The following is a 144179-nucleotide window of genomic DNA, read 5'->3' as shown; positions in this document are numbered from 1 at the left end:
TACTCAGCAAGAGATGCACAAAGTCTCCGGTAAACCAAACGGCTGGATGGACGGGTCCCGCAGCCGCCACCGTCTGCCAACCTTGCTGTCAGTGCCTGGGCTCCGACCAAGACACCTCAAGTGGTCAACAGGGAGGCAACAAGGGTTTTGTGTCTGACTAATGTAACTGTCCGAGGGTGGGGTGTGTGTGTGTGTTTTGTCTGTGGCTACCTGGCTAGTCCAGGGCGCCACATATACACTAGCATAGATAAAGGGATCTTTGGAAAAAGTATTTTTAAAGATCTTTTATCTTATGCTAATGAGCGTGGGGACTAGTCCCAGGGGCGTTATCTCCCCAGACTATTCCGCTCTCTTAACATGTTAGTATGCCCACAGGGGCGTACTAACATGCTATTCAATGCAGCATCACCAGCGGACCCACGCGAACCTGTGTTCGCTGTGACCACTCTTCTGAATGCCCTGGCACTTTCAGTCATGCGCACTAGACCTCTCTGAAGCCAGGATGTGTACACCCGGCTTCATACTGCACATGACCGGAAGTGCCCAGCATTCATAAGCGCTGTCACAGTGAACACAGGTACGCGTGTCACCGCTGGTGATGCTGCATTGATTAGCATGTTGGCGTACTAACATACTAGTTCGCGTACTAACATACTAACATACCAAGAGGGTGGACTATTCGGGGGATATAACACCCTTGGGATTAGTCCCCACGCTCATTAGCATAAGATAAAAGATCTTTAGAAATATTTTTTCTAAAGATCCCTTTATCTATGCTAGTGTATACAGGGACGGTTAGGCAGGGATTAGCAATATGTACCCAGAACTGCTTGTGGCTCTGCGTGCATGTAGGACCTGACAGGTTCCTTTAACCCTTCCATTCTAGCTGGCCATAACCCATGCCTAGGAGTGACTCAGTTGATGTACATTTAAAGAATTTCTCTCCTGCTGCATAATAACAGCCAAGTTCCCCCAAATTGGCAGGAGACGAGCAGTGTAAAGTGTCTGTTTAAGTAAGAAAACTTCGTTTAAACAAAAGCTAAAAATACATTGGCTTCAAAGTGCACATGGGGTGTTTATTCTTAAGTATGGTCTACTGCCAGCTGAAGAGAACAGTAATTGCACTACAGGGACAGATACCTGAGTGCACAGTTCTTGAAATAATTGAGGTTCAGGGCTTCTTCCTTATTTTGGTGCCTTACTATACAGATGCTAGGAGAATGGTTATATGTACAGTACCTTGGAAAAGGATATTTAACCCCATGAACTTTTCTATATTTTTTTCAAGTTACACCAACAAACTTAAATGTAGTTTATTGGGATATACCAACATAAAGTAGCAAGTACTTGTGAAGTGTAAAAGAAATGATACATGTTTTTTTTAAATGTTTAAAATTGTGACGTGAATTTGTTTTCAGCCCCCCTTGAGGAAATACTTTGTAGGACCACCTTTCACTCCAATTTCTGCTGCAAATCATATGTCTCTACCAGCTTTGCACATCTAGAGGCTGACATATTTCTAGCTTGGAATGGAGAGCTCATAGAGCACTCTTCAATCCATCATCCAAAAATGGATGGAATGTGACACAACTGCAAACCTACCAAGACATGGCCGTCCACCTATACTGAGATCCCAAGCAAGGAGAACACTAATTAGAGAAACAGCCAAGAGGCCCATGTCACTGTGGAGCACCTGTAAAGATCACAGCTCAGTCATTTTTTAAAGCAAGTCATAACAAATTCTGTTTGCAGTTTACAAAAAGCCATGTCGGGGACACAACTAGTATGGGAGGCAGGTGCTCTGGTCAGATGAGACCAAAGTAGACCTTTTTGAAATGACCATCCCCACCATCACACACTATGCATCATGCTGTGGGGAGGCTTTTCTTCAGCAGAGACAGGGAAGCTGGTCAGGGTTGATGGGGAGATGTATAGGGCCACATACAGAGTAATCCCAGAGGAAAACTGTTAGGAGATGAGAATAGGACATAAGTTCACCCTCCAGATACATTTTTTTTACACTTCACAAGTAATTGTGTGCTGGCATATCACATAAAATCTCAGTGAATTTTGTGGGTGTATATATATATATATATATATATATATATATATATATATATATAAACATATTGTGTGTATAGCGTTGTGTGTATAATATGTTTTTTTTTTTTATATATATATATATATATATATATATATACATATTATACACACAAATATATATGTGTGACGTATCTTATAATCAGCAGTAACTTTAGCAGATAGAGTAGTAGAACTATAGTAAGTTTGTATGATTTAACAGTGACATATACAGTGACAAGTGAAAGGGTAGCAATGTTTTCAACTATTGCCTTTCAGGCTCCATATCTCACCATCCACCAGATCTTTGAGTGTGAGACTACTCCCATTTTATAGACAATCATCTTGGCTATCTCATACATAAATTTGACTAGCAATTATTTAGCATATAATTAGTTATGCAGATTTTTGTCATGTTACTGCATTGTTACTATTTTGCTTGTATTTGAAAAAAAAAATGTCTTCCTGCATACTACAAATTACATCCTGTTCTCACATTTCCTTATAGCTCACTGTGTTATTAGGCTGATTCCCAAGCTAAAGGTCACTGATTTGAATTAAGGAGCTGCATCCAGCTCATCGATAGCGGTCTCTCAGCTAAGAAAATTGTCAAACTGCATCATGTGAGGCCATGACAGTTGGAAGTCTATGAAATGAAGACCGTCCATCTATTCAAAAGCCAAGAGGGAAAAATATCAGCGTCAGCAAGTTGGCTCATCACAAGATCTATCAGTCCTGGAGCGACAAACAGGCAGTGAAGGAGGCTTGTATACTTCGTAATAGTGAGATCACAGACATCCATGCAAGCACTATGGGATGCTGTCACGCTCCCCGTGTCCCAGCACCACTCCTTACCCACTGATCCACTCCACGTGTCCACCGGTCATGGCTGCCGCTCCCGCTCGTGCTCTCCTGTGTCCTGCTCCTGGTCTTATGAGTCTGACTCTGAGTCCTAGCCACATGGTTCTGTATAGGACCAGGCCGCGCCCACTCTCCTAGTCTTATAGGGCCAGCACACCTGCAGCAGGAAATGACATGAGGCTGTGCTGGGTATATAAGACTGGCCTTTCCATGGGGGCGGGGCCTGATCAACGTGTCCTTAAGCTTGTCTTTAGAGCTAGGTGCTCAGGTCCCCTTGTGCTGTGTCCTGTTACGGTTTGTCTTTTGCTACCGGGTACCTGTGCCTGTTTCCTGTATTGTCCTAAAGAACTCCGTGACCCTGGTGACCTGGTTATACCCGTCCCGGCCACGCCAGTGCTCCGGCTGCCGTGTACCCTGCCCCCGGTGGGGTACTCGGTCCAGTGGATCCACCTCCTGGGCCCATCAGTCCTCCCGGTCCTGACAGATTGATCAGGCCATGGATCCCGCTGGAGCACAAACATCTGAGCTGGCCGAACTACGCCAGGAACTGGTGCAACAGCGTGACACCTTACACCGCATTCTGAAGTTTCTGACGTCTGTGGACCACCGGTTGTACACGTTACAGACTGCCGCCTCGTCTCAGTCCACGCAGCAATCTGTGTCTGGATCTGAACCTGTTGTCTCCGCAGCCTCGCAACTTCGCCTCGCTGCTCCGCCTCGGTATGCCGGGGACCCCAAGAACTGCCGGGGGTTTTTGAACCAGTGCTCGCTGCACTTCAAATTACTCCCGCACCTCTTCGCTTCCGACCAAGCCAAGATAGCCTTTGTGATGTCCCACCTGGAAGGCGAGGCATTGGCCTGGATAAATCCGTTGTGGGAGAACGAGGATCCGGTGACGACCGACATCCGGGAATTCCTTCAGGCTTTTCGAAGTACCTTTGATGAACCGGGACGCACTACTGCGGTTACCTCCTCGCTCCTCCGGCTACGCCAAGGAACCCTGACGGTGGGCCAGTACGCCATCCAGTTTCGCACGCTTGCCTCCGAGCTAGGCTGGAACAACGAGGCATTGACGGCAGCCTTTTGGGAGGGCCTGTCAGGCCGCATTAAGGACGAGTTAGCCGGTCGTGATGTTCCCCGTACCTTGGATGCTTTGGTATCACTAGCCACCCGGATTGATCTCCGTTTTCAGGAACGGTCCAAGGAGGTATCCCGGGAAAAGCGACCAGTCCGTCACGCCTTTGTCCCGCAGAGGTCTACCGTTCCCCCGCCACTGCCGTTCTGCGATTCCACTCCTGAACCAATGCAAATCGACCGACTGAGTCAAACTGAACAACGCAGAGCAGAGCGACTTGCCCGGGGCCTGTGTTTCTATTGTGGAAGCGGTACACATCTGCTTCGTTCTTGCCCGGAGAGACCAGGTAGACCCCAAGTCCAAGGGATGGTGGGAACCGCCACCCTTGGTACCGGAATCCCTTCAGTCCCAGTTACACAGACTGTCCAGGTCACGACCGAGAAGACCCAGTTCACGGCAGAGGCTCACATTGATTCGGGAGCAGCGGGTAATTTCATCCTACAAGCTACCGTGGACCGTTATCGGATACCGGTCATCTCGCTTGCAAAACCCCTCTGGTTCGCCTCCGTGGACGGGAAACCACTATACGAACCTGTCCGGTACACCACCGAACCCGTGAGACTCTGTATTGGTGCCCTGCACACTGAGACTATTGCGTTATACGTCATCCCGAGAATGACTCCTGTGCTCCTGCTGGGTCTGCCCTGGTTACAACTCCATGACCCTGACATCAGTTGGCGCTCTGGCGCAATCTCTCGCTGGAGTCCCTCGTGCCATGATAACTGTCTACAGCCCGTTCCTCAGCCCCTGGCACCTGACCCTATCATGTCACAAGAAGAGGAGAATATGACGCAGTCCAGCGTTGTACCACAGCTCCTGGCACTTGTGCCTGTGGTGCCACCAGAACCAGAAGTGACGACGCACTCCAGCGTCGTTCCACCGTCCCTGACGATTGAGACTCTAATGCCACCGGCTACCGGGGATGAGTCACTGTCCTGTGCCCGGTCCGAGACGCCCGGGCCGGTCGTCCACAATGCCAGTCCTGTTTCTGACGGTCCTCCTCTTCCCGTTGCCCCCGTTGCCACTGCTGGGAGATCGGCTAAGCGCCGTGCGGCTAAGAAGGCGGTACGGGGTCAGCGGTCCTTCCCCGCCTTTGCGTTGGGTCCCGGTCCGGTGTCTCAATCCGGGGTGCCCCTGGGGTTCTGTGCTCGGAGGGGGGGGCTTAGAGGGGGGGGTACTGTCACGCTCCCCGTGTCCCAGCACCACTCCTTACCCACTGATCCACTCCACGTGTCCACCGGTCATGGCTGCCGCTCCCGCTCGTGCTCTCCTGTGTCCTGCTCCTGGTCTTATGAGTCTGACTCTGAGTCCTAGCCACATGGTTCTGTATAGGACCAGGCCGCGCCCACTCTCCTAGTCTTATAGGCCCAGCACACCTGCAGCAGGAAATGACATGAGGCTGTGCTGGGTATATAAGACTGGCCTTTCCATGGGGGCGGGGCCTGATCAACGTGTCCTTAAGCTTGTCTTTAGAGCTAGGTGCTCAGGTCCCCTTGTGCTGTGTCCTGTTACTGTTTGTCTTTTGCTACCGGGTACCTGTGCCTGTTTCCTGTATTGTCCTAAAGAACTCCGTGACCCTGGTTATACCCGTCCCGGCCACGCCAGTGCTCCGGCTGCCGTGTACCCTGCCCCCGGTGGGGTACTCGGTCCAGTGGATCCACCTCCTGGGCCCATCAGTCCTCCCGGCCCTGACAGATGCACATTACGCATATCTGGAATGATGGCCCAAAAAAAGGTGATGAAGCCTTTACTTCAATATCATCATAAGAATTGTTGGATCAAGTTCTCAAAGAAGTACGAAAAGTAGACAGAAGAAGATTGAATATGGGTGACTTGAAGCAATGAGATGAAACTCAATAGACTAGGCTTAGACTAGGCTCTGATAGGTGTGAAACTAAGATGTTACTCCCAGGATACAGCGGGTCACAAACGAGGAACGAGACCAGACTAGGTTTAAATGCAAAGGTTTTATAACCCGATAAAAGCAATGGGGATGTAAAAGCAAATTTAAACACAAAGAAATGTACAGGCACCCAGTTACTGACCCGGGATCAGCGTGCTGAGCTAAGGACTGACTCCAATAGGACAGGAACCAACAAGAACAGTTTACCTAAACAGGAACTTCTGGAAACACTACAAGGTGTAAATCACTGGGTGTATGAAGGAGCTGTCCCTGGACCAGCACACCAATTAACAATCTTAGCAGAAACTCTAATTCCCTGCCCTTCCCCCACATATATACAACTCAGGAAAGTACCCCGGGGTTAACCAATTGCTAGCAGAGATATACCAACAGTACTGCAGCAATGGCAGCTGCGTAGTATATATTAGACCTGGTCTGGCGCCAAACCCACTACTGAGTCAGTGTGCACAATTGTCCGCAAAAACAAAAAGATATAGGCTAGGCCTGAGCTCAGGACTCACTGTTACACGTAGTTATCTCCAGGGGGGTTTCCAGGGAAAGGGATATCCGATCCATGTCCGACTCTGCAACAGTTCTATAAGGCACTGACAATCACCAGGGACAGTTCTCCTAGGGCTGAAGTCATAGACTGATAGCAAGCCCTCAGATAAAGATCTCCTCTGGGTTCGCTTCTGCAGCCGCTGTTTCTCTCTAGCAGCTGTTTATACAGTATCCACTCACAAGCAGCTGGGTACAGCAGTCAGCGGCCTCTCTCTCTCACTCCAGGCCTGCTAGCACGGACCAGGACACGGGCATCCAGTCCCTTCTCTGCTCTGGGTCTCTCCTCTTTCCTTCCCACTTCCTGTCTTTTCTCCTCACAGCATTCTCCTCTAAACCTGAGCAGACCTCCCTCTGCTGGACAGAAGGAGACACTGCAGCTGGAGTATTTGCAATTTCAGCACTCTCACATGGGTGCGAATGGGTCTGGAAGAAACAATGAAAAAAGGGGCTAATGGATAGAGAAATTGAAGAAACTGTCAATTTCAGTGGAGGAAGCCTGATATGGGGTTGTTTCACAGCCAAAGGCAATGGATCGATGGTGGTCTCAGTGCTAACATACAGTATATGTGAGTATCCTTCAAGACAAGTTGCTTCCTACATTTGAGTACTATGGGTATAAGAAGGACGACGGTGTTCCTGCAGGACAATGACCCAAAGCATACGTCAAGATTGGTGAGGAAATGTTTCAATCACAGTGAAGTAGAGGTGCTGGATTGGCCCCCACAGTCCCAGACCTCAACCCTATCAAACACTTGTGGGTAGAGTTGAAGAAAAAGCTGTATTCATACCCAAGTGAGTCGCCCAGTATGCACCAATAATGGGAACATGTAGAAGAGACCTGGGATCAGATTTCAGTCGAGACATGCTTGAATCTGATGGAGACCATGCCAAGAATGATTTCGGCAGTGTTGAAAGTCAAAGTTGGATTTACAAAATACTAACAAAATAACAAAAATTAAAATTTATATTTTTAGTAGCAAAACACTAAGGGGTACTTTGCACACTACGACATCGCAAGCCGATGCTGCGATGCCGAGCGTGATAGTCTCCGCCCCCGTCGCAGCTGCGATATCTTGTGATAGCTGACGTAGCGAAAATTAGCGCTACGACAGCCTCACATGCACTTACCTGCCCTGCGACGTCGCTCTGGCCGGCGAACCGCCTCCTTCCTAAGGGGGCGGGTCGTGCGGCATCACAGCGACGTCACACGGCAGGCGGCCAATAGAAGCAGAGGGGCGGAGGTGAGCGGGACGTAAACATCCCGTCCACCTCCTTCCTTCCTCATTGCAGCCGGGACGCAGGTAAGACGATGTTCCTCGCTCCTGCGGCTTCACATACAGCGATGTGTGCTGCCGCAGGAACGAGGAACAACATCGTAACATCGCTCCTTCCGCAATTATGCAAATGACCGACGCTACACCGATCATACGATTTCGACGCTTTTGCGCTCGTTAATCGTAGTAAAAAGGATTCACATACTCCGACGTCGACAGCGAGGCCGGATGTGCGTCACTTTCGATTTGACCCCAACGACATCGCACCTGCACCTAACAATGCAGTGACATGACAAGAATCTGCAGAACAAATCATATGCTAAATAGTTGCAAGTCAAATTTATGTTCATGGATTGCACATCCAAAAATCATAATTTGATCTAATGCCGCTAACTAAAAATAGTACAACTAAACATGAGATTCATAGTGTAACATTCTGATCAGACTGTATGAAGCCCAATGCCATGTCACGGTGAAACTCGCAGAGGGTCTGTAAATTATTTACTGGCTTGTCCCCTCGTTTTTGATTCACTTGGACCAGCACTTCTACCATTTGGCACAGGCGTTTTTAATAAGCAGGAGATTGCAAAGAGGGGTTCTGTCTATTTTGCTCTCAGTTCATAGTCTGGGTGCTTGAGGTAGGTGCGTTTTCCAGCTCCTTTCACATGATGTTGGTGCTATGTGTCGGCCATTATTCTGGTGGTTTTGTGCTTGTGGGGCGGTGTAGCCCGGAGTCTTGGGGACTCAGCCTTGCAGCATGGTTGTTGTGGGCTACCAGGTCACCTGCCCTGCTGGTGCACAGTCGCCTAGGCGGTGGTGGGCACACGGTGCCGTATCTTTAAGGCTTTAGGGACCCACTTAGAGGTTCGCCGTGACGTGACAGCGGGCTTATTACAGTCTGATCAGAGTGTAAAACTAAGAACCTCATGTTTAGGTGCATAAAATGTTTTGCCTAGCAGCATTATATCAACTTATGATTTTTGGATGTATGGTCCATATCTATTTTCTACAGCTATGGCACATTATAACAATATATTGGCTACGAATAAGGAAGTTGTTATCTGAAATGTGTCAAATGTTTGAGGATCTGTGTTCTGTAGTTTTAGCACAAATGGAATAAAGTTAGAATAAAAATGGAGTTTCTCAAGAAGGACGGAGTGCCGACTTTTCTGTTACTGAATATATTGTGCAATTCTCTGCAGTTATATCTGTTTGGCCACATGATGGCTCTGCTGCATTTTACTATGATTAGTTAAATATAACTTCTGTACAAAAAAAGTTCAGAAATCCAATATTTGTGAGATACTAAATATCTTAAAGGAGGCAGCTATTTTGAACCTTGAGGACACAGAGCTTTTTTTTCTGTTTTTCCATCAATGCTTTCCAAGATGTTGAGTTTTTTAATATTTCCATAAAAATAAACACATAACATATATAGTAGCTAAACTTACAATCACAGTAGCACACAGACAACTTGTTTTTACAGTTGAAACCAGAAGTTTACATACACTATCTATAAAGACACATCTGCATGTTTTTCTCACTATCTAACATGAAATCAGAATAAATCTTTCTCGTTTTAGTTCAATTAGGAACCAAAAATTATTTATATTTGCCAAATGCCGGAATAATGAGAAAGAGAGAATGTTTTACAGCTTCTCCCTTTTTCCTCCAAACGTAGCATTGGTCATTATGGCCAAATAGTTAACATTTATTTTCGTCAGACCACAGGACGTCTCCAAAAATTAAGGTTTTTATTTCTGCACGCATTTACAAACAATAATCTGGCTTTTTATGTTTCTTTTCGAGTAATGGTTTCTTCCTGGCAGAGTGGCCTTTCATCCCATATTGATACTGTACTCATTTCACTGTGGATAATGACACAATCTTACCAGCTTCCACCGACATCTTCATAAGATCTTTTGCTTTTGTTCTTGGGTTGATATGCACATGTCTGACCAAAGCACGTTCATCTCTGGTACACAGAACCCGTCTCCTTCCTGAGTAGTATGATGGCTGGATATTCCCATCTTGTTTGTACTTGCATATAATTGTTTGTACAGATGAACAAGTCACCTTCAGGTATCTGGAAATTGCACCCAAGGATGAACCAGACTTGGGTAAGTCCACAATTCTCTTCCTGAGATCTTGGTTGATTTCTTTTGACTTTTGACTTTCCCTTGATGCTACATAAGAAGCAGTGTGTTTCAGGTGTGCATTGAAATACATCCACAGGTGTTTCTAATTAACTCAGATGTTGCTAATAAACATATCAGTAGTTTCCAAAGACATTACATCATCATATGGGTTGTGCCATATTGTTTAAAGGCATAGTACTCTTAAAGGTGCTTTACACGCTGCAACATCGCTAACGATATATCATCGAGGTCACAGTGTTTGTGACGCACATCTGGCGTCGTTAGCGACATTGCAGTGTGTGACAGCTAGGAGCGACGATCAACGATCGCAAAAACGGAAAAAATCGTTGATCGTTGACACGTCGCTCCTTTTCATAATATCGTTGGTGGTGCATGCCGCTGGTTGTTCGTCGCTCCTGCAGCATCACACATCGCTGTGTGTGACACCGCAGGAACGACGAACATCTCCTCAACTGCGTCCACCGGCAATGAGGAAGGAAGGAGGTAGGCGGCATGTTCCGGCCGCTCATCTTCTCCCCTCCTCTTCTATTGGGCGGCCGTTTTGTGACGTCGCTGTGACGCTGAACGCACATCACCCTTGAAGGAGGGATTGTTCGGCAGTCACAGCGATGTCGCTAAACAAGTATATGCGTGTGACGCTGCCGTAGCGATATTGTTCGCTACAGCAGCGATCACCAAATGTCGCACGAAAGACGGGAGCGGGTGCTATCGCTCGCAACATCTCTAGCAATCACTCGCGATGTCGCAGCGTGTAAACTACCCTTAAGTCTATGTAAACTATTGACTTTGCAGAAAGTAATAAAAATGTCTTGAAACATTCTCTCTCTCTCTCATTATACTGACATTAGGCAAATATAAATAATTTTGGTTAATTGACCTAAAATGGGAAAGGTTTATTCTAATTTCGTGTCACATAGTGAGAAAAACATGCAGATGTGTCTTTTTAGAGAGTGCATGTAAACTTCTGGTTTCAACTGTATGTATATATATATATATATATATATATATATATATATATATATATATATATATATATACACACATATAGCACAAGTTACGTGAGCAGCTGTTAGAATATTCCAAAATTACAAAAGTAATATTATATACTATACATCCTGCACAAACAACAATAATAAATGATATACAGACGAGTTCCAAAGAAAAATATTCATAAATAAAGCAGGTATCTGGGTAACCTGCATACAAGAAATACCTCAAGTGTATTGTTGCTACACATCCCTCCTATCGATAGGTCATAAAAGATTGGGATGAGAAAACCCTTTCAACCCATTAACAGAAAAAAATAAATGTAAATTTATGTCAAGGTGATTGCACGACAGCTGCGCTCGCTTCATTCCCCATGGGCGGATGGCTGTGATTGACAGATGAACTGTAACAGTAATAGCTGGGATCAAGGAAATAATTCAATGTAAAAATACTCATTGTAATTAAAAGTAAAGTTGCCATCAATAATGAAGGTATATTTTTTAAATAAACATTTTTACGACTACCTTGGAAATGGAGCTATTTTTCATTTTCTTTCACTTATGTTTTTTTCCTTTTGGGTTTCCAAACACCATATCGTTTTTAAGCCACCACTGAGCAAGTTGTATGAAGGCAGTTTGTTTTTTTGCAGGATGAGTTGTAGTTTTGATTTACACCACTCAATTTATAGTAAATACAATCTGGAGGGTCATTACAGTTATAGTGATACCAAATATACATACTATATATATATATTATTATTATTTATTATTATAGCGCCATTTATTCCATGGCGCTTTACCAGTGAAAGAGGGTATACATACAACAATCATTAACAGTACAAAACAGACTGGTATAGGAGGAGAGAGGACCCTGCCCGCGAGGGCTCACAGTCTACAGGGAATGGGTGATGGTACAATAGGAGAGGATACATATATATGTATATATATATATATATATATATATATATATATATATATATATATATATATTTGAAAAAATGTAAAAAGGGAGGAAAAGAGAAAAATTAGCTTGAGTCGTCCTATTCGCAGAGCCACAAACATTTTATTTTTCGGTTGACAGTTGCGTGAAAAATTGTTCTTTTATTTGTTTGTATTTTTGCAGGAAACCTGTAGTTTCAGGTTTGTGCTATTCATCTATTTATTTTTTTTACCTTTAGGAGGTCACATCACAGGATAACTATTTTGATATTTTATTAGTAAATTATGCACACTCAGATGCCAAATATGTTTTTTTTTGTTTTTTTTTTTATTTTGCTCTTTACTTTTCAGAAAAAGGGGGGTGAAGTTGGTGATGTAATCATATATTTTTGTGTTTTATATATTTTGTTAAAACATTGTTACATTTTTAAAATGCATTACTAGTCCCTTTAGGGAACTGCAATTGATTGATTGCTAAAATAGTGCATTGCAATATTGTAATATTACAATGTATTGTGTTGCATAAAGCTCCTATGCAGGTCAGCCACACCCCCAACCCCTAGTTTTTAATTTCCTATATTGCGTTGATACAAATATCCATGGCAATTACGGGGTTATACTGTTCTGATCCGAGCAAACTTCTGAACCTGCTCCATTCATGCAGTGTAATGTCCCCTAAGGGTTAAATAAAATAATAATAATAATAATAATAATAATAATAATAATAATAATAATGTAAATAATAATAAGATAATAAGGTAAAAAAACAAAAAAAACATACAGTATACATTTGTGATAGGCTGTTGTTGTAAGATGCCCCCTTTAATAAAGATGATTTCTCAAACATACATATAATGATTTATATTATGAATGTGGTTTATTTTTTCGCTGAAGTCACTTCGCAGACTAAACATCTTGATTTGCTCTGGTTTCAGACTTTGCTACCTCGGAATATATTCCAGAAAACAATAATCGTGTTAAATTTTCATCATTTGTTTTGCTTCCAAATTTAGGATCTTTGTTTGTCAATCTGAAAAACATTGCAGATTACGTTCTATTCTAGTTTTGTAAAAGACATAAAACATTAATATGGTAAAAATTTATATTTATGTAGAGAGTAAAATTCAAACTGGTTTCCACAATGTTTCTACGTATGTAGTCCATAGGGCAATGATCCCTGGAAAAAAGTGGGCAAATAACGATCCTCTAGAAAAAGGTGTCGGAAGAAAACTGTAATGCTAGAGTTTTTAAAGAGCTTTGAAATGTGAGCTCAGCGGCTCTGCCAAAGTAGATAGGAGAGCTACCAGTCAGTGAATGGCTGTGATGCTTTTAAGTGCAGGAGAGAGCACACAAATCACTATCTCCTCGCTTCTGACATTTTTAATCTCCTCTTCTATCTCTTCAGTGCAGGAGAGAGCAGACAAATCAGTATCTTCTTGCTTCTGACATTGCTTGTCTCCTTTGCAATCACCTCAGTGCAGAAGAGAGCATACAAATCACTCTCTCCTCGCTTCTGACATTGCTGGTCTCCTTTGCTATCAGTGCAGGAGAGCACACAAATCACTCTCTCCTCGCTTCTGACATTGCTGGTCTCCTTTGCTATCAGTGCAGGAGAGCACACAAATCACTCTCTCCTCGCTTCTGACATTGCTGGTCTCCTTTGCTATCAGTGCAGGAGAGCACACAAATCACTCTCTCCTCGCTTCTGACATTGCTGGTCTCCTTTGCTATCAGTGCAGGAGAGCACACAAATCACTCTCTCCTCGCTTCTGACATTGCTGGTCTCCTTTGCTATCAGTGCAGGAGAGCACACAAATCACTCTCTCCTCGCTTCTGACATTGCTTGTCTCCTCTACTGTCAGTGCAGGAGAGCACACAAATCACTCTCTCCTCGCTTCTGACATTGCTTGTCTCCTCTACTGTCAGTGCAGGAGAGCACACAAATCACTCTCTCCTCGCTTCTGACATTGCTGGTCTCCTTTGCTATCAGTGCAGGAGAGCACACAAATCACTCTCTCCTCGCTTCTGACATTGCTTGTCTCCTCTACTGTCAGTGCAGGAGAGCACACAAATCACTCTCTCCTCGCTTCTGACATTGCTGGTCTCCTTTGCTATCAGTGCAGGAGAGCACACAAATCACTCTCTCCTCGCTTCTGACATTGCTTGTCTCCTCTGCTGTCAGTGCAGGAGAGCACACAAATCACTCTCTCCTCGCTCTGACATTGCTGGTCTCCTTTGCTATCACTTCAGTGCAGGAGAGAGCAGACAAATCACTCTCTACTCACTTCTGACATTGCTCGACTCCTCTGCTATCATTGCAGGAGAGGGCTCACAAATCACTCCTCGCTTCTGACATTGCTGGTCTCCTTTGCTATCAGTGCAGGAGAGCACACAAATCACTCCTTGCTTCTGACATTGCTCATCTCTTTTATCATTTCAGTGCAGGAGAGAGCATACAAATCACTCTCTCCTCACTTCTGACATTGCTCACCTCCCCTTCTATCACTGAAGGAGAAAAAACACAAATCACTCTCTCCTCATTTCGGACATTGCTCATCTCCTCTGCTATCACTTTGTGCAGGAGACAGAACACAAATCACCCTCTCCTCACTTCTGACATTGCTCGTCTCCTCTTCTTTAGGCTGCTTTACACCAGACAATCTGTCGAGCGATAGATCGTCGGGGTCACGGTTTTTGTGACGCACATCCGACATCGCTGGCGATGCCGGCCTGTGTGACACCTCCTAGCGACGCAATATCGCTCACAAATCGTGAGTCGTGTACTGCTCGCTAGGTTCCATAATATCGTTTAATTTAGTAGTTCGCTGCACGGCGTTCACACTGCTCCGGCGGCTTTTACTATTTTAAAAAAGCCGGCCGCTCATTAAACAATCTCGTATTCCCTGCTTTCCCCGCCCACAGGCGCCTATGATTGGTTGCAGTGATACACGCCCCCACGCTGAGTGACAGGTGTCTCACTGCACCCAATCACAGCAACCGGTGGGCGTGTCTATACTGTGCAGTGAAATAAATAATTAAATAATTTAAAAAAACGGCGTGCGGTCCCCCCTAATTTTAATACTAGCCAGATAAAGCCATACTCCTGAAGGCTGGTATTCTCAGGATGGGTAGCTCCACGTTATGGGGAGCCCCCCAGCCTAACAATATCAGTCAGTAGCCACCCAGAATTGCCGCATACATTAGATGCGACAGTTCTGGGACTGTACCCGGCTCTTCCCGATTTGCCCTGGTGCGTTGGCAAATCGGGGTAATAAGGAGTTAATGGCAGCCCATAGCTGCCACTAAATCCTAGATTAATCATATCAGGCGTCTCCACGAGATACCTTCCATGATTAATCTGTAAGTGACAGTAAATAAACACACACACCCAAAAAAATCCTTTATTAGAAATAAAAAACCCTAACAAATTCCCTGGTTCACCAATTTAATAAGCCCCAAAAAGCCCTCCATGTCCAGCGTAATCCAGGATGGTCCAACGTCGCTTCCAGCTCTGCTGCATGAAGGTGACCGGAGCTGCAGAAGACACCGCCGCTCCTGTCAGCTCCACGAGACATCACTCGTTTCCAGTGTTTTAGGAAACATGCGAGAAATGTATTTAGAAAATCGCATGTCACTAGGATGGTGTGAGTGCTGTCCCGTGACATCCGATTATTTACACGCTCCCATAGACTTGCATTGGAGAGACTCGCAGTAGAAACTCGCAAAAAAGCAGCATGCTGCGATTTTTTTCTCAGTCCGATCTGGACTGAGAAAAAAATCGCAAATGCGAGCTGAATCATTGACTAACATGTGTCCGATTCCAATGCGAGTTTTTCTCGCATTGCTCTACTGCGAGAAACTCGCAAGTGAGAAGCAGCCCTTAGTTTAGATATTGTATGTTGTGTTCAGTATGCACCAGTTCAGACTATGAGATTAGGATCTGCCGGCAATTTTTCTAATTCTCTCCTGTCTGACATCGCTTGAGTATTGCTGTGAAGCTGCCATGATAGAGTGATTTTTTTTTAATCTTCTTTCTCTTGTACTAATAGCATGGAAGATGAGCAATGTCAAAAGTGAGGAGATAGTGATTTCTGAGCTTTTTCCTACACAGGGATAGTAAGTGCAAGCCAGCACTGTCAATCAACATAAAAGGAGCAGCAGAAACCTAAATAAGTTGGTGGAATGCTGCATTGAGGCATTTAAAAGGAATCTGTCAGCAGGTTTTTTTCTATGTAATCTGAATGTTGTAAGGAACGAAATATAAAATTCAAAGGTACCTCTCTTGTTAAAGTCGGTGCTGTTGTTTATTTGCACTGTTTGTATAAGCAGTAGGAGTTATCATTGCAGTGACTGGCTGGCTCTTCCATGTTGTCCAGTATGCCCATCCCCTGATTGACATATCATTGTTAATGTACAGTGTCTATCGTCAGCCTGGTGTGGGCCTGACAGCTCTCTTTGCTCTGATACTTGGTTAAATCGAAGAACTCTGATTGTATCAGAATGGTTGCACACAGCAATCTAAGGGGTACTTTGCACACTACGACATCACAAGCCGATGGTAGCGATGCCGAGCATGAACCGCCTCCTTCATCCCGCCCACCTCCTTCCTTCCTCATTGCAGCCGGGACGCAGGTAAGGCGATGTTCCTCGCTCCTGCGGCTTCACTCACAGTGATGTGTGCTGCCGCAGGAACGAGGAACAACATCTTAACATCGGTTCTCCCGAAATTATGGAAATGACCGACGCTACACCGATCATACGATTCCGACACTTTTGCGCTCATTAATCGTAGTAAAAACGATTCACATACTCCGATGTCGACAGCGACGCCGGATGTGCGTCACTTTCGATTTGACCCCACCGACATCGCACCTGCGATGTCATAGTGTGCAAAGTACCCCTAAGTGATACATTATTGGATTCAGGATCTCTTTGCCTACATTATGCTGATTTCATGTAAGGTAGCAAAAACCTGCTGACAGATTCCCTTTAATCATAGAAGAGTGCACTGAGCATCTTCATTTTCTTATTATACTAAAGTTTTTTGAGGACAATGGAGAAACAGATTTCAGAACAAAAACAATGATTTTTTTTATTGTCCCATCTCTTACTACAGTATGTGGTTAGTTTGAAGAATAAATTTGAAATGTAAAAAATTCATTTATAATCAAAGAGAGAGTAAATTTCTTCAGGAACACACATACAGGAGATGATTTTCATATCACCTAGTTTCTCAAGTGCTCTTATGTTTAGGCTGGGTTCAGACGAGCATAGGAAAAAATGTCCAATTTTCATCTAGAAGACTTTGGTGATTTCCATCCGTATTTTCATCCATGTGTCCATATTTTACAACTGTGTGACATCTATATCAACATTTTAAAATCTATATTATCAAATACAGTTTCTTAAGTTAATAATATAAAATCTGTTATCTGAACAGCTCTATTGAATTATGTTGGTCAGTACACTGTCAATTTTTAGTTAGACAGCGCACGTATTAAACACTCATCTGAATGATCTTTAAGACTGATGATCACAAAATAAAGGATCTGTTATGTAAATGTTTTGATGATTTGTTCCTGTTACAGAGTGAATGTTTACTTACTTCTGATGTAAACCATTAAAAGGGAACCTGTTACGTTGTTTTTTAGATTAACCCTTTAACGACCAGTAAAATTATGTCCTAAACGGTCATAGTGTAATCCCCGTCGGCTGCTGCCTACAGCCGGTGGGGATCCGCGCACATGTCAGCTGATTTGTACAGCTGACATGTGTGCCTTGCAGTCATGAGTGGATTTGCGTTCCACCCATGCCTGTTAACCCCTTAAATGCCATTAAAATCCCCACCGCGGTAAATCTTTCCTTATCCTGCTCCATGGGCATTGCAATGACATGATCACTGTGAGTCGATGGTTGTCATGATAGCAGAGGGTCATGAGATGACTCCTATAGCTAGCATGAGTCACTGCCTCTTTCACCCGGCCGGCTGCTGCTAGTGACAAGAGATGAGTGTTTCTGGTGATCATAGTGTGTAGCTGTGATCAAAGGAAATAAATGAGTGATCAGACTGCTGATCCTTATAGTCCCCTAGGAGGACTATTGAAATAAAAAAAGTACAAAAAAAAAGTTTTAAAAAATTTTAAGAAAATAAAAATAACTAAAAGTTCAAATCCCCCTTTCGCCCCATTGAAAATTAAAGGGTTAAAAAATATATATATATATATAAACACATATTTGGTATCGCCACGTTCAGAAATGCCCGACCTATCAAAATATAAAATCATTTTATCTGATCGGAAAATGGCGTAGTGGCAAAAAAATCCAAACACCAAAATTAAGTTGTTTGGTCGCCACATATCTTGTGCAAAATACAATAATAGGCGATCAAAACGTAGTAGCATCTGCGCAAACATGGTACCATTTAAAATATCAGCTCAAGACGCAAAAAATAAGCCGTCACTGAGCAATAGATCCTGAAAAATGTGAACGCTATGGGTTGTGGAAAATGGCGCTAAAAGTGCACCACTTTTTGGACAAACTTCTGATTTTTTTAACCCCTTAGACAAAAGTAAACTTATACATGTTTTGTGTCCATGAACTCGCACCGATCTCAGTCATCACACCCACATATCAGTTTTACCATATAGTGAACATAGTGAATAAAATATCTCAAAAACAATCATGCAATCGCACAAATGTTTCCGTACTTGGAATTTTTTTGCCGTTTTCCAGTACACTGTGTGGTAAAACTTATGGTTTCATTTAAAAGTACAACTCATCCTGCAAAAAACAAGCTCTCATATGCCAAGCCTGACGGAAAAATAAAAAAATATATGGCTCTCGGAAGAAGAGGAGCAAAAACACCCCCCGAAAAATGGAAAATCGTCTGGGGTGAAGACTGCCCCCAGTGTGCTTTAAATGACAAAAAGACTTTATATGCTTAGGTGAATGCAGTATATACCTTAGGTTTCAGTCATAGGGGCGGAGCTTTTGCTGGGATCAGTCACTGTCATGTAAGTTCAGACATGATTCTTTTTTTAATGTAGTCATGCCCCCAGCAGTGTAATTGAATACACCACAGGTCCTTCAACATCACATCTCTGCTGAGCTCATTACAGTCCCATGATCGTGACATCAGCACAGGTCCTGCAGAACCACTTCTCTTCTGCTGATTATGATAGTACCTTCACTATCATTTCTCTGCTGAGCCCCGCCCATTACAGTCACACGATTGTGACAAAGGCACAGGTCCTTCACCATCATTTTTCCAATGTTGAGCTCCAGAGCTCAGCATTGGAGAAATGGTGGTAAAGAACCTGTGCTGGTGTCACGATCATGTGACTGTAATGGACCTGTGGTTTATTAAATTACAATACTGGGAGTGTGACTAAGGCCGGTGTCATACTTGTGAGTGCCTCGCCTGTATCTCGCATGAGTCTCGCGTTGCATCACCACCTTCACGGACTCACACTCTCCTTACAGGAGTCTGCATCTCTATTTTGGGATATGGTGCTCAGTGATTTTTTTTTTTGCAGCTTGAGCTGACTTTTCAACTGTACTATTTTTGTATGGATGCACTGTTTTGATGATCGTCTGTTATTGCATTTTGTGCAACATTTTTGACAACTCAAAAAACTTAATTTGTCGTTTGGAATTTTTTTGCCGTTTACTGATCAGGTTAAGTGATTTTATTTTATATTTTGATAGATCGGGCATTTCTGAACGCAAAAATACCAAATGTGTGTATATTTTAAATTTTATAAATTTTTTATTATTATTATTATTATTATTATTATTATTATTATTATTATTATTACATTTTCAATGGGGCAAATGGGGGGTTATTTGAACTTTTAGGTTTTTTTAAAATTTTGAAAACTTTTTTTTAACTTTCTTAGTATATTTTACTAGTTTTCCTAGGGGACTATAAAGATCAGCAGTCAGATCGCTTGTTCATTTCTCTTGATCAGAGCTGCACAACTCTGATCAGCAAAAATGCAGCGTTCCTGTTATAACCGCTGCTCTGACAGCTCTAACAGGATATACAGCATGATAGCGACAGGAGTCATCACATGACCCGTCGGTACCATGGCAACCATCGGCTCCCTGTGATCACTTCACGGGGCCTCTGATGGCAGCGGGGAATGGCAATTTCCCTGCCGCAGCCATTTAAATCGCACTGTCACATTTTGACAGGACGATCAAAGGGGTTAAAAGAAGCGGGTGGATTGCATATCCACCTACTCCTGTTAACCGCACATGTCTGCTGCTCGAATCAGCAGACATGTGCGGGAATCACTGCCGGCGGAGATTACCCCAACATGATTTAGGACATACCAGTATGTTCTAGGTCGTTAAGGGGAGGTTAAATGGAATGTCATGTTGGATAATGCTATTACCCTGCAGATATAGGGTTAATATGATGTATTGCTTAGCCGGCTGTCAAAGTGGCCAGTGGTGCTGCTTACAACCGCACCTCTCAGTGCTGTGGGCTGTAACCACATTGGCACCCTGTATGACTGAAAGCTGGCGGCTTCCTGGGGAATAAAGTTCATTATCTCCCTAGTTCACACTTTCAGTAGGGCAACCAGGCACTCTCATAATGCTATAACCTGAAGATTAACCCTATATTTGAAGTTTAATAGCATTATCTGACTTGATAGGCTCCCTTTAAGGCATACAATAGTGTTGTGCCTATCGTTTGCAAGACTCAAAAACCTGATTGTTTTTAAAACCGCCAATTTATACTGTATTCTATAAATGCTTACCACACAATCGCCTTCATTTCCTTTTGTCCGATGGTCATGCTCAAATGTTTATGACTGATTTATTGATTACATGGAGTACATTTCTGAAGCAGACTTTTTGGGAACACAATACACAAAATGAAGCTTTTACTCCATTTTTCATTTTACCCATAGTATGTATTACTTGACTGGATTCACAAACTTTTGCACAAGCCATTTATTTTTGGATGCTTGGTTAATTTTAGAAATGTCAGTTGATAAAATAATAACACATGTATTTTGACAGAGGATGCCAAATGTTTTACATAACTCAATTAAACATATCATTTAAAGTGGGGTTCTGATTTGACTTATTTCAGCAGTAAATCTATTTTGTGGCGAAACCTTGGCCTAATAATGAAATTATCCTGTTATTACATTTTTATGTTAACTATTAAACATAGTGTGGGAAGCTAAATATATGCAAACTTTGAACTCACTTTTTAGTTCTTCCAAGTTTTTTATCTTAGTGAGATAAGAACTTGTTTCTAATCTTTAAATGTGGTCCAAAGTATTTTAGGATGACAGATTTCTTATTAATTTTAATTTGATATGTCACTTAAAGATAACTCCACTCATCCCTATCAGACGGGGACAAATAGCAGTTATTTATATAGCGCTATATTAAACACTCACGCTCCCTGTTCCCAGATATCTGACAAAGTATTTGGCAATTAAAGTGTATCTGCTACCTGTTTTCCCAATACAAACTGCATACATTATAATGGAATCAGAAAGTGTCGTACTTTTTAAATCACATCTGTATGTTATATATATGTTTTAAAAAGTTTACAATTTTTTTTCATCTATATACCGTATATATACAAATATATATATATATATAAAATAAATAAAAAAAAAAATATATATATATATATATACTGTATATGTATATAAAAAAAATAAAAATTATATATATATATATATATATTCCTGAGTTAAAACATTGGTATTGTTGTTTCTAAATGCTTATGAACTTGTCTTCTTTGCATTATTTGAGGTCTGAAAGCAATGCATTGTTTCCTTGCTTTAACCATTTCTCATGTTCAGAAAATAAATACAAAATTTATTGCTTGGAAATTCGAAGACATATTGTCAGTAGTGTATAGAATGAAATAACAATTTACATTGTACTCAAAAATATACCTATAAAAAAAAAAATCAGAAAAACTGAAAATTTTATATATATATATATATATATATATATACATATATATATATATATATATATATATATATATATATATATATATATATATATATATATATTATATACACAATGAAAATTACAAAAAATATTATAGTTTTTTTAGTTTTTTTTTAAAAAAACCAACATACTGACCACTAAAACCTAATTAAAAGAATTTTATGATGACATATTCCTTTTAAACACCTAGGCCTAAATTTAACAGGAAGTGATATATCACCAATCCAACAAGAAAAAGTGACTCCTTTATCTTAGACCCGCAACACACATCTGTTTAATTTGTACGTGTGCGGTACGTATTTGCACATACCGGAGACACGTACACACGGAGACCTCTGTTATTCAATGGTAGATGGCACACACACGTAAAATCACACGGAACGTGTGTCCGTGTGATAAGTACGTGTGTGCTCTTTTCTACACGGACAACATGTCCGTTTTTGGCCGGCAGCACGCAGGCACGGACCCGCTTTAGTCTATGGGTCCGTGCCTGCACATACTGCACACGGAGTATGTCCGTGTTCAGCACGTTTCGTGCGTGTGTGTTTTTACACTAGAGATCTTATTTTTTGTTTTTTTTTAATTAAAGTCAGTATACTAACCTTTTTTTTTGCTGTTCTCAGTCATACTTACATTGGCGCTCGGTTTTTTTCTTCCCTCGACTCATACTGCTCCCCGATCACCAGCGCGGCGAGGAACAGCTGTGCAGAGAATACGCGGCAACAATTACTTTGAAAATCAATCTCGTATTCCCTGCTTTCCCCACCCACCGGCGCCTATGATTGGTTGCAGTCAGACACGCCCCCCACGCTGAGTGACAGCTGTCTCACTGCACCCAATCACAGCAGCCGTTGGGCGTGTCTATACTGTGCAGTAAAATAAATAAATAAATAATTAAAAAAACCGGCGTGCGGCCCCCCCCCCATTTTAATAACAGCCAGATAAAGCCATACGGCTGAAGGCTTGGGTTCTCAGGATGGGAAGCCCCACGTTATGGGAAGCCCCCCAGCCTAACAATATCAGTCAGCAGCCGCCCAGAATTGCGGCATACATTATATGTGATAGTTCTGGGACTGTACCCGGCTCTTCCCGATTTGCCCTGGTGCGTTGGCAAATCGGGGTAATAAGGAGTTTTTGGCAGCCCATAGCTGCCAATAAGTCCTAGATTAATCATGTCAGGCGTCTCCCCGAGATACCTTCCATGATTAATCTGTAAGTGACAGTAAATAAACACACACACCCGAAAAAATCCTTTATTGGAAATAAAAAACACAAACATATACCCTGGTTCACCACTTTAATAAGCCTGAAAAAGCCCTCCATGTCCGGCGTAATCCAGGATGGTCCAGCGTCGCTTCCAGCTCTGCGGCATGGAGGTGACCAGAGCTGCAGAAGACACCGCCGCTCCTGTCAGCTCCACGCAGCTAATGAAGGCAATAGCACGATCAGCTGAGCTGTCACTGAGGTAACTCGCGGCCAACGCTGAATACAGCTGATCGCACTATTGCCTTCATTAGCTGCGTGGAGCTGACAGGAGCGGCGGTGTCTTCTGCAGCTCCGGTCACCTCCATGCAGCAGAGCTGGAAGCGACGCTGGACCATCCTGGATTACGCCGGACATGGAGGGCTTTTTCGGGCTTATTAAAGTGGTGAACCAGGGTATATGTTTGTGTTTTTTATTTCTAATAAAGGATTTTTTCGTGTGTGTGTGTTTATTTTCTGTCACTTACAGATTAATCATGGAAGGTATCTCGGGGAGACGCCTGACACGATTAATCTAGGATTTATTGGCAGCTATGGGCTGCCAAAAACTCCTTATTACCCTGATTTGCCAACGCACCAGGGCAAATCGGGAAGAGCCGGGTACAGTCCCAGAACTGTCGCATATAATGTATGCGGCAATTCTGGGCGGCTGCTGACTGATATTGTTAGGCTGGGGGGCTCCCCATAACGTGGGGCTCCCCATCCTGAGAATACCAGCCTTCAGCCATATGGCTTTATCTGGCTAGTATTAAAATGGGGGGACCCTGCACGCCGTTTTTTTTAATTATTTATTTATTTTACTGCACAGTATAGACACGCCCACCGGCTGCTGTGATTGGGTGCAGTGAGACAGCTGTCACTCAGCGTGGGGGGCGTGTCTGACTGCAACCAATCATAGGCGCCGGTGGGTGGGGAAAGCAGGGAATACGAGATTGATTAATGAGCGTCCGGCATTTTCAAAGTAATTGTTGCCGCGTATTCTCTGCACAGCTGTTCCTCGCTGCGCTGGTGATCGGGGAGCAGTAAGTATGAGAGAGGGCCGCTCACTTCAGTCACTCGGGGGATTAGTGGTCACTGGTGAATCCTTCACAGGTGACCGTTAATCAGTACGCGGCACACAGACAGAGCTGCGGCATGAAAATGAAGTCGGGTGAAGTTCACCCGAGTTCATTCTCATCGCGCAACTCTGTCTGCTGTCAGCCGACATGTATCAACGACATTGTGCAACGCATAAACGGACATTCCACACCGACATTCCACGTACACATACACGGGCATTTTACACACAAACATGGACATTTTACACGTACACACGGCTCGCATACGCCATCACACGGATGCCATACGTACCAGAGAAACGCCCCCAAAAAAACGGAACACGGACCCGAAAAACGGACCGTAAGACACGTACGTTTTTTTTTGCGGAAGTGTGTTTTAGGCCTTATATAAATATTTAAATATTTATTCAGTAGACACAATATTTCAAAGCATCAAAAAAACAAGGAAATATTTCATAAGTAGAAAAAGAACAGGTAATCAACAATATATGTGTTGAAAATGAATTTATTTAGGGCTAGTACAGGGGTCTCAAACACGCGGCCCGCGGGCCGCATGCGGCCCTTCAGGTGGCTTCTTGCGGCCCGCTGGCCCATGGACCCGGCAAAGATGGCGACCGGTGCAGGGGCCGCAGCTGCCAGCTATCTATTTCAGTTTCCAGTTTTGCCTTTGCCCGGGCACAGTAAAGTTCTCGCTGCAGAACACAATAATAGCCGCCTGCCAATCAGAGGCAAGCACCTGCTCCATATGACCTCAGATGATTACCTGTGATTGGCCAGTGGCTGTTGTGCAGTGAGAACTGCTCTGCAGTGCACGCGCCGGCAGAAAGTTCAGCAGTGACAGGCAGGAGCTGTGATCATTATCGGGTCCACATGTCTGCGTGCTGCTGAGCCGACGGAGGATAGGTGAGCAGAATGTTTGTGTGTGTGTGTGTGTTTCTGCTGCTGGCTGAGGCTGCACAGGGAGTGTGTGTGTGTTTCTGCTGCTGGCTGAGGCTGCACAGGGAGTGTGTGTGTGTTAGCTGAGGCTGCACAGGGGGTGTGTGTGCGTGTTTCTGCTGCTGGCTGAGGCTGCACAGGGAGTGTGTGTGTGTTAGCTGAGGCTGCACAGGGAGTGTGTGTGTGTTAGCTGAGGCTGCACAGGGAGTGTGTGTGTGTTAGCTGAGGCTGCACAGGGAGTGTGTGTGTGTTAGCTGAGGCTGCACAGGGGGTGTGTGTGTGTGTTTCTGCTGCTGGCTGAGGCTGCACAGGGAATGTGTGTGTGTTAGCTGAGGCTGCACAGGGAGTGTGTGTGTTAGCTGAGGCTGCACAGGGAGTGTGTGTGTTAGCTGAGGCTGCACAGGGGGTGTGTGTGTGTTTCTGCTGCTGGATGAGGCTGCACAGGGAGTGTGTGTTAGCTGAGGCTGCACAGGGTGTGTGTGTGTGTGTGTGTGTGTGTCAGCTGAGGCTGCACAGGGTGTGTGTGTGTCTCTGTTAGCTGAGGCTGCACAGGGTGTGTGTGTGTGTGTATCAGCTGAGGCTGCACAGGGTGTGTGTGTGTGTGTGTGTCTGTCAGCTGAGGCTGCACAGGGAGTGTGTGTGTGTTAGCTGAGGCTGCACAGGGTGTGTGTGTGTGTGTGTCTGTTATCTGAGGCTGCACAGGGTGTGTGTGTGTGTGTCAGCTGAGGCTGCACAGGGTTTGTGTGTGTGTGTGTGTGTGTGTGTGTGTCAGCTGAGGCTGCACAGGGTGTGTGTGTGTGTGTCAGCTGAGGTTGCACAGGGTGTGTGTGTGTGTGTCAGCTGAGGCTGCACAGGGGGTGTGTGTGTGTTTCTGCTGCTGCATGAGGCTGCACAGGGAGTGTGTGTTAGCTGAGGCTGCACAGGGTGTGTGTGTGTGTGTGTGTGTGTCAGCTGAGGCTGCACAGGGTGTGTGTGTGTGTGTGTCTCTGTTAGCTGAGGCTGCACAGGGTGTGTGTGTGTGTGTATCAGCTGAGGCTGCACAGGGTGTGTGTGTGTGTGTGTGTCAGCTGAGGCTGCACAGGGTGTGTGTGTGTGTCAGCTGAGGCTGCACAGGGTGTGTGTGTGTGTGTGTGTGTCAGCTGAGGCTGCACAGGGTGTGTGTGTGTGTCAACTGAGGCTGCACAGGGTGTGTGTGTGTGTTAGCTGAGGCTGCACAGGGGGTGTGTGTGTGTGTTTCTGCTGCTGGCTGAGGCTGCACAGGGAGTGTGTGTGTGTTAGCTGAGGCTGCACAGGGAGTGTGTGTGTGTTAGCTGAGGCTGCACAGGGAGTGTGTGTGTGTTAGCTGAGGCTGCACAGGGTGTGTGTGTGTGTGTTTCTGCTGCTGGCTGAGGCTGCACAGGGAGTGTGTGTGTGTTAGCTGAGGCTGCACAGGGAGTGTGTGTGTTAGCTGAGGCTGCACAGGGAGTGTAATACTACTGTATGTTCTGAGGATTTCGATTGCGTTAGGGCAATGACAACAGAGACGAGTTCTTGGTACAAGATGTTATATAATATGTCACCACGGTAGACACACAACGGGAATAAACACAGTAAAACAACACACAAAACGGAGCGAAGGGGATTCCCGGGGCCACGCACCGGACTCCCCCAGGGAGACCACCAGAGCGAACCCCTGTACAGTGACTGTCCGGCAATCAACCCCGGAAGGCCTAAATGTGCGGCAGCCGGTACACAAGGGGCAAGTGGTATAGTCCAGGAGTGTCCGTACGGGATGATTGTCCAGAGTGGTTACGAACCGGGCAGAGTGCTGATCACAGACGGCAGACGGAGTCCGGGCACAGCTTGAAGAAAACCGGGTATGGTCCAGAGTCGGTCGGTAGAGTTTCAGGAGAATCCAAGGCAATCAGGAAGTAGAAACAGCAAAGCAGGAGCACACAGCAAGCAGTATACTCAGGCACTGGACTGGGCTGAGAGGCGGCCTTTTAAGCAGCTGGACAGGAAGTAGGGCAACAGAACCTTAAACTCCATGTTAACTGAGTGCAAGCTCATTCAAAAGAGAACTGGAAAACCTGGAAACCTGACATTACTCCCCCCCCCAGAGACGGCCTCAGGACGGATCAGGGCCCGGCTTGCCCGGGAACCGTCGATGAAACTGAGCGATCTTCCGGGGTGCCCGAATGTTACCCACCGGTTCCCAGGAATCGTCCTCGGGGGCGTACCCCTGCCAACGTACCAGATATTGAAGCCGACGACGATGGAGCCGGGAGTCAATAATGTCCTCAACCACGAACTGCTCCTCGCCGTCGACCATCACAGGCGGAGGAGGAGGCACAACACGACCACGAAACGTATTAGGGGAGACAGGTTTGAGGAGAGACACATGAAAGACCGGGTGTACCTTTAGATGGTGCGGCAACCGTAGCCGACAGGCCACAGGGCTCACGATCCCGGTGATCTTAAACGGACCGATGAATTTTTGTCCCAGCTTCTGCGAAGGAACACCCAATCTCAGGTTTTTGGTGGATAACCATACAGAGTCCCCTACCTTGTACATGGGTGCCGGTTTCCGGTGAGTGTCTGCCGACCTCTTGTAACGCTCCTGGGCCGTAGCCACAGTGTCCTTTAGAACCTCCAGATTCTGTCGAAGCTCTGTCAATCTGTCCTCCACCGCCGGCACCGAAACCGCAACCGGTGACCTAGGCAAAACATTCGGATGATAACCCAAGTTAGCAAAAAAGGGCGTTACCTTAGTGGAGCTGCTCTGAGTGTTGTTATAGGAGAACTCCGCCAACGGAAGCATCTTCAACCAATCGTCTTGGAGATGGCTGACATAACATCGAAGGTATTGTTCCAGGGTTTGATTCGTCCGTTCGGTTTGCCCATTTGTCTGAGGATGGTATGCAGAAGACAAACAGACATCAATCTGGAGTGCCGTACAAAAGCCCTTCCAGAACCTAGACGTGAACTGCACGCCCCGGTCAGAGATGATCTCGTCTGGTACCCCATGCAATCGGAATACGTTCTGGATAACCAAATCCACTGTCTCTGCGGCTGAGGGAAGACCGGTACACGGAATGAAGTGAGCAGCTTTAGTCAATCGATCCACCACCACTAAGATGGTATTGTGCCCGCCTGAGACTGGCAACTCCACAATAAAATCCATGGAGATAGACCCCCAAGGGCGAGATGGCACGGGTAACGGTTGGAGGAGTCCCGTAGGAGCCACACGAGGGACCTTGCACCGGGCACAAACCACGCATGAGTGGACATAGTCCTTTACATCCTTTAGACAGGTAGGCCACCAGAAAAAACGGCTCAGAAATTCCTGCGTCTTCTGTACCCCCCTATGACCAGCCAACACGGAGTCATGGACCAACTTGAGAACCCGAAGTCTTACGGCCTCCGGGACATAAATGCGTCGCTCTCTCAACCACACACCATTCCGAAGAACAAGAGTTACATCATTCGGGGGGGCAGCAAGAAATACGTCACCATCATAGGCCAGCTTGATGTCCTTCCACAAGTCCTGGTCCTGGATTACTCCAACGAAATTGGCATCCGATAACACGGTCTGAGACGGGGTTCCAGGCACGGAGTCCACGGCGTGGATTCGGGACAAGGCATCAGCTTTCCCATTACGTGAACCTGGACGGTATGTAACGACAAAATTGAATTGGTTAAGAAATAGGCTCCAACGGGCTTGCCGTGGAGACAGGCACCTGGCAGACTTAAGAAATTCCAGATTACGATGATCTGTGAGTACTATCACTTGCTGCGCGGCTCCCTGTAAGTGGTGTCTCCATTCCTTGAAAGCGGAAATAATCGCTAACAATTCCTTGTCCGCAATGTCATAGTTCCTTTCTGCAGGGGACAACCGGCGGGAAAAGAAAGCACACGGATGTAAGAGACTCTTGTCCCCAGTCCTTTGAGAAAGGATGGCCCCTAATGCGTAGTCGGAAGCGTCGACTTCCACGATAAAGGGAAGTGCGGGATTCGGATGTACCAATATAGGCGCTGAGGTAAAACAAACCTTGAGACGATGGAAGGCTTCCTGGGCCTGGGCGGACCACACAAACTTCTGTCCTTTCTTGGTTAACAGAGTGATGGGACGAACGATTTCTGAAAAATTACGGATAAAACGTCGGTAAAAGTTGGCAAAACCGACAAAGCGTTGTACCTCTTTGACGTTACCCGGTTCCGGCCAGTCCAGAATTGCTTGTATCTTGCCAGACTCCATGTTCAGTCCCTGAGGAGAGATGACATACCCTAAGAATTGTATCTGTGAGCAATGGAATTCGCATTTCTCCAGTTTAATGTACAGGTGATTTTCCCTCAGCCGGGTAAGTACGGTCTTGACGTGCTCCTGGTGTTCCTGTAAGGAATCAGAAAAGATTAGGATATCGTCCAGATAAATCACCATGAATTGGTCCATGATATCCCTAAAAATATCGTTAACTAGATGTTGGAAAGCCGCGGGAGCGTTACAAAGTCCAAAAGGCATCACTAGGTACTCAAAATGTCCATACCGACATCGGAACGCGGTCTTCCACTCGTCTCCGGGACGTATGCGAAGTAGATTATATGCCCCACGGAGATCCAATTTGGTGAATATTTTTGCCTGTTGGACCCTCTCCAATAGCTCAGGAATCAACGGTAACGGATACCGGTTCCGGATGGTTATTTTATTCAGTTCCCGGTAGTCAATACAGGGTCTCAGAGTCCCCTCTTTCTTTTTCACGAAAAAGATGGGTGCCCCTGCTGGTGAGGTAGACGGGCGAATAAATCCCTTGGCTAGGCTCTCATCAATGTATTCTTTTAGTGCTTCTAGCTCAGGTGCCGCCAACGGGTAGACATGGCCAAACGGAATCTCCGCCCCTGGAAGTAAGTCTATGGGGCAATCATACGGTCTATGCGGGGGAAGCCGATCGGCTTTTCTTTTGTCGCATATGTCAGCAAAGTCATCATAAACCGGGGGTAGAACAGGTACCTGTACAGTGCCCTCCGCATTCGGTGTTACTGGAACCGGAACAGTTGGACTAATGGTCGGACCACTCTGCGGTGGGAAGGTTATTTCCTTAGTTTCCCAATCGATGACCGGATTCGTAGACCGTAGCCACGGAATACCTAAAATAATCGGAAAATGAGGAGAAGAAATTATCATGAAAACAAGGGTCTCCTGCTGACCTGGCTTCATCACGCATTCTAGCGGTACTGTTTCCCGATCCACTGGTCCAGAGCTTAACGGAGATCCGTCTACCGTCTCCATGGTAACCGGTGAGGATCTTTGCTGAGTCCGGATACCGTGTTTCCTGGCAAAAGAGGAGTCCATGAAATTTCCCCCTGCCCCAGAATCTATCATTGCAGAGGTAGGTATTAGATGCCCCTCCCACCGGATCTGAATGGGGAGCGAGCAATGGGTATATTTCCCTTCTGAGTCCTTCGGTGAGGTTGACATTACAGTCAAGGGAAATACCGCATCCAAGTGCCCACTTGCCTCAGAGATATCGGACTCTGCGTCCGTGTTGTCACACTCTGCCATGGCTGCCAATACCTTATTTGGGCGATTCGGACGTTTCGGGCAGTCGATCAAGAAATGATCCGATTGACCGCAATAGAAACACAAACGCTCACGGAGCCGGTGTTCGCGACGTTCGTTGGTCTCTCGCTTTTGCAGAGAGTCCACTTGCATAGGAACGTCCTCGGCCTCCCGTGGTGTCCTGAGAGCGGGTTCTCTAGAAGGAAACGCAAAGTTGTTTACACGGTTTACAGCTGCCCATTTTTCCTGTCTACGCTCCGTCAAGCGGGTATCAATACGCACACAGTGCTGGAGAAACAGTTCAAACTCCCCTGGAGATTCGGAACGAGCTAACTCGTCCTTGATGGTACCGGACAAACCTTTTCTGAATACAGACAATAATGCATTGTTTCCCCAGTCGGTGTCTACCACTAACCTCTTGAACTCAGTGGCGTATTCAACGACAGAACGCTTTCCCTGACGTAAGGAAAGGAGAGCCGATTCAGCGGTAGCACGGCGATTCGGATCATCAAACATTTGCGCCATTGCGTTCAGAAAGTCATCCAGGTGATTTAAACGGATGTCCCGATTCTCTATCATAGGATTAGCCCAAGCCAGTGCTCGTGAGGTTAATAACATGATTATACATAACACTTTGGACCGGTCAGAACGGTAATAATCAGCATGTACATCAAAAAACAGTATGCATTGGTTCACAAATCCACGAAACTGACTACGATCACCATTGAAACGGAATGGGGGTAACCTAGGCATACCGGCAGCTGATACGGACGTAGTGGGGACGGCTTCCTGAGCCTCCACTCTGACTTGCAAATCCTGAATAGCCGGACCCAGTACCTGGTGATCATGGCCCAGCTGTGCCTCCACATCTCTGAGTTTAGTTTGCACCGCCTCCATCTCCTGCTGCAAGGAGTTGATCATGGAAAAGAGCTGATCTACTCGTGTCTCAGTCATTGCCCCAGCGAAATCCTCTTATGGCCTGAGTATAATGTAATACTACTGTATGTTCTGAGGATTTCGATTGCGTTAGGGCAATGACAACAGAGACGAGTTCTTGGTACAAGATGTTATATAATATGTCACCACGGTAGACACACAACGGGAATAAACACAGTAAAACAACACACAAAACGGAGCGAAGGGGATTCCCGGGGCCACGCACCGGACTCCCCCAGGGAGACCACCAGAGCGAACCCCTGTACAGGGACTGTCCGGCAATCAACCCCGGAAGGCCTAAATGTGCGGCAGCCGGTACACAAGGGGCAAGTGGTATAGTCCAGGAGTGTCCGTACGGGATGATTGTCCAGAGTGGTTACGAACCGGGCAGAGTGCTGATCACAGACGGCAGACGGAGTCCGGGCACAGCTTGAAGAAAACCGGGTATGGTCCAGAGTCGGTCGGTAGAGTTTCAGGAGAATCCAAGGCAATCAGGAAGTAGAAACAGCAAAGCAGGAGCACACAGCAAGCAGTATACTCAGGCACTGGACTGGGCTGAGAGGCGGCCTTTTAAGCAGCTGGACAGGAAGTAGGGCAACAGAACCTTAAACTCCATGTTAACTGAGGGCAAGCTCATTCAAAAGAGAACTGGAAAACCTGGAAACCTGACAGGGAGTGTGTGTGTTAGCTGAGGCTGCACAGGGAGTGTGTGTGTTAGCTGAGGCTGCACAGGGGGTGTGTGTGTGTTTCTGCTGCTGGATGAGGCTGCACAGGGAGTGTGTGTTAGCTGAGGCTGCACAGGGTGTGTGTGTGTGTGTATCAGCTGAGGCTGCACAGTGTGTGTGTGTGTGTGTGTGTCTGTCAGCTGAGGCTGCACAGGGTGTGTGTGTGTGTGTGTGTCTGTCAGCTGAGGCTGCACAGGGAGTGTGTGTGTGTTAGCTGAGGCTGCACAGGGTGTGTGTGTGTGTGTGTCTGTTAGCTGAGGCTGCACAGGGTGTGTGTGTGTGTGTGTGTCAGCTGAGGCTGCACAGGGTTTGTGTGTGTGTGTGTGTGTGTGTGTGTGTCAGCTGAGGCTGCACAGGGTGTGTGTGTGTGTGTCAGCTGAGGTTGCACAGGGTGTGTGTGTGTGTCAGCTGAGGCTGCACAGGGTGTGTGTGTGTGTGTGTCTGTCAGCTGAGGCTGCACAGGGTGTGTGTGTGTGTGTGTGTCAGCTGAGGCTGCACAGGGTGTGTGTGTGTGTGTCAGCTGAGGCTGCACAGGGTGTGTGTGTGTGTGTGTGTGTGTGTGTGTGTGTCAGCTGAGGCTGCACAGGGTGTGTGTGTGTGTGTCAGCTGAGGCTGCACAGGGTGTGTGTGTGTGTGTGTGTGTCAGCTGAGGCTGCACAGGGTGTGTGTGTGTGTGTGTGTCAGCTGAGGCTGCACAGGGTGTGTGTGTGTGTGTGTGTTTACTACAAGAAGACATGCATGGGGCACATTAATACAAGAAAGGGACCTGCATGAAGCACATTACTATAGGAAGGGGACCTGCATATGGGGCACATTACCACAAGAAGGGGACCTGCATGGGGCACATTATTATAAGAAGGGGACCTGCATGGGGCACATTGCTGCAAGGGGGCAAGGATGCGCACATTTTTACAGAATGGGGAACAGGATGGGGCACATTACTACAAGATGTTGGCCAAAATTACTATGCGGTGCTTATTGTAAATAAAACTGTATTACTTACAAAAAAATGTGTGCGTTATATATATATATATATATATATATATTTTATATTATATTATATTAGTACCACTGCCGTACCACTACCAATGTCACTTTGTCCTGAAAAGAATGTGGCCCCTCAAATTATTTTTTTTCTGTGTGCGGCCCATACACCCAGCTGAGTTTGAGACCCCTGGGCTAGTAGATACTCATGTTCACATTAATGATATGCTACAGTAAAGTAAGGGGACAACAATAAATAATTATTGTGTGTAGCACTGGTATTTAAAATTTAACCTTTATTAGTTTATGATTAAAATATATTATGACACCTAAACAAGTGATATCACAAGGTGGTTGAACACAACGTACCTATTGGATGTACATGATTAAACATACAGGAATTATTCAATAAACCTTCACAGTCCTCCTAGTTCAAATATAACCATCCAAATGAAATTAAAGTGACATTGTGCAAAACCGTTAATCTCCCAATATTGCACTCCTGCCCTATGAGTAATACTCTTTTGAAAAGTGGCTATGTGCAATTTGGTACTTGACCGCAGGTCACAAAAACACTGAGGTATATTCAAGGAGGAAAAAACGACTTAAGTGAAAATAGTGCTCAAAAAGTGCAAATAGTGCAGTCAATGGTGGCAGTGGGATCTACGCTCACCGTCTATCCCACTGTTCACCATTGATACAGGTGTTACCTCACTAAAAGTGTGGGTGGGGGGGCACTCACAACGCACCACACAATACCCCTAAGGTAAAACCAGAAACTCAACGTCCTCCTTCCCGATGCGTTTCCTCAAAAGCGATTCATTAGGGGAAAAGGAGGCTGTGTTGTCAGAGGCATGTTGAGCTGAAAGTGGTAAACCAAGTGATAGCTTTCAGGTGTGAGACTGATATAGTATGTTGTACCGCCCACTGCATTAATCATGTCACACCTGTGAATCAGGTGAGCATGAAGCACAATTACATCTATGTTGTGCCTTAATTGCCGGAGGAGGAACCAGTGTTATGACGTTTTAGATGATGCTTACTATCACATGACATAAGGGTGGAGGCGTTCCATCCAGTCACGTGACCAAAACAAGACAATGTGTCATCATGACGATCCTAACAAGTTTCTCATCTCAGCGTGAGCAGCAAATGGAAACTAGCGTGCAGGTGGGGGCGTTCCCACCAGTCAGTCGTGGGACGGTGCCAACAACATGCCGGCAAATGCCCCTGCACGAGGAGTGTGCGGGGACACACCACCCGGCCACACAGTGGCGCATCATTGCCACGCCTCCCAGACTGTCACCCTTCACAATGTGGCTAGACAGCAGTCACTTCCGCATGACGTGCATTAGGGGGCATTCCCAACAATCACGCGACCGACGTACAGCAGCGTGTCACCGTCACGTGACCCACTATGTGGCATCGTACATGGAGGTGTGATTTACTATAGAAGGGGGCGTTACGTGACGCCGTCATGTGACTAGCACATAGCAGCGCGTCATAGTCACCTGACCCAATGCTCGATCACTTCATAGTGAGTAGTGTCATCCACAGCTCCCCACAGAATCAATACACTGGCGGCAGAACAGGACACATGTGCACACAAGTACAACGGCGCATCACTGTCGCACAACCCCATACGTGGCGCCATACATGGTGGTGTGGTTAAGGAGTCCAGACTGACGTGAAGGGATCGAGCATTGGGTCAGGTGACTATGACGCGCTGCTATGTGCTAGTCACATGACGGCGTCACGTAACGCCCCCTTCTATAGTAAATCACACCTCCATGTACGATGCCACATAGTGGGTCACGTGACGGTGAGACGCTGCTGTACGTCAGTCGCGTGATTGTTGGGAACACCCCCTAATGCACGTCATGCGGAAGTGACTGCTGTCTGGCCACATTGTGAAGGGTGACAGCCTGGGAAGCGTGGCAATGATGCACCACTATGCGGCCGGGTGGTGCGTCCCCGCACACTCCTCGTGCATGGGCATTTGCCGGCATGTTGTTGGCACTTCCCCACGACTGACTGGTGGGAACGCCCCCACCTGTACGCTAGTTTCCATTTGCTGCTCACACTGAGATGAGAAACTTGTTAGGAACGTCATGATGACACATTGTCTTGTTTTGGTCACGTGACTGGATGGAACGCCTCCACCCTTATGTCATGTGATAGTAAGCATCATCTAAAATGTCATAACACTGGTTCCTCCTCCTGCAATTAAGGCACAACATAGATGTAATTGTGCTTCATGCTCACCTGATTCACAGGTGTGACATGATTAATGCAGTGGGCGGTACAACATACTATATCAGTCTCACACCTCCAAGCTATCACTTGGTTTACCACTTTCAGCTCACTTTAATTTCATTTGGATGGTTATATTTGAACTAGGAGGACTGTGAAGGTTTATTGAATAATTCCTGTATGTTCAATCATGTACATCCAATAGGTACGTTGTGTTAAACCACCTTGTGATATCACTTGTTTAGGTGTCATAATATATTTTAATCATAAACTAATAAAGGTTAAATTTTAAATACCAGTGCAACACACAATTCATCAAATTGGTATTAAGACAACAATAATTAGGTGTCTGATACAGTTGTCAGTTACATATTTTACCAGGCAAGATTACTGGATGGAATGACCAGGATAAATAGCACATAAGTTAAATAGATAATTTAAATAAATAAATAAATAATATAAATTACAGTTTAATAATCTTTATTTCCAACAACATATTCCGCAGCGCTTTACTATTCAAAGGTTCATATACAAACATTCATAAGTAACAGTTATTGAAGTTACTATAATTAAAGCAAAAATAAAGACAACCTTGCTCATAAGAGCTTACAATCTACAATGGGGTGAGGTGGGGCGACACTAGGTACAGGTACTTATTTACAATGATGGTCCAGCCATCTCGAAGAAATGGGGGATATATAAAAGCTGCAAAAGCCAGTCACCAGCCAATTCTTGTAATACTTTGGGTGCGCTGGAGTTTGAGGGAGAAATATGTTCTAAGAAATAGTGGAGGGGATATATATGAATTGATTTCGATTAGGGTGTATGATAGGCCACCCTAAAAAGATGTGTTTTTAAGGAGCGTCTGAAGCTGTGTAAGTTGTGAATTTCTTGGGGTAGAGCAATCCAGAGGATTGGTGCAGCTCGAGAGAAGTCTTGGAGCCAGGAGTGGGAGGTTTGGATTAGTGTGGATGTTAGTCGAAAGCTGTTTGCAGAGCATAGAGAACGGGTATGGTGATAGACAGAAAGGAGGGTGGAGATGTAGGGGGGTGCCGCACTGTGGAGAGCTTTGTGAGTGAGGACAAGCAATTTAAATTGGATTGTACAATGTATGGGCAGCCAGTGCAATGACTGGCACAGAGTGGAAGCGTCCGAGTCATGATTCGCCACATAGGTGACCCTGGCTGCTGCATTAAGGATGGACTGGTGAGGGGAAGGTCTAGTGAGTGGGGAGGCCAATTAATAGAGAGTTACAGTAATCAAGATGGGAATGGATCAAGGCCACAGTAAGGGTTTTTGCTGCAAGCGAGAAGAGTGGGCGAGAGATTGTATATAGAACATGAAGGAAAGATTGGTATCAAGTATAACACTCAGACAGCGAGCCTGAGGCCTAGAGGTTATCAAGGTGCCGCACACAGAGAGGGAGATGTCGGGTTTAGGAAGGTTAGTAGATGGAGGGAGTAGAAGAAGTTCAGTTTTAGAAAGGTTAAGTTTCAGAGAGAGCAGATTTGATGTTGGAAACTGTAGACAGACAGTCACTGGTGTTCTATAGTGCAGCGGGGGTGAGGTCAGGGGATGAAGTGTATAGTTGTGTGTCATCAGCATAAAGATGGTACTGGAAGCCAAATTTGCTGATGCTCTGTCTAATTGGGACAGTGTAGAGAGAGAAGAGAAGAGGGCCACGGACTTAGCCTCGAGGGACCCCAACAGTGAGAGGAAGAGAAGAAGCTGTGGAGCCAGTAAATGATACGCTGAATGAGCGGACAGAAAGATAGGAAGAGAACCAGGAGAACACAGAATCCTTTAAGCAGACTGAGTGGAGCATAGCAAGAATGAGATGGTGGTCAACAGTGTCGAAAGCTGCAGAGAGGTCAAGAAGAATAAGCAGAGAGTGGTCACCATTATGTTTTGCTGTCAGGAGGTCATTGGTCACTTGAGGGCAGTTTCTGTAAAATGTAAGGGGCAGAATCCATATTGTAAAGGATGTAGAAGAGCATGAATGGAGAAGTAATGGGCGAGGCGGGAGTAGACCAGGCGCTCCAAGAGTTTAGAGATGATGGAGAGATTGGAGACTGGTTTGTAGTTGTTTGTGCAGGATGGGTCAAGAGCAGTTTTTTGGGGTTTTTTTAAATAATGGAGTAATAATAGAGTGTTGATGATTATAGTATGTTATTTAGTCAGGAATCACAAGGAACATACTGTAATAATTGTGATACAATTCATCTTTATGTCCCAATGTCACATCATTATCTAAGCATAGGTAAAGTGCTTAGTGCGTACAAAATGGAGAATGAAATGAGGAGTCTAAGGTGTAAGTAAGGAGCCTAGTAGATAGTCTCTCTGTTCACCATGGCCAGGTACAGCCCATATCTCATTAGCATACAAAGTTTTAACACAATATACCATCGGTTACAAGTCCAAGTGTGCCCCTTGACCCGCATTTTGCATCATGCCTCTTCAGAAGGGGTTCCCTTTAAATAGGTATGTTGGAGCAGAAGTACTCTGGTCAAAAACTGTTAGAAAGGCTGAATAATCCTGTAATTACAATGAGCATTTTATAACTTCAGTAGAGATGAGTGGACCCGTGGAAGTTCGGTTTGGCAGGTGCAGTCGGACTTTAGATAAAGTTCTGTTCTGACCAAGACTTGACCTGAACCCCAATGGAAATCAGTAATTGGGCAGTTCAGGTCTTCACCCAGATGCGGACAGCCATAAACAGAGCACTTCCGGGGGCGGGTTAGTGAGGTTTTCTCCATTTATTTTGTTTGGTACACACTACATCTGATCACGCTGTTGTTACACTCCTAGTGCGAGCTGATCAAACACTGCAAGTGGCTCGCACTGGGCTGAGCACCGAGTGTACCCGAGCACAGAGATGCTGTCACGCTCCCCGGGTCCCCTGTGCTGCCCTCCGGCTCACCTGTCACGCTCCCCGGGTCCCCCGTCTCGCTTCCCGGTTCCTTGGTCCGGTCACCGCCGCTCCCCGCTCTCCAGCACCCCTTGCCAGCGCGTCCCCAGCGTCCTGGTCCCCGCACCCGGCGTCCGTCGGCTTCACAGCCCCATCCTGGCCCTGCTGCTTCCTCCTCGCAGCTTCCTGCTCTGGCTTCTGGCACTCGGGCCGCGTGCATGCGCATTAGGGCGCGCGCGCGGTCATTGACCCTTTCTTAAAGGGCCAGCGTCCATTAACAGGAAATGATGCAAAACAGGTACAAGGTATAAAGGGGGTTTATGTCCAAGGGGGCGGGGCCTGATCTTCGTGTTTCTTAAGCTAGGAGTCAGGTCTCCTGGTGTACATGTCTATATACTCACCTATCTCTCTTGTAGAGCCGTGCCTGCCTCGCCATCCGGTCCAGACCGAATCCCGAACCCCGAACGCAGTCCATCTGCCATCCTGACAGTCCGTACCATCTCGGATCCCTGCGGTGACCTGTCATCTCGCTCCAAAGGTTCCGGACCCCGCCTGACATCTTCTCGGCTTCCGAACCTGAGCTGCGTCACCCGGACTACCACCAGTGACTCCGTAGTCCCAGGGACTTCTCCGTTATACTCCTGTGCACGGACTGTTCTGCTGCCTATAGTGCTCCAGCTACCGGACCCCTTACCACCATCTAGGAGTTCGGCCCAGTGGATCCACCTCCTGGGTCTGCCCGTCCACCTGGCCCTGACAGTAAGATCAGGCCATGGATCCCGCTGCAGCACTAGCAGCCGTACAGGAGGAACTCACACGCCAGCGTGAGACTCAGACCCGCATGCTGCAATTTATGTCTTCTGTGGACGCCCGCCTGAACACGCTACAAGCGGCAGTCACGTCTTCAGCATCCCGGGCCTCCACTAGTCAAGCCACGGCTCCAGCTCCCGTGGCGACTTCTTCAGATACTTCCAGACTTCGTTTGGCCTCACCACCCCGGTACGCCGGAGACCCCAAGACCTGCAGGGGATTCTTAAACCAATGCTCCCTCCATTTCACGCAGCTGCCGCATTTGTTTGCCTCTGATCAAGCCAAGGTCGCCTTCATCATGTCCCATCTAGAGGGTGAGGCACTGGCGTGGATGAACCCCTTGTGGGAGAAGGGGGATCCTGTGACCACGAACATCCAGGACTTCCTGCAGGCATTCCGTGGCACCTTTGATGAGCCCGGACGCGCCTCCGCGTCTGCTTCGTCTCTTCTCCGGCTGCGTCAGGGGACTCTGACGGTGGGCCAATACGCAATCCGGTTTCGCACCTTGGCTTCGGAACTCGGGTGGAACAACGAGGCCCTAACCGCCGCCTTCTGGGAAGGACTCTCGGGGCGAATTAAAGATGAGCTGGCGGGTCGTGACGTACCGACCACCCTGGATGCCCTGATTACCCTAGCGACTCGAGTGGACATCCGCTTTCAGGAGCGATCCAAGGAAGTGTCCCGTGAGAGACGACCGGTACGGCATTCCTCTCCTCCGCAGAAGCCCGCCGTACTTCAATCTTCGACAGCTGGGGTCCCCGTCCACGAGCCCATGCAGATCGACAGAGTGCGGCAGTCTGAACAACGTAGAGCTGAGCGGCTCGCCAAGGGCCTCTGCTTTTACTGCGGAGAGGACACACACCTGCTACGCTCCTGTCCTGAGAGGCCGGGAAACTCCAAAGCCTAGGGTTGGTAGGAGAGGCCACCCTAGGTGCTGGGACTCTCTCAGACCCGGTTACGTGGACTGTGCAAGTGACAACGGGAGAGACGCGGTTCACGGCTGAGGCATACCTTGATTCCGGGGCAGCAGGCAATTTCATCCAGCAGGCCACGGTGGACAAGTACCAGGTGCCTGTTACTCCACTTGACAAGCCCCTCGTGATTGCCTCTGTGGATGGGAGACCCCTCTCTGACACCATCTCCTGGATCACCAAGCCGGTGGAACTGCGTATCGGTGCCCTGCACACCGAGAACATCGCTCTCTACGTCCTCCCACACATGTCCCATCAAATCCTGCTGGGACTTCCCTGGTTGCGGACACACGAACCATCAGTCAGCTGGGGCACTGGCAAAATCACCTGATGGGGCTCTTCGTGCCATGAGAAGTGCCTGAAGACCATACAACCCATCCGACGACCTCCGGTTCCAGAGAACCTACCGCCCTCGGCCTATTGGTCCTTTGCAGACGTCTTTGATAAAAAGGAATCCGAGGTACTTCCGCCACATCGTCCTTACGATTGTGCCATCGACCTGCTCCCTGGAACTACACCACCTCGAGGACGGATATATCCATTGTCTCCAGCCGAAACAAGGACCATGTCTACTTACATCACAGAGAGCCTGGCAAGGGGATTCATCCGGAGATCCTCCTCTCCTGCTGGAGCAGGTTTCTTCTTTGTCAAGAAGAAAGAGGGCGACTTACGCCCATGCATAGACTACCGGGGTTTGAATCAAATCACCGTAAAAAACAAGTACCCTCTGCCGCTCATCCCTGAATTGTTTGACCGGCTTAGAGGAGCTCGTGTGTTCACCAAGCTGGATCTTCGGGGTGCTTACAATCTGGTACGCATCCGCTCTGGGGACGAATGGAAGACCGCGTTCAATACGCGCGATGGGCACTATGAATACTGCGTGATGCCCTTCGGCCTGTGTAACGCCCCAGCCGTCTTTCAAGAACTGGTGAACGACGTCTTCCGGGACCTTCTTTACCTCTGTGTGGTAGTATATCTGGATGACATCCTTGTCTTCTCTCCGGACCTCCAGACCCACAGAGAGAACGTGCAGCTGGTTCTACAAAGACTGAGAGAGAATCGTCTGTACGCGAAGTATGAGAAGTGTGTCTTTGAGCAGTCTTCTCTCCCCTTCCTGGGGTACATCATCTCTGATACCGGACTGCAGATGGATCCAAAGAAGGTCTCCTCCATTCTCAACTGGCCTCCTCCTTCTGGACTGAAGGCAATCCAACGCTTCCTGGGATTCGCCAACTACTACCGCCAGTTCATCCCTCACTTCTCGGCTCTGACTGCTCCTCTCTCCGCTTTGACCAAGAAGGAGGCTAATCCAAAGGACTGGTCACCTGCGGCCGACGCCGCGTTTGGCTCGCTGAAGCGGGCATTTGCCTCCTCTCCTGTACTTCACCGTCCGGAGTTAAACCGCCAGTTCACCTTGGAGGTGGATGCCTCCTCCTCAGGAGCCGGAGCAGTGCTCATGCAGAAATCCTCCTCCGGGAAGATGGTGACTTGCGGATTCTTCTCCAAGAGCTTCTCAGCGCCTGAACGCAACTACACCATCGGTGACCGAGAGCTCTTGGCAGTCAAACTGGCTCTGGAGGAATGGCGCTACCTTCTGGAAGGAGCAGTGTACCCCGTTATCATTTACACGGACCACAAGAACCTGGAATACCTGCGGTCTGCTCAGCGACTGAACCCACGGCAAGCCAGGTGGTCCTTATTCTTTGCCAGGTTTGATTTCCAGCTCCATTTCCGACCCGCGGACAAGAATGTACGCGCTGATGCCTTGTCCAGGTCTTTCATGCCCATGGAGCAGGAGGAGGAGACTACCCAACCCATCATCTGTCCTAGCAAAATCATTCCGGTGGCCCCTGTCACCCTGGCCCAGATACCGCCCGGGAAGACCTATGTCTCTGAGACAGACAGGCAAAAAGTGTTACACTGGGGTCATGCCTCGAAAACAGCCGGTCATGCTGGTCAGAAGAGAACATGGGGTGCGATTGTACGCCATTACTGGTGGCCATCCCTTCGCACGGACGTCGCTGCTTTTGTCTCTGCCTGCTCCTCTTTTGCCAGGAACAAGACGCCCAAACACCTGCCATATGGCCGTCTTCTGCCTCTGCCGATACCTTCAGTTCCGTAGCAACACATAGCGATGGACTTTATTACAGACTTGCCATTGTCCTCCGGACACACAGTCATATGGGTCGTGGTGGATCGATTCTCTAAAATGGCTCATTTCGTCCCTATGGGTGGATTGCCCTCTGCTCAGGAACTCGCGGACGCCTACATACATCACATCTTCCGCTTGCATGGCTTTCCATCTCACATCGTATCCGATAGAGGAACTCAGTTCACCTCCCGCTTCTGGAGGGCTCTCTGCAACCATCTGGGAGTGACTCTGGACTTTTCATCTGCATACCATCCTCAGTCTAATGGCCAAGTGGAGAGGGTCAATCAAATATTGACCTCTTTCTTACGTCACTATGTCAACGCCCATCACGACGACTGGTCCACGCTTCTTCCTTGGGCTGAATTCTCCCATAACCACCACATCAGTGAGTCGTCCTCCAGCTCTCCCTTCCATGTCGTTTACGGACTTCAGCCCTCCGTCCCATTGCCTGTATCCCCTTCTTCGGATGTCCCTGCTGCTGATACTGTAGCCCGTGACTTTGCAACCATTTGGGACTCTGTCAAGGCGTCCCTTGGGCGTGCTTCCCTGCGGATGAAAAGACACGCAGACAAGAGACGTCTGGATCCTCCGTGTTTCTCTCCTGGAGATCTAGTCTGGCTTGCATCCAAGTACGTCCGATTGAAGATACCATCCTACAAGCTGGGTCCTCGCTACATCGGGCCGTTTAAAGTCCTCAACAAGATCAATGAGGTCTCCTACAAGCTACAGCTCCCGGCCACGATGAGGATACCCAACTCATTCCACGTCTCCCTGCTCAAGCCGGTTGTCCTGGGTCCCTTCTCCGCTGCTGCCAGTTCGGCTCCTCCACCTATTGCCGATGACGACATCTATGCGGTAAGGGATATCGTGGCCATGAAGACCGTACGGGGTCGACAGTTCTTCCTGGTGGACTGGGCAGGGTATGGTCCTGAGGATAGGTCCTGGGAGCCCCGGGAGAATGTGGGTACTCCGCTGATCCGTGCCTTCCTGTCCCGGTTGCGGGGAGGGGGCGTGGGGGGGGGGTACTGTCACGCTCCCCGGGTCCCCTGTGCTGCCCTCCGGCTCACCTGTCACGCTCCCCGGGTCCCCCGTCTCGCTTCCCGGTTCCTTGGTCCGGTCACCACCGCTCCCCGCTCTCCAGCACCCCTTGCCAGCGCGTCCCCAGCGTCCTGGTCCCCGCACCCGGCGTCCGTCGGCTTCACAGCCCCATCCTGGCCCTGCTGCTTCCTCCTCGCAGCTTCCTGCTCTGGCTTCTGGCACTCGGGCCGCGCGCATGCGCATTAGGGCGCGCGCGGTCATTGACCCTTTCTTAAAGGGCCAGCGTCCATTAACAGGAAATGATGCAAAACAGGTACAGGGTATAAAGGGGGTTTATGTCCAAGGGGGCGGGGCCTGATCTTCGTGTTTCTTAAGCTAGGAGTCAGGTCTCCTGGTGTATATGTCTATATACTCACCTATCTCTCTTGTAGAGCCGTGCCTGCCTCGCCATCCGGTCCAGACCGAATCCCGAACCCCGAACGCAGTCCATCTGCCATCCTGACAGTCCGTACCATCTCGGATCCCTGCGGTGACCTGTCATCTCGCTCCAAAGGTTCCGGACCCCGCCTGACATCTTCTCGGCTTCCGAACCTGAGCTGCGTCACCCGGACTACCACCAGTGACTCCGTAGTCCCAGGGACTTCTCCGTTATACTCCTGTGCACGGACTGTTCTGCTGCCTATAGTGCTCCAGCTACCGGACCCCTTACCACCATCTAGGAGTTCGGCCCAGTGGATCCACCTCCTGGGTCTGCCCGTCCACCTGGCCCTGACAGATGCATGAGTGGTGTTCATATGTAAAGCCCCAAACTCTGAATCTGAACTCTATTTTTTGTAAAAGTCTAAACACTGAACCACGGGTTCGCTTATCATTAAACATCAGCTAAAGAGTAAGGCCGGCGTCACACGCGCCGATATATCGTGCGATCGCATGAGCGATCGCACCCGCCCCAGTCGTTTGTGCGTCACGGGCAATTTGTTGCCCGTGGCGCACAAAGTCGTTAACCCCCATCGCACGCACTTACCTCCCGAACGACCTCACTGTGGGCGGCGAACATCCACTTCCTGAAGGGGGAGGGATGTTCAGCGTCACAGCAACGTCACACAGCGACTGCCCAATAGAAGCGGAGGGGCGTTGATGAGCAGGAAGTAACATCCCGCCCATCTCCTTCCTTCCACATTGCCGGCGGAACGCAGGTAAGCTGCAGTTCGTCGTTCCCGAGGTGTCACACGGAGCAACGTGTGCTGCCTCGAGAACGATGAACAACCGGCGCGCAGAAGGAGGAACAATTTTATGAAAATGAGCAACGTGTCAACAAGCAACGATAAGGTGAGTATTTTTGCTCGTTAACAGTCGATTGTAGCTGTCACATGCTACGATATGTCAAACGATGCCAGATGTGTGTCACTAACGACGTGACCCCGACGACATATCACCCGATATATCGTAGCGTGTGACGCCGGCATAAGAGAACTCAAGAGTCCATATGTATTACTATTTAGTCACTGCCTTCCCAGCTTTACTGTCAGCTGCAGGTTGTACTAAGCAGATCAAGATCTCAGCAGCAGGAGGATGGACATTGAGGAGTTGTCAATCAGTCTAGGTCAGGGAAAATTTGAGTTTGAATGGAACTTGTCATGTTAAAAAAAATGCTATTAACCTGCAGCTATGGGGTTAATCTGCAGGGTAATAGCATTCTGACACTGTACAATAGCCAGACTGAGTGCCCTACTGCCGGAAGGGGCTGATGCACTGCTGAGCTTGCTGTCAGTCAGTGCCGGGGTATGGTTACAGCTGCCGCTCTCTATGCACTGACTGAAAGCCCAAGGCTGTCGGGAGGAATAATGGTAATTTCCTCCTCACAGTGGGGATCTTAGTGTGGGGGTGCAGAATAACCCAATATCTGCAGGTTAATAGTGGCTTTTTTTTTACAATAAAGCTTCCCTTTAAACTTTCAAAAAGTATAACGTGGCTATTCTGACATTTATTGGCACAGTAAGCATACCAGCCTCATCAGGTTCTCAGATCTGTTTAATGTTTAAAATTTACATTTGGTGACAGATCTACTTTAGATGCTAGATGCATAAATCGATGATGACATAAGAATTCGAGGGAGGACAGATACTTTACCTGAGGGGACAGAAGGAGTCTGATATACTGCTTCGTACATATAAAAATTGTCAGATCCTGCTTAAAGCAACTACTTTTACGTTGGTTAACAAAAAGAAATTCTTTTTGATTAGAAAAGGAGTCTTCTGTTTTCGGATAGAGAATCATTTTTGCATGTGGGTTATGTTTTGCATTGTATCCCAATTCAGATGAATGAGGCTGAGCTGCTAATACGACACACAAAGATTACCCCAAGTTCCTTACCCCTGAATGAAAGTGTGGACCCACTGAAGACAAAGCATCTCGGCTTTACACATAGGAAGTCAGGTCTCAGGAGGATTATATAGTGCCTGAAAGATTTGCTAACTCTTCAAGGAGTCCAGTAGTTTTCCCTTTTTTATCGGACACCTCTATGACATTCCAGGATAGTTGGCAAGTAAGTCATTAAAGGGGTTGTCCGCTACTTGCACAACCCCTTTAAAATAAAAAAACCTTTACTCACCTCTTGTGCCGATACAGTTCCAGCGGTGTCGGCACTCGCTCTTCGGGGGCTCACATGAAGTTGTTACGTCACACGAACCCCACTCCCGATCACTGTCCCTACCTCAGACGAATAAGTAATCAAGAGGAAGTAAGAGGTGAGCGTTTAACGGGGCAAACTTGAGGAATAAAAAACAGCTATCCCTTTAAGATACTATTCTTGAAATTACACATATGCTTAAACATTCCAGAGTATATTAGTTTTTCAACACCATGTTGTAGGCCCATGTCACCCTAGGTACGGGAAAATACCAAGCGAGCAGCGAAAGGTAATAGAAGGAGACCCCTACGTCTAGGGAAAGGGGAGATGGTGACCCCTGACCAAACCTACTGGTAGTCCCTGGGGTCCCTCACCACCCTAGATAGGTTCCGCACTTATACGCCGAACTGGTTACTTGACCCTAGGTATCCCTAGTGCTGGACCCTAAATAGGGAATGGGTGGGATAAGCTCTTCATTAACCCCACTAAACGCTAAAGGAAGACACAAGGAGGACATATGGGGGGAAAATGCATGAACTACCTATCCACAGATGACTCAGGCAGAAGTTCAGCAAAGTTTCAGTAATGATACTGCAGATGAGAGCAAGCCACCTGCTTGCAACCAGAGCTAAAATGAATGGAACAATATCACCAGTCCAGGGAAGAAGGGAGTAGTTAAGCACAATGGGAATACTGATAATTAGCAGCTGGACTGAAGGTTAGCTCCCCTGGGTCCTAATGGCGAATAGATAATAATCCAACAGGAAAGCTGCCTAGTACAATGAATACTAACAGCGGGAACAGCAGAAAGTCAGGGAGCATTTTGCGCAGCCAAATGCTGTGACCTTCTATTGCCAGGAACCACATGACTTTCTGTCACCTGTGACTCACTGTATTTAGTGTTGTGCTTTTCTCACTATTTGCTGTTTTCTTAGATTTAGACAATATTCTATTTTATTGGAGGATTGCGCTCAGGCATCCGAGACATAAGCCTCTGGATAGAGAAAGCCGTGTATAAGTTGTTAGGAAAAATTGTTAAAATGTGCAGTAGGTGGTTTCAGGGCACACTGCATCAAAAGCGCAAATTATATGGAATTATGGTCAATAGATTTTTAAAGCCGAGAATTAATACGATTCTTTCTTTGAATGAGTCACGTCTGAAAGGCATTTCTTTGACGCACTAGGCATGTAGGCTTCTTAGTGCCCATCGCTCTCTCAGGTGTTTGGACATTTTTAAGAGCAGAAACTAAACCCTTAGTACTGAATATCTTGCAGATATTTCAAAAGAGCAGAAAAATATTTCTATTAAATTTGTTTTAAAAGGTATTTCAAATTAGGATTATGGTGACCGTTCTTTCCATAATACATTACAAGAAAACTCTAGAGAAAAGCAAGGAAGAAGCAGAAATTAAGAGGCTGCAGTGTTCTCATTTAAAAATGGCTAAATATGAAGGACAGAATTTATCAAATAGAATACATTTTCATCTGGGTCATGTTTCTTTCTTGTCGAGTGCTGTACATTGGATTGTCCTTGTAGCATTTGAGTCACAGAGACTTCTGCCTCCAACAGTCCTTTGTCACTAAGTAATTTCATAAAAAGTCTATCCTGGGTGCAGTCGATTCCGGTTAAATTGAACAGATTTCTTATTATTTTTATTATTATTATTATTTATTATTTATTATTATGGCGCTATTTATTCCATGGCGCTTTACATGTCAAAGGGGTATACATAATAGGGACAAGTACAATAATCACAAACAATACAAGACACAGACAGGTACAGGAGGAGAGAGGTCCCTGCCCGCGAGGGTTCACAGTCTACAAGGGATGGGTGAGGATACAGTAGGTTAGGGTAGAGCTGATTGTGCGGCGTTATATCAGACTGAGGGTTACGGCAGGTTGTAGGTGTAACGCCCCTGCAGCCGGGTCGTTACAGGTTATTAAATATTACCCCATTTTTCCCGGGCAGGAGGAGAGGAGTCCCCACACACACACTGGCAGGAAGGAGTTAAAAAGCTTTTCAGCACATAGTTTGAGTCTGCATGACTCATCCTGTCTCCTAAAGAGCAGGTGTGCAGGTCCCCATAACAACCTAATGGGAAGGGCGCCTGAAATGAGGAGTTTAGTGCAGAGCAGACTGACGTTTTAGACAGAACGTCAGAGGCTGCAGGAGAGTGCAGACCTCCACAGAGAGAAGCTCCTGCTGAGCAGATGCCACGAGACCAGGGCTGATAACATCTGAGGAAGGGAATGGAGCTGAGGACTGGGGATCCTTGGAGAGTGTTATACCCTGTGGCGGTTCTTCTTACACTACCGGGCAAGAGAGAGACAGAATGGCAGCGGGTCCCCAAGATGCTCCATGCCACGGGGATAGCATAAACGCACCAAAAGAGAGAGAACGCCAGATCCCCTCACTGGACCCGCCTTCCTCCTACCTGCCCAGAGGCTACAGGCGGCGAGGACCAGCACCCGGGTGCGATGTGGAACGGACTTTTAATAAAGAACAACTGGAACCGCACTCCATGACTGGTGTGAGTAATACCGCCACCCTGTTTCCCCACGGTGTCCCTGAGGACTGTTGCCCTGGGTCTCATTAACCTCTCAGGGCTCCCCCGCTCCACCCGTGGGGAGCGATTCCATCTAGCTGCTTATAACATCTGCCCCAGAGAGAGACTGGGCAGCGGCGGCTGAACACCTGACCGCATACCATGGGTGGCGCTGCTAGCATACCCCGTCCCTGTCCGTACTGTTTCCTGGGGGAGAGCAGTGGCAGAGGAGTCCAAGACCTCAGTGGCCACTGTGAGCGATGGCAAGCTCCCCAGGAACCCCGTTACCCCCCTTCCATCTTCCTTGTCACAGCAGACTGACTGTCGGACTTTCCTTTTATTGAAACGCGCCGGGGTCACGGAAGCCGGGTCGGGCCACTCACAGCCTGACCCCGAATATCACCGGCCCGGTGACCGTGACGGCCCTGCAGACCCTGGCGCGGGCGTTTCATAGGCTTGTCGGAAGAGATGGGTCTTCAAGTTCCTCTTGAAGCTTGTCAGGGTAGGCGAGAGTCTGATATGATGTGGCAGAGCATTCCAGAGTATGGCGGACGCACAAGAGAAATCTTGGATGCGATGGTGGGAGGAGGAGATGAGAGGGGAGCAGAGAAGGAGATCTTGTGAGGATCAAAGGTTACGTGCAGGTAAGTACCGGGAGACTAGGTCACAGATGTAGGGAGGAGACAGGTTATGGATGGCTTTAATGGTTAGTGTTTTGAACTGGAATTGTTGGGCAAAGGGAAGCCAGTGAAGGGATTGGCAGAGAGGAGAGATTGGGGAGTAGCGGGGGGACAGGTGGATTAGCCGGGCAGCATAGTTTAGAATAGATTGTAAAGGTGCGAAACTGTTATAAGGGAGGCCACAGAGCAGGAGGTTGCAATAATCTAGGCGCGAGTTAATAAGGGTTTTTGCAGATTCTTGGGAAAGGAATGTACGATCCGGGAAATATTTTTGAGTTGGAGGTGGCAGGAGGTGAAGAGGGCTTGGATGTGTGGCTTGAAAGAGAGATCAGAGTCTAGAGTTACTCCTAGGCAGCGAGCGCGTGGGACTGGGGAAAGTGAGCAGCCATTAACATTGATGGATATGTCAGGTGGGGAGGTTGAGTGAGCACTGATGAGGAAAGATGATGACATTTCTCTCTGTCGATGCCCTTTATCTGCCATCAGAATTTATTAAAGAGGAGACCATAAATGGCATTACCATGTAATATATGGAGATGCTGACATAGGGACCTATAAAGCAGACCCTTGGCTTGGGATACAGTAGCAACCAAACATTTTGCATTATTTTTTAAAGTAAGATTATTTCTCTCTGAAAAATGGATTGAAGGATCCAGCGCACTCCAGTGATATTCTTAAAAATGCATTCTTTATTTAAATAAAAATCCATAAAATACATAGATGGGACATCCAAATTGCAATAATGTGCCAGGGTCAGAGCGACGTGTTCCAACAGTGTGTCTTAGTCATGGTCGAAACGTGTCGCTCCGACCCTGGCACTTTATTTCAATTTGGATGTCCCATCTATGTATTTTATGGATTTATATTTAAATAAAGAATTAATTTTTAAGAATATCCCGGGACTGCGCTGGATCCTTCAATCCATTTTTCAGCTCTATTGTTTGGTAAACCTCTACCTTCCGTGCACTCCCACTGGACAGAATTGGGACTCCAGAGATCGGTGAGCTGAATGTTTCTTACTTATTTTTTCATTATTTCTTTCTGGTTGTTCTGATACCATTTTCCTGGTGATGAATTGAAAGTGCATGAAATTGTCATCATACAAGACATTAATTTTAACCAAAATGCTTTTGAATATAGGTCTGGTCATTAAATTAAAGAAAGCTGATGGACAAAAGTTTTGCATCTACTATTTATTGATCACAAGGTATTTATCAGGATGGGGGTATATAGCAGGATGGGGGTATATAGCAGGATGGGGGTATTTATCAGGATGGGGGTATTTATCAGGATGAGGGACATGTATACAAGGATGGGGATCATATACAAGGATGGGGATCATATACAAGGCAGGAGGATCATTACCAGGTTGGGGTACCTTAGTTAGAGAATTTGGGGACATTACCCCCATAACAGTGTCAGCAGCAGATCCTCGCCCCATAACACACTTTTTGTTTAAAATTTTATTTTCCTCCTCTAAAACTAGGGTGCGTCTTATAGTCCGAAAAATATGGTATACAATATAATCAACAGGTGGACAATAATCAGTAAATAAATACAAAAAGGTCTAAAAAAGTATCAAAGACAAAACAATATATGGGAAGAAAAACAAAAGCCTGGGTTAGATATAGCTTGGCCTCCCTATTAGGTAGGAAAACCGCAAAAATTGTACCAGCTTGTGAGGAATAAAAGCATCAACGTTTTTAATTTCATCATTAAAATTCTGTGGCCATGAATCACAAACATCTGAAAAACCTTGTTTTTTGTTTTCTAGTCCTGTTTGAATGAAGAAAATTATAATAACATTAAAATTAGTTTTTTGTTTTATTCTTTACAAGGTGGAACAGTTTTTTCAATTCTTCTACCTTTAACACTAGAAGTCTCAGGAATTTCAAGCTCCATAGGGTTCCAATGGTAGAAATGTCAAATGACCCCTGTCTGGGACTTCTAGTGTTAAAACTTCATATGTGCATGTGATTCTCATAGAAAAATACATTGCTTACCAATATACTGGTAGAACAAATGGAGGAGGTGCAGCAGGTGACGTTATATCTTTCTGTTTTATTGGCTTTTTGATTATAACTATGCATTAGGTTTTTATTGCACTGGAAACATCTGAAATATCTCATCTGAATCTGCCTGACTTTTTTTTTTAACATAAGTTTACCAACAACCAATATGTAGGAAGTCACAGCTGCAATATTATTATTTAAAGATTTTTTTTACTGCAGCATCATATAAGATTCAGGAGCAGGTGTTTCATTCTGTTCATTACATTTAAAAGCAATAATATATTTTTTTAAAGAATATACAGAAATATATTGCATAATATTTAAAATGCAGCTGGAAGTTCTTCGCAGATATAAAAAATATATATTTTGAGTTATGTCTAATAGAGATATATTGTAAATTTATGGAAAAATGTTTGACCATCATTAAATTATGTGTATGGTTGTAAAACTGTAATTTTGCTAAGACAGCACCAGTATCTTGGGACGATCTTTAAAATGAGTACAATTGTGTGGGTAACGCTCCAAGGTAACTGTCCATTGCTTGCTTGAGCTTCACTTAGGGGTACTTTGCACGTTGCGACATCACTACTGCGATATCGTCGGGGTCAAATCGAAAGTGACTCACATCCGGCGCCGGTAACAACGTCGCAACGTGTAAAGCCTAGATGCGCCGATAAACGATCACAAAAGCATCGTAAATCGGTGATCTGTGTAGCGTCGGACATTTTCATAATGTCGCACCAATAGGAGATACGATGTTGTTCCTCGTTCCTGCGGCAGAACACATCGCTGTGTGTGAAGCCGCAGGAGCGAGGAACATCCCCTTACCTGCCTCCACCGCCAATGCGGAAGTTAGGAGGTGGGCGGGATGTTTATGTCCCGCTCATCTCCGCCCCTCCGCTTCTATTAGCCGCCTGCCGTGTGACGTCGCTGTGACGCCGCACGACCCGCCCCCTTAGGAAGGAGGCTGGTCGCCGGCCAGAGCGTCGTCGCAGGGCAGGTAAGTGCATGTGAAGCTGCCGTAGCGATAATGTTCGCTACGGCAGCTATCACAAGATATTGCATCTGCGACGGGGTCGGGTACTATCGCGCTCGGCATCGCTAGCATCGGCTAGCGATGTCGCAGCGTGCAAAGTACCCCTTAAACATGTCATTGATAGAACCAAAGAACACAAGTGATGACTAAAGTGATTTATTTCCATATGATTCTAGATACAAATTAAACATTGCAAATTGTATATAGTTTTAGCAACGCTTTGGATCAAAACCCATTGTTAGGCATAAAAGACGTGGACATATACAGGGGGTGAAATAAGTATTGAACATGTCTCTAATTTTCAAAGTAAATATGTTTCTAAAGGTGTTATTGTCATTAATTTCTCAACAGATGTTGGTAACAACCCATCCAATCTACACAGGCAAGGAAATCAAACCCTAACATGTCCATAAATAAAATTAGGTATAATAATGAAAAATGACACAGGGAAAAGTATTGAACGCATGAAGAAAGAGGTGCAAAATGCCATGGAAAATTGCAACGTCAGCTGAAATCTATCAGTAATTAGAAAGCAATCCTGCTGGTACTTAGTGAAAAATGATATCAGCTGGTTCAACTAATGTCCTATAAAAAATGAGTTAGCAATGTGGCAAACAAGAAATATCTCATGATGGGTAAAACCAGTGAGCTGTCTCTAGACCTTTGCAACCTTAATGTTGCAAAACATACTGATGACATTGGTTACAGACAAATTTCAAAACTAATGAAGTTTCCATAGATTGTCCTGGCCTACAAGAGGATGTGGATCCACTGGACCATGAGTCACAGGCTTACCATGCAGGGGTGTGACTAAGTGGCTACTTGGTGTTCTTTAGAGCCTCTTGTGGTGAGGTTAGGTTTGTGCTTCAGGTACCACTTCAAAATTTACTGCGTAGGAGGAAATAAAAGCACAAAATGGGGTCTGATCAATAAAATCAAACATCTTAATCCCCATTGATCTTCAGTTATCTTCTTCTGGCAGCACGGATTAACCCTTTTCTTCCATTTCCTCCAACAATTACTACTTTAAACAATCGCACAAACCTATTTCTAAAATCCTACAACAACTCTGACATTTTCTTTTGGAAGACCTTACACTGAGGAAATCTCTTTCCAAGAATCATGGGTTGAGATTTCATAGAATCCTTACAATTAGGAATATAATGGCTCCAAGTAAAATTAGTCTACATGCTAGAGGTTCCAATAGTATTACCCTACCTGTTCAAAGTGTGGAGCCGGATGTCATTCAGCGTGACATCAACAGTTACGCCCCATTAAAAGTGCAAAGAGGAAGAGAGAAAGCTGCTCTGTCATGTGATGTTAGGGGTGAGTGCTCTGAGTCAGCAGAGAACGATGACAGAAGAACAAGTGTGCCGCCCCTGCAGCGGTCGAACCGCTCTGATCCGGGGTCTGCTGTGGCTTGGTGGCTAGCGGCCACTTCAAATGAAAAGGGGGTATTTACAGGGGATAAGAGTTTGTGACGCCACCCGTGGTTTGCGGTAAGGGGAGTACCGCCGCAGCCGATGGGAGTACCCGGGGGAGATGGAGTGGGGCAGCCAGATGACGTTCCCTCCACGGGTAGGGGAAGCCCCGGGACTCTGGATGAATGGAGGTGTAGGGGAGCGTGGTGCAGATTAGAAGCAGGGGAGGACAGCGTACTCACTCAGGCAGTGTTGGTAGTGATGCAACCGCAAAGCAGACTCCGACACAAAGGTAAACCAAGTCTCTGGGTGCCGCTGCCATTTCAGGGCGTCCGCTTTCTTTGGTATTGCTAGTGATCTGTACCTTGCCTCCATGCACTGTATTTTGGTGTTCGTTGTGACCCCTATGCTTGAAGCTGTCGGGGTCCCGCTCCCCACTGTTAAGTAGGGAAGCTGCACTCTCGATGGCTGACACTTGGGATTTCAGTGGGCCGCATGAGCTGGAAAGCCCTATTCCCCTCGTTGTGTTGATGCCTTCGATCTCTGAGCTTTTGGGGAAATTTCATAAAGATACTATCCTCTGCAGGTTAATTATCAGGTTGCGTGAAGCTACTCCCTGATCTAGGGTCCAGTACCCCACCGTGCTCGGTACCTGCTCGGTTACTAGGTACTCCGGTGCCGACTGTTCCCCAAAACTAAGCCTGGCACTTTTCTCCAATACCCTACGACCGGGGTCTCTGACATCTTCAGTCCTAGACCACCGTCTGCGACCTAGCCAACATCTCCCAGGGAGCTCCAACTCCCTCCAGCTCCTCACTCTCTGAGGGCTACCACTCAACTAACTCTGCCCCTCCCACCAGTCTGTCTGACCCCTAGACGGGTGGCCCTGTTCCAGGTAGACCACCCACTGGTGTGCCTGACAGGGTGTGGTGTGAGGTGTGACTAGAATTTGCATGCTGATGGAGCAATACCAAAAGTTAGGATCCCATAACCATGGGGGGTTGAGTCCTGCACCAGACAAGAAAAGGAAGTGCAGTACCCTGTGACGACCTGACTAGATCAGGGGCATCACACAAGCAAGTAGTTAGAAACTACCTGGTTGTTCGTTGATAAATTGGGGCCATAAATTTAATTGTTGCTTATAAATGTCTCTCAACATAATGTTTTTGACAACAAACAAACCATAAAAAACAACACTTGATCAATTTCCCTTCCAAAAGTACAAACACGTACAAACACTATATGGAAGAATGGATAAATCTGGAATTATCCATGTTAAACCAGACTTAATATGTGCATAAGTTTGCTGCAAAATATTGACCTAAATTGCTTCACCAGATAAGTAATATGTCTGATGCAATCAAACATGCAAGTCACTACAGGGAGAATATAAGTTTATTTTCCCTATATCCGAGCTTCCAGGAAGGTAGGAATGTTTTAAATGCTATTTACCTGCAGATTAACCCCATATGTTCAGGAAAACACCGTTTCCTGAAATAACAGGTTCTGTTTATGTTGGAAGGAGACTAAAGGGGGCTTTACACGCAACGACATCGCTAACAAGATGTCGTTGGGGGTCACGGAATTCGTGACGCACATACGGCCTCGTTAGCGACGTCATTGCGTGTGAAACGCACAAACGACCGTTAACGATCAAAATTACTCACCTAATCGTTGATCGTTAACACGTCGTTCTAATCCCAAATATCGTTGCTGTTGCAGGACGCTGGTTGTTCGTCGTTCCTGCGGCAGCACACATCGCTATATGTGACACCGCAGGAACGAGGAACAACACCGTACCTGTGGCTGCTGGCAATGAGGAAGGAAGGAGGTGGGCGGGATGTTACGGCCGCTCATCTCCGTCCCTCCGCTTCTATTGGACGGCCGCTTAGTGACACTGGTGTGACGCTGCACGAACCGTCCCCTTAGTAAGGAGGTTGTTCGCCGGCCACAGCGACGTCGCTAGGCAGGTAAGTACATGTGACGGGTCCTAGAAATATTGTGCGCCACAGGCAGCGATTTGCCCGTGATGCACAACCGACGGGGGCGGGTGCTTTCACCAGCGGCATCGCTAGCAATGTCGCTGCGTGTAAAGAAGCCTTTAGCTTTCTTATTTTGGCACAAAAAAAATTGATCTAAATTTAAGCCAACCAAGAGGTGATGTAAGGTCAGACAAAGGTGTCTAAAAATTTATCAATGTTATCATTCAGTTTATGGTATATTTTAGACAAGATTTTTAAACCTGAACCAAAGTATCCTGGACTTCGTATCTTGTTACGAGATTGAGTTTATAAAGGCATTCCTCTTCCTTGGACATGGGCCATCAACTATGACAGCTAAAGGTCATCAAATATGTCAACAGTATATTCTAAAAGCCACAAAGTATCAAAGTATCAGATCATTTTGGAAAGAAGGGTGACCTTATATCACCAATGGGCTTACTTAGTGCCAGGGTGTCAGTAGAAATCCCATATTAAAGCACCACTCCAGCATATTTTTTTTTCTTATTTCACCACTGGAGTGGTGCTTTATGTGTAAGTCCCCTGCCCCTGTCTGATACACACCTGCTGCCATCTTCATCTTTTTCCAGAGTCACTCCGATCGGTCATCGGCGATTTGTGACCAGTGTTTCTGGAGCGCGCCAAAGGTCACTCTTCAGTACAAGTCTATGAGACCCTCTTTCGGTTTCTCATATAGATGCATTGGGAGCTTGTGATGTACAGTGCCTACAAGTAGTATTCAACCCCCTGAAGATTTAGAAGGTTTACACATTCGGAATTAACTTGGCATTGTGACATTTGGACTGTAGATCAGCCTGGAAGTGTGAAATGCACTGCAGCAAAAAAGAATGTTATTTCTTTTTTTATTTTTTTTTTAAATTGTGAAAAGTTTATTCAGAGGGTCATTTATTATTCAACACCTCAAACCACAAGAATTCTGTTTGGTTCCCCTAAAGTATTAAGAAGTATTTCAGGCACAAAGAACAATGAGCTTCACATGTTTGGATTAATTATCTCTTTTTCCAGCCTTTTCTGACTAATTAAGACCCTCCCCAAACTTGTGAACAGCACTCATTTATGGTCAATATGGGAAAGACAAAGGAGCATTCCAAGGCCATCAGAGACAAGATCGTGGAGGGTCACAAGGCTGGCAAGGGGTACAAAACCCTATCCAAGGAGTTGGGCCTACCTGTCTCCACTGTTGGGAGCATCATCCGGAAGTAGAAGGCTTATGGAACTACTTTGAAAGTTTCCACCCGTGCCGAGGCCAGGCTTGTCCGAAGAGTCAAGGCTAACCCAAGGACAACAAGGAAGGAGCTCCGGGAAGATCTCATGGCAGTGGGGACATTGGTTTCAGTCAATACCATAAGTAACGTACTCCACCGCAATGGTCTCCATTCCAGACGAGCCCGTAAGGTACCTTTACTTTCAAAGCATCATGTCAAGGCTCGTCTACAGTTTGCTCATGATCACTTGGAGGACTCTGAGACAGACTGGTTCAAGGTTCTCTGGTCTGATGAGACCAAGATCGAGATCTTTGGTGCCAACCACACACGTGACGTTTGGAGACTGGATGGCACTGCATACGACCCCAAGAATACCATCCCTACAGTCAAGCATGGTGGTGGCAGCATCATGCTGTGGGGCTGTTTCTCAGCCAAGGGGCCTGGCCATCTGGTCCGCATCCATGGGAAGATGGATAGCACGGCCTACCTGGAGATTTTGGCCAAGAACCTGCGCTCCTCCATCAAGGATCTTAAGATGGGTCGTCATTTCATATTCCAACAAGACAACGACCCAAAGCACACAGCCAAGAAAACCAAGGCCTGGTTCAAGAGGGAAAAAATCAAGGTGTTGCAGTGGCCTAGTCAGTCTCCTGACCTTAACCCAATTGAAAACTTGTGGAAGGAGCTCAAGATTAAAGTCCACATGAGACACCCAAAGAACCTAGATAACTTGGAGAAGATCTGCATGGAGGAGTGGGCCAAGATAACTCCAGAGACCTGTGCCGGCCTGATCAGGTCTTATAAAAGACGATTATTAGCTGTAATTGCAAACAAGGGTTATTCCACTAAATATTAAACCTACGGGTTGAAAAATAATTGACCCACACTTTTATGTTGAAAATTTATTAAAATTTAACTGAGCAACATAACTTGTTGGATTGTAAGATTTATGCATCTGTTAATAAATCCTGCTCTTGTTTGAAGTTTGCAGGCTCTAACTTATTTGCATCTTATCAAACCTGCTAAATCTGCAGGGGGTTGAATACTACTTGTAGGCACTGTACCTTCTGACTTCCGGCCAGTTAGAAGTTACTGTCACAAGATGATGCCATGGGACCGGAGTGATGCCGAAAAACGATTAGGTTAGTATGATAGTGGTTCTTTAAAGGGAACCTTTAACAAAATTATGTATGTGGCTGTCGCCCTTTAAAAGACAATCCAGTTATTGCCTTTATAACCCCAAAGAATCGTGTAAGAAATCACATTTTGAAGTTGCATTTGGACGTGCAGTGTAGTTTGGTGAGTGATGATGTACTTCTACCTTACCAGCCTTGCCCTGTATGTTCTACCTATCAGCATCATCCCCGTCTGATTGACAGGTCATTTGCTCTAGTACAAACATGAGTTGTTCATGGTTTTATACCAAATAGCTTATATTTTTGTATTGTATATTATTCTATTTTTCAGTTACATTTCAAGGGAACTTGTTAAACCTTTTAGGGCCACCATTATGTTGCTATGTAGGATAGTAAAAGGCACGTTCACACATACTTTCCATTTCTGTGGAAATCAGCTTTGAAGTTTTATGTAATTGAGGAATTGCGTGCCAAGGGCAGGCTAATACCCGCTTTCACATTATTTCCTGTATAACACTATGTTCTTGTGCTTGATTGAAACCTCTTCTGCATCCCTATGTCAATTAAAGTGAATCAGTTACCTCATCTGAGAGCAGCATAATTTAGGAAAAGAGACCATGAATCCAATGATGTATTAGTTAGTTTACTGGGTGCCGCAGTTGAGATATAATCAAAGCTAACCCTGCCAACACCACTGATTAGCAACTTTTTATGACCATTGTATAGTGACAATAAGCTGCTAATCAGTGCTGGGGGTGTGTTTGGACCAGAAAGCACTTGAGACCTAGTCCAGCAATGATAAACTTTTGCTGACAAAATACTCATTGTATTGAAAAAGCAACAGAGCCTAATAAGTGACACATCACTGGAATCATTGTCGAAGCCCCTACATCATCCTGCCCTCAGATTACATAGCAAAAGCCTGCTGACAGATTCCATGAGAGTGGCTAAATATGGAGTACCGATGCACTAGCCAGGAATCAAATGACAATGTGTATTTGCAGCTTCTTTACTTAAAGATTTAATGCTAATTTTGTCCGCAATGGAAAGTCCATTTATTATTTTTTTAATATTGTATTAAATATTATTGTATTCTGTTTGGTCAGCCTAAATTTACTGACAGGTTCCCTTTAATAAAGGTGTGGCTGCGCTACATGTAAGCAAGGATGGCAAGATGGTTGAGATACACAGGGAAACAGCACTATAGATTTGCATTTAGCCACTGCCTTGCATTCAGTTATTAGTGCATTGGACGCATTGTCTCCAGTCTTTTAACTTTATCCTTTCCCAGCAAGTGACCAACTTTTCTGTTACAGTAGTGAGTGCTATCTCTTTATTTATTTTTTTTTTTTTGTAGACTACTTTAGCTCATCTGTAGTTCTGGTTCCCTACGTATCTCCACCATCTTGCAATCCTTGCTTAAATGTAGTGTGACGCCCTGGACTAGCCAGGTAGTCACAGACAGGCCCTTGCACAAACACACGTCCCCTAATAAGGTAACAGCAGCCAACCTAAAAACCCTGAGTCACCCCTCTCAGGTCTTGATGTTCACACCAGGGGGCGGAGCTACGCGGTTGGCCACGCCCACCAAGGAGTTTGGATAGCCTGAGGCGGGAAAAACACAAAACGGATGACGTTAGGGAGGAGAGGAGAGTGGTAGTAAAGTGTAAACGTCTGTCAGGGATCTGGGTCGTAGCCCGGATACCCTGTGGCCAGGAGGCAGATGGTGGTTGCCGCCTGCAGGAGCCGAGAAGACGGCTGGTGGAACCATAAGGGACCGGGACAGGGTAGTGGCCCGCCGGTACCGAACCGGGGAACCGACTGGAAACCGGAGCACCAGGAGGGGTACTCAGACCCAGAATGAGGCCCAGAAACCACTGGACCGAGTTGAATTCACTGATTGGGGTCTCAACCTTAGGTTCTTTCCCACCCAAGTCCCGACTGAAGACAACAGCCCAACAAGGGGGATAGAAAGCCACCGCTCAGGCAGAGAGATCCCACGGGCCAGTGTCTGCGGGCAAATGGGCTCTCACGGCACACACAAAGCTGGGGAGTGGACTACCGTCGCTGAGGCATGATCAGTCAAAATTTACAAAACGAGGTGCAGGAGAAAGGCGGGAACCACCGAACCGGGTGGGGGACCAGACACAGCCGGCTGAGAGCACCGACCACCATCCTTTTGGTTTACCAGAGACTCTGGTGTATCTGTCATAGTGAGTACAACAGTGCCCTCGGGCCGCTCACCGCACTAACACGCCCGCACCTCGCAACCACCAGGCCCCGGGACCATCACCCCCTGCCCACAGAGGGGTCAACACCAGGCTGCAAAACACCATCCCTGGGAGCCTAGTTAACGGCAGCGGTGGTGTCCACACTCACCACAACCTGTGGGTGGCGTTACGAACTTAAATCCCTAAAAACACCACGGCCCTGGCCGTGAACCTCCCCCACCGAAACCCCTCACGTAGCGCCAGCATCCCCCTGCAGAACGACGTGACCCCCGAGTCCGGAGGCGCTGGACCCACCCACCAACGAGCCGGATTCGAGCAGCTCGGCTGCAGCCGAGCCCTGGGGCGGTACAGTAGCGCGATGACACCTTAATTTCTCATTTGTCTAATTTTCAGTTACAAGATAACACACACAGCTTGCTTTACAGTTATATTTTCTACCAAGTGGGTGCTAGTGTCATTATCTTTCTTAATAATGCAAATATTATTCACAATTTTTATAATAGAATTATAAAACTATGGGTGTTTATTTTGTCAACATAAAAATGTACATTATAGCATGTATTTAAAAAAATGGATCAACTCATCTATTTTTTAAAGATAATAAGTCAACAGGTTTTAGCTATGTAATCTGAGGGCAGCATTAGGTAGGGGCTGAGGCACTGATTTAAGGGATGTGTCAATGATTAGACTGTGTGGTGTTATTTCAATACAATGAGTGCTTTAATAGTAGGACACTATCCCTACTGGACTAGGTCCCACGTGCATCCTGGTCCAACCACACCCCAAGGGCTTTCTGAGCTCTCCTACATACTACATCTGAGAAATCTGATTGTATCACAACTGCTGCATCCAGTAAACTAAGTGATACATGTGTAGGGGAGTCCAGCCCCAAAAAGGATGTTGCTTTCCTGTGACTTAAAGGCCCCATCACACACAATGAGATTGCTAACGAGATTGTTGCTGAGTCACGGTTTCTGTGACGCAGTAGCGATCCCGTTAGCGATCTCGTTATGTGTGACACCTACCAGCGATCAGGCCCCTGCTGTGAGATCGCTAGTCGTTGCAGTAAGGTCCGGACAATTTTCTTCAAAGTCGATGTCCTGCTGGGCAGGACGCATCGAGGTGTTTGACACTGTGTGACAGGGTCCCAATGACTGCTGAAATAGTTATACAGGGCGCTACTGTGACCTGTATTGTTCCTGCATCGCTGGTAAGATCTGACTGTGTGACATCTCACCAGCGACCTCCCAGCGACTTACCAGCGATCCTTATCATCACGTATCATTGTCGGGATCGCTGGTAAGTCGATGTGTGTGACTGAACCTTAAGACTTTGTTGTACTGTAGCTTTAAGAGACTGTTCCCCTGCAGAGCACAATGGAATGGCCCGCATCTCCCCTGCTGCTGTGTGTTTGTTTGGTCTGCCCTGAAAAAAGTGCAGGGAGAAGCAGGAAGTGGCAGACAGTGTAAGAGAGTTCCAGGATGTGCAGAGGGACGTACACAGGAGTACATACATGACGATACATGACGCACACAGGACCGGTCTGCTAGAAAACGTCACCTGATGAGCCCAGCTGCCCAGTGAATCGTGGTCAGAGAAGTCCTGCATCACCCTCCCGGAGTGAAGTGTGCACCACTGTACCGTCAAGCCTCAGAGCAGACTGCTCCTGCGGACAATGCCATGAGTGTACGCTCGGGCGTAGTGGATAGGAAACTGTAGTAGGCTTCCGTAGTCAGAGTGTGCTATCCGCATGATCCGTTTAGGGGAGACCAGTTAGGATAAAGGACAGAGCAGGATTGTTTAATGTTGAATATATGCATATCACTGTACTGCTGTTAAAACTATATTGTATTTTGTACTAGTTGTAGCGACCTGGACAGTCACTTCAGCTAAAGAGTATACTGTTGTACTGAGGGGTGTCTTTCCGCCTTTACCCCTTTTTCCCGCCTCCCGCGGCTGTGATTCCTTGTAAATAAACATTCTCCCTGGTTTATCCGTTAATCCGTCTGATCCTGTGACTTGCTCTGCATAGCGGAGTTCCCTTGGTCCGTCACTTGATGGATTGGAATCAGGATCTCTTTTCTTACATTATGCTGCTGTCAGATGAGGTAGCAAAAACATGGTGACAGATTCCATTTAAGGAACTATTAAAGGAATCTTTAATAGCTGTGCCTAAATAAAGTTTGTTGTTATGTTTCCTTTTAGTTGTTTTTTACTGATGTAGTAGGTATTTCTTCACAAAAAGCTCTTACCACAAATCAATAGAACAGCACAATACTTTTTTAGAATCACAGAAATGGGTCAGTCAATATCAGACCTTTACATGTCATCACCGGCCTGATATGTTTCACCTGACTGGCTGCAGTCAGTAGGGTTACCACATTGCTGTTAGTTGGATCCCTTCAGCGCATACTTTACATTTGTCCTTTTAGGGGATATGGATCTGATAATGGGGACCCCTTTATATGACAGTACTAAGAACTTTGTATTATTATTATTTATTATTATAGTACCATTTATTCCATGGCGCTTTACATGTGAAAAGGGTATGCATAATAGGGACAAGTACAATAATCATAAACAATACAAGGCACAGACAGGTACAGGAGGATAGAGGACCCTGCCCGCGAGGGCTCACAGTCTATAAGGGATTGGTGAGGATACAGTAGGTGAGGACAGAGCTGGTCATGCGGCGTTATATCAGACTGAGGGTTACGGCAGGTTGTAGGCTTGTCGGAAGAGGGGGGTCTTCAGGTTCCTTTTGAAGCTTGTCAAGGTAGGCGAGAGTCTGATGTGTTGTGATAGAGCATTCCAGAGTATGGGGAGGCACGGGAGAAATCTTGGATGCGATGGTGGGAAGAGGAGATGAGAGGGGAATAGAAAAGGAGATCTTGTGAGGATCAAATGTTACATGCAGGTAAGTATCGGGAGACTAGGTTACAGATGTAGGGAGGAGACAGGTTGTGGATGGCTTTGTATGTCATGGTTAGGGTTTTGAACTGGAGTCGTTGGGCAATTGGAAGCCAGTGAAGGGATTGGCAGAGAGGAGAGGTCGGGGAGTAGCGGGGGGACAGGTGGATTAGTCAGGCAGCATAGTTTCGACAAGATTGTTGGTTTGCGAGACTGTTAGAAGGGAGGCCGCAGAGCAGGAGGTTGCAATAATCCAGGCGGGAGATTATCTTACCCATATATTCCGCAGTTGTACATTTTAGTATGCACTGCTGAATACTCTGTTACCCTTCCAGGTGAAAAGTGTAATTACCAGTAGCTATAACAGCTTACCATTGGGATTCTAGCAGCTAGATGCCAGTGACGGGCTAAGTATCACTTCAACTGTCCTTCATAAGCTCTACATGCCGGCATGGAGAGGCCATAATGTTTGGTAATTATTTTTAAGAATATATTTTCCTTTACATGACTGGAACATCTTTTATCCATCTGAGCTTTCTGTGTCTTCTAGAAAGTATTGCAAAGAAGAATGCTGAATGCTTGCGAAGTACTTGGATTTTGTTATATGGCTTTTATTTATACTTAAAGAGATTGTCTGTTTTATAAAGAACCATTTTAAAAGGTTTGTCCAAGGACAGAAAAAAAATATTTTTGTTGGTTTGCAAGTTACTTACAGCATCAAGAGGGCAACAGTTTTAAGACACTTTTTTAAGTATTTCATTCCACATGTTTTAATTCATAGTTTTGATGCCTTCAATGTGAATCTACAATTTTTAGTCATGAAAATAAAGAAAACTCTTTGAATGAGGAGGTGTGTCCAAACTTTTGGTCTGTACTGTATATATATATATATATATATATATATATATATAGTTTGCAAGTTAGTTATATAGTATAATAATAAATGCAGCCAGTCTTATTGATAAGACAACCAGTCTAAAGAATGAGGAGGAAGCACTATTTCTTTTTTCTCTGGAAAAATATTGTATCAGTTCCCATATAAGTAAATGGGAGCTCAGTTGCAATGCAATACTCAAGAAAGTGCACATCACAGCATATGATACAGTGGTGTTTTGGGAAACTGTCAGCAGGATTTCACAACCCAAACCAATTCTATACATATATAGCTTTTTCACAGAGACGTCCAGCAATACCTTTACATTGCCAGTCCGTTCCTCCGTTACTGAGAAATCAGTTCTAAATAATTATGATCTTGTTTTCTTTGCATTATTTGAGGTCTGAAAGGAATGCATTGTTTTGTTATTTTGACCATTTCTAATTTTCAGAAAATAAATACAAAATTCATTGCTTGGAAATTCGGAGACATGTTGTCAGTAGTTTATAGAATAAAAAAAATACATTTTACTCAAAAATTTACCTATACAGAGAAAAATCAGAACTGACAATTTGGAAGTGGGCTCTTAAAGGGAACCTGTCACCAGTTTGTTGGCTGTAAGCTGCGGCCACCACCACCGGGCTCTTATATACCGCATTCTAACATGCTGTATATAAGAGCCCAGGCCACTGTGAGAACATAAAAAACAATATATAATACTTACCTAACGGTCGCGCTGCGTGGAATTGGGTCACGGAGGCGTCTCCGTTGTCCGTTGCCGGCGCCACCTCTTTTGGCCATCTTCGTTCTCCTTCTTCGGAAGCCGGTATTCAGGTCCTGAGCAGGCGCACTTTGATCTGCCCTGAGCAGAGCAGATCAAAGTATTGTAGCGCGCCAGCGCAGGACCAGCGAGTGTGTATGACGTAGGACACGTCATGCACACAGGCTTCAGAAAGAGGACGAAGATGGCCAAGAGGGGAGGCGCCACCACCGGAGAACGGAGACGCCTCCGTGACCCAATTCCACCACAGCGACCGTTAGGTAAGTATAATAAAGTGTTTTTTATGTTCTCACATCAGCCTGGGGTCTTATATACAGCATGTTAGAATGCTGTATATAAGAGCCCGGTGGTGGCGCAGCTTATAGCCAAAAAAAGTGGTGACAGGTTCCCTTTAATTTTTGCCAGAGCTGTATATGTACTGTATTACACAGAGCACATGCATACAAAGAGCACATACTGTATATACAGATCCATAATGTATATAGCACCAGGAGCCCATACATTATGATATCCTCATTAACCCCTTCATGACAAGACCAATTTCCATTTTTCCATTTTTGTTTTTTCCAGCCTTCTTCCCAAAGCCATCACTTTTTTTTTACTTTTCTGTCCACATAGACATATGAGGGCTTGTTTTTTTGCAGGGCGAGTTGTAATTTTGAAAGCCTCCAATTATTTTAACATAAAGTATACTAAAAAATGGGGAAAAAAATCCCAAATGTGGAGAAATTGTGAAAAAAACACAACTTGATTTTGGGGAATTGTTTTTACGGTGTACATTTTGTATTAAAAATGACCTTGCAATATGATTCTGTTTATAAGTGCAACTACGGCAATAGCAAAGGTCCAGTTTTGTAACTATTTTAGTGGTGAAAAAAAATCAGATGTTTGCAAAAAAAAAACAAAAAAAAAACAAATTTGGGGGTTGTTTCGCCATTTTTCAAAATCATACAAATTTTCATTTTTCAGTCGATGGAGCTGTGTGATGGGTTATTTTTTGTGGGGTGAAAAAATGTTTTTATTGAAACCACATTGGGAAAGATTACACAATTTGATTCTTTTTACCATATTTTTTATGGTATTGAAGCGACCAAAAACATAATTTTGGAATTCATGAATTTTTTTTGTTTTAGAGTTTATTGATTTAGTTAATTATTTTTATATTTTGATAAACTAGACTTTTCAGAATGCAGCATTAACACATGTGTATTTTTTAAAAAATGTTATTATCTATTTTTAATGGGGTAAAAGGGGTGTGATTTGAACTTTTATGGTTTTTTATTTCTTTCAAAATATTTTTTTTTACTGTTCTTAATAGTCTCCCTAGGGGACTCGAAGCTGCAATCATCTGATCGCTTGTGCTAGATATAGCAATGCCTCGTTACCTCCTGCTGTCTTAGCAAGCAAGCCCTCAGCGACCCGTGATACGGGCATGTCAATGGGAGCTTAAAATGGAGCGCCTCCATGCCAGCACGTGTTAAATGCCGCTGTCAGAATTTGACAGCAGTATTTAACAGGTTAACAATAACAGGTTTAGCACGTTAACAATTGTTAGAGGCAGGTTCTAGCTGTAATGCACATCCATTACCTGCCGAGTAAGGGGCAAGCTCACCCTGTGAAGGAGAGGTGTTCTATTCATTGATGAAGACTGGTTTTCACTATACAAGGCAGATAGCAGATTGCCAAATGGTGGTCATACCAGATACTGACTTGTTTTCTGACCCAGACTCAGACTTTTCAATATTGTAAAACTGTACATTTTAGAAGTTCTGCTCAGGCGCACTTTGATCTGCCCTGAGTAGCGCAGATCAAAGTATTGTAGTGCACCTGCGCGGGACTTCAATGCGTAGAACGCGTCATCCACACTAGCTTCAGAAGGAGGACAAAGATGGCCAAAAGAGGGAGTGCGGACATGGAGAACGGAGACACCCATCCGACTAGTCTGCTCCGCACTGACCGTTAGGTGAGTATTATAAACATCTGGTGACAGGTTCCCTTTAAGAGTACCTGTCATGGAGCATGAGGGTATAACAGGGGACCAGGGCTCCTAGACTGACCCTTAGGCTAGTGGGCCCTAGCTGTCACAAATCCTAGAGATACTTCTAATGGTGAAGATGTCTGGTCGCCTTCCTTGCCCTGCTCCTGGTGAGCCCTGATTCAATACCCCCTCTTCTCCACCCCAGGGAAGGACTAGGACAGGGGTGGCTGATCCCACAGATAAAGAAAAATGGTGAACCAAAAACTCTTTCACTCAGCTAGCACACACGGAGATATAAGACAATAAGTGATAAAGATGAAATAAAGAGCAGGGAAGAAATAACCAGATGACGAGAGAGTTTCCATACCACACCAAGCAGCACACAATAAATCACCAGCAACAGGAACACAACAACACATGGATGGGTATAGCAAAAGCTATAGTCGGCATGGAAAGATAGGCTCCACCATCTTAAAAAAGGCGGGGAGTAACTGTGATAGGAGCTACAAGCATTAACTAATTAATTGATTAACTCCAATGAGATCACAGCTGGTCGACGCCAATACCTGTCTGTTCAACTCAGACGCACCAGAGAAAGCATAGTGTTGAGTGTCAGATTCTACAGTGTGAACAGTGTCAGATGCCACCATGACATTAGGCGAGCTTAGAGCCAAACACCATGTGACAGCACCAGGGCAATAATCATGATGTCTTGTCAGCATCTTGAGGTGGATGGATTATCTCAGCAAAGGAGAAGTGCTCAGTAACACAGATGTAGACAAATTTGTGAATACTTTTTGAGAGAAAGAGGCATTTTGTGTACAAAGAAAAAGTCAGATCTTTGAGTTCAGCTCATATAATATATATATATATATATATATATATATATATATAGTTAGGTCCAGAAATATTTGGACAGTGACACAAGTTTTGTTATTTTAGCTGTTTACAAAAACATGTTCAGAAATACAATTATATATATAATATGGGATGAAAGTGCACACTCCCAGCTGCAATATGAGAGTTTTCACATCCAAATCGGAGAAAGGGTTTAGGAATCATAGCTCTGTAATGCATAGCCTCCTCTTTTTCAAGGGACCAAAAGTAATTGGACAAGGGACTCTAAGGGCTGCAATTAACTCTGAAGGTGTCTCCCTCGTTAACCTGTAATCAATGAAGTAGTTAAAAGGTCTGGGGTTGATTACAGGTGTGTGGTTTTGCATTTAGAAGCTGTTGCTGTGACTAGACAACATGCGGTCTAAGGAACTCTCAATTGAGGTGAAGCAGAACATCCTGAGGCTGAAAAAAAAGAAAAAATCCATCACAGAGATAGCAGACATGCTTGGAGTAGCAAAATCAACAGTTGGGTACATTCTGAGAAAAAAGGAATTGACTGGTGAGCTTGGGAACTCAAAAAGGCCTGGGCGTCCACGGATGACAACAGTGGTGGATGATCGCCGCATACTTTCTTTGGTGAAGAAGAACCCGTTCACAACATCAACTGAAGTCCAGAACACTCTCAGTGAAGTAGGTGTATCTGTCTCTAAGTCAACAGTAAAGAGAAGACTCCATGAAAGTAAATACAAAGGGTTCACATCTAGATGCAAACCATTCATCAATTCCAAAAATAGACAGGCCAGAGTTAAATTTGGTGAAAAACACCTCATGAAGCCAGCTCAGTTCTGGAAAAGTATTCTATGGACAGATGAGACAAAGATCAACCTGTACCAGAATGATGGGAAGAAAAAAGTTTGGAGAAGAAAGGGAATGGCACATAATCCAAGGCACACCACATCCTCTGTAAAACATGGTGGAGGCAACGTGATGGTATGGGCATGCATGGCTTTCAATGGCACTGGGTCACTTGTGTTTATTGATGACATAACAGCAGACAAGAGTAGCCGGATGAATTCTGAAGTGTACCGGGATATACTTTCAGCCCAGATTCAGCCAAATGCCGCAAAGTTGATCGGACGGCGCTTCATAGTACAGATGGACAATGACCCCAAGCATACAGCCAAAGCTACCCAGGAGTTCATGAGTGCAAAAAAGTGGAACATTCTGCAATGGCCAAGTCAATCACCAGATCTTAACCCAATTGAGCATGCATTTCACTTGCTCAAATCCAGACTTAAGACGGAAAGACCCACAAACAAGCAAGACCTGAAGGCTGCGGCTGTAAAGGCCTGGCAAAGCATTAAGAAGGAGGAAACCCAGCGTTTGGTGATGTCCATGGGTTCCAGACTTAAGGCAGTGATTGCCTCCAAAGGATTCACAACAAAATATTGAAAATAAAAATATTTTGTTTGGGTTTGGTTTATTTGTCCAATTACTTTTGACCTCCTAAAATGTGGAGTGTTTGTAAAGAAATGTGTACAATTCTTACAATTTCTATCAGATATTTTTGTTCAAACCTTCAAATTAAACGTTACAATCTGCACTTGAATTCTGTTGTAGAGGTTTCATTTCAAATCCAATGTGGTGGCATGCAGAGCCCAACTCGCGAAAATTGTGTCACTGTCCAAATATTTCTGGACCTAACTGTATATATATATATATGACTCGCCCACCCCAGGGCTTTGGGACACCCGGTGCCGGTAGTCACTGGTGGCGGGGCCCGGTTCCGTGACCCTGGCGGGGTCAACTAACGTGGCAGTGGTGGGGATGGTAAACAATAACGAAGTTTGTAGGTTATTCGTGACGCCACCTGTGGATTGCTGGAGGGGACCTCCAGGGCTAATGGATTAGCAGCTGGGATGGTTCTGCTCCCCACGGGTGGAGCGGTACCCCGGGGCAACCGTTGGTGCTTATTAAAGTCTATGGTGCTTTGAAAGGGTGCAGTGCTGGCGGAATAATGGAGGCAACACCAGGGGTGCAGTTTCAAGGTTTTACTCACTGGTTCATTGCTGTCGCGAACTGGTCGCCCACTGGTGTGCTGGAATGCCCTGTCAGGGACCTCAGCCGATCCCGGGTAGTTCTGGGAGTAAAAGCCGGTGCACCCTTTAATTGTGTCTCTTCCCTTGGCTGTCTTCAAAGCCTTGACTTTTCTGGATAAACCTGTCTTGGCCTCCACTATAGGTTCTGGACAAGAAGGCTTGCCTGGATGGAACTTTGCCCTCTTCCCAGGGGTTCTACAGTGGGATGTGGCCCTGGGCGCTTGCAACCACCCTGGGCCTCGGTGTTCACTTTTGGAAAATGACTTCTCTTCCTCCAGTTTCTAGGGACCGTTCCCTGTATGCAGCCTGATCCCTCCACCCGATGACTTAGTGGAACAGGCCACAAGCTTGAAAGCCTTTCAGTGTCCCTGGAATCCTTTCTGTAGTTCACTGCTGTGGTGTCACCTGGGCCTAGCTGGGCCCCACGGTCTCCACCAGGAAGCTTCACTTTCTCTCTCTCTCCAACTTCTCCTTGCTAACTCCTCTCAGCTCTCCTCTCTCAACTTCGACTAAACTTGACCTTCCTGTCACTGCTCTACTTTACTGTTGGCTCCTCCCACCTCCCCAGTTGCTAGGCCCCACCCTATGGGAGAGGAGATGGGACTTACGGCCCCCCAGCATGCAGCATGGGGGGGTGCTTCCACTATCCCTGGTCCCAAAATATGCCTAACAATAGGTGCAGTGTGAATTTGCCTGTGAACCGGTGTTTACTCCTTTCCTTACCCAAGATGGGACATCACACCTCTGGCTGAGGTGCAATGTCTCTGTGGCGACGGAAGCCTCAGGGGCGCCACACTTATATATATATATATATGTTTTATATTTGGACAGAACTGATGAGCAGGGTTGGTTTGTAGTTGATAGAATAAACGTATTTATTTTTGAGCAGCGTTGCTTCCTGATTTATTTGATAACAGGTTTAAATAAAGGAAATTGACTGATCTCTTATACTATTATAACTCTATTATGTGATGAGTATTATTATTTTAATGTGTTGCAGAAATAAAATGTAATGGCAGGCCCATTGAGAAAGGTCAGCTGTCTATTCCACAGAAGCAATTCCTTTTGTTTAACGGGGGCTGCACAGTTCAATGTATGTAAATGTCATTGTGCTACAGTTCTGAAAAGCCATCTGCTCTCACTGTTTGTGCAGCATCTACGTCCATTTACATTTGAATATGACATTTTTGTTTGAATTTCCTATGTCATTACTTTTCAACCTATAGCTTCTCCAGGTCTTCGCTCTCGTTTTTAAAGCTATTTGTCGTTTAGAATAAAAAAAAATATACACAAAGAAATAAATACAAAAGAGCAAGAGTGTTAATCGTACGAATGTGCTGCCGTCCTCAATGTCAGACGTAGTAGTATCGTACACTGACCTTTACTCTGAACACAACCTATATCAGAACACTATCCACTTACTAAAAGATTTAGAGAGCATGATCTTTGGAAACTGAATTTCAAAATAATTTTGTATTTAATGAAAATGTATTGAGAAATCATCTTTATGATGGCCATAAGAAATAATGTGCTGGTAAGTCATCTCACAATTAAAGATTGGTCTGAACGATAATCGCTGACAAAATGTTTCCAGTTAAGGAAATTCAATTGAAGTAATATAGAGGTCATATAGTGGGGAGACAGAGCAGAAAGGCTCCAGAAATAGTGTCGCTCTCTCAGCACTTAAAGCATGACAGATATTTTAATTTTATAAATGAATAATACACATGAAAATAAACAACTTCTTATCATATCTTATCATACAAATCTGCTTCTTTCACTTCCTGGACTGATCTTTCATTCTCAAAATTCTCAATTATTGGGTAAAATCTGTCTTCAGTGAATACAGATTGTTAAATTACTGAGATAGGAGATGACAGTTGTTTTTAGAAGATTCTATGCAGAAAGTAGGGGAGAGGAGGAAGGAGGGGTTCTTCCTCCAGTTCGTCGCTCTGCCTCTAGCTTCTCCCTCTGCCTCTCGCTGATACCCATGCCTCTAGCTCCTGCCTCTGCCTCTAGCTCCTTCCTCTGCCTTTAACTCCTCCCTCTGCATCTATCTACTTCCACTGCCTCTAGCTCCTCCCTCTAGTTCTTGCTTCTGTGACGCCCTGGCCTATTAGGTCGTCACAAGGGAGCCGTGCAATCTGCCCTTCTGCATGGTACCCGCTTCTCCTTGGTTACGGGTCTTGTCAATTTGGTGTTGCTACCAACAAGTATACATAAATCCTGAGGAACACTCTGAACCACACCCACCAAACACCCATTGAGCAGCCTGAGGGGAATAGGGCCACCCAGATGGAGGGATGGAAGAGGGAGGGCAGAGAAGTCAGTAGAGAGTAGTAGTTGAGCAGTGAGAAAGCGGTGACAGGACAGGTCACGCTGTGGAGCAGGGCTCCTGTACCCGTCCCAGGTGCTAGACGTTGGCCTGGCCAGAAGGAGCTGGAACCCTGGTCGCAGGGGGTAGTGACCGGGGTACGGTGCTGCAACAGAGAGCAGGTCGGCTGCCTTGTGCTACAACCGGGCAGGGGCCAAGGCACGATGGGGTACGCAGCCCCTAGGCTGGGAAGAAGCTTCACGCAGGCCAGTAATTCACCCGACGGGAACAGAGTCTTCAAGAACCGTTCCCCATCCACTCCAGAATCGGGGTAATAGCACAACGAGTGGGATAGGACTTCCCACAACCATCCAGGAAATCCCAAGCGTGAACCCTGAGAGCAAGCTCACCCTGCTAGCAATGCAGGTGAGCGGGACCCAAGTAATTTCAAGTGAAAGGGATCCATACGAGAGACACACAGTGCCAAGGGACAAGGCTTCAGACCAACCAGCAACACCAAAGGGGCACGGACCCAGCGTGCTTGACTAACAGAGACGGAGCATTCAAGAGTTTGGTTTACCTGGTGTCAGCGTCAGTGACTTTGGACTGTGTGAGTACCCGATATCCCTTCACCCCCGACGGGTTCCCCACTCCATCCATCACCGAGCCCCGGGACACCACTCCCCCTGCCCACGGAGGGGTTAACATCTCGAGCTGCCGCACCATCATCCCCGGGCTCTCTCCCCAAACGGCAGAGGTGGTCCCTCACGTTACCACACACCGTGGGTGGAGTCACGAACATTATCCCATTCACCACCCAAAACATTCCCCCCTTTTTTTATTCCGAGGTAGCCGCGCGACCCCGCGTCGGATCCGGAGACCCCTCAAGCCACTGCGGATCTGGGTCCAAGCATCCAGTTGGCTGTTGCGAGGGCGGTACACCTTAGGAAAACTTGATGCCACGAACAGGATGTGAGCAGGACCCACTAACCTGGGTGGCGTGCGCCTTGAGAAGTGAAAATCGCATTCCAAAATCCCGTTTTCTGCAACGTCCGCCATTTTTCCACTGTTTTCGCGCCAAAAATGCCATCTTCTTGGAAAAGGGCACAAAGCCGAAGCCCCACCCTTCGTCTTCAGCCTGAAACAGGAACTGGAAGTTCCCAGAGGGCCACAGTGCGCGAAAGAGTGCTGGAAGAAAAACGAGGGGGCGTGCCTGAATGTAGCGAAAGCGGAAAAGAAGTAGGGACGCCAGGACTCTGCCATACTGTTCCTGGACAACGTAGAGGCAAGATGGCGGAGCGGAGCTGGTCACCGGAACGTGCTGTTCCCGGGACCACGACCTGGATTGAAGAAGAAACCGAGCACCTGTGCAGGAGAATGTGAACGCAGTTCCTGTTCATACTAAACCACTGGAGGGAAGAGATGAGGAGTCTGATGGTGGCGGTGCGAGCCCGTGAGATTGAAATCCCACGTGAAGAAACGGTAAGTGGTTACCCAGTCCCTATTGATTACCATAATCCGGCCATGGTGGCTGAGGGATCCGGTCCGCCCCCGCTTGCAACAACCACTCCACTGTCACCTACCCCGTCCTCGGCAGACACCGAGCTGCCATTATCCATCCCGGCAGCAGAACCTGCAGTCTGTTTTTATGAAGCTCCAGCAGCAGCCCCAAGGTCCATCATCATCCCGGCCATGACAGTGGTCGTCCGGACACTGGCCAGACCAGACCTGGCCGCATCACCAGGCCCGTCCTTAGAGGCGGAGCACCCAGACCCTGCAACCCCGGCTGCGGAGCAGTCGGGACCACTACTTCCAGCAGCGGGAGTTGAACCTTCCAATTCTCCGGTTCCATTATCGCGCGGCATCCCGGTGGCTGTTGGGGCCGCACGGGTCCAATTCAAGCCAGAGCCAGTCAGGGAGCCGAGGCCGGATGCCGACGCCCCCTACTGGGAGCGACACAGTCAGGAATTGCAACAAGAAATTGCTACCAGAAAACAGCGACGGCAGCAGCTGGACGCTCGTAACAGGGCGGAGAAGGAGCAGATGAGGAGCACTGCTTCACGTGTCAAAGGGCCACGGTGCCGCGGTCTGGTGGATCACTTTGAACCCGAGCAGGGAAGCGGTTTCATCCGTGAAACAGACCTCACAGCAGGGGTATTTGTGTCCCGGTGGGACGTGTCCCCACACCTTCCTTGGAAGCATCCTGGCCGCAACCTTGTGCCTGGGGAGATGGTCAGCTACACCCGGCACTGGGGCGAGCAGGGCTGGTATGCCCTCGACGTGAAACGGTTCACTGTACTGAATGAACAAATCGTGCCGGTTGCTGCTTTTGGCTACCGGTTCCAGAGGGAGCTGGACCAGTAAAAGAATGTTAATATAGCAAAAATGTGATACCGTAAAACTGTTAGGTATCTGTGTTTTCCGTTTGTTATTTTCCACATAGAAAATGTTAGAAAATGAGAGAATTAATGAAAAACTAATTGCATGGGAAAGTAACCTGATTTTCTTCTAGATTGACAGCAGTTGTATTACGATACAGGGACGCTTGATATGTTTTATAAAGACTTCCGTGTTTTTATAGTTAATTAAAAATGGACCACGGTCACAGGACTGGCGTGACCAACACAAACTTGTGTCTTGTAAAAAGACTGCATCTGTTGTGCCTTCCAGAGTCGTCTGACACCCACCAGGACCTTAAGCCGGCCCAAGGACCCATCTAGGTTTCCAGGGGAACCAGGTTGTTTGGGTGGGGGTTACTGGGATCCGGGATGTTGGGACTAGACTGTCGCAGGGAGGGACCGCAACGTGGAAGGTTGGGTCCCCGCTGCCACTAAAACCGGTGGCATCCCCTGTGGCAGACGAACTCTTAAGTTAGCAATGGTTTAAGAAAATGCCTCCCCTGTGTGGCATGAACCTGTTCAAATAAATGTTTATGTTAACCCTTTTTCTTCCTTAAAAAAAAATAAATAAATAAATGCTTGGTGTTCTGAAGCTCACGGACGAGCTATGTTTAACCAAGGGGGAATGTGATGCCCTGGCCTATCAGGTCGTCACAAGGGTACCGTGCAATCTGCCCTTCTGCATGGTATCCGCTCCTCCTTGGTTATGGTTCCTGTCAATTTGGTGTTGCTACCAACAGGTATACATAAATTCTGAGGAACACTCTGCACCACACCCACCAAACACCCATTGGGCAGCCTGAGGGGAATAGAGCCACCCAGATGGAGGGATGGAAGAGGGAGGGCAGAGATGTCAGTAGAGAGTAGTAGTTGAGCAGTGAGACAGCGGTGACAGGACAGGTCACGCTGTGGAGCAGGGCTCCTGTACCCGTCCCAGGTGCCAGATGTTGGCCTGGCCAGAAGGAGCTGGAACCCCGGTCGCAGGGGGTAGTGACCGGGGGTACGGTGCTGCTACAGAGAGCAGGCCGGCTGCCTTGTGCTACAACTGGGCAGGGGCCAAAGCACAACGGGGTACGCGGCCCCTAGGCTGGGAAGAAGCTTCATGCAGGCCAGTAATTCACCCGACGGGAACGGAGCCTTCAAGAACTGTTCCCCACCTGCCCCAGAATCGGGGTACTAGCGCAACGAGGGGGATGGGACTTCCCACAACCGTCCAGAAAATCCCAAGCGTGAACCCTGAGAGCAAGCTCACCCTGCTAGCCACGCAGGTGAGCGGGACTCGAGTAATTTCAAGTGAAAGGGATCCATACGAGAGACACACAGTGCCAAGGGACAAGGTTTTAGACCAACCAGCAACACCAAAGGGGCACGGACCCAGCGTGCTCGACTAACAGAGACGGAGTATTCAAGAGTTTCGTTTACCTGGCGTCAGCGTCAGTGACTTTGGACTGTGTGAGTACCCGATATCCCTTCACCCCCGACGGGTTCCCCACTCCATCCATCACCAAGCCCCGGGACACCACTCCCCCTGCTCATGGAGGGGTTAACATCTCGAGCTGCCGCACCATCATCCCCGGGCTCTCTCCCCAAACGGCAGCGGTGGTCCCTCGCGTAACTACACACCGTGGGTGGCGTCACGAACATTATCCCATTCACCACCCAAAACATTCCCCGCTTTTTTTATTCCGAGGTAGCCGCGCGACCCCGCCTCGGATCCGGAGACCCCTCGAGCCACTGCAGATCCAGGTCTGAGCAGCCTGTTGGCTGTCGCAGGGGCGGCACACTTCCAGCTACCCCCTCTATCTCTATCTCCTGCCTCTGCCTCTAGCTCTCACTGATTATTATGCCTCTAGCTCCAGCCTCTACCTCTAGCTACTCCCTCTGCATCTAACTCCTCCCTCTGCCTCTTGTTTCTGCCTCTACCTCTAGCTCCTTACTCCAGCTCCAGCCTCTAGTTCCTCCCTTTGCCTCTAGCTCCTGCCTCTGTCTTTAACTCCTTTCTCTGCTTCTAGCTCCTGCCTCTGCCTCTGCATCTAGCTCCTCCTTTTGCTTTTAGCTCCTGTCTCTGCCTTCTGTCTCTGCATCTAGCTGCTCTCTCTTTCTCATGCCTCCAGATCCTGCCTTTGCCTCTAGCTCCTCCCTTTGCCTCTTCCCTCTGCCTCTAGTTCCCTGCTCTGTTTCTAGCCCCTCCCTCTGCCTCTAGCTCCTCCCTGTCCCACCCTTCCACAATAGAATCGTGTCAGTAGTATCTGCTATCTCTTATCTCAGTTATATAAAAATCTGTGTTTGCTCAAGACAGATTTTACTTGGGAATTAAGAATTTTGAAAATGAAAGATCAGTCCAAGATGAAAAGAAAACATATTTGTCTGATAAGATATATTACAAAGTTGCTTATTTTCATCTGTATTATTGATGTATGAAATAAAAATTAAAGTAACAGTTACGTTTTAAAGGGTTACCGCCATTATAGACATTTATAGCATATCTAAATCTCATAGATGAGGGTCCCACAACCCAGTGTTCCAGCCGCCTTCTCACTTTCTCATGGCTGATTTAAATGGAGAAGTCGAAAAAGTGCAGTTTTATCTACTCACGCCATAGAACAGGGGTGGGCAATTAATTTTCCCATGGGGTCGCATAATTTGGATGGTTTTAGAGGGCCGGACTAATATAATTAACTCAGTTCTACCCAATACTGTATATATATACTATCCCTTCATAAACAAACAGTAAGTTAACAATACAAAGATTCAATGAAAATATTGAGGTCAGTAAGTGGCATATACATTACTGCGGTCAGTAAGGCTGCTTTCACACATCCGGTTTTTGTCGTCAGGCACAATCCGGCGAATACCGGATAAAACTGATTCGGCGCCGGATGCGTTTTTATCCTCATTGAATTGTATTAGTGTCGGATTGTGCCTGATGCCCTTGCATTTCATCCAACATGCGTCGGATCCGGCAACATTTCTGTGTCCGGCTGCCGGAAAGGACACACAAGGGAACGTGTTTTGTCACCGGCGTGTTGTAAAATGAAGGCCTATGAGCGCCGGATCCGTCGTAATGCGGCAAAAAACGCATTTCACCAACGGATCAAGGTTTTTTTTAACTGAGCATGCTCAGATGTGTAAATTCCTTTCTGGTTAGAAAATCTCTCTCTTTCTCTGTGTCGATGTCGGTCTCTCTCTCACCCCCTCTCTCATACTCACCGATCACCGGCGTGGCGCTGTACGGCTGTCACAACGGGCTGGTATTCTCAAGATGGGGAGCCCCACGTTATGGGGATCCCCCCAGCCTAAAAATATCAGCCAGCAGCCACCCAGAAATGCCGTATCTATTAGATGTGACAGTCCCGGAGCTCTACCTGGCTCATCCCAAATTGCCCTGGTGCGGTGTCAATGGCAGGATGGTGAGGGTACAGGCTGGCAACACTACAGGATTCTGAGGGCACAGGCTGGCAGGATGGCAGGACGCTAAGGGCACAGGCTGGCAGAACTGCAGGACACTGGGGTCACTTGCTGGCAGGATGCTGGGGGCACAGGCTGGCAGGATGCTGGGGGCACAGGCTGGCAGAACGCTGGGAGCACAGGCTGGCAGGATGCTGGGGGCACAGGCTGGCAGGTTGCTGGGGGCACAGGCTGGCAGGACGCTGGGGGCACAGGCTGGCAGAACGCTGGGGGTACAGGCTGGCAGAACCCTGGGGGCACAGGCTGGCATAACACTGGCAGAATTGCAGCAGCAGAGCCTGAGGGCTCCTATGGCTGCCTTCTGAGTCCCCTGTGTGTCTGCTTTTTTATTGCAGGCACAGGAAGACCTGAGAAGACACAACTGCTGGACACTCCGCTCCTGCACTCACACTGCACTCTCCCTGCTGCTACTGGTTCACATTACCTCATTGCAAAACAAACGTTTTTGAAGCAGCCGCTGTGCAGATGAGCCGGTCACATGTGAGGTTCCTGGGTAGAAGGGGCAGGCAGAGGGGGTGTGGCCAGCATCGGGAGAGCAGGAGGAGGGGACAAGGAAGGCATCAAGGAGTGTCTGTGTCCAGCATTGAGAGGAGGTGTGGACGACAGCTAAAGGGGCATGGCCAGCAGCATAGATGCCATGGAAGGCATCCAGAGAATGTGACCAGCATCCAGAGGAGGCGTGACTGGCAGCAAGAGAGGGCGTGGCCGGCAGAGTGCGGGAATGTTTCAGTCGCTTTTCACCGCACTGCGGGATACATAGCTCCCGCCTCTGAGAGCGGGGCTGAGGCATAGATCAGGCCACGCCTCCAATTCTGAGCTAAGACGGGCGGGGCGGTCACAGACAGTAGGCGGGCCAGATCCGGCCCGCGGGCCGCCCCTTGCCCGGGTCTGCTATAGAAGATAAAACTTGTGATCTGTACATCTACAACATCTGTGAGCCACGGTAAAGGGTCCCAGGCGTGGGTCCCATATACAGTGTCAGATAGATTCTGGGTTCCATTGCTCAGGTACATGCGCTAATACCTGACCCTTGTTCATAAATTCCTCTGTTGTTCTATATAATAATAAACTGAGTAATTTGTTAAATAAATGAAATTAGTTGAGTGATTCTGTCCTTGTCTGTACATACAGCATTCACTTTACTACTACTCATATAGGGAGTTGAGTGTGCTGCACAAGGGTCCACATGGGAATTCACCTGTTTCCTTTTGGGCCGGTCTGAGCCTGTCCCTCCCCAAAGACCCTCCCCATTACTAATCTAGGGCTTAGTGGCAGCTGTGGGCTATTATTTACCCCTTATATTACCCCAATTGTCACCATGCCAGGCAATCGAGAAGAGCTGCTTGCTTATTGCAGATTCAGTCTTCCCAGCCTGGTGCAGGGCTACAATTTTGTTTCTAGTGTCCTTCGACAGCTCTTTGGTCTTCACCATAGTGGAATTTGGAGTGTGACTGTTTGAGGTTGTTGACAGGTGTCTTTTATACTGATAACAAGTTCAAACAGGTGCCATTACTACAGGTAAGGAGTGGAGGACAGAGGAGCCTCTTGAAGAAGAAGTTATAGATCTGTGAGAGCCAGAAATCTTGCATGTTTTAGGTAACTAATTACTTATTTTCCACCATAAATTGCAAAAAAAAAAAAAAAATCTTGCCAAATCAGACGCGGTGATTTTCTGGATTTGTTTTCTCATTATGTCTCTCATAGTTGTGGTCACCTATGATGTCAATTACGGGCCTTTCTCATCTTTTTAAGTGGGAGAACTTGCACAATTGATGGCTGACTAAATACTTATTTCCCCCACTGTAGATATATATTTATATACTGTATATATAGGATGCACCAATGATATGTCCGCCTCTGTCTGGAATGTATGATTAGATATTTTCACACAAAGACAATATACAAATAATGTTTAGCAACCAACATAAGATGCATTAGCAATAAATATAGCAACATGTAATAGTCACTGGCTATGGACGTGAACTAGTTAAAACAAAGTCATTCTTTTCCTTTTTATATATTTTTTCTTAAACAATACAGAATATTGCACTTTACAATAGATGAGTGTTTCTCAGCTCCAGTCAAGTACCTGCAACAGGACACGTTTCCAGGACTTCCTTAGCAGAAGGGATGTAATTATAGGCAATGCCACAGGTGGTCTCTCTACAGGATATCTAGAAATCATGGCCATTTGGGGGTACTTGAGGACTGGTGTGAAATATGCAATCATTCTAACAGCCTCTACCCATTTCAATCCCTACTCGTCACCCCTCCCAGATGGAGAAAAAAATCTTTAATGTGTCCCAATGTCTTTATCAAAAGATCCAATATGTTTTTATATGATGGAGCTCAATTCCAATATCCAGATAAGTTTGCGCTCAAATGATTTTTTGCTAGCTGCTCAGGAGCGTATTGCCACCAGCAATCAGGAAGCCAAGGGGCAGAGGAGCTGTGTACTGCTGAAGATAAAACATGAGACAGCCCTATCGTGGTGTAAAAATAAATAATACACAGCACAGATTAAGCATATGGCTACAGGTTGCAGCCCTGAGCCATGTGCTTAGCTTGGCTGTGTATTAAAGTAAGAGGGACCGCATGCGGCTTTTTAAAAATTAGTTAAATAAATAATTTTAAAAAACCGGCATGCGATCCACCGCCAATTTTGATACCCAGCCATGATATAGCCAACGGCTGGGGGCTGATACTCTCAGGCTGTGGAGACCCATGGTTATTGGGCACCTCAGCTTAAAATAACAGCCTGAAGCTGCCCAGAATTATCATATCCATTAGTTGCAACAATCCCTGAACTTTACCTAGCTCGTCTCGGTTTCAGTGGTGCGGTGGCAATCGGGCTAATAAGGGGTTAATACCAGCTCACACCTGCCACTAAGCCCTAGATTAGTAATGGGGAGAGAAAAAAATGCTTGACAAAGACCACAGGTCTAAACGTTGCTGTTATTTTTCATCTGATGGAAAAAACAACCAATTTTTTCTTCACTCGCAGGAACGCTGTCATCTTTTATACTTTAGTAATGGGGAAAGTCTATGGGACCCCCCATTACTAATCTATAAGTGAAAGTAAATAAAACACAAACACCGAAAAAAATATTTTATTTGAAATAAAATACAAAAAACCCCCACTCACTTTCTCCAATTTATTAATCCCCAAAACACCCAGCTCTGATTTAATCCACACGAGGTCCCACAACAATTCCTTCTCTGCTACATACATACTTAAGGCACAGAGCGTGGGCACAGAACATGACCGCACGCTGTGGGCTTCAGGCAGAGTATGACTGAGATGCAGTGATGAGCAGTGATGTTACTCAGTTTATTTGCGGTCACAGCTGGAGATTCCTATGGCACCCCAGATTTGACCGCAGATAAACTGACCTAAGGTGACCTCATTATACTCGTGATCTCAGGTCTGGCGCTGGCACTCACAATAACACAGCATTTCTGCTGATCAGAGTGATGCTGAAGCATCATTTTTGTCAGGAGAAGCGATCGGAGTGAGCAGGCATAAAGTCTCCTAGGGGGACTACTAAAATCAATAAAAAATGTAGAAAAAGTTTTCAAAAATATGAAAACCCCCCAAAACATTAAGATTAAATCACCCCCCTTTTGCCCCATTGAAAATAAAACAATAAGGATAATTAAAAATACACATATTTGGTATAGCCACATTCAGAAATGTCCGATCTATCAAAATATAAAATCAATTAATCTGATCTGTACACGGCGTAGTGAGAAAAAAATTACAAGCACCCAAATCATGTTTTTTTGGTTACCACAACATTGCATTAAAATGCAACAGGCAATCAAAATTTTGCATCTACCCAAAAATGGTTTAAATAAAAATGCCAGCGCAAGGCACAAAAAATAAACTGTCACTAAAGCGGGCTTTACACGCTACAACAAATCTAACGATGTGTCGGCGGGGTCACGTCGTAAGTGACGCACATCCATCATCATTAGTGTTGTTGTAGCGTGTGACAGCTACGTGCGATTGCGATTGAACGTAAAACTGTTCATCGCATACACGTCGTTCATTTCCTTAAAATTGCACGTCGGGTTGTTCAATGTTCCCGAGGCAGCACACATTGCAGTGTGTGACACCCCGGAACGATGAACAGATCTTACCTGCATCCCGCGGCTCCCGCCGGCAATGCGGAAGGAAGAAGGTGGGCGGGATGTTTACGTCCCGCTCATCTCCGCCCCTCCACTTCTATTGGCCGGCTGCCGCGTGACATCGCTGTGACGCCGAACGTCCCTCCCAATCCAGGAAGTGGATGTTCGCCGCCCACATCGAGGTCGTATGGAAGGGTAAGTACTTGTGACGGGAAATAATCGCTTGGGCGACACGGTCAACAAATTGAACGTGTCGCACATACGATGGGGGCGGGTCGCATACGATATCGTATGTGATATTGTAAGGTATAAAGCAGGCTTAAGTCCAAGATCCTGATAAATGAGAATGCTATGGGTATCGGAAAATAGCGACAAAAGCGTAATACCTTTTTTTTTTTACAAACTTCTGAATTTTTTTTTAGAAGTAAAACTATACATGTTTGGTATCTATAAACTCGTACTGACCTGGGAAGTCATATGCCAGGTAGGTTTTTCAAAATAGTGAATATGGTAAATAAAAAAACCCCAAACAATTGTTCAATTGCGCTTTTTTTGCAATTTCACTGCACTTAGAATTTTTTTCCCATTTTCCAGTATGACTTGGTAAACTTGTCCTGCAAAACACAAGCCCTCATATGGATATATTGACTGAAAAATAAAAAAGTTATGGCTCTTAGAAGATGGGGAGGAAAAATCAACCTGCTCTGCATTGCTACTCTTCCATACCTACGGGTATTAGGACTGTTCCTGTACTGGCTGTACCTGCACTCTGGACTCCACCCTTGGACCTCTTGTTGTTTGACGCTGGTCGTGCTCTGATCACTAAAGTCCTTTCCTTCCCTCAAGCTTTGTCCGAGTCCATCTCTGAGGTCAGCTGCCACAGTCTTCTGTGGTCCTGTGGGTTCACTACCCCCCCGTGGGTAGTTCAACAGTCTGCAAATTGAAATTCTGGTTGGGTTTTTTTACTACGTCATATGATATGGCAAGGTTCGTTAAATGGTCGATATTGACTTTTAAGATTGCTGCTTTCAATAATTGGGTGGCACTAGGGTTCCAGCCCTCTTCAAGTTCTGTTTCTTGGAGGCTATGTCCACTTTTCACAAGACTACGACCTATTTTCAAGTCTCTAGTGAATCGTAAAGTGTTTCAAATGCAAAATAAGGGATAAACAAGTCATGCAAGCAAGGGTTTTTTTTAAGCATAAATTAACCGAAAATTGTGATGCATTTAGCTTAGTACATCTCCCCTAATTTGTCTGAGTTTATCTTTTTTGATTAGTAAACTTGTTATACATTTGATAATGGAGATGCGAAAAAACTCTTAGATGGAACGGCTGTAGACGAATATAAACTGATGAACTTTGGCAACATTTTGAGTAACCTAACAACAGATAGGATTATCCAAGAAAAACAATTTAAAATAGTGCAATTACATTAGTTATGCTACAGGCAGTACATACATATAAAAGAAAAAAGCATCAAGACTTGAGCAACAGAGAAGGAAAAGGTCGTAGAGTGTGTTTTAGTAAAGGGCAAGAATGATGTGCTATTTAGCAGATGTTTTGGCAGCAATTTCATAGGCATAAAAGTGAATATACAAAGACATGCACTTAACGTTTTTCTCTCCTTAGAACCTTTTTCCAGCTCCACAACAGAAGCAACAAACATAAACAAAAGTAAACACTATTACAATTGCCATTCTTTAAAATCCAGAAATTTCAACATGATCTCATCTACAGTTTATCTACATGTAAATTGTGTTAATTTATTTGAGAATGCTGGAACTCTGCGGCATAGTCGCTAGGTGGCACACCTTGTGGGGAAATCTGTGGCCCACTCTCTGAAGCATCTCTCTGAGATTACCTTCTTTTTATAGACAATCATCTTGGCTATCTCACATATAATTTCACTTGTGACTATTTAGCATATGATTAGTCATGCAGATTCTTGTCATGTGACTGCATTGTTACTGTTTTGCTCCTAAAAAAACTAAATTTTAATTTTTATTATTTTGTTAGTATTTTGTAAATACACATTTGGCTTTCAACACTGCCTGAATCCTTCTGGGCATGCTCTCAATCAGGTTCAAGCATGTCTAGACCAAAATCTGATTCCAGGTCTCTTCTTTACATTCCCATTATTAGGGCATATTGGTCGACTCACTTGGGCATGTATACTGCTTTTTCTTCAACTCTACCCACAAGTGTTCGATTGGCAGGGGGTCTGGGGAATGTAGAGATCAATCCAGCACCTCTATTTCATTGTCATTGAACCATTGCTTCAGGTCCTGTCCTACTAGAACACTATGTTGTCCTTTTCATATCCATAGTACTCGAGTGTCTTGTATGATACTCGCATATAGCTCAGCATTGAGACCACCAATGATCTTGATCAAGTATCCAACGCCTTTAGTGTGGAACAACCCCATACCATAAGGCTTGCTTCACCAAACTTGACAGTTCCTTCAATTTCTTGATCCTTTAGCCCCTTTTTCCCTTTTTTCTTCCAGACCTATTTGCACCCATCAGAGCCTAGTCTATTGACTTTCATCTCATCACTCCACATCACTCGTTTCCAGGCTTCAACTGTCCACTTTTCGTACTTCTTTGCAAACTCGAGCCAAAGTTCTTATGATGATTTTGAAGTTGAGGCTTCTTCTCCTTTTTTGGGGCCACCATTCCAGACTTATGTAACGTGCACTGCACAGTGCTTGCATGGATGTCTGTGATCTCACTATTACGAAGCATACAAGCCTTCTTGACTGCCATTTTTGTCGCAGCAGAACTGATAGAACTTGTGATGAGCCGACTTGTTGACTCCGATATTTTGCCGGGACGCCCATCCCTTGGTTTTGAATGGATGGATGGACTTCATTTCCTATTCTTCAAACTATCATGGCACTCACATGATGCAGTTTGGCAATGTTCTTGGCCAAGAGACTGCTATGGATCAGCTGGATTATCCTGTTTCTCTTTTCTTGAGAAATCTTTTTTCATGGTTGCGCCTCGATTCGTATCAGTGACCTTTCACTTGAGAATCAACCTAATAACACACTGAACTATTAGAGAATGTGAAAACAGGTTGTAATTTGTAGTATACAGGAAGAAAAATATTTTCCACCACCAGGAGTAAAAACAGTAACAATACAGTGACATCTGCATAACTAATCATATGCTAAATAGTTGTAAGTCAAATTTATGTATAAGATAGCCGAGATGATTGTCTATAAAATGATGGTAGTCTCACATTCAAATCTGATTGTGTGCTATGGAGCCTGAAAATCAAACGTTCAAAACATTGTTACCCTTTTGATCTTCAGTCTATTCCAATACTGCTTCTCCTCACCTTTTGAGCTGCAGTCTGATATGTCATTAGAGCTTAAATGATGTCCCCAAAAACAAATTTGTAATAAGCCCCAGGGTGGGTGTACACAATCTAAACAATGCATCCTAGACGCAGTGTCAGCCCTCCTGCGGAAATGCGAGTGTTCTCTGCAGGAGAAGCAGCAATCCATGCCAACGATCAAAATTAGGGCCGCTGCTGATTTTTGCTGTGTTCTCCCCACAGAGGACACTCGCATCTCCACAAGCATAAATTGACATGCTGCGGATCGGCAGTCACTTTATACTATGGAGAAAAGAAGAAAAAAAAAATCCAGCGGATCACAGGCTTTTTTATATAAAATGAACTTACGTCTTTATTGCTTTGTTTAAAAAGTTTCCACAACACAGGTGGGATCCACAGACAAGGTATCTATATCATCAGTTTATCCAACATGTTTCGACCCAGAGAGTGGTCATATAGTCTTATTCATGGATGTTTTAGAGTAGGTACTGATACCTCTATATAACTTACTAGAACTCCCATCATGCAAGTGGTTTCTAATTAGGATAATCATCCTACACATGTAACAAAGACTTGTGCACAGATAAGAAATTCTAGTGCTATAATTCACAGATACATAAAACACATAAAAAAAACAATATTATTCTGCCACTCTGTCTATAGCTCTAATGAGTGTCCAATCTGGATATCCTCTTTCATATAGCCGTTTGCATACCATATTTTTTTTTCTGTTTCAAATTTATACAGATTGCTTCAATTACGTTTGGTTCGTATCATCTCTCCTATTGGAATATTATTTTTTATACAGGAATACAATATACAATTCAGAGACATTTAAATTGTACAACCGAAGGTGTAATATATTTAATTGACTGCACAATATGCCTTAAACAGTATGTAGGCTGTACGGCCGGACCGCTGTAGAACCGCATCAGACGCCATATCTCAGATATAGGTAAAACACATTTATGCGGTTCTTCAGCGGTCTCTAGGCATTTTACTTTGTGTCATGGCGGTAATACCATCTGGTCTTAAATTTAGAGCGATAGAAAAAGTTCAACAAATGGCCAGAGGGGGAGACTTCCAACGTAAAGTTCTAAATAGAGAATCCTTTTGGATATTTAAGTTAAATACTCGCATTCCACATGGTATGAATATAAGGCAGGACATGATTGTCCATTATAATTAAATTATTCATGTAAAAATGGTTTTAATGTTTATGACAATATGAATAATATTGTTTTTTGTATGTGTTTTATGTATCTGTGAATTATAGCACTAGAATTTCCTATCTGTGCACAAGTCTTTGTTACATGTGTAGGATGATTATCCTAATTAGAAACCACTTGCATGATGGGAGTTCTAGTAAGCTATATAGAGGTATCAGTACCTACTCTAAAACATCCATGAATAAGACTATATGACCACTCTCTGGGTCGAAACATGTTGGATAAACTGATGATATAGATACCTTGTCTGTGGATCCCACCTGAGTTGTGGAAACTTTTTAAACGAAGCAATAAAAACGTAAGTTCATTTTATATAAAAAAAAGCCTGTGATCCGCTGGATTTTTTTTCTTCTTTCTACAATTGAAACCATTGCCTTGGACGTTCCGTGCAGGATCAGGTGTGTGCTGATTTCTTGACTGCTATAATAGCGGAGAGCTGGAGTTTCTTATTTCAATATATATGGAGAAAAGAAGCACAGTGGGCAGGAGATTTCTATAAATTCCATCCACTATGCTTCTACTGTACAACTCAAAGTTTTGCGAAAACATTGCTAATCCTAATCGTATGCACCTACCCTTTAAGGACTAATAGAAAAAAAACATCCAAAAATTAAGAACATAAACTGTACCTCCAATTAGAAAATATATTCTTGGTTTATTTACCACCACATGTGAACACACAGATAAGCAAAATGTTCCGTTTCACATGTGGTGGTGAGTAAACCTGGACTCTTTTTGACAATTGGCAGTGAAGTCTGGACTGTTATCTTTTTTAATGTTTTTTGGAATCACGTCAATTGTGTGATCCACGGTGGTGGTAACATGCCTTGTTTTGTTTATTGCTTTGAATTCTGTCCAAATTTTTCAGAAATAAAATTGTAGCATGTTCCCTCTCACCCTGTGTTATAGAGGTATTCTTTAGAAACTTTGCTTTTTGGGGATAATACCTTAATGACTTATGGCACGCAAAAGGGCATCATCTGATATCACAGGGAACCCCTCATCATGGATCCACAGGGGACTTTATGGGCACAGTATATGCTCCTGCACATGGCACCAATGTTTGCCTAAGTCCTATGGGGAAACTTTTTGTCAAAAGTGGCTGCAAGAAAAATATGCTCAGTGCACTATGAGTAAAGCATAACACACAATTTTTTCTTATTTTCTGAACATTAATTTCTATTGCTCATTGTAGGTGGGAACCCTACTCATGAAGTTCATACATGGCTTATCAATGTGTTAAAATATCTCTGATGGTAGTAAAAATTTGTCTGTTACTAATACTGATCACTGGTGTAAAGCTGGTATAAAAATGAAAAAGTCTGCAAAAACAAATGTCATAGGACCTGCCACTTGCTCAAATTATTTTGTAAAGTAAATTTATGTTTTAAATACATTTAAAAAAATTACTGAGCTCCCCTGATTCTGACAATCATTTCTATTTGGCGCTGCATTGCTCCATAGGAGGTGGACGCCCCCTCTACCTTTTTTTGCTATTTGTGCTATTTTTCTGTCTTGTGAAGATAATGTACTTTAGATACCAAGTATGATGTTACTGTATTTGATAAAATTACTACTACTGCTGCTAGTGATGTGTTGGTACCCAATGTAGCAGAGTCGGGACCTAGCGTTTGGGCAAGAGCAGCTATATATTATATGTTAGATTAGATATGAGAGGAGTGACAGAGGGTCATTGGGTTGGTTAGAGAAGCAAGCCTTGTGAGGGGATTTTTGAAGAAGTGTTTGAAGAGTAAAGATGTGGACGGTGTCAGGGTCCAGTCAGGGAGCCCTGAGGTAACCTGTAAAAAGTCTGGAGCCTACGGCACACTCCAGTGGGCTCTAGGAAGTTGTATGACTAGACAGCTGTTGGAGACAGCGGGGAGAAGAAGCTGGGGGAACAGAGACACAGGTGCCCAGCAGCTTGCGGACTAGATCCTGATAGCGGCCATAGGTGTATTGAGGGCACCCCAAAAAACACAATAACTGCACAACCGCCAGGAGTGAGGCCATGTCTGTCATAGTGTGGAAAGAGTAAACTGTTCAAAGAGCTTTATTGAAATTTTTGCATGAAAAACAAACATTTTACTTAGGATAGACACTCTGGAGACACGTGTTTATCCACTGTGTCCAGCGTCGGACTGGCTACCGGAGGAATCTCCTGTAATACCAGGCCTGGATTCAGTTACGTGGATTGCACTCACTCTCACCTGAGCTCCGGAGTGCATCCTAGACTGCACCACGAGCGCCGAGTGATTGATTCCCCCGCGTTTGCGGTTCAGTTCATGACAGCTGCAGACATCCCGGGCTGATCTACCGTGCTCTCACCTGAACTCCAGATTGCAGCCCGGCCTGTCCGCAGCTGTTATGAACTGAACCGCAATCGCTGGGGAATCAATCGCTCGGCGTTCACGGTGTGGTCCTGCAAACTCTGAGATCAGTCCAGGCTGCAGCTGAGAGCTCTGGAGTGCAAAGCAGGTAACTGAATCCAGGCCTGGCATTACAGGAGATTACTCCAGTAGCCAGTCCGACGTTGACTGTGTCTATGACAGGGACTGCATGAAGGGTGATGGACACCAACCCAAAAAAATAGTGTCGCAGACCCCACCGAAGTCATACACACACAATGACTCTGTCTGGAGAAGGAGTGCGGATCCCCGATGCCCTGGCGTTCGTTCCATCATTCAATGCTATGCACATTTGTTGCTTTTAGAGCACAGTATGTGAAATTTCTGCTTTTAGTGCAACCGTGTGTTTCTTCTGAGTCTTCACTGGGGGTGAAATTATTTCTAAAAATCTTTTACCGTATGCTAATGAGCGAGGGCACTAGTCCCCCGGGCGTTAGTTCCCTGGCCAGCCCTCATTAGCATGTTAGTATGTCCCAGTGGGTGTGCTAACATGCTAATGAATACGCAGCATCCCAGGGTGATCTCACTCACCTCTCCACTGCCATCACCGCCCGACAGGGATTTCGGTTCAGTGCGCATGACCCTGGAGTTTGGTTCATGCGCACTACTTCAGTTTCAAGTCAGGACAAGTGAGAAGAATTTTTTTTTTATTTGATTGTGAAGAATATCGTAATAGGTAACATTACTACAAGTGGGGGGGGTCAATACTACAAGATAGGGACCAGAAGGGGCACATTACTAAAGGAGACCAGAATGTGACATTACTTCACTATCGGGACCAGGATGGGCACATTACTACAAGATTGGGACCTGGAAGAAGACATTACTACAAGAGGGGGACCAGGAGGTGGATATTACTACAAGATGGGGACCAGGAGAGGGACATTACTACAATGGGACCCAGATGGGACAATATTACACTATGGGGACAAGAATGAGGACATTACTACGAGAAGAGGACCAGGATGGGGCATTACTAGACTATGGCAACAAGAATTGTCACATTACTACAAGAAGGGGACAAGGATGGGTGCATTACTATAAGAAGGGGACCTTGATGGGGCATTACTACAAGATGGGGACCAGGATGAGGACATTACTACAAGATGGGGAAATTACTACAAGATGGGGAGAAATATGAGGACATTATTACAAGATGGGGACCAGGATTGGAACATTACTAGAAGAACAGGACCATGTTCCAAGATGTGGAAATTACTACGAGACGGTGGCCAGAAAAATTATATGGTGCTAATTGTAAGATAATATTACTGTATGCGGGGGAAAAAATGTAAAAAAGAAAACAAAAAATAAAAACAACAAAATTTTTTTTGCAATTAAAAATGATGTTTTATATATAAAATAAGGTAAAAAACAAATGCTTTGTTATATTTTATATATAAAGTAAACAAAAAATGTTTATCGCCACATTCATAATAACCCAAGCTATAAAACTGTACTATAACCCATACAATGAATGCCATTTAAAGAAATAAAATAAACATGTCAATAATGTAAAAAAAAATAAGCAAAAGGCGCATAGAAAAAAAATATGGTATCATTAAAATTGTCACTTTGTCCTGCAAAGAATGTGGCCCACAAATTTAACATTTTTCTGTGTGCGATCCGTATAACCCAGCCGAGTTTGAGACCCCTGATCTAGAAGCATGAAGTAGAGCTGTTTCATTCCTTGACCTCCGCTAATTTAATTTCAAACATATATTTTACTTTAGTATGTATCTATCTTTCTATTGTTTATATGTCTCTTATTTTGGGAATATTTACTCACAAGTCAATCTAATTTAAAGCAAAAACAAAGGGACCAGAGTTCAAGATTCTAAGTAATTGAGGAAAATATCTAAATATTCATTAATCTTCCCTACAGATGGATTAAGTATAACTTCAAGAAACACAAATTCCAGACCATTTTTCGAAATAATTCTTTGTATGATTAGTAGGCACGATATTCATATTTATTCTAAGCTTTTAAACATTGCTGAGGTTGTGCAGATTTTCGCCTTATTTTGACATGTGACACCTTTCATCTTTTTATACATTTGGAGATGTGATCGTATATTGGAACCAAACTGTGTGACACCTGCCAACACTAAGCCGTTTGTCTAAATGATTTGTGATTTCCTAGTTACCAAACCTTTTATTTAATAATTGAAATTTGGGGCCAGTTTTTCTTATACTGTAGATATTTTTACTACTACTGTATCGAGCACAACAATTATATTCAAGATATGCAGAATACAGTTACATTATTATTCTAAACATATGCATTTTTTACTTATTAACAAGATCCACATATATCTGTAGATCATCCTCAGCTGGCTTTGTAACTTCCATGGGAGTGTATGTAGAAAGTACTTGAGGTAGTGTCACGGGTGTCATGCTTGACAGACAGTCAAGGTTGCAGTGTTTGGCTACACAAGCTGCTCCCTGACTTTCCTTTTTTCCCTGCTTAGGGATTAATTGCTTTCTCTTTGGGACCTTGTGAATTTCCTCACCTTTTAGCTGTTAATCATCAGCACTTCCCTTTGTATGTTTATATACTCACATTCTCCCTTGCTCTTTGCTCGTGATAGGTTTAAAAACCCTATACAGGTCTTGAGTGCAAGCAGTCAGCCTGTATTCATCTGGAGGAATTTTGTAGTTATTGCAGTTCCTCTTCCTTAGTCATCTGGAGATACGTTTTTCGTATATTTTCCTCTGTGGGTATTACCTTTGTGTTTTTAAGCACTTTGTGGCGTTGACTAAGCGCTCAACCCATCCGTTCCCTACCTAGGGCCCAGCTCAGGGTTAGCCACGGTCAGGTATCCTGCTCAGCGCATAGGAGCGTAACCTAACTAGGGTGGTGAGGGAAGCCAGGGGCCAGCGGTAGGTTTCGTCAGGGATCAACATCTCCCCCTTCCCTAGACACAGGGTTTCTTTTCCCTTCCCTTTTGCTTAGTATTTTCCCTTACCTAGCGTGACAGGTAGCCTTCAAAAGGCTTATTGCCCAGCGAGGTTTTTGCATTCCTCGCCAACTACCATGGCAGCATCAGGATCAAGGAAAAGGACAGATTCTTGCCTGCTAACTTCTATGATGTCTGTGATCAGCGCAGGGAGACTCGGGCATTGACTCACAGACCTGTAGTTCATAGGCAGGCTAACAAGAGTTAATCTCTACTGGGCTGCTTGTTAATCTCCTTGGTCACATGCTAAGGGAGTGCCTGTCACATTCGTCTCTCCTCCTATATATGCTGGCTGGATGGTTCTTATGGTGTCAGCTATAGCTTGGCTATACCTGGCCTGGAGAGGTGGCTTTATCCAGGCTTAATGGTGGTTGTGATATTATTGTTGTGTGCAGTTGTGGTGTTAACCCTTGTTGTCTTTAGGTTGCTGCATTACTTCTCTTACTTTTCCCTTTAGTTTCTTACTGTTTATTCCTGTGAGTGTGCAGTGTGATTGAGTTTCTGTTATCCCTGTCGGTCTCATCTGTGTTTCCATCACATTCCTGTTCCTTCCTTCCCTGGGGAAACGGGGAGAACAGATCAGCTTTACTCAAGAGTATAGTAAGGCATGAGACTCCGGCATCTCCTCTATCAGGGGTAATTACAAAGGTTAGAGATAGTCTGGGGTCCCTTAGTGTGAGGGACAGCATAGGAGCCCCTTGTCCCTCGCTATCCCACAGTCACATCATGACAGTTTATTAATTAGTTGGAAGTTTTGCATACTGTTGCCCTTTGCTTGGACATATGTTTTCAGTTCAGTCCACATATTCAGGTCAAGGCTTTGTGATGGCCACTGCAATATTTTTATGTTGTTGTCTTGCTGCATTTTTTCTTCTGGAACTCTCAGTTAAGGTCAAGTTATAGCATTTTAGCTTATGCCTTGAAGTACTGCTTCACTATTTCTTGATAATCCCCCTTCCAACCTGACATTTTCTCCATCTGTCCTTTTCTAGCAAAACATCCCAAAACATGTTGCAGTCATCCCTAGGCCTCACAGTTGGGATGTTATACATTGGACTCTCAGCCTTACCATTTTTCATCCTTCCAGAGTGGTGAACTTTATGGCAAGACAGTGGCATTCTTATTATGTGAGACCAGGAAATAAATACTCCTTCTAAAGGCTACCGCTGGGGATGACTTTTAATGCAGCCTTAAAGTGCCAGTATTGAAGTAGTTACTTTTTTCTTGTGTGGCACCACATCTAGACATGGTGGGGCTCTCTTAATAAATGTCTTAACGTCTTACCCATTTCTTTTCTCCCATCTTGGATTTTGGCTAAACCTTCAGCACCAAATAATGCGGAGCTCACTTAATATGTGTCTCCCTGAATTATACGTTGTCAGAGTGGTTCCAAGATTTTGTAGTCCGAGTCAACTTCAGTTTCTGCACTTGATGTGTGAACATGTGCTAAAGGAAGTCCCTACTGGAAAGGACTTTATAGCGGGTCATAGAGTCTGTCATTGGAGCATAAATACTGGAGTAGGGGGGAATTATAGCTGATATATGGAGCACTTCATATAATCCCAAAAAAAGTCGGCTCCAGCATGCAGATAAAATCTTACATTTTATTAACTGTCCACTAAAAGTATTAAAAAGTTCTGGGAGAATCATTACCGGCTGACTCATTTCCAAACCTAATTTTTCTTACTCATAACCCAATTTCACATCAATTACCAGCGCAATTTTATACCTTCTTTGGTGAAAGCACTTTCATTGTCACTTGACCAATAAGACTATTAAGCAATGAACCAATGTAGCTTTACTGAGTGGAGCCATTTTCCCTGCACTTAGCAACTCAGCTGGAAAGAAAAAAATGTTTTGGTGTATATTTATTGGGTATATATATATATATATTTATATTTATTGTACACATGTGAACATGGTGTATGATTATTTCTACTCATATATAACGTGTATAGCTGTCAGTGTCAGTGATAAGCGCCCTCATTCACTGGAGGGGAAGGGAGCCCTCAATCAGCTATGGATGACTGGGGGCCCCATCCCACAACACCTGTATCATAATTTACTGAATTTGGGCCTCCCTCACTCACATTGACAGCTATGCACACATTGTGCATGAGTATAAACATTCATACTCCGTATAAACATGTGCACACTGTAAGGATCCAGCTGGACAGATCCTGGAAGGGGTACATGTGTCACCAAAGGGGCTAGCCTTGGTAATATGAATCCTGGAGAGAAGGCTCCAACAAAATAGATGCTAAAAGGGTTTTTAATTGACTGAGATTTTTGGGTCTGGATTTTAGGAACAACCAGAAGAGCTGGGAGAGACTGGTCCTTCTCATACCCTCTATCCAGGCTTTGTAGCTCATTTAAAAGGCATTGGAGCTGCACCAGAAATTGTGTGTGGGAGGTAGTGGGACACCTGTGGGTGTCGGTCAGATTCTGTCAACACCTGAGCAAGTGTTTAGGGTAACTCAGCGGGTGAGCCCACACTGGTAAATAGACTGTTTATTTTATGTTACACCTTCGTGCTGTTTTGTTTTGTGAACAGTGACGGTTTGTAGACTTTCAAGAAACCGCTCAATATTTGAACTCAAGAATCTGATCTCTGTGTGTGAACTAGCGTCTACCAGACAGCAATACCCCTACAACACTCACTTACCGACATCTGTTTGGGTTGAGCTTTGGACTCTTAATCACTTCTGACCTTATAGGTGGGATAGAAACAAAACTTTCCATAAATATTCTATACAGGTGAAATGTTAGAGAAAGTTCTCTCTCTATATTAATAAAGCCATAACTGATTAAGGGCGTCCTCCCATGGCCTCCTTCCAGTCTCCATTTCCGTCAATAAGGGTTCTTTCACACATCAAATTTTTTGGTTTTCTATGCTGTCCATAAGTTTTGCAGATACATCATGGACTCATGACAGTGATTATACTTTTTCCCCTGAGACATATCCTTCTATGATCTGTTTTGCCAATAACCGCATTTATTACATGCAGATTTTCCAGTGCATTTTAATCTATGCAATGCAAACGGGTAACTCCACAGTGAATCGTCAAGGAATTGATGCAAAGTGGATTTTCATAATCACGGATCAAATCAAGTTTATGACCTATTTTATTATTATTATTATTATATTGGCTGTGCTGTATTATTAGGTAAGTAGGGGATTGTGGACCCATTCTGTTAGGATGGCACTCTTTGTGGTGTACATATGTTTAATTGTGTCTTTCCTTTTCTGATATGTATTAATACATTTTGTAAAGTTATTCTGGAGATTGCATTTGTTAATGATCCGCTATATTTCCTTCTTGGGTATATGTGGTTCTGTCTTGAGGAGTGGTGTTCACCTTCAGCACTTACACTGATGACTGCTCAGTGCGAGCCGAACCTTTTTACTGCTGCAGTTTCCATGTTAAGACAAAGTATGTGAGAGTAAATATAAGATTTATTACATTCTTATTGTCGTGCTGCTTTTACTTTTTGCAGGTTGGTCTAGATTGGATTCGGTGGACTATGTTGGACCAGCATGGGATCCATGTCTCCAATTAAAATGGTCATAGATGTGTAACAGGGTGACCAGTGCCCTACTCCTCCTAGACTAATGTTGTGACTTATGGTATTGCATTGTATTCTAATGTATGGTAATCTCTCCTGTGATATGGCCGCTTGCCATCAGGTGTCACTGGTTCCCGGGTCCCTTAGTGAGAGGGGAGGGATAGGGAGTGACAGGGCAGCAGGGAGTTAATTGTGAGGATGGCTAATCAGCACAGGAGGAGATATAGGGGAAGGAACTTCCTGGTTCAGGCAGATAGGGAGTAGTGATGGGCAGTCTGGCTCTTTTTGGTGATCGGGCACCCATGGCTCCGCTCATCAAAAAGAGCTGGATCTTTTGGATCGTTCATGGCTCCCTATTAAATATGTGTTCACCGCACGTGAACACATATTTAATCTTATATTAATGAGACGCCCTGGGCAAGCCAGGGGTCACAGGTCATAACACCACCACACCCTACACCCCAGTTAGGAACACCAAGGCTAACCTAAAATCCTTGTTGCCTTCCTGCAGGGGCTGATGTCCACACCAGGGGGTGGGCCAGGCGGTTGGCTCCACCCACCGAGGAGTACACAGCCCTGGAGGCGGGAGAACCAGGCAGTGCAGTTTAGGAGGAGGAAGTAGAAGGAGGTGAAGTGGAGAGTTAGAGTGACAGAAAAGTGACAGTTAAGACAGCCTGAAGCTGGTCCGGGTGTGTGCCCCGGACTGAGAGACAGCAAGGTCAGCAGACGGTGGTGACTGTCTGCAGGGGTGACTGCTTGGAGGTTGCTGGAAGGACCGCGGACGGGTGGTGGCCCGGCGGTACCGGAGCGGTATACGAAGAGCAGTCAGCACCAGTGGCAGGGGCCTTTCGGATCCCGGCAAGGCTAGGAGTCGCCGTGAATTTGCCAAATCCGTTAGTGAAGGGGACCTCTGGGTCTCCCAACAACCAAGTCCCGATTGAAGGCAACAGTCCAACCGTTACAGAGAGACACCGCCACCGCCAGGGCACCAGTTTCTCAGGGCCAGCGCCTGCGGGCAAAGTTGGGCTCCTCCGGCCCATATCCAAGCCGGGGAGCGGGTTACCAGTGGGAACCCATCGAAACCATCATCATCTTAGGTGCAGGAAAAAAGGGACCGTCACCGTCAACTACAGGGGAAAGCAAGTGCAACCGTCCGTGGGAACCGTCTTTCCAGCCGTGTGTTTTACCGAGAACTGTGTCATCGTCTCAGGCTGAGTGAGTACCACAGTGCCGCAAGGCACAGAGCTGCCCCCGCGTCCCTGCACCCCACCAAGCCCTGCATCACCCACTTCATCACTGGGCCCCAGGACAACCAACCCCCTACCCACGGAGGGGAGGACTAACATCTAGCTGCTCCATACCATCACTCCCGGGATCCCCATACAGAGCAGCGGTGGTGTCAACAAATCACCACAACCGTGGGTGGCGTCACGGACAATAAACTATCCCAAATCCCAATCCCCTTTCACTCACGGGCGAGGAGCGCCGCTCGAGTCCCCGGGATCCAGCCCATTGCTCGAGCCACCGAGCAGCAGCAGCAGGCCGCAGCAGCCGCAGCGGCAGCCGGACCCGAGCAGAGGGAGAGCGCGGCGTCCCCTCCTCCGCCCGCGACATTAATACTGCCGAAACCACACAACCCGTGGCTAAACACCTCCCACCCACAACGGACCAATTAATTTGATGAGTGGGTGGGGTTTTGTTCAGGTGGGCGTGGTTTCGCCCACCAAACACCCAAATTTTACACCCAGTGAAAGCCGCTAAGAGAATTTAGTGGCTCTCATTGGGGATCTGGCTCCTGTCAGTCACAGCAAGGAGACGGATCTTTGTGTCGGATCATTCGCGACCGATACATCACTGATAGGGAGATGCTGCTGTAGTGAAAGGAACAAGAGAAAAGTCCAGAAGGGACAGACGTACAGAGTGAAGTGCAGAACAGTGGAGGTGACATGGACAGGACCTAAGAATTGGAGGAGCCCAAACCTTCACCATCCGCTGGTCCCTGCTACAGACACAAAAGCAGAAAGAATGAGAGTGGTGCAAAGTGATAGCAAGGGCTCCATTGCAGTGAGACTTAAGTCCAGGGGTGCTCCTACTTGAGGCGTCATCTGCCGGTACTGAGGGAAAGCAGTTGAGGCGGTAAGGCAAGTGGTCTACCCGTCCGTTAGCCGAGTGTCCCACCACCATGCTGGGAGAGTGGGTCCGAAGAGGAAGTGTCAGTCACCCCACCCTGGCCTTCTCCGCAAGGCCGAACCTGGTTTTGCTGGTACTGACGTGTTGGAAAGATATGGAGAATGACAATATTAATGTACTAAAAAGATGGTAAATGGCTGTTGGACTGATGTGCAGTAAAACCGATTAAGTTGTACCCTGCGTCCAACTCCTTACTGAGTGCATGAAGCCCATGGGAGTGAACGGTATCCAGAGAGTGAACGACAGCAGCTGACAGAAGGTATTGCCTCCACACCACCACATAACACCTACTCCACTCTGCACACCGTGTCTGTAATGTGCCGGAGTGGGTTGAGGACCTTTTGCAAAGACCCTCGCCCATGACTGCCCCTCCCTGGCTCTTTACAGATGGATAGTGCCAGCAATGTTTTATTTTTTAATAAAGTATTTTTTTAATACCTTATTACAGCATTAGGAATGTATCTGACAGAAAATTTCCCCTACTATCACTAGGACTTGGTATCAGCCGGTGTTGTCTTTTGTCAACCATGATGTGTTCCCCTCACTCACACACACACTATTACTAATTTCCCAACACAGCACTGGCGAACACAGAAAGAATAGGCCCCTGTGCAAGCAGAGTATATGGGCCCTTTGCAGTCCAATAGCTCATTGAAATGCACCTGCTTTGGAGGTAGAAATGGGCTCCAGTGCAGCTGTGCACGTTGCACCAATGATATGTCCACCCTTACAAGACAGGGGTACTGAAAAGAGCCAGGTTACATTCAGAATTGGTCCATTTGATGCGACAAGCCACCTCTTGAGTGACTGCTGGTTGCTGTTTTTAGGGTGTAAAGGGACCAATATCCAGGGACCTTCCCATCCTGATAGTATCAGTGCTGGGGTCATTTTTACCTTGGTTGCTTATGTAAACTGAGACGACGCCATGTAATTTTTGTTTTCTAACTTTTCATGCATGCAGAATCGAGCAGCAATATACTGGCGCCATTTATTTATTTACAATTTATTAGAATTATAATTTTATATATATATATATATATATATATATATATATGTGTGTGTCGCCCGGGGACCAGGGGGTACTTAGATCCGGGCCACGGGGTCACTTCTGTGGGTAACACGGTGGCGTGACCCGGTCTGTGATCCCAGGCTCCACAGTAAAAGGGGATTTGGTAAGGGAGATTGTCCGTGACGCCACCCACGGTTGTGGTGAGGTTGTGACACCACCGCTGCTCTGGACGGGGATCCCAGGAGTGATGGTATGGAGCAGCTAGATGTTAGTTCTCCCCTCCGTGGGTAGGGGGTTGGTTGTCCCGGGGCCCGGTGAGGTAGGTGGATGGGTAGCAGGCGGGTTATGGGGCCTGGTGAGGTGAAGGGTCGCAGGGGCAGCACTGTGCCGCACGGCACGGGGTACTCACTCAGCCAGTAATCACGACACAGTCCTTGGTAAAACACTCGGCTGGATGGACGGGTGCCCACAGACGGCTGCGGTTGTTGTTTCTCCCCTGACCCAGTTTGGTGGTGTAAGTCCTTTCTTCCACCTCCGCGCACGCTCCTCCTGCGCTCCGGCTTCCAGCTGGCTCCCCGGTTCGGTACCGGTGGGCCACCGCCCAGCCCCGGCTACCTACGGTTCCACCAACTGTCTCCCCGGCTCCCTGCAGACGGCCACTACCGTCTGCCTGACTCTCTGATGCACGAGGGCCCTAGGCTCCAATCCTAGGCCCCAGTCTGCGTCTGCCTCTCTGCAGACCTCCTCTCTCTTCCTCTCCTAGGACTTGACTGAGCTTGTTTCCTGCCTCAGGCCAGCTAACTCCTGGGTGGGCATCTCCATCTCCTGACTCCGCCCACCTGGTGTGTCAGTCTGAGCCCGAGGAAAGGAATCAAGTTTCACTGGGGATGTCTGCTGTGAAACTGCTGGGGATGGGGGTGTGTGTGTGTTGTTATCTGTGGCCCCTGGCTTGTCCAGGGCGCCACATATATATATATATATATATATATATATATATATTGTGAGGCAGTGACAGGGGTAATATTTGAAGACCGCTATGTGTCCCCCAGAATGTGTCTGGAAACCCTCTGAGTTTGCTATAGCTATTACTGGGAGTATAGCACAAAGGGTAACAGGGAGACAGATCCCTCCTCCCAGTCCAGGTTTTGTAGCAATCCTCATGTCCGGCATTTTCATTTAAAATCATGCAGAGCACAGCAGGGTGTGTCTCAGTTGAGAGCCAGGCTTGGTGAAGCTAACACATGCCGTGTGAGCTGGGCTGGCTCTGTGTGGAGTGAACACAGGCCAAGAGTGTGAGCCTAGGAGAACCTTACACAGATCCCTGCGGTTAACGGTGTCCTAAGGTAACAAGACTTTTTGATGCAAAGAATTTGTCTATATGCACCGGCTGTGATCCGGAAGAGACTTTGACAGTGGGAAATTGGATCTATTTATGCTGCAACAATAAATAGACTGTTGGTGTGAACACGCTGCTGCCTCACTGCCTCACGTTTTTGCCCAAGCAACGCTGCTACCTCACATTATGGTGGAGAATGCGGGCACTGCAGCCTGGTTGCTAAGGGCAATGGCCTAAGAGGTACTTACCCGAGAGAAGAAAAAAAAAGGAATTGTTTTTTTTTTACTGACTGTTTGCGGTGGATCGGCGGGTCCACGAAGCTTACAGGCGTTGCAGCCTGGTTGCTAGGGGCAACAACCCAGTTTTCACATGTTTATGATCAAGCCTGCAAAGTTACAGTTTAACTCAGCAGCCACCATGGAGGATCTTGTAAAGCAGCTGGCCCAGGCTAATGCTCAGCAGCAACAAACCAATGTCCAGCTCCAGCGGGCGTTCATTCAGCAACAGGAGACAAACAGCTTGTTGGCTAAGCAGCTTTCTGCTCTGCGAGAAGCGCTCCCAGCGGTAACTCCAGGTCATCCAGTCCTTCCTGCGGCCCAGGACAGAGTAAGGGCAGCACTTATGAGGATGAGTGCAGAGGATGACCCAGAAGCCTTTCTCTCCGTGTTTGAGAGGACCGCTGAGCGAGAGAAATTGTCTATCGACTGTTGGACTGATGTCGTGGCCCCGTTCTTGGTAGGTGAACCCCAAAAAGCCTACCTGGATCTCAGCACGGAGGATGCCAAGGACTATGGCACACTGAAAGGTGAGATCCTTGCACGAATGGGGGTTAACACTTATCTCCGGGCCCAACGAGTGAATCAGTGGTCCTTTGAGGAGGGAAAACCTGCACGCTCACAGGCCCATGTCTTACTGGACCTTGTAAAAAAATGGCTGCAGCCGGAGACCTTGAACCCCGGACAGATGATTGAGCGGGTGGTGATTGAACGGTTTGTGCGGACTTTGCCAGCCCCCATTCAACGGTGGGTGGGACAGAGGGACCCCGGTACCCTAGACCAGCTAGTGAATTTGGTGAAACGCTACACAGCTACCCAGGAGTTGGTCCGGGACTCTGCTTCACGGCGGGCACTCCGTAAGGATACGCCCCCTTCACAGTTGGTGGTCCCTCAGCCGTACCGCCGTCAGACCTTGGAATTGGCTCATAACCACCTAATGAGTGGGCACCTAGGTGAAGAGAAAACGCGGGAACGCATGTTTCAGCGGTTTTACTGGCCAGGGGTCGGCGCAGAAATTAAGAGGTTCTGTGAGTCCTGCCCAGTTTGTCAGTTGACCGCACCAACGCACCGTTTCCGTAGTCCTCTGATACCTATACCCATTATAGAGGTGCCTTTTGAGCGGATTGCTATGGATCTGATCGGACCCATTGTAAAATCAGCCCGTGGTCACCAGCACATCCTGGTAGTGATGGATTACGCGACACGTTATCCGGAGGCCATTCCACTACGTCACACCTCGGCGAGGCTTATTGCTCGGGAGTTGTTTGCTATGTTCTGTCGCGTGGGGTTACCCAAAGAAATCCTGACCGATCAGGGCACTCCCTTTATGTCTAAAATTACAAAGGAACTGTGCAAACTCCTCCAGATCAAGCAGCTACGCACGTCGGTGTACCATCCCCAGACTGATGGTCTAGTGGAACGTTTTAATAAAACTCTAAAGGCTATGTTGAAAAAGGTGGTCTCCAAAGAGGGGAAAGATTGGGACATGTTATTGCCCTATTTAATGTTCGCTATCCGCGAGGTCCCACAATCTTCCACCGGGTTCTCGCCATTTGAGTTACTGTATGGCAGACATCCGCGGGGACTGCTGGATATAGTTAAGGAAACTTGGGAACAGGAGCCCACCCCTCACAAAAGCACAGTGGAATACGTTATGGGTATGCAGGATCGTATCACGGCAAGAATGCCCATTGTTAAAGAGCATTTGCTGGATGCTCAGGCAGCCCAAAGTACTCAGTATAATAGAAAGGCCTCCATCAGGTCTTTTAAACCGGGAGATCGTGTGTTAGTCCTAATACCTACTGCAGAAAGTAAGTTCTTAGCCAAATGGCAAGGTCCCTATGAGATCCGGGAGAAAGTGGGGGAAGTAAACTATAAGGTGTATCAGCCAGGTAGAAGAAAACCAGAGCAAATCTACCATGTAAACCTGCTGAAGGCGTGGAAAGACAGGGAATGTATGGTGGCTGACGTAACGTTGGACCTAACCTTTTCAGGTGCGTTGACAACAACAAAGGAGGGGTCCCCTGATGATGAATTGGGAGTAAGGATAGGGGATTCTCTCTCAAAACAGCAGAGACGGGAGTCTCGGAGATTAGTGCAGCGGAATACGGATGTGTTCTCAAGCCTACCCGGCCGAGCAACCGTAATCCACCATGATATTGTCACCGAGCCTCAAGTAAGGGTACGCCTGAGGCCATACCGGGTACCAGAGGCTCGTAGGCAAGCCATTGCGGAGGAGGTAAAAAAGATGCTCCAACTAGGGGTTATTGAAAAATCCACGAGCGAATGGGCCAGTCCCATTGTGCTGATCCCGAAACCAGACGGTTCTTTAAGATTCTGTAATGACTTCCGAAAGTTAAATGAGGTATCGAAGTTTGATATGTATCCCATGCCCAGGGTCGACGAGCTGATAGAGAGACTGGGACGGGCCCAGTACTTCACGACTCTCGATCTCACTAAAGGTTACTGGCAGGTGCCGCTGACAGAGGCGGCAAAAGAAAAGACCGCTTTTGTCACGCCAGGGGGGCTCTATCACTATGTCGTCTTGCCATTTGGTTTACATGGGGCTCCGGCCACGTTTCAGAGATTAATGGACATAGTGTTAGAACCCCATCAACCATATGCCTCCGCATATTTGGATGACATCATCATCTATAGCAGTGACTGGAGCACCCACTTATCTCAGGTACAAGCGGTAGTGGATTCGCTCAGAGCGGCTGGTCTGACGGCGAATCCAAGCAAATGTGCTATGGGTCTCAAAGAAGCCCGTTACTTGGGGTATGTGATAGGCCAAGGGGTTATCAAGCCACAAGTAAACAAAATCGAAGCCATTCAAAACTGGCCTCGTCCCATTACCACAAAACAGGTAAGAGCCTTTCTGGGTATAATGGGGTATTACCGACGATTCATACCCAATTTTGCTGGACGGTCGGCGCCTTTGTCCGATCTTTTAAAAGGGAAGAAGTCGGTCATGGTCCACTGGAATACACAAGCAGAGGAAGCCTTTCAGGTGCTAAAGGTAGTCCTATGTGGTCAGCCTGTCCTTGTCAACCCTGACTTTCAAAAGGAGTTTATAGTACAGGCAGATGCCTCTGAGGTGGGTCTGGGTGCGGTTCTGTCCCAGGAGGTAGATGGAGAAGAGCACCCGGTCACCTATTTGAGTAGAAAACTCACCCCGGCAGAGAAGAACTATAGCATAGTGGAGAAGGAGTGCCTGGCCATAAAATGGGCTCCGGAATCCCTACGCTACTACCTGCTGGGGCGACACTTTCGCCTGGTGACAGACCACTCCCCTTTGGTCTGGATGAGGAATGCTAAGGAGAGAAATGCTAGAGTCACCAGGTGGTTTCTCTCCTTGCAGAACTTTCACTTTTCTGTGGAACACCGGGCTGGTAGGTTGCAGGGCAATGCGGATGCCCTGTCCAGAGGTCCCTGTATGTTGGCAAAAGTTCAACCCCGCCCGTTTGAACTGAGGGGGGGGATATGTGAGGCAGTGACAGGGGTAATATTTGAAGACCGCTATGTGTCCCCCAGAATGTGTCTGGAAACCTTCTGAGTTTGCTATAGCTATTACAGGGAGTATAGCACAAAGGGTAACAGGGAGACAGATCCCTCCTCCCAGTCCAGGTTTTGTAGCAATCCTCATGTCCGGCATTTTCATTTAAAATCATGCAGAGCACAGCAGGGTGTGTCTCAGTTGAGAACCAGGCTTGGTGAAGCTAACACATGCGTGTGAGCTGGGCTGACTCTGTGTGGAGTGAACACAGGCCAAGAGTGTGAGCCTAGGAGAACCTTACACAGATCCCTGCAGTTAACGGGGTCCTAAGGTAACAAGACTTTTTGATGCAAAGAATTTGTCTATATGCACCGGCTGTGATCCGGAAGAGACTTTGACAGTGGGAAATTGGATCTATTTATGCTGCAACAATAAATAGACTGTTGGTGTGAACAACACGCTGCTGCCTCACTGCCTCACGTTTTTGCCCAAGCAACGCTGCTACCTCACAATATATATATAATTATAATAATAATTTATTATAATTACAATGCGGAGCTACAACTAAAAAGGCCAACAAAATTCTGGAATGTATCAAGACAAGCATTGAATCTAGATCAAGAGAGGTAATTATTCCCCTATACTCTGCCCTGGGCAGACCCCACCTGGAATACTGTGTACAATTCTGGGTGCCCCAATTCAAGAAAGAGATTGATATATGGGAGCAAGTCCAGACAAGAGCAACCAAGATGGTAAACCATCTGCAAACCATGTCATATGAAGTCCGGCTAAAAGAACTAGGAATGTTTAGTTTGAAAAAGAGAAGGTGCAGAGGATATTTAATAGCGGTCTACAAATATCTGAAAGGCAGTCACAGTGCAGAGGGAACTACACAACTCTTATTAACACAAGGAAGTAAATGAAGCAATGGGATTAAACTAAAGGAAGTAGATTCAGATTGACATTAGGAAAAACTTTCTGACAGTGAGGGAAGTCAGAAAGTGGAACAGGCGACCACGGGAGGTGGTGAGCTCTCCACCAATGGAAATCTTCAACCGGAAGCTGGATAAACATATAGCAGGGATGATTTAGGAAAGCCTGCACTCGCAGGGGGTTGGACCTGATGGCCCTTGAGGCCCCTTCCAACTCTACCATTCTATGATACTATGATTCTCTTTTGAATTAGCAGTTAATTTTTACCTTATGGAGTCTATGGTTACATTTTCAAATACACAAAGGTTAAAAAATAATTTATCTGTTCATTATACACATTTTCATAAGCATCCGATGCTAAACCCACACAGTTAACTGATCACCCTAGGATGAGAAGGTCCTCAGATACCAGTTACTTCCTAATCTAAAAATAATAGCAGCCGTGTCAGACAAAAACTATCACATTGGATGGTGTTTTTCTGGAGGTAACTTGCTCCTTCCCAAATCCTCTGGTGCATTAAGCAGTAAATTAATAGCGGGGAGGGGGGGGTGTTAAGTTTTGAGGTAACATAGCAACACTGGCTGATACTAAATGCCATCAATAATTATTTAACAGTGTCTATCAGATCCCTCCATTACTAATGCTGTAAAAAACCCACACTTTAAAAAGAAAAAACACTACCCTACATCATCCCCCTATGACTATTTTATTAACTAGATCCCTTGTTGGCCCAAGGTAGTCTGTCAAATCCAATGTAATTCAAATAGTTATAACAAAAATAAATCTCTGATATTGAGTTTCATAGGCTTTCTTGTAACTCAGCGGTGTCCTTTTTGTTGCATACTTTGTCCTGTCTTATTTCTATATTACTGGAGGATGGGCCCCAGGAATGATATTCTCTGGTGGGCCCTGTGTTCCCCTGTCTGACACTGGCGGCAGGGCATTATGGGGAGGCCTATGTAGCAATACAATATGATGTTTACCCGGTTTCTGATGCTTCAAACAGTGTGGGAAATGGGGCTGGGCAAGTTTTAGTTTTTATAGATCAAATGCCAAACTCTTCTAATTTGTGTGTAACCATGAATTTCAGGAAATTCAACTCAAACTTGATCCTTCAAAAATCGATCCGCTCATCTCTAGTAACATGAAATTCTTCCTTTGGAGAAGGAAACTGGAGAACTACTCATGTGTTTTGACTACTACCCACATTATTTAGCTTTATAAGCTCAATACTTAAAAGGGGTGGTCCCAAGAAAAACACATATTTCTTCTAAATCACTACCTATTTAGTACTATAATCATAACTATTTTCAAATATACTTGCATTAAAAATTCCATATTTTTCCCTAACTAACCTATCTAACTGGTTTTCTTTTTTTTTCCCTACTTCCTTTCTGATGATGCTTTGTTCGAGAATCCCAGTGCAAGCTGGGATACTCAAATGAAGCGTCATCAGAGGCAGAGGCTGCAGTCACTGGCACAGCCTCTGCACTCTCCCTGAAATGAAGCTTTATTAATGACACTCTTTCAGGGTCTTGACTAGTCATTCTCCAATGTGCACAATAACAACGCGCGCTCTGTTGTTGGCTCAGATCAGCAGTAACAAAGCTGGTAACAGAGCAAATTGTCAAAATACCCAGCATGCAGAGACCAGTGCCTCCTTTGGAAGTGATGTCAATGGTCTCTGTATACCATGCTCTGTTGTCTCTCATTACTACTAATCTGAGCCAACAACAGAGCATGCACTGTCATTGTGCACATCTTGGAGGGACTAGACCAGCTTCTGAAACAAGCGTCACTGATGACGCTTCATTTCAGGTAGAGGGCAGAGGTTGCCGTCACTGGCACATTCTCTGCTTTCTACTCCAGCATCCGTTTGAATTCTCAAATGAAGCGTCCTCAAAAAGAAAGTAGGCAAGAAAAATAGAATAGCAGTTAGATAGTGTAGTTATGGAAGGGTATGGAATATTTAATGCAAGTATATAAGAAAATCATTTAGATTAAGGCACTAAATAGATCAGGATTTAGGAGGAAAATGACTTTGGCTTTGGACCATCCCTTTAACTTTAATAACTTACATATAATAGGGTAAAGCTAGAACTAAAACTGAATAAAATGTTACAATAACAAGAAGCACCAAGATCACTTTGCAGTAGTTTTATGTAAGTTGTTATAGAATCACAATTTATAGCCACTTTGCCTGTCTTGACGTGACTAGCAGAAATAGTAACTATGAACAGAAATGCACTACATTCCCTATGGATATAACTGGGATTTATATAATGCCACACTGCAAATCTCGCCTATATTCCAGGAACCTTGACTTGATAAATGCGCTTTTAGAAGTATCATCTTATTGAGTAACCTGATAAAGTGGTTTTAATGCACCACATTCATAAGATTGATTAATTTTTGTCTTTGCTAAATTCCCTACTGTATATTGTTCAGTACCAACCAATTTCATATCTCAATGGAGCCATTAATTCAAGTAAAGTTTTCTTCCAGAGATTGCTGTAATTTAGAGATTACCGCAACGTGGATACAGTACACCTGTCAAGCGTCTTCTTGTTTTCTACTCCAACTCAAATTCTAAATATAGCTGCTCACTCCTAGCTTAGTCCCCCTCCATACTGAAAATGTCTTGCACGCTTTATTTATTAGATTCTGTCTGAATCCACTGCCAATATTATTGCAGTAAGGAGCTGATGATCAATTTGGTGGCTTTGTTAAGATTAGAACTGATTACTTACATTGGGACTTGTAGGGATGGGATTTAGTGAAAATTTTCTTCTAAACCTCCAAGTATCAGAAATCTGTAATGTGTCTCCCGTTGAAGCACATGCAAAACACGTGTCGGGACTGGGTCCACATGTGAGGCTGACAGACTCCCTTTCTGGGTGCTATACATACCACAGGTAGGTCCTTCAGGTGCTATTCTACCCACCACTACATGACTTTTTTTTTTTTCCTCTGAGATTATTCTGGTGGTGTTACATACTGGTGTATTCAGGCCCTGATCTGGACCTTATCCTGTTGGTTACTGTTTAATGTATGGACATTCCATCACTCCACTAGCCCAGGGGGTATACTATTGATATCTTTTGGTTACTTATATGCCCCCCCTGGATATACTAATACTACTTTCTTACCAGTTTTAGTTAAGGGGTAGTCTGTCTCCCTCCCTGGGACCTTTTTCTCTCTCTGTCCCATCTAATGGGATTTTAACTATGTATGTCTAACTACTGTCATCACATGTGATTTTTGATATTTGCACTTTTTGTAATAATAAAAACTGTATACTTTTTCACAACTGTGGTACAGTAGTTTTACTTAAAAAAAACATGATAAATACCCCTTCTTGTTCACAAGTTTTTGTAAGAAATCTGTAATTGTAGCACCCCTGAGCCATCAGGAGCTACAGGGAACTGCATCTGTCGCGGGCGGAGGAGGGGATGCCGCGCTCTCCCACTGCTGCTCGGGTCCGGCTGCCGCGGCTGCTGCGGCCTGCTGCTGCTCGGTGGCTCGAGCGATGGGCCGGATCCCGGGGACTCTAGCGGCGCTCCTCGCCCGTGAGTGAAAGGGGGTTGTTGGGTGTGGGGATTGTTTATTGTCCGTGACGCCACCCACGGTTGTGGTAATTTGTAGCACCACCGCTGCTCCATATGGGGATCCCGGGGAGTGGTGATGCGGAGCAGCCAGGTGTTGTGTTGCCCCTCCGTTGGTAGGGGTTGGTGATCCCGGGACCCAGTGATGGTGTGGAAAGTGCAGGGCCTGGTGGGCGCAGGGACGCGGGGCAGCGCTGTGCCTTGCGGCACTGTGGTACTCACTCAGCCTGAGACGTTGACACAGTTTTACGGTAAACCACACGGCTGGAAAGACGGTTCCCACGGACGGCTGCACTTGCTCTCCCAGTAGGTAACGGTGATGTCCCTTTGACCTGCACCTAGTGTTTCTCTGTTGGTAGCGATGGGTTCCCACCGGTAACCCGCTCCCCGGCTTGGATATGGGCCGGAGGAGCCCTACTTTGCCCGCAGACGCTGGCCCTGAGGAACTGGTGCCCTGCCGGTGGCGGTGTTCCTCCTTAATGGTTGGACTTTTGCCTTCAGTCGGGACTTGGTTGTTGGGGGATCGACGTCCCCTTCACTGACGGATTCGGCAAATTATGGCTACTCCTAGCCTTGCCGGGGTCCGAGAGGCCCCTGCCCTGGTGCTGACTGTCCTTCGTATACTGCTCCAGACCGCCAGGCCACTACCCGTCCGCGGTCCTTCCAGCAACCTCCGAGCAGTCCCCCTCCAGGCGATCACCGCTGTTGCTGACCTTGCTGACACTGTCCTGCACTTAGCTGGACTAACTTCAGGTCTTTCTACGCTCACTTTTGAGCCTTTTCTTCTTTGCTCCACTACCACTTCACTTTCACTTAGCTCCTCTACCACTTCCTTCTACTTCACTCCCCAAACTTTTACTGACTGGTTCTTCCCGCCTCCAGAGCTATGAACTCCTCGGTGGGCGGAGCCAACTGCCTGGCCCACCCCCTGGTGTGAACACCAGCCCCTGGAGGAAGGCAACAAGGATTTTAGTAGCTTTGGTGTTCCTAACTGGGATGTAGGGTGTGGTGGTGTGATGACCTGTGACCCCTGGCTTGCCCAGGGCGTCACATTCCCCCTTAGCAAAATGCAGACTGTCCGCGGGCTGCCCGTCCAACACCGGTTTTATTTTCTGTAAGGTATAAAAAGTAAACATATAAATCATAACATCATCCCACAACGGGAGGCACATTTCTTAAACGTTACTAAACGGTTTTACGGGTACGGTTTCCGCTCTCTCCCACCCAAGCAACCTGGCCCTGATGCTGCCCCTAAAGCCCAGGCAGCACCCCTTGACCCAAGTCCAGCACCAGTTACCCGAGCGGGATCTGTCCTTCCCCTCCAGAGGGTAGCCACCGGTTCCTGTGGTGGCTGGGCCCCAGCCTGCTCTAATGAGAGCCCTCCCTCCAACCTGCCTCTCCGGAGGCGGCAACTGCGGAAAACGGTACGGTAAAACAACATATTTACAAGCCACTTAACGTTTGTGGTTGCCCTGCAAGTTCACGGGCTTGTCCATGGATAGTTCCCATGCTAAACTTTTTTAAACGGTCCCCACGGGGACAACGGTGTCGGCTCCGGCCGGTTCAATCACTGTAAATCAGGTGAAGTACACGGTAATCATTTTTGCTTATCATTTTCAAAACTTTTTCAACCAACTTTTTCAAACAGACACACAGGTGGTCCCAACGGGGACTGCTGCAGCGGGCATCCGCTGCCCTGAAAGCGGCTACCACCGCAGGGGGTCGGCCCACTCAGGGACCGAACGGTACATGGGGTTCTCCTTCCATTGGCAGTTCAACCCCAAACCACTGACAGCCGCTGGGAATGGCGGCAGAGGCAGCGCACTTGGGACCTCCTCTTCCATCAACGGCATTCTCTCTGGCCCCCCGGCCGCGGCGCTGATGTCCATCTCCCACTCAATCAGGGCTGGTTCTGGGGTTTGGGTGGACTGGTCGCGACGCGACACGGCCGCAGCGGCCCCTTGCTCACGGGCCCCCACTACGGCAACCATCCTGCGCATCTCTGCCTTCCAGTCCATCAACTGCTGCAGGCTCTGCGCCCTCACCTTCACGCAGAACCGGCCCAACTCCCGTTCCAGCCATGCAGCGGTCCCGGCGGGGAGCTCACCCGGGCCGCAGTCCTCAAAAGCTACTCCACCTCGTTTCCCCCAGAGCTTGGGTACTCCGGTGGCGGGTATTCCCACACTCCAATTCGAGGACACCGCCATTTCTCCATCCGCGTCCCCCTTAGCTTCTTTCCGGCCACTCCTCTATTGGGGCGGAGTTTTGGCCTTCGCGCCTCTGCTACTCGAGAAGACGCTCGAGCGGGAACTTTTCGCGCCAAAGATGGCGACTTCTGGAAATTTTCAGCCGGATACCTCCGGCGGTCACAAGGCGCACCTCTACCCAATGGCAGAGCGGTAAGACCCTGTTCGTGACGCCAAGTTGTCGCGGGCGGAGGAGGGGACGCCGCTCTCTCCCACTGCTGCTCGGGTCTGGCTGCCGCGGCTGCTGCGGCCTGCTGCTGCTAGGTGGCTCGAGCGATGGGCCGGATCCCGGGGACTCTAGCGGCGCTCCTCGCCCGTGAGTGAAAGGGGGTTGTTGGGTGTGGGGATTGTTTATTGTCCGTGACGCCACCCACGGTTGTGGTGATTTGTAGCACCACCGCTGCTCAATATGGGGATCCCGGGAGTGGTGATGCGGAGCAGCCAGGTGTTGTGTTGCCCCTCCGTGGGTAGGGGTTGGTGATCCCGGGACCCAGTGATGGTGTGGAAGGTGCAGGGCCTGGTGGGCGCAGGGACGCGGGGCAGCGCTGTGCCTTGCGGCACTGTGGTACTCACTCAGCCTGAGACGTTGACACAGTTTTACGGTAAACCACACTGCTGGAGAGACGGTTCCCACGGACGGCTGCACTTGCTCTCCCAGTAGGTAACGGTGATGTCCCTTTGACCTGCACCTAGTGTTTCTCTGTTGGTAGCGATGGGTTCCCACCGGTAACCCGCTCCCCGGCTTGGATATGGGCCGGAGGAGCCCTACTTTGCCCGCAGACGCTGGCCCTGAGGAACTGGTGCCCTGCCGGTGGCGGTGTTCCTCCTTAATGGTTAGACTTTTGCCTTCAGTCGGGACTTGGTTGTTGGGGGATCGACGTCCCCTTCACTGACGGATTCGGCAAATTATGGCTACTCCTAGCCTTGCCGGGGTCCGAGAGGCCCCTGCCCTGGTGCTGACTGTCCTTCGTATACTGCTCCAGACCGCCAGGCCACTACCCGTCCGCGGTCCTTCCAGCAACCTCCGAGCAGTCCCCCTCCAGACGATCACCGCTGTTGCTGACCTTGCTGACACTGTCCTGCACTTAGCTGGACTAACTTCAGGTCTTTCTACGCTCACTTTTGCTCCTTTTCTTCTTTGCTCCACTACCACTTCACTTTCACTTAGCTCCTCTACCACTTCCTTCTACTTCACTCCCCAAACTTTTACTGACTGGTTCTTCCCACCTCCAGAGCTGTGAACTCCTCGGTGGGCGGAGCCAACCGCCTGGCCCACCCCCTGGTGTGAACACCAGCCCCTGGAGGAAGGAAACAAGGATTTTAGTAGCTTTGGTGTTCCTAACTGGGATGTAGGGTGTGGTGGTGTGATGACCTGTGACCCCTGGCTTGCCCAGGGCATCACACATCCTGTCAAAGATGCGGGGCCTACCCCCAGGAACCCAGAAGACCAGTGCCAGTAACACCAAAACATTCATACTGGTGACGGGCTAGGGTTGGACCCAATGCATGGCCACCTAGGGGTGGAACCGATCCAGTCCACTAGACGACAACCAGGGAGGAGGGGCCAGATAGTCAGTAAGTGGAAGTGAAAGGAAACGGATGTAACGGTACTGACGGGAGAGTGTACAAGTGACCTGTCAGGCTCAGGTGTGTGGTTGCCGAAGGTGTACAATGGAGTACTCTAGGAACCATAGCACCAGTGGAGTGCAGAGCCCTATGTCAGGAGAACGCTCCAGACAGACCTGATAAAATCTGCACAGTGAGGGGACCATCCAGGACCTCACCAACCTTAAAGTTCGGGGCACAGCAGTGACGGGAGAACTGGGGACCGGGAAAGAGAACCGGCCTAACATGGTTCAAACTGCCTGAAGTACGGACTAAAACTGAAAGACAACCAGTAGGGGACCCCCAGACACTCCAAGCCACGGGGACCCACCAACCAGAGACAGGTGCAGGGGAAGAAAGCCACCAGGTCACCAAACCGGCACTGGGACTAAGGGGACCAGTGGTGAGGACCAGCCTCCATTGGATTGCAAGCAACAACTCTGCGAGTAAAGAACCCGTTACACTGAAATCCCTTGTGCGGCCTACCTTCTTTCCGCGCCCGGTATTAACAACAGAATAGAAGGACAAAAAAAGAGTCACTGTATATAGGGATCAACCAATAAGATTTCTTTAATTAACAAACGGTAATTTTTTTGATACAAAATTTGTGCATACATAATAACCACACAGGACAGTGAAAAGGTCAATGGATTAAAAAGATTTAAAATACAGAAAATCAACGAACAACCCAATACATAGCTCCCTATCAGGAACCTAACACCATAATCCCAAGTAGGACTATACTAGGTGTATTACTCAATAATAAATATATTCTCAGCTGCAGGACATGAGTGTGATCTATCACTGCAAACTATATATCCTATCACACACAAAAGTATAGTACTATATCTGACACCACCATAAATACATATAAAATGCTAACAAACCACCAGCAGGGTAAATGTTATAATTTCAATGTGCTGGAGTCAAATAGTTAAACAAGGTAAACCACTGACCACCTAGAAACATCCAAGTTAAATCATCAAATTATATTACCACCCGCTAGAGGTCGCATATTGAAGTGGTGCAGGGTCCCAGGATCGGTGTGAGTATGGGGTGTTGCCCCATGCATATCTCCACAAACAATGTGGCTTTCTCAAGGGAGAAAAAGTAAATGAACCCATCATTGACCATAGTCCCTTGCCCATGGCTTACACTCTGTGCACATTTGCACCAGCGCGGCTTCTGTCACTGCTCTGTGCATAGTGAGAGGCAGTTGTAACTGTGTCCCCAGCACTGACTGACAGCTGGCTCTGATGCTGGGGGTGCGGTTACAGCCGCCGCTCACTCTATTCAGACTGAATCCGTACCACCGCCACCCCCATTTGACTGTGTGGCGCCCCTGAATATATCAGGGTGCCACAGGGTACTGCAATCCTTACCCAGGGTGCAAAGCCTACACCCCCCCCCTGGTTCCAGGTTCCTAAGAAACCGGTGTCAGCGGTGTGCCACCCCGTGCCAGCAGCCAAGCTGATCGAATCCGGATCCGTGGTGGCTCGAGGGGTCTCCGGACCTGGGGGTCGTGCTGCCACTCAAATGAAGGGGGTATTTACAGGTGATTGTGTTAGAGTTCGTGATGCCACCCGTGGTATGGGGTAATTTGGAGTGCCACCGCTGCAGTTGGGAGTACCCAGGGTTGATGGAATGGGGCAGCCAGGTGTTAGAACCCTCCACGGGTAGGGGGAATGCCCCAGGACTCAGTGATGGTAAGGGGGAGTGCCATTGGGTGCGAAGGGGGTCACTTGCGTACTCACTCAGTCCATTAAGCTGACACCGACAACTGGATAAACCAAAGTTCTAAATACCGCTGCCGTGGTGCTGCCTGGTGATCCATGACCTGCCTCCTGACACTAAGTTTACTTCTCTGTAGTATAGAACTTGCCGGGTCCCGCTCCCCACTATGGCTAAGTGTGGGAGCTTGCTCTCAGGGTTCACACTTGGGATTTCCTGGACCGTTTGAGTGGAAAGTCCTATCCCCCTTGTTGCGCTAGTACCCCGATTTTGGAGCGAGTGGAGAGCGGATCTTAAAGGCTCCGTTCTCGTCGGGTAAATTGTCAGGTTGCCTGAAGCTACTCCCTGACCTATGGCCCATGTACCCAGTTGTGCCCTGGTCCCAGTCCGGTGATTGTGCAAGGCCGCCGGCTGTCCTCCTCGACAGATCCGTGCCCCTTGCCACGATCCCCTGCGACTGGGGGTCCAGCTCCTCTAGGCCTAGACCACCATCTGCCACCTAGATAACTTCCTAGGAGCCCTGCTCCTGACCTCCTCTCTCCTTCACTTCCAAACTACAACTCCCCTACTCCTGACACTCCTGACCTCCCCTAATCAACCCCCCCAAGTGGGCGACCCTATTCCACTCAGGCCATCCACTGGTGTGTCTGGTGGGTGTGGTGCAGAGTGTACCTAGGATTTTGATTAGCTGATGTAGGCAACACAATGTAGTTGGGGACCCATAACCAAGAAGGAGGTGGATATTGAACGGGAGGGCAGATTGTGCAATATCCTGTGACGACCTGATAGCCCAGGGGTGTCACACTACCATCAGCACAAATCCCAATCACACCTCACATCATGACCTGTCAGACATACCAGTGGGTTGGTTAAGCAGAATAAGGCCACCCACCTAGGGGTCAGGCAGACTCGTGGGAGGGAGGAAGTAGGAGAGTAGTGAGAGCTCTCAAGGAGTGAGGAGCTGGAGTAGTAGCTCCTGGGCAGCTAGACCAAAGTTGGGTCGCATATGGTGGTCCGGGACCAGTTGAGTCGGGGACCGGTGGCAGTGACATTGGAAGGGTGCGACGGACATAATCTAGGAGGACTGTCGGCATCAGAAACCCAAAAGAACTGACCGGTACAGAGCACGACGGGGTACAGGACCCTAGGTCAGGAGCCGGTTCAATGTCCTGATAATTAACCTGGGAGGGAGAGTCTCTTTATGAACTTCCCTAGGAGCTCAGAGATTGAAGGTGACAGCACACCATGGGGGATAGGGCTTTCCGGTAACACGGCCCACTAAAATCCCAAGTGCCAGTCATCAAGAGCATAGCTACACTAAAAATATAGTTACATAGTTACATAGTTATTAAGGTTGAAAAAAGACCTAGGTCCATCTAGTTCAACCTTCAACCTTCAACCTCAACAGCTTCAAGCCAAGGGGCCACAACAGGGAGAAATAGCTTGTGCATGAAGGCGGCTCCGGATTACCAAGTGACATCGGTGGGAGTGGACACCTGGACGGGCTCCCTCATTGTATGTAATAAAATAGATGACAGCGTCCTCCTGAGTGAAAATGTTTTCTAAAAAATTTTTCACTCAGGAGGACGCTGTCATCTATTTTATTACATGTTATGTGAAATCAAGTGTTCCCTTGACATTGGACGGGCGTCCCAACACCGCCAGATTGTGTGTTACACAGGCGGCCATTGACTAGAGGTGCTGCAGTGCACTGTATTTCTATGGGCTCCCCCATAGTGACTGTGATGCACAGAAACTTTGGTTTATCTTCGGTGTGAGTGTCTACTTTATAATCCTCATCCAGCACCACGACTACCTACAGTGAGTACCCTGGTTCCCCTGCACCCTGCGCCCCCAAATATCCCATTAAAACCCCAGAGGCTGGGGCCTTCTCTACTTGCGGAGGAACTGACACCTTGCTGCTCCACACCATCTGCCCCGGTACTCCTTCCAGCAGCGGCGGTACTCCCATTACGCAACCCGCAGGTGGCGTCTCAAACTTCTCCCCTGTAAATAATCCCCTTTCAAGGATCAGAGTGAGTGCCGAGCCCGAGTCCGGATCCCTCGAGGCACGACCACCCCGGATTCGAGCACTCCGGCTTGCGCCGAGGCGGCACAACTGAAAGCTTGAGGCTGTTGGGAGGAATAAAGTTAATTTCCTTGAGCTCTTAGTACTGGCGCTGGGCAGCTTGAGAATGCTATTAACCTGCAGAATAACCTCATATTTGCTGGTTAATAGTTTCTTTTTTACCTGAGTTATTCCCTGTAAGCACAAAGAAAGGCTTCTGATGCTGAGTGCTGCAGTAAAGAACTGGTGGAATAGCGAACATAACAGAGGACTATGGGGACTAGAATTTGAGATTGTCAATGAGAGGGATTTGCAAGTTCATTTGCTGCATAAGGCTGGAGTCACACTTGCGAGAGACTCACGCAAGTCTCACATCGCATCACCCGGTATGGCCACACACTCTCCTGACAGGAGCGGGTCAGCTGCATGTATTTCTATGCAGCTGAGATGCTCCTGTCAGGAGAGCTGCAGGCCATGTCGGGTGAAGTGATGCAAGACTTGCACGAGTCTCTGACAAGTGTGACTCTGGCCCAATGGTGACTCAAGCTTAGGCAAACCTGAAATTAGAGAGTCCAGGGACTGTACAGCTGTTGTGCAACATTCAAAGTATGGCTATGTGCGCACAGTGCGTTTTTCGCTGCGTTTTTGCGCGTTTTTCGGGTGCGTTTTTGGCCTCAAAACTGCATGACTTTGCTTCCCCAGCAAAGTCTATGAGTTTTCATTTTTGCTGTCCGCACACAACTGTTTTTTTAAGCTGCGTTTTTGAGCTTGAAAAAAAAAATGGACATGTCAATTCTTTCCTGCGTTTTTCTGCGTTTTCCCCTCATGCAATGCATTGGAAAAATGCAGCAAAACGCAGAGATCAAAAACGCAGCAAAACGCAGCCAAAAACGCACCAAATCGCGGTAAAAACGCATGCGTTTTTGACGCGTTTTTTCGACGCTGGTGCGTTTTTGTGCGTTTTTAGCGGCCAAAAACGCACAAAAACGCAGCGTCAAAAAGACGCAGTGTGCGAACCTAGCCTACAAGTTCCTCCATATTGGACTTCTAAAATTACCAACATACTTAACTGCTCCTTTCATTTAGTTTCTCGTCAGGTAGCAAGTGTTCGCTCAGTACATACTACGACATACTACGGAGGATGCAGTGACATCCCGCATTCCCTTCCTACATGTGAATGTATTAAAATCTGTAAGAAAAATGACTTTCCATCATTAAACTAAAAAGTGTTGAGTTAAAGGATGATTAAATGCTGAATCCTTGCATTTCACCCTATTAGCTCATCCTATAAGTATTCTTCATCTGCTTCCTTTGTGTGTTAGCATTTTAAATCATATACTGAAAAGTCGTTCAGCTATTTGTTACTGGAGCCTGACAATTGTTTCTTTTCCTTGTATTTTCCACTTCCAAATGTGTTTTCAAGAGCCAATATGTCATCACAACAAAGACCAAATATTTCAGAATAAACATGTTACTGAGTAACTAATCCTGGGCGACCAGTGATTAATCATGAAATAATTCCATTGGGACACAAGGATTGCCTTCTAAACAAATTCGAGCTTGTGTTAAGTATTCTTCTCCCAAACGGGACAGCTCAGTTTATAATGTTGGTATGTAACCACAAGTTCTAGAGTAAACTGCAAAATCCTCAATGTACTTGGACTGTTTTCAAAGGCTTTTTTTATTACCCCGTATGGAAAAAAGAACTATATGAGCCATCACAGCGTATCTATGAGTTCAGTGACCAAATAATTTCTATTAACCCTTGTCACCGCAGCCAGTTTTGGCCGACATAACATCTTGATATTTTTTTTACCATATCCATCCCTGGCTTCAGAATGTATTAAAGGGAATTTGTCACCAAATTTTTGAAGTATAAACCAATACTAGCACCTTAAGCATTGCCTATTCTACATTCCATAAAGGTGCATGTTGTCCCCTGAATCCCCCTGCACACCCCACAGATACCTTTTTATTTCTGGGGTGTATAAAACAAATACCTTTATATATTCTTCCCCACTGTATGTAAATCGTTGGGTCCAGTCCAATGGGTGTCCTTGCTTGTGGCTCCTGTTCCTCTTCTCTGTGCTGATCGCCAATCTTTTGTGATGGTTGATGTCGATAATGCCTCCTGCACCAGCCACATCGCCGGGAAAAATCTCGCTCCTGCTCAGAGACCTCCCCGATTCGCGCATGCGCACCTATGTATTCAGCTCTGCCCGTTGTAGGGCATTTCTGCTGATCAGAGCAATACTGCTCTGATCAGCAGAGATGCCCAAATGATCGGACACTGCAGTGATAAAGTCCCCTAGAGGGACTAGTCAGTTTTAAAGTTTTAAAAAAATAACTAAAAGTTCAAATTACCCCCCATTCACCCCAAAATAATAAAAAATAAAAAATATACAGTACACATATTTGGTATCACATTCAGAAATTCCAGATCTGTCAAAATATATAATCAATTAATCTGAACGGTACACGGTGTTACGAGAAAAAAATTCCAAACACCAAAATTATGGGTTTTTTTGCTCGCCGCAAACATTTTTTAAAATGGCGATCAAAATGTTGCATCTGCACAAAAATGATATCATTAAAAACATCAGCTCAAGATGCAAAAAATAAGCCATCACTGAGCCCCAGATCCCGTTAAATAATAACGCTACTGATCTCCGAAAATGGCAACAAGAGCGCTACTTTTTTTTTGGACAAACTTCAGAATTTTATTTAACCTCTTAGATAAAAGTAAAAGTATACATGTTTGGTATCTACAATTTTGTACTGACCTGAAGCATCATACTGACACAGTTTTACCATATAGTAAACATTGTGAATAAAATACTTAAAAAACTATCGTGCAATTTCACTTTTTTTGCAATTTCACCGCACTTGGAATTTTTCTTTCCTGTTTTTCAGTATACTATATGGTAAAACTAATGATTTCTTCACAAGTACAACTTGTCCCAAAAAACATAAGCTCTGATATGGAAAAAATGCCGGAAAAATATAAAAGTTATGGCTCTCGGAAGAAGGGGGAGGAAAAAACGGAAAAGAAAAATCACCCTGGGGTGAAGGGGTTAATTTTTTTTATGGTATTCCCAATCTGGGTTAATTAATATGATCATTTTACAGTTCATGTTGTAATAATAATAATAATAATATAATACAGAGCAAAACTTCTGCAGTGCATTGCATTATACCTATCAGAAACTAATGGAGCTGCCATCCTGGGACATAAAGACATTTCTAAAATAAACCTCTCTTCTTGACAATGTCCGAAAGAACTAAATATGTTCAAAAAGGTTCTCTCCTTTGGACAATCCCCTCTTGAAAGAAGGGTCCCTTGACATAAAACTGGTAAAAGAGTGTCCTCCTGCTGTGACTCTATTTGTAATTATTGTGAACATTGGGAATTATTGGAGATTTTAGATACAATAAAAGTACAAGCTTAGGAAAGCTTCTTCAACATCAGATAAGAACTGTTCTGGTAAGTGTCTATTCTGAGAAAGTTCTGTGAACTCAATGTTGCTAGTTAAAAGGTTTCAGATTGTAGGCTTTATGGAACATGTTAAAAGCAATTTGAAATAGGTACACATAATTGTCTGAAATAGGAGTTTATCTATAAAATCATATGAAAGTTGAGCACTGACCCCAGAATGAAGTTACAGAATCAATCACCTATTTCATTTCTAGTTCTTTTTTTTAAATATAAAAACAACGTTTGAGCACAGAAAATGACATTGAAATTGTAGTTCTATAAGGAATTATGGATAACGTACTTGTTCTTTTTACGTCCAAAAAATAATGATTGACAGCAACTGAAAAGTTTCCTATTTCTACATAACGTAAACAAGCTCTCGCATCAAAGTTTTGATCGTCTTAATATATTGCAACTAGCTTTAGTACCCGGGCGTTGCCTGGGATAGTAACTGTCTCTCAGTCTCTCTTCCAGTCTCTGTCTGTGTGTCGCTGTCTGTCTCTTTCCAGGTCTGTCTCTTTCCAGGTCTGTCTCTTTCCAGGTCTGTCTCTTTCTAGGTCTGTTTCTTTCCTGGTCTGTCTCTTTCCAGGTCTGTCTCTTTCCAGGTCTGTTTATTTCCAGGTCTGTTTATTTCCAGGTCTGTCTCTTTCACGGTCTGTCTCTTTGCCCGTGTGTCTCTTTGCCCGTCTGTCTCTTTCCAGGGCTGTCTCTTTCCTGGTCTGTCTCTTTCCCGGTCTGTCTCTTTCCCGGTCTGTCTCTTTCAGGTCTGTCTCTTTCCAGGGCTGCCTCTTTGCCCGTCTGTCTCTTTGCCCGTCTGTCTCTTTCCAGGTCTGTCTCTTTCCAGGTCTGTCTCTTTGCCCGGCTGTTTCTTTGCCCGGCTGTATCTTTGCTCGGCTTTCTCTTTCCAGGGTCGTCTCTTTCCAGGGCTGTCTCTCTCTGTCTCTCTCCCCGGCTGTCTCTTTGCCCGGCTGTCTCTTTCCAGGTCTGTCTCTTTCCAGGTCTGTCTCTTTGCCCGTCTGTCTCTTTACCCGGCTGTCTCTTTCCAGGTCTGTGTCTTTCCAGGTCTGTCTCTTTCTAGGTCTGTCTCTTTGCCCAGCTATTGCTTTGCCTGGCTGTCGCTTTGCCCAGCTGTCTCTTTCCAGGGCTGTCTCTTTCCAGGTCTGTCTCTTTCCAGGTCTGCCTCTTTCACCGTATGTCTCTTTCCAGGTCTGTCGCTTTTCCCGTTTGTCTCTTTGCCCATCTGCCTCTTTCCCCATCTGTCTCTGTCTGTCTCTTTCCACGTCTGTCTCTCTGTCTGTCTGTCTTTTTCTGTCTCTCTCTATCAGTCTCTCCACCAACATCATATTACCTTACACATAAGCTTCTTATACTAACAGTTTATTTTGTTCCTATAGCAACCACTGACAGTTGCCATTAATAGCCTGTAGCTCCCACCTCTATTCAGTTTAATGGAAGCAGGATTTTGGAGAGTAACTGTAAAGCGCGGGGTTAAATTTTCCCGTCAAAACATAGTCTATGACGTTCCCTGAGTCACATGGGGTGTCTGGGCAAAACTTCGTGATTGTAAATGCAATGGTGCAAATTCCTTTAGCGGACACACACACACACACACACACACACACACACATACAAATATACACACATACATACACACATACATACACTGAGCTTTATATATTAGATTATCATACTATATGGCACTGTGTGCTTAAAATTGCTCATTTTGCCTTTCTACCCTGTAATTTTTTCTCTTTTCTGTGCTCTATGTAGAAAAAAGAGAAAAGAGAGGAAAAGAGATTTCCTGTTTTTACATAGAGCTTAGAAGGATTCCGCTAGCTAGTTTTTAATTTTGAGATGTCATAGACCTAATGGAAAACAGAAAAATTAACTGGGTACAAAGGAAAAATGAGCAACTCTCAGTGCACAGTGCATGTAATATGATGATTGCAATATGTTAAGAGAATAAAAACCTTGATGAGAGCGCGTCTTTAAATACTATCACTACTCAAAGCTAAGGCTCCCATACACATAGATAAAAAGTCAGCACTACACGCAGGCAGCAAGAATGGCCAAGTATATACACTGACAAACAAAACAGTAACAATGTTTTTAACTTTTGACTTTCAGGCTCCATATTTTACCATCCACTACAGCTTTGAACGTGATACTACCTTCATTTTATAGACAATCATCTTGGCTATCTCATGCATAAAATATGACTGGTAACTATATAGCATATGATTAGTTATGCAGACTTTTGTCATGTCACTGCATTGTTACTGTTTTGCTCCTAAAAATCTAAATTTTATTTTTCATTATTTTGTTAGTAGTTTGCAAATCCACCTTTGGCTTTGAATACTGCCTGAATATTTCTGGGCATGCTCTCTATCATATTCAAGCATCTCTCAGCTGAAATCTGATCTCATGTCTCTTATACACATTCCCAATGTTGGTGCTGTAAACAGGCTACTCACTCGGCTGGGGGTTTGGGGGTTGAGGTAAAGACACAAATGGTTTTTGTTTATGTCTAGTATGTTTGTTTAATCTCATAAACCTTCTCCAGTAGAAAACAAAACCGTCTTTTCTGGCACAAAGTCTTAAAAAGTCCATATCTATCTCTGCGGTATTCCAGTCTACACACACACAGAACATGTGTGAGACAAACAATGTCCATTTTAACAAATGTATGACACCCAAGGGTGGGGATATGCGAGCAGCCAAATACACTCATCTCTCTGGCTGCTAGTAATACCTGACCCTGACGTGGTGTAATAACTTATTTTCTCAGTACTATGTGTACTAGAGCTTAGGATAATCACCTCTGCACTATATACCTCCCATCTTCTTCATGTTCATCAGCCATCTTACTGCTCTCTTGGGTATGTATACAACTTTTTTTTCAACTTTACCCACAAGTGTTCAATTGGTTTGAGGTCTTGGTCAGTGAGGGCCAATCAAGCACCTCTACTTCATTGTCATTGAACCATGTCTTTGCCAATCTCGACGTATGCTTTGGGTCATTGTCCTGCTGGAAAACTATGTCGTCCTTTTCATACCCATAGTACTCGAAAATCTTTTATTAAATCCATGTTAAAAAATCCATCCGTGTTCTAAATCCATAATAAAATTCATAGAGCGAAATGACAAGAACGCGTTTCGACTTTGTGTCCTTATTCACTGACTGGTGAGTGAAGAGCAGCCATGAGGAAGATTTCCCAAGAAAAAAAAAAACAACATCATCCAGCTCATCGATAGGGGTCTCTCGGCCAAGAAAATTGCCGAACTGCTTCATATGAGTGCCATGATAGTTGGAAGAATATGAAATGAAGTCCGTCCATCCATTTAAAAGCTAAGAGGTGGACGTCCAGGCAAAATATTTGAATCAACAAGTTCAAAACATTGTTACCATTTTGCTGGTCAGTGTACAGGCTTCCTTACTGTCCTTAACAGATTATGTTGTGAGATATAAAGATCAGGTGATTGGAATTCAATTGCCCCAACTTTTTCTTCTTCGAGAAGATAAACTGAGCATCTTTGTGTATGGGGGAGTCAGTAAAGATGCTGCCAGCAGAACGATGTTTTTTGTTAAATTTGTATGGGTTTAATGAAACAGAAATCAATTAGACATTTTTTTTTATACCTTTACCAATCACCGTAAATAATCTCTTCACTATATTGTTTGGGTTGTGTTAAGAATCAACTGATATTTAACATATCTGCGTTTTTTGTTGCTTTTTGATATTTACTTTTAACCCCTTCACCACCCAACAATTTTTCATTTTAGTTTTTCCTCCCCTTCTTCCAGGAGCCATAACATTTTTTTTTTTTTTCATCAGTTATAACTGTATGAGGGCTTGTGACGAGTTGTAATTTGAATGACACCATTCATTCTGCCCCATATTGTACTGGAAAACGGGCATAAATGCATAAAAATACGCAGCAAACACACAATAATCAGAGAAGATTGCGTTTGCGTTGCGTGGTGCAGACACCTGAAGAAAAAACGCAGCATTTACGCTATGTGTAAACATGGCTTCAGCGATACATTTTTTTTTTACATTTTTATGGGTTTAATAGAGACAAATAATCACATCATGTTTTTACGCAATTTACTAATCCCCATAAATAATCTGATCGCTGTGTTGTCTAGGTTGTTACGATTACAAGGACACCAGATATGTCCATATTATTTGCTGACTTGCGATGTTTATTATTTCTTAGAAAAGTGCATTAAAACGAACATTATTCCAATTTTTTTTATTTTAGTCATTTTATTAAAGAAAAAAAAATATTTTATTTTCCCACTAGAACACCAGACATAGAGATACTGCTCTGTACAATAGGTTGCTGTGTCCATTATAATCTGCTTGTGGAATCAGAGGCTGTAATTCAGCTTCAAGTACAGAAAACTCTCACACTGACATCACCAGAGTCTGTGGTTCAAAAGCTAGAGCTTCTGCTGAAATGTTTGAAAGTTGGTGTGAGTCCCAGGGGGTGATGGAAAAAAGAGTGACTTTTTGTAATTATTTTACAGTAGTTTTTTAGGAACAAAAAAAATCTGACTTAATCTTCACCTCAAGGGACAAAGAGATATATTTAATATATTTTCAATGTATCTCTATATAGCTGAATAATCTGCTTCTGGGTTCCCTGCTTGAAAAACAAATCAAGATTACCAAATCCTCCTGTATGTCTCAGTCCAGGCAGTGGTTCAATGATAGAGTTACTACCTAGGAGAAAGAGTTCACGTCTTGTCCCAGGGAAACCAGAAGAGAATTTAATTTATACACTGCACTGAATGGAGGAGCCGGGACAAGGGCATTGAATGCCAGGACAGGAGGACTAAGCCCTCAAATGGGGACAGTCCTACTGAATCTGGAACGGTTGAGAGCTATGATATTCCAGACAATAACCCCCCATTAGAAAAACACCAATAACCCCCCGTTAGTCGATTAGGAAGAAACAGAAGTTAGTTTTCGAAATATTTGAGCTATTTCGGTTTATAAATGAGAATGCATGGCTGTGCTGTTTTAATTTTTAAAAATCCTTGAAATTCTCCAGCTAGTGTTATATGAAGTACATACAATGTAATGTCTATTGTACTTGTTGCTTTTCTTTTTCTTTTACAAAATGATGATATTTTTATTAGCAGTTAATTGCTCCTTATGCTAAAAGCAATCTTGTTATTTCTGAAGTTGGAGAGGCCAAAGTACTTCTGAGTAACTATGAAATTTGGCACTTTGTGGCACTTACGTTGACTATTTTCTTAACCTCAGAAATGTTTTATCTTTCAGGTTAGTTTTAATTTATGTGACATGATTTGTACGGCCTCAGACTGGTGATTCTTAAAGGACTGAGCGCAGCTCTTTATAATAGGCAAATCATAAGAAAAGTGCAATCATTCTTCTTTTATAGTATAAAAACCTATTACAATAAGCAACATCCTACCATATTAAAAAAAAACAAACAAAAAAAACCACAGTGTTTTCTTTTTTTGCTTTGGAAATAAATCAAGTGATTATTTCAGGATATAACAGTATTGATAAAACTTAATAGTTAGTGCAAATATTACTGAAAATAAAAAGGTTCTTTTCGTCACCATTGCCTTGTTCTCCAACACCAAAAAGCCAAATTCTAGTTGTATTTTTCAACATGTCAGCAAGTAAGCTATCATTTACTTGGTATGGATGTATCAGTTACTAAAGTAAAAACCGCTAAGGCTTATGAGGCTTTTAGTCATGGATTGTTTTATGTTCTCTACTTTTTAAGTTATGTGCAGAACACTATATATCTATGTATTGTTATTTTTTAACAACATTCTTGGGGAGATGCAATCAGGATAAGATCATTGAAGATGCAAAACTTTTACTTTAGATTTATATTCAGATTTTTCTTCTGGACTTTTATTGTTAAAATGCCGATGCCGAAAGTAATGGTATCTTTTGTGAATTGGGGGTCCCTGTTTTATTTTAAGCTAAATTGAAATTGCCAAAGCTGTTTACCATACATAAACTTACACAGATAAAAAAAATACTTAAATAGGTTGTCTAGGACTTTTATATTGATGACCTATTCCTTAGGATTAGTGGGGTAATGCCATTCGACACCCCAGCCGATCAGCTATTCAAAATACTACTGGTGGCCAGCTTTCCTGCACAGCACAGCTCCATCAACAGCATAGTGGCTGCTGCTGAATACAAGGATTGATCCTGGTATCTGGCCGGATGCTGTTTCCCAGCACAAAATGGTAGGAGCAAGCACTTCCTACTTACCAAGTCACCAGTGTGGCTGTATGCTCCCGCGGCTGATTCCGGGGCCACTCATGAGCTTCATTGCATATGCACAGCTTGCCCCACTCATCAGCATCTGTGATTGATTGCAGTCAGACGCACCCCCAAGCTGAGTGACAGCATGTCTGACACTTCCAATCACAGATAGGTGGGTCTATATCGTACAGTAAAATACATACATATAAAAATAAATTGGCATAGTGTCCCCAATATTATGATACCCAATACAGATAAAGCCCACAGCTACAGGTTTCAGCGCCCAGACGTGCACTTATCTTCCCTGTGTATCAAAATAGCAGGAACCGCCTGCAGATTTTTTCTTTTTTTAAATATTTAAATAAATAATTTTAAAAATTGGTATCCATTCCTCTTCAATTTTGATACCCAGCCAAGAAAGCCAGACAGCTGAGGGCTGGTATTCTCAGGCTGGGGAGGGACAAGCTTATTGGGCCCCCTGAACCTAAAAATAGCAGCCTACAGCCGCCCAGGACTGTCACATCCATTAGATGCAACTATCCCAGGACTTTACCCTGCTCTTCCAGATTTCCCTGGTGTGGTGGCAATCGGGGTAATACTAATAGGAGGTTAATTGCAGCTCACAGCTGCCACTAGCACCTAGATTAATAATGGGAGATGTCTATGAGACCACTCCCCCATCACTAATCTGAAATAAACACAAACACTCCAAAAAATCCTTTATTTGAAATAAAATACAAAAAACACCCTCTTTCACCCCTTGATGAACCCCCAAAACACCAAGGTCCGATGTAATGCACACGATAGCCAAGACAATTCCAGCTCTGCTACATTTGAATTCACACAGGGCAGCCATAGAACATGACCGCTCACTGTGAGGTTCAGGCTGTCAGTGGCAGCAGCATTTAACTGGCTAACAGTTGCGAGTGGATCTCCAATCCACCCTTTGCTATTAGAGGCGCTTGATGGCTGATTAAATCAGTTGTCAAATGCCAGGAAAGATGCGGGCTCTTAAGGCATAGATATGGCTGTTGATGTAAATATACATCATTGGTTGTGAAGGGGTTAAAAACAGAGGTTAGTACAGCTGTGCCCAGATTTTACGTATTTCTAAGAATATGCAAGAACTCCTTTTGATTTAAATGGGTTGTCTAGTCTTCCTAAATGGCTTAAATTGCAAAGTGCTTGTAAAAACAAAATAGCATTTTACCTTTTATTACTAATAATTTCAATTCTCAAGAACAGAGCATTTTTTAGTTTTGTTGTATACTGCATATTGTCTGTGTTACCAACCACCTTTGTGGTCTATCAGTGGTAGTTGGTCTGCTAGGCAATGATGAGATCACAAGCTCTTTGCTTTTTTTTTTACTATTGGCCTAAAAACAAAGAGGGAGGTAGTTGCAAACTACAGACAACTCCTTACAGTGGTTCTGCAACTTTAGTTGATGCGATGTTTATAGAGTAGCATCTTCTCTTCTGCTTTGCTGAATTGATGGGACGTGTGTCCCGTGTGACAGACAATCATGTGGTTTCTGGCAGTAGAAGGTCATAGCGTTTGGCTGCGCAAAATGTTCCCTGACTTTCTGTTGTTCCTGCTGTTAGTATTGATTGTACTCGGTAGCTTTCCCACTGGAATTTTAGCTATTTCCTCTTAGAACCCAGCGGAGAACTCCTTCCATCCAACTCCTAATTATCAGTATTCTCCATTTGCTTAAATGCTCGCATCTTCCCAGGACTGGTGCTGGTGATATTTTCAGTTCATTCAAGCTCTGGTTGCAATCAGGTAGCTTGTACTAATCTGTGGTATCATTTCTGAAACTTTCCTGAACTTCTGCCTGAGTCATCTGCGGATAAGTAGTTCATGCATTTTTCTCCCTGTGTGTCCTCCTTGTTGTCTTGTTTTGTGTTTAGTGGGGTTGACAAAGAGCTCATACCACCCATTCCCTTTTTAGGGCCCAGCACTAGGGATAGCTAGGGTCAGGGGTCTGGCTCGGCGCATAGGTGTGGAACCTATCTAGGGTGGTGAGGGACCCCAGGGTCCAGCGGAGGTTTGGTCAGGGTCACCATCTTCCTCTTCCCTAGACACAGGATTTCCCTTCTCTTTTGTCCTTCGCCTTAGTACTTCCTCATACCTAGCGTGACAGCGTGACTGCTGATGTCATGCTGACTGACAGCCAGCTCCCCGCTCCCTAACTGTGGGGAGGTGGCTGTCAATCAGCATGAATTTAGCAGCCGCAACACACTGACACAGCAGCCCAGAAGAGAATTAAATGTTCTGTTGATAGGATACAGCAGAATCGCCGGCAGGTGCAGTCCATGACTGTTCTAAGCCCGTGCAGGGTAGAAAAGGCAGCTAGTTAGCAACTACCTGCCTGTTAGTTCTTAAGCCAATAGTAAAAAAATAAAATAAAATAGTTCTGGATAATCCCTTAAGTGCTGCTCTGAAGCTAGTAAATTGTTGGATACAGCCTGCTTCATCAGCCTTGCTCTTCTCACTGCCGGCAGTATTAGAGAGTATGAACCATCAGTGACAAGCAAGAAGTTGGGAGGTAGTGGAATGGGGACACTAACGAAGACAGACAAATCGTTTTATCAAGTCAATACTTTGAAATAGGGCAATACATCTAGCCACATCTGCATGATATATTCTATACAGCCAGAAATTATATGATACAGAAAATAAAACAAGACTTATATACCCTAAATTTTCTTTCTCTTTTGTGGCCAAGAAACCTTAGAGACTTGATTTAGTCATTTGCAAGGTATCCAGTCATTTTGCCGCCCATAGCCAAGAATAGAAACGTGTATGACCATGAGACAGTGGAAAAAGAACTCTTATCTCTGTGGAATGATGTGTGAATCACTAATTATTTGACATTTATGGTGAACTTTGGATGCTCTTCTTAATATTTTTATTTATTTAAATTATAAATGTGATGCAAGACCCTCTGGTGGGATCGGGTGTCTGGCGTCTTATTTCTTAAACAGCTTCATTCAAATGGAATATCTGCCTGATTTTAGAATTCCTTCTCTTTAACTATGAGTAAAGTCTTCTCGGCTGGTGGAACGAACAGGACCTTGTCGCTGAATTTATAGCTGCTTACAAACTAAATGCAACCTTGTAGCCCCAATTGGAAAATTATTCCTAGCAGGAATTTAATATTCAAAACACCATTATTTCTTGGAATCTTACAGTTTTGGATAGACAAAGACACTCACCCCTGCTCTAGTAAAAAAAAAGCTATGCGATCATGTGTGTAAACATGTGTCTGTATAGACTTGATTGATGATCTGTAGGAAGATCAATCTTGTTCAAGTCCAGATTGGTTAACTAGCGTCTTCTCTGCTGTTACATTGTTTGTATCAAGCCATTGGGTTGCTGGCCTTTATCTTCACCATGTTCCTTCTATTCCTCCGACCATTATTTACTGCATATACAGTATAATCACCGATAGACATAACAATGAGCCCACCTGTCTAATATTTTGCAGATTCTAAACATGAGCAAATCTATTCAATTAGATGCAAATCAAGTTTGTGTCAAATTTTAGGAAACATGTTGAACCGGTCGAGTTCAAACAATTTGAAATTCCATTTCTATAAAAAAATAAATCCCACAGACATTTCACTTAAAGTAAAAGACTGTAATAGCCAGAAAAGGCTCACATGACCTCAAATGCAGCCACGTGGGCTTCCAATTAATGCCTTGCAGCTTTCACATCATGTGGCATAGTACAGCTAATTAGGAGGGACTATAATGGCCTGTATAAAAGATGCAACGTCCTGGAGGTGGATCCACGGGACCGAGCACCGGACTCCCCCAGAGAGGCAACCAAGAGCGAACCCCTATACAGGGACTGTCTGATCACCCCTCCAGAGGGTTTAGATGCACGGTAGCCAGAACACTAGGGGTACGCATTATGGGTCCTTCAGAAGTCTGTACGGGAAGTGATTATTAGTCCAACGGGAACCGTATGCAGGACGGATGACTGGAACCGGGTACAGGTGGCAGGGAGTAACAGCAGATGGGGTCCGGATCCAGCTAGACGTGCAGACTGAAGTAGCCAGGTGGAATCCAAGATCGGTGACGGGTACAGGCTGACGGAAGATGGTGGGATCCACAGCAGACAGTCACCGGGGCAACTCCTGGGAAACCGGTAAGCTGGGCACAGTCAGGATGGTGTCAGGGCCGGGAGGACTGGTGGGCCCAGGAGGTGGATCCACTGGACCATGCACCCCACCGAAGGGCAGGGTACACGGCAGCCGGAGCACTGGCATGGCAGGGACAGGTATAACCAGGTCACCAGGGTCACAGAGTTCTTTGGGACAATACAGGAAACAGGCACAGGTGCCCGGTAGCAAAGACAAACAGTACTCCAGGTAACAGGACACAGCACAAGGGGACCTGAGCACCTAGCTCAAAAGACAAGCTTCAGGACACGTTGATCAGGCGCCGCCCACATGGAAAGGCCAGTCTTATATACCCAGCACAGCCTCATGTCATTTCCTGCTGCAGGTGTGCTGGGCCTATAAGACCAGGAGAGTGGGCGCGGCCTGGTCCTATACAGAACCATGTGGCTAAGACTCAGAGTCAGACTCATAAGACCAGGAGCAGGACACAGGAGAGCACGAGCGGGAGCGGCAGCCATGACCGGTGGACACGTGGACTGGATCAGTGGTTAAGGAGCAGTGCAATGACGGTGAGGCCGGATCAGTGGGTACGGAGCGGTGCCGGGATGGTACGACCGGATCAGCGGGTAAGGAGCGGTGCTGAGGCATCGGGAGCGTGACAGATGGCAAACGGGCACTGCAGAAGAGACAGGGTTAATCTGGGTACACAAGACAGAGGGACCTGAACACCTAGCTACAGGAACACGTTGAACAGGCACTGCCCACATGGAAAAGGAAGTCTTATATACCCCGTACCTGTAATCAGCCATATCCTGTTCCTGGGATGCTGGCCCTTTAAGAAGAGGTCAGAGAGCGCGCCCGCGCCCTAATGCACATGCGCGAGGTCAGAGTGCCAGAGACCAGTGCAGGAAGCAGAGAGGAAGGTGAAGGAAATACAGGGGAGCCAGGCACAGAGTCCTGGGTCGCAGTGGGACGCCGGGACCGGAGGACGGGAAGCATGAAGGACGCACAGGAGGGGGAGTGAGAGGGGCAAACGTGGGCAGGAGGACTGGGGACCGGAGTGGTGAGTGATGGGCGGCGCCGGGATCCGTAGAGCGTGACAGTACCCCCTCCCTCACACCCCCCTCCCCGCAACGGGGACAAGAAGTCGCGTAGCAGAGGAGCAGCAATGTTCTACAGGGGTTCCCAGGATCGGTCTTCGGGACTGTATCTCTCCCAATCAACAAGAAAAAACTGCTTACCCCGCACTCTCTTCATGGCCACTATGTCTCTTATCGCATACACATCGTCGTCAGCAATGGGAGGAGGAGGAGTACCGGTATCAGAGGAGTAGGGACCAAGGATGACTGGCTTGAGTAAGGACACGTGGAAGGAGTTACGGATCCGCATCGTGGCTGAGAGCTGCAGTTTGTAGGAGACCTCGTTGATCCGGTTGATGACCGTGAAAGGACCGATGTACCGCGGACCCAACTTGTAAGATGGCATCTTCAACTGGAAGTACTTTGAGGAAAACCACACCAAATCCCTAGGAGAGAAGCGAGGAGGACAAAGGCGTCTCTTGTCCGCATGTTTCTTCATCTTGGCGGAAGCACGTTCAAGGGAGGTTTTAACCATACTCCATATATTAGAGAAGTCTCTGGACAGGGCATCTGCAGCGGGAACATCAGAAGTAGAGGATACCAGTAATGGGATGGAAGGCTGAAGACCATAGACAATATGGAAGGGAGTGCTGGAGGAGGACTCACTGACGTGATGATTATGAGAGAACTCAGCCCAAGGGAGTAGCGTGGACCAGTCGTCATGATGGACGTTGACGAAGTGTCGAAGGAAGGAGGTCAGGACCTGGTTGACACGTTCGACTTGGCCATTAGACTGGGGATGGTAGGCCGAGGAAAAGTCCAGAGACTCTCCCAGATGTTTACAGAGCGCCCTCCAGAAGCACGAGGTGAACTGAGTTCCCCTGTCGGACACTATATGCAAGAGAAAGCCATGCAGCTGGAAGATATGCTGAATGAAGGCATCGGCGAGTTCCGGGGCAGAGGGTAGGCCAACCATGGGGACGAAATGAGCCATCTTCGAGAATCGGTCCACCACGACCCAAATGACCGTATATCCAGAAGATAAAGGCAAGTCCGTGATAAAATCCATGGCAATGTGTTGCCATGTAATGGAGGGAATCGGCAGAGGCAGGAGATGGCCATAGGGCAGGTGTTTGGGCGTTCTTGTTCCGAGAAGATTTTGGAGAAGAACCCGCAGGTGACCAACTTCCTGGTGGATGACTTCTGCATGAGCACGGCCCGGCTCCTGAGGAGGAGGCGTCCACCTCCAAGGTGAATTGTCGGTTCAACTCTGGTGTGTGGAGAACGGGAGAGGAGGAAAACGCTCGTTTCAAGGAACAGAAAGCGGCGTCGGCCTCAGGTGACCAGTATTTCGGGTTGGCCCCTTCTTGGTCAAGGCGGAGAGACGACGTCAGAGCAGAGAAGTGGGGGATGAACTGGCGATAATAATTGGCGAAGCCTAGGAAGCGTTGGATGGCTTTCAGTTCAGAGGGAGGAGGCCACTTGAGCATAGAAGACACCTTCTCGAGATCCATCTGCAGGCACGTGTCGGTAATCACGTAGCCAAGAAAGGGAAGGGACGACCGTTCAAACAAACATTTTTTGTACTTGGCGTACAGACGGTTCTCCCTAAGCCTTTGCAGAATGAGTCGTATGTTTTTCCTGTGGGTCGGCAAGTCCGGTGAATAGACCAGGATATCATCCAGATACACAACCACACAGACGTAGAGAAGATCCCTAAAAACATCATTCACCAGTTCCTGGAAGACAGCCGGGACGTTACAGAGACCAAAGGGCATCACACAGTATTCGTAGTGCCCGTCACGGGTGTTAAATGCCGTCTTCCATGGGTACACAAGACAGAGGGACCTGAACACCTAGCTACAGGAACACGTTGAACAGGCACCGCCCACATGGAAAAGGAAGTCTTATATACCCCGTAGCTGTAATCAGCCATATCCTGTTCCCGGGACGCTGGCCCTTTAAGAAGAGGTGAGTGAGCGCACCCGCGCCCTAATGCACATACGCGAGGCCCGAGTGTCGGAGACCAGTGCAGGAAGCAGAGAGGAAGGTGAAGGAGATGCAGGGGAACCAGGCACAGAGTCCTGGGTCGCAGCGGGACGCCGGGACCGGCGGACGGGAGGCATGGAGGACGCACAGGAGGGGGAGTGAGAGGGGCAGCCGCGGGTAGGAGGACTGGGGACCGGAGCGGTGAGTGACAGGTGGCGCTGGGATTTGGGGAGCGTGACAAAAGACAAGGAATGAGAGTGCCATAACCTCCAGCAGGAATGCAGGGACTTAGATAAATTAAAAAAAAAAAAATAGTGTAAAGTCCTCCCATATTATGATACGCAGCACAGTTAAAGCTCACGGCCACAGGCTGCAGTCCGCAGCCATACGCTTATCTTCCCTGTGTATCAAAATAGGAGGAACCGCATGTGGCTTTTTTTTTAAATTATTTAACCAAATAATTAAAAACAACAAAGCGTCTGATTCCCCTCAATTTTCAGGAGGGACTATTATAGCCTTTATAAAAGCCAAGAAATGAGAGTGCCATAACCTCCAGCAGGAATACATGGTCTCAAAACTCGGATCCTAATCTCTGTCATGGTGCCTCCGATGGCTCCGGCAATCCACAGGTTGGTAGGCAAATGTAAAGTGAATACAGTAGTAGGGGTTAGGTAAGTGACGCACCCACGGGGTCTTGGGGAGGATTACTCGTCACCAGGCTGGTTTGGAATGTCACAGTGGCCTGGCCCGGTTCTGTGACCCCGTTGGTGTCAATAAAGATAGGGGAGTTGGGGATGATGGGAGTATTTATTTGTGATGCCACCTGTGGTGTGCAGCCAGGTATTAGCCGCTGCTGTGGGAGGTCTTCTCCGGGGCGGATGATAACGCAGCTCAGATGGTATAGCTCTCCGCAGGCAGAGCTTAGGCCCTAGAGAGGATGTGTGTGGGGTAGTAGTCCACTCTAATGAAGGTGCGCGGGAAGGATTGGACGACACAGGGGTTGCAGTTAAAGTTCTTTACTTACTGAGTTGTCATCGCCTTTGGACTGCCGGACTCTGCTGTCATGGGCTCTAGCCGATACCGGATAGTTCGGAGGTCCGAACCGCATTTCTTTCAGTGAGTCCTTCCTCCCTGCACTGTGTTGTGTGAGTCCCTGCGGCTTGAAGTTTCGTTGGGACCCAAGTCCTGGGAAGTGTTCCATTTCCGTCCCGTATAGCAGGCAGCGCGAGTCCGTTAACGGTGCTGCCCTTTTGGTCACGACCCCTGTTTCTATATGCTGCTGTGCCCCGGGATCTGTGTGTGGGCCAGAAGACTTAAAATCTTCTGCCCGGCAGATTCTGCTGGCGGGACATGCAGCACCCACCAGCCTAGGACTCTACACCCTTAAGGGTGCACCGTCCTGAGGGAGCTATCAGCTCTCTCCCCTCAGTGACCATGTTCTCCTGTGTCTCACTTGATTCCTGGTTATCGCTGTTCTGGCACAGACTCACTGAGTGTCCTCCTTCTGGTCCTGGGAATAATTCCTCCAGCCTCCCATTCCCATGACCTCTCTCCTGCAGATCTCCTTCTCTCCCTCAGACTGTCACTTCCTGTCTGTCTGTGTGAAACTGAAATTCTGTGTGTGTGTCACCTTGCTCCCCAGATGTCAATCTCTTCCTCCCTGGGTCCCTGAACTAGTGAGCAGAGGGTCCACTACATTAGTGATGGCAACCCCTCAATATCTCTACCTTAGCTCACTCCCAGTGAGAGGGCAACTGTGTGTTTTGGTGGATTGTGGTACCGGCAATGACCTCACCCGGAATGAATACTGCACCTCTGGTGAGGTGCAGTACCCTGTGGCGACTGAAGGCTGAGGGGCCCCATACAAGTATGGGGTCGCAGGGCTGATTCTATAGTGCAGCTAAGGGCAGTGGCTAAGCTGCCTGGTCTAGTTTGACTTTCATGAGGTTCCTGCTATGCGCAAACATCCAGATCATATGGCATGAGGTAGAAGAGGGGGTGAATGCAATTCCACAAGAAACACAGACATCGTAGGTTTCATGAACAAAGAGAGTGAACTTTTACTCCACATGAACGGCAGTGATGACAATGCACACTTTATGCCAGTCCATATAACAGTCTCCACAACCTATATTACAGTTCTTTCTGTATCAGCAGGATTAACCCTTCCTCATCCGAGCTCTGAGAGGATCTTAGCATCAGGCTTGTATAACTGTCTTGGCTTTGAGCAGTTTTTGGGCTTTCTGGATCTTGCTATGTTCGTGGCCTACCTTGATTTAGAATAAATGACAGCCTGGATCTTTCCTTTCCACAGAGAGTTTCCTTCTCCTTACCAGACACAGTCACTACAGGATAGATGTGACTGGAAGAAAGGTCCCACGACTCCAGGGTTCATATACCTCTCCCACCAAACTCACTCCTTACCTCCTGAGTCCTCAGCCACAGACATCTCTCTATTTTCAATGTCAGAAAAGAAGCTGGAAATTTCCACACTGCTGCTTCTCTTCCTTTTACCATATAAGGCAAAGGTAGTTTTGAGAAAGGCAAACAGAGATTAGGGTGGATTAGAAATGGTACAACTGTCAGAGCAAGGCTTCAGAAGGCACAGATAATGTCCAATGTGTCGCCCCAGGGATGGCGCTCCAGCTTCAGGGACGCCACAGGGTCTTGTTTTAATATAGAAAAAACAAAAAGCCAGCACCAAATGTGCACTACAGCACTAAACATTCCAAACTGTACTTATTATAAAAACATTTTTGAGATTTTTGGCAAAAAATTGCAATTTCTTGAGCTGCTTCGCCACGTCACGGGATGGGATGTATTCCATCTGTCTGGATTTTGGCGGTTGGTGACTGTTCACATTAAGTCATCAGGCTTTGTCCACAGGCTATTTACTTCATGCAGCATTTGCTTGGACCTGTCCCGCCCACAGCCATGACTCAGTCATGGGTACGGGATTGAAATAGACCAGGTGAGTGCTGCTAAGAGCAGTTCTACTATTCATATGTGAGGCCGTATGGCACATTTTATAAAAATATTTTAGTGTAGGACTGCTTCAAATGAGATTTGCCGTGACGTGGCGAAGCAGCTCAAGAAATTGCAATTTTTTGCCAAAAATCTCAAAACATTTTTTATAATAAGTACAGTTTGGAATGTTTAGTGCTGTAGTGCACATTTGGTGCTGGCTTTTTGTTTTTTCTTGTTTTAATATGGCAAACATGTATGTCAGATTTTGTATGTGTCGTGATGCCACTCACGGCTTGCGGTCAGGGATATGGATGACCGCCACTGTAGATTTTATGAGCGTCTGGGGCTGATGGGGTCTGCAGTCAGATGGTGTGGCCTCCCGCGAGTGAGGCAGGCCCCAGGGGCTCAGGTGTGTAGAATAACAGGTCCCAGAATAATTCAGTCTCAGTCCAAAAAGTCTTTCAACTCGTTTTTACTCACTTTGGTGTTGTTGTGAGCTGACCCGGGTGATGCTGTGATTAACCAGGTAAGAACCAGGGCTCCTTCGTGCCAGTCTGAGGGTAACCAGTTAGCTCGCCTTCCTAGCACTTCTGTGTTCGGATAACCCCCTGACCTGAAGTACCGTGGGGGTCTATCCAGGGAGTTGCTACTACCTTTTCTCCCCTTTTTGGACCGTTTGCCGGCCGCGTGGACCAGGTGAGATGGCTTCTGGCTCTGTCTCCTTATGGGTCCCTGCGTTGCTGCTGAGGCTTGGACTCTGTGTGGTTGGTGAGGTACCTGTAGTTCCCCTCACCGGCAGGTTTAGCAGGTCGTTAAAATGGAGTCTGCTCTAAGGACCTGTTCCCCGTACGTGCCTAGTCACCAGGCGCACCTCTTCTTCTCTGACTCCTCAGTGACCATTTTCCCCCGCCAACTGTCACTACACCGTGCAGGGTCTGACTAGTGTGAGCACGTGTATCCCTTAGCAACCACCGCTCACCACTACCAGACTGGCTCGCTGCACTCCTTTCCTGACAGCCTCTGCACTTTAGCTCCCAGCCCCTCCACTACACCTCTTGAAAAGAATTGAAGGCTAGCCCTCTCTGGAGACTACCCAAGGGTCCCCTCTAAAGGTGTGGGAGACCTGGTTGCTATGTGTCTGTGCGTACACACCTCGTTCTGGCCCTTAGGATTACCTGGAAGTACTATCCCAGCATGGGTGCAGTACTCAGTGGTGCCTGACCGGGTCAGGGGCGCCACACCAACACTATAGAAAAACACATGGCCTACCAGGGGACATTCTAGTAGTGTCTACTCTGGGTCACTACAAGATCAGCAACTATCTTGTTAATGAATCTGTATAGTGAACGCTCACAGCTCAGAACCAATTGTGACACACGTAGACTGAGACTGAATAGGATAACTGAAGTGAGCACTAATATATATATTATGAGTGCAAGCCAAAAATTACATACTATATACGGATAAGGCTGCACATCAAACTTAGATAATAGTATAATGCCTCAAGCATGTGGACAAATATTGGAATATACAATGAAAAATGCTACTTGCTAATTTGAACATGTGAATAATGAATTGCATACCTGCCATGAATATTAGGAAAAAGGAGATATTTAGCAATCGCATTGATCAATGTAACTGAGCCCCAAGGCCTCGTCAAGGCATATCTCTATATTGGGGTCCCTAGCTCTGTGACCCTAACTGTGTGTCATCTCATTGCAATTAAAAACTGCTATGGGTGGAGAGGGGTAACTAAGGACTTTCTTATATAGGAGATGGAAAAAACATGGCCGAAAGGGGCGGAGCTGTGTTCACATTCAGAAAAAAAACTACATATAACTGAATAGGATAACTGAAGTGAGCACTAATATATATATTATGAGTGCAAGCCAAAAATTACATACTATATACGGATAAGGCTGCACATCAAACTTAGATAATAGTATAATGCCTCAAGCATATGGACAAATATTGGAATATACAATGAAAAATGCTACTTGCTAATTTGAACATGTGAATAATGAATTGCATACCTGCCCTGAATATTAGGAAAAAGGAGATATTTAGCAATCGCATTGATCAATGTAACTGAGCCCCAAGGCCTCGTCAAGGCATATCTCTATATTGGGGTCCCTAGCTCTGTGACCCTAACTGTGTGTCATCTCATTGCAATTAAAAACTGCTATGGGTGAAGAGGGGTAACTAAGGACTTTCTTATATAGGAGATGGAAAAAACATGGCCGAAAGGGGCGGAGCTGTGTTCACATTCAGAAAAAAACTACATATAACTGAATAGGATAACTGAAGTGAGCACTAATATATATATTATGAGTGCAAGCCAAAAATTACATACTATATACGGATAAGGCTGCACATCAAACTTAGATAATAGTATAATGCCTCAAGCATATGGACAAATATTGGAATATACAATGAAAAATGCTACTTGCTAATTTGAACATGTGAATAATGAATTGCATACCTGCCATGAATATTAGGAAAAAGGAGATATTTAGCAATCGCATTGATCAATGTAACTGAGCCCCAAGGCCTCGTCAAGGCATATCTCTATATTGGGGTCCCTAGCTCTGTGACCCTAACTGTGTGTCATCTCATTGCAATTAAAAACTGCTATGGGTGGAGAGGGGTAACTAAGGACTTTCTTATATAGGAGATGGAAAAAACATGGCCGAAAGGGGCGGAGCTGTGTTCACATTCAGAAAAAAAACTACATATAACTGAATATATGCCTAATATTCATGGCAGGTATGCAATTCATTATTCACATGTTCAAATTAGCAAGTAGCATTTTTCATTGTATATTCCAATATTTGTCCATATGCTTGAGGCATTATACTATTATCTAAGTTTGATGTGCAGCCTTATCCGTATATAACACGTAGACTGAGACTGTCACACCATTCTGTCCCCCATATACTTATAATGTTCCCCACTCTCATTCCCGTATACTTGCAATATCCCCCATTTTGGTCCCCATATACTTCTTATGTCCCCCAAGTCTGATCCCCATAAACTTATAATGTCCCGCATTTCTGACTCCCTTATAGTTATAGTATTCCACAATTCTGCCCCAGTTACGTGTCCCCCAATTCTCATCCCCATACACTTATAAAGTCCCACAGTTCAGTTAATAGGGGACACGGTGGTAGATTATCAATTTATCAAGTTGTGGATTATCAAGTAATCATCTGTTAGAACGGATCCAGGAGCAATCCATCAACAAAAAAGTTGTGCAACCAGACTACCATGTTAAAAAAATGGATACTGCAAAAATATTTTTTTTCCAAACGGACAAATAAAGTTGCATTTGCAGAACATTTTTGCCAATGGATTGTGGCTGGATCCATTGTAACAACTGATTACTGGACATGTGAAATCAACCTTAGACAAGTCTAACCCCATCTTTAGCTTATTTTTCTGTTCCTCCATGACTGAGACAACATTTATGTCAAATACAAATGACAGTAAAGTGCTTTGGGTGAGATAAAGCCCTTTCTAAAGGCCGCTTTACACGCTGCGATTTCGCTAGCGAGATTGCTAGCATACATACCGGCCCCCATCGTTTGTGCGTCACGGGCAAATCGCTGCCCATGGCTAATAACATCGCTCGGACCCGTCACACATACTTACCTGCCTAGTGACGTCGCTGTGACCGGCGAACCGCCTCCTTTCTAAGGGGGCGGTTCGTTCGGCATCACAGCGACGTCACTAAGCGGTCACCCAATCGAAGCGGCGGGGCGGAGATGAGCGGAACGAACATCCTGCCCACCTCCTTCCTTCCTCATTGCCGGCGGCCACAGGTAAGGTGAGGTTCCTCGTTCCTGCGGTGTCACACATAGCGATGTGTGCTGCCGCAGGAATGACGAACAACATCGTACCTGTAGCAGCAATGATTTTTGGGAACAGGGGAGCATGTCAACGATTAGCGATTTTGCGACCATTTTCGATCGCACGTAGGTGTCACATGCAACGACATCGCTAAAGCGGCCGGATGTACGTCACGAATTCCGTGACCCAACGACATCGCTTTAGCAATGTTACTGCGTGTAAAGCGGCCTTTAGTCTCGGCCTCCTGAACTTTATTCCCTACCCAGTGACGCCTTATCTGGCTTGATATTAATTTAAGGCTAGGTTCATACGACTGTATAAAAAAATCATCCAATTTTAATTTGGAAAAAATGAATGATTTTTCATCTACTATATGGTTGATTCGTGAAGAATTAACATTTTTTAGATTTGAATAGGTGAGATTTATCCAATAGAAGACTACAGCATGCTGTGATTTTTTCTACAGACATTTGGTCGATGTTAAAAAACTGTCATCCGAACAACATAATTGGATAAATAAAGTGCCGTCTGTGTGATGTCAGATTTGTCACAGAAAAATACGGTTGTGCGAGCGTGCCCTAGTAAAGATGTTGATTCTTTTTAAAGTTTAAAAGTTATTTATTCTCTAAAAAACACTTTTGGAAAGTAAGGCAGGAGATCATCAAGTTTCTTTGACAATTTCTACCACATAATCCATAGCGCTGCACAAATTATGAGTTTTAAGAAACATCCATTTCATCCCCAAAGTTATGTTTTCAGGTTTAATTTTTTTTTCTAGGATTGAACTAACGAACTGAAAGCAATGGAGACCTTACCGGGATCTGACAACCACCGCATCACTTTTTCAAGATAATCTGGTGATATCGGGCGGCACGTTGGCCCAGTGGTTAGCGCTGCAGTCAGGTAGACATAGCTTTTTTTGGCTGCATGTGGCAATGACACATTTGACCATATCGTTGAGTAAAACATAAACTACATCTGCCTATCATGAGCCATTTTGGTCTATTTTTGGATGTAATTGTTGCATTTTCTTTTTACCATGCTCAATGCCCCTATGTGAACTCAATTTAAAACTTTAATCCTATAAAAGACATTTTATTAAACAAAAATAATATGTCTGAATTGCGGCAAAATGACTTGCGATCCCCAAAAAAATACATCAAAGATTAATTCCTAAATGTATCATCATCTTCATGTGTTTATAAAAGAACATAATGTACCTTGGCAGACAATGCCATTATAATCCATCACCGGCAATTTTATGACTAATGAGAGCAATTTGAAATGAATTAAAATTTATGAAGTAGATTGGATAAATTTTCTTTTCCAGATCTCTCGAGTATAATGTGACAGAATCTGAAAACAGACACTCACTTACAGGCTGAACCTGCCTGTTTATCATAAAATGAGCGGTGTTAGTCAGCTGGTGTCAACATTAACAGAAGATGATGCATACCGCACCAAGAGGCAAAAGAACAGCCACTATAAGGATTGATTTTTCAATATATTTTCAATATAACATTTTTAATAGATCTACAAAAGACATCCAAAAGCAACTAAATGTCAAAAAAATGAATTTGTCCATAGAACATATAAAATACAGGTGTATCTCAATAAATTAGAATATCATCAAAAAGTTTATTAATTTCAGTAATTCAATACAAAAAGAGGAATGCATATATTATTTAGTCATTACACACAGAGGGATCTATTTCAAGTGTTTATTTCTGTTAATGTTGATGATTATGGCTTACAGCCAATGAAAACCCAAAAGACATTATCTCAGAAAATTAGAATAATTACCACAAAACACCTACAAAGGCTTCCTAAGCATTTAAATTGCTCCCTTAGTCTGGTTCAGTAGGCTACACTGTCATGAGGAAGACTGCTGACCTGACAGATATCCAGAAGGCACTCGTTGGCACACTCCACAAGGAGGGTAAGCCACAAAAGGTCATTGGTAAAGAAGCTGGCTATTAACAGAATGCTGTATTCAAGCTTATTAATAGTAAGTTGAGTGGAAGGAAAAAATGTGGTAGAAAAAGGTGCACAAGCAACCGGGATAACCACAGCCTTGATAGGATTGTTAAGATAAGGACAGTGAAAAATTTGGGCTAGATTCACAAGGAGTGGACTGCTGCTTGAGTCAGAGCTTCAAGAACCACCACACAGAGACGTATCCAGGACATGGGCTACAAGTGTCGCATTCCTTGTGTCAAGCCACAAGAGGCACACAATCAAAGCTGCTTGAGGTCTAGTGTAAAGTTGCCACAATCAATGATGGTTTGGGGAGCCATGTCATCTGCTGGTGTAGGTCCACTGTGTTTTATCAAGATCAAAGTCACCACAGCCGTCTAACAGGAAATTTTTGGGCACTTCATGCTTCCCTCTGCCGACAAGCTTTTTGGAGATGGAAATTTAATTTTCCAGCAGGACTCGGCACCTGTCCACACTGCCAAAAGTACCAATACCTGTTTTCATAACCACAGTATCACTGTGCTTGATTGGCCATCAAACTCACCTGACCTAAACCCCATAGAGAATCTATAGGGTATTGTCAAGAGGAAGATGAGAGACACCAGACCCAACAATGCAGATGAGCTGAAGGCTGCTATCAAAGCAACCTGGGCTTCCATAACACCTCAACAGTACCACAGGCTGATCGCCTCCATGCCACGCAGTAATTCATGCAAAAGGAGCCCTGACCAAGTATTGAGTGCATTTACTGTACATACTTTTCAGTAAGCCAACATTTCTGAGTTTAAAATCTTTTTTTCAGTTGGTCTTATATAATATTCTAATTTTCTGATATAATGACTTTTGGGTTTTCATTGGCTGTAAGCCATAATTATCAACAGTAACAGAAATAAACATTTGAAATAGATTCCTCCCTCTTTCAATATAATATATACGTTTCTCTTTTCTTATTGAATTACTGAAATAAATTAACTTTTTTATGATATTCTAATTTATGGAGATGCACTTGTATATATTGTACTGAAGAGACTATTTGCATATTTAATTTCCCAAAGCTGCATTGTATGATCTATAAGTTGTCTTACGCTGGCTTGAAACTACTTTCCATGTTCCCCCTTGAACCTCCAGTTAGACGTCTTTCATCTAGCCAAAATCAGACCTTCTGTTTTGTACTGATAAATGGCAAATACCCTGAAAAACATGCCTGTAACTAGAGTGTCTAGTTTGACTTCTCATCCTAAGTCATGTGCAATGACTCAAACAAACCTTACCATGTGACTTAGGATAAGAAGCTAAACCAGATACTACATTTGCACCCACATGTTTCTGCGATTTGCCCTTCATTAGTGCAAAGCATTAAATCTGATTGGCTAGGTGAGGGGCACTGACTGGGAATCATTTCTCCTTGGGAGAAGAATGCCAAGACAAAGTAAAGAGACTTAAAGCCTTTAAAGCTTAAATCTGCAAATTACTTAGAGCCTTGTACTGAGGAGGGGCAAACACTCCAAAACGCAACTACAACTGGATTGTCCGGTTTGGCATTTTATCCTAAGTCATATGGTCATATGGTATGGTTAGGCTCCTTCAAAGGGTCAATATTGACTTTTAGGATTGCTACATCCAATGAGTACTTCTAGAGTTTTTATCCACTTCCTCTATAACGAGACTATTTACATATTTAATTTTCCTTAGGAGTATTGCAGGGCCTAGAAGTATCCTTATGATGGCTTGGCACTACTTTCAACAAGTAGAAATATTTCTTCTTACACCTCCAGTAAAATTCCTTCAATTTTTGCAAACACTCGGAAACATTTGCCTGTAAATGGATTGTCTGATGTGACTTCTTATCCTTAAGGCCCCGTTACACGCAACAACATCGCTAACGAGATGTCGTTGGGGTCACGGAATTCGTGACGCACATCCGCCCTCGTTAGCGACGTCGTTGCGTGTGACATGTACGAGTAACCGCTAACAATGTAAAATACTCAGCGTTGATTGTTGACACGTCGTCCATTTCCCAAATGTCGTTGCTCGTGCAGGATGCAGGTTGTTCATCGATCCTGAGGCAGCACACATCGCTATGTGTGACACACCAGGAACAATGAACAGCACCGTACCTGCGTCTTGCCAGCAGCGAGGTGGGCGTGACTTTCTGCGGCTGCTCTCCGCCCCTCCTTTTCTATTGGACACCTGCCGTGTGACGTTGCTGTGACGCCGCACGAACCGCCCCCTTAGAAAAGAGGCTTTTCACCGGCCAGCGAACAGCCTCTTTTCTAAG

Source organism: Anomaloglossus baeobatrachus, chromosome 6, assembly GCF_048569485.1.
Source record: "Anomaloglossus baeobatrachus isolate aAnoBae1 chromosome 6, aAnoBae1.hap1, whole genome shotgun sequence".
NCBI classification, from domain to species: Eukaryota; Metazoa; Chordata; class Amphibia; order Anura; family Aromobatidae; genus Anomaloglossus; species Anomaloglossus baeobatrachus.
Note: the sequence above shows the minus strand (reverse complement) of the source record.